The following is a 144,179-nucleotide window of genomic DNA, read 5'->3' as shown; positions in this document are numbered from 1 at the left end:
GATTAAAGGGATAGTTTACCCAAAAATTTAAATTCTGTCATCATTTACTCACCCTCAAGTTGTTCCAAACCTGTAAAAATTTCTTTGTTCTGTTGAACACAAAGGAAGATATTTTGAAGAAAGTTTGTAACCAGGACGCTTTGGGGCACCATTGACATCCATAGTAGTAAAAAAAAAAAAAAAAAAAAATACTATGGAAGTCAATGGTGCCCCAGAACTCTTCAGTTTCCCACATTCTTTAAAATATCTTCCTTTGTGTTCAACCTAACAAAAAAATTTATATAGGTTTGGAACAACCTGAGAGTGTGTAAATGATGACAGAATTTTCATTTTTGGGTAAACTATCCCTTTAAATTTTTCGCCCTACCGCGGTACTTCTACCTATGTCACGCGTGACCTTTCAAAGTAATGCGTTGCGCATTGCAGAGCTAGTGCAAGACGAGTATTTGTAGTTAAAAAGTATATACATTTTTATTATTTTTTTTTAGAAAATGACTGATCGTTTTGCTAGATAAGACCCTTATTCCTCGTCTGGGATCGTGTAGAGCCCTTTGAAGCTGCACTGAAACTGTAATTTCAACCCGTTGAACCCCAGTGAAGTCCACTATATGGAGAAAAATCCTGGAATGTTTTCCTCAAAAACCTTAATTTCTTTTCACCTGAAGAAAGAAAGAATTGAACATCTTGGATGACATGGGGGCGAGTAAATTATCAGGAAATTTTAATTCAGATGTGAACTAATCCTTTAAGTAATATTTCACATGTTTTGCATACTTTGACAAAATTACAGCTTGACTGAAAATTAAAAAATAAAAAGATATGTTCTGTCCAAGTCATGTTCACCTTGATATTTCATCTCAAGCTCTTCACTGACACTGTAATTGAGTACACTAACTTTTGATACAAGACTTACTTTATTTATTAATTTAAAAATCTAAATATGTAAATGCATTTCACTCTTTGTTTAGATCATCTGCTTTTTGAATGTAATAATTCATACTGTATGATGGTCTGGATCTCGAAAATCAGTGTAACAACAATAACTAAAAAACTAAATATAAATGGAATGTATAAAGTAGAAAAAGTAATGATAAAGGACTGATGAAAAAGTTTGAATGTGATCTTCATATAACAAAAAAGAAGCATTGACATTTTTTAATAAAAATCAACCCCTGTGCCTGTACTTGAAGAAACACCCAGTGATTACTTTTACTTATTACTTTTGGAAATAATATTCCCCCAATACTGGAAACAACTCCATTTCAATCACTACAATGTTTACTTTTTTATATTGTCTTTTCAATAATGGAGACATGCTTATATCATCTATTGTCACAGATGTTCTTCTTTCCTTTTAATAAAGCAGTGGAAACTGTAGTCAATTAAATAGCATTAAATAAATACTTTGCACTAAAGAGCATGTAATTATTACACCTATTATTGGGAGTGTTCAAATAAACATGATCAGTGCTGTGTGATTTCGATTTGTCGTTCCCTGTATGTACAAAAAACCCATTGCAATTGTACTGTAAAAAGGACAAAAATGCTACTTGCAATCATGAAAATACATCAGGTGTGAAATTTCAATCAAGTTTTGAATGTGATTGCCTACATTATATGCAACAGGTAACAGCATACATTTGACACCTTGTTACTCAACTTTACCATTTGACTTCACATTTATTTGTTCTCCTGGTTTATAAAAGCTCACTGACATTCAGAGCATGATGTTTGCTGTCTTCTGAAAAACCTGGAAAGATGCCACAAAAACTTTAAGCTCTGCTGCATATAGCACTTGTCTAGTAAAATCTAATGAAAAGCTTTCTTTTTTTGCAAATCAAGAGTTTTCTTCATTGTCTGGCCTTCCTTAATAGTTAGAGACGAGGGGCAGATCGCACCAGCTGCTCTTAGCTAGGAGTGTTTTTTCAAGGAGCCAAGGGAGGCAGAGCCCTCTCCAAAAAATTGAAAGGGAGAGAAAAAAAAACTTTCAATATTTCATGAAACAGTGTGTCTCAATCTTCCCAGCTGCATTAATAATGTCTTATTGTATCACTGTCTATCTAGTATCATCTACCAATTATCAACCATTATGCCTTCAGAGCTGATTCACTGCTGGTCCTGCTGTGTAAAGCTAATAATTTACTAATGAAGCTGAAGAATTCCCATGCCTGCCATTTGTTTAGCCTTTTGCTAGCATTTTACCATGAAGTTCACATCTATTATGTATTGCAGGTGCATGCATTATACATAGGCTAATAGGGCACTGAAAACTATAATAAGATCAGCACCTGCAGAGTTGTAATCTGAAGGCAAAACACTGAGGTTTCTTTTGGCATGTAGATTTGATACTAAGCAGTCAGCATCAATAGTGTACATTTACAAAAAATACACCTTGAATTAAGGGACAAGAAGCGCCGTGCTGCGTTACATCTTTAAAATTCGAACACATTGTTTTCTATGAGTGCGCACACCGGTAGTGCTAGTCAGCGTCTGTCAGCTAGGACTCAGGACGCTGTTCAAAATCCTGCATGCCACAGAGCACCACTAACATTGTTTTCTGTTAAATTATATTATATTTGTCCCAAATAGTCATAAATGTACATACTGACTTCACCCTGTGCTGCAATAGTTTTATATTTATAGTTTTACAGCTTGAATAGTCTAAACATATTTAGGAAAAAATGTATAGACCTAATAAACGTAGCCCTTTCTAAACCTTTTATTTGTTTTGTTTGTTGTGCTATTTTTGTCTATACACTACCTAAGTGTTAAAGCATATAAGTCTGCCTGTCGTGTGCTTCCACCTACTGGTGGTACCAGGTCACAACACACTTTAGAGTTACTTCGATAGCGTGGAGTAGCGTAGCTTTAATGAAAAGGATGACTAAAACTCAGTGGAGTTGTGGAATACCCTGATTTATTATATGCCACGAACCTCAGAATATTTAAAGACAAAATATGGAAATCAGCGTGGAGGAAGATTGATGATGTTATCGAATTTTTTGACTGAGGATACTAACGATTGTATTTATCGGAGCACTGCTATCACCAACCTCACAGAGACTGAACAAGGTGATTAACTAGACACAGGTGAGACACGTGAGAACTAATAAAAAACCATAGCAACCAATGAAGAGCGGGAACATAGGAGCCAGTGAAACAAGAACAGATACACAGGGAAACAGGCTAAAACCAACTAAGGGGCCGTTCACATGACACCGTTTTCAACCAAAAAGGGGAAACTTTTTATGCACTTTTATGCCATTTATTTACATGACGACTGCGTTTTGGGGGCCTGAAAATGCTAACTTTTGAAAACGGGTTTCAAAGCGTAAGTTTTAAAACGATACCGTTATCATCTACATGTAAACTACAAAAACCTGAATTTGTGAAAGTGGTGACGTCATGCGCATGTTCAGTCTATAGGCGCGCAGTGTGTCTTTACGAAGTGACATCGCCAACTACTGGCCTGGCAGCATAATACAGCTTTTTTAGTCGTTTTAGCAGATCCGTGTTCTGAATTGTTTTGAAAACGCTGTATGCAAAACTTTTCAAAAATGCAAAGGAAGAACTTTTCTGTTTTTAGTACATCATTGTCGTGTAAAACGTATCCTAAAAGTCCATAGAACAGAATACAAATCTGACACTTTGACAGTTTGGTTATTAATACATGGATGAACGCTGTTTTTGTGTAATTGAATCTATTTGACAGATAAAACATATTGAAAAAGTTAAAGGTCATACTGTGAACTTGATTTTGGCTGATTTTCTTAATATTCCCATTTATTTGCAACAAGAAACAGCAGGAGTCTTTTTAACAAATTGGCTACGATTTCCAAGGGCCGGATTTAGATTGGATTCAAGAGGGTTCTTCTGAAAGTCAGGAGATTACTAATTGGGCTCAACAGAGCAGCTGTTATAGAAATAAACTGATGTAATTTGGTAAAAGGATGGACAAATGATGTACATGCATGATGTTCCCTGATTCCAATAGTTTGGAAAATTTTAATCAGTGGTTTTGTCAAAGAAGCAGTACAAAGCTCCAGCTGTAAAATGAATTGATTGGCATCATTCTGAGGGTTAATGTCAATAGCAGTCTCATTATGCATGCCACCAAGATAAATCGTGACCAGGAATAATCCACTGCTGGCTTTCGTTCAAAAACGACAGAGCAGATTACATCTAATTTATGGTATTAGAGGCAATAAAGCAAATCATAGATGGAGGCACTTATGCATTCTGATCATGTTGACTGTGGGTGTCTCACATTAATGTTACTGTCACCGAGACTGCATATATGCAGAAGGCAAATAATATTTACTACGCTCTAAAAAATTCTGGGTTAAAAACAGCCCAAGTTGGGTTAAATATGCACAAACCCAGCGGCTGGGTTAAATGTTTGATGAACCTGCGGGGTAGTTTTATTTAACACAACTATTGTTTAATAATTACTATATTGCTCACTTAAAATGAACCCAAAATAGATTGGAAATTAAAACTCAAACACATTATTACTAGAGGCAACAGTAATAATCAAAAGTTGAACATTTATTAATAAGCAATTTAATAAATGTTTAATAAATGTAAATTTTTCAACCTATTTTGGGTTCATTTTTAGTGAGCAATATAGTCATTTTTAAACAATAGTTGAGTTGAGTGAGAGTGTACTATTAATATTATTGAGGCTCTCATTATTTATATTATTATTATAAATTTACTATTCATCATCAACAACTACTAACATGTAAATCACTATAAAAGAATTGAAGAAGAAATGAAGTTAAAGCTCACATTAAAGAGTGTTTTCATATGTGCAGTTGTTAGTCTCTGCACAGCAAGAGTTCTTAAAGTGCATATGGCATACAACCCTTGACTGCACACATCCTGTTTTCCTCAGGGTCAAACCCCTTAAATCCCTGAGCAACATCTTTACTGAAGGTAGTATGAGCTCTTTTTTCACTGCTCTTATTGAAGTCAAAGTGAGTGTTTTAGTCATAAATTTGATTCTGTGCATTTAGCCCGCTGTGAATAATTGCACGGCACATAAATCAGACATTTTCAGAGTACAGAGTTTGTTTTATGACCTGTGAAGGTGAGGGGAATGCTGATGAGCCATCGTGACCTACCGAAGGACAAAGATGGCAGTGGCAGGTGGCAGGTGCTTTCTGTTGTTGATGACTCAAATAAAGTTATTCAGGCTTTACAAATCCGTTCAGTCGCTCCTCCTTTGTAGAGTTATAGCTGCAGAGCTTGAAATGCTTCATAGTATAAATCAATAGAAAGCTGCCTCAATCAATAAGCTATTTGGGATTAAATTCTGCCAGTGTCCTCTCTCTCTGGAGCTGGATTGGCACAGGTTACAAAAAATGCTTCCTCTCACAAATATGTGATAGCAAATGTATTAGTGAGAGAGTGTTCTGTGCTTTTTGGCTGCGGTTTTGATATCTTTCATCACTGTCTCGGATGGATGATGATTTGGCATATGGGTTTAAGTCTTCAGATATCAGTTTATAAAAATCTATTTCTAAAACTCTGTCAATTTTTAAGTTAAAGGGGTCCTTGATTATGATTTCACTTTTTAAAGTTTAGTTAGTGTGTAATGTTTCTGTTTGAGCATAAACAACATCTGCAAAGTTACGACGCTCAAAGTTCAATGCAAAGGGAGATATTTTCTTTTAAAGAATTCTCTGTTTAAGGACTACAACGAGCTTCTTCCTGGGTTAGTGACATCACAAACCCTAAAATTTACATAAACCCCTCCCCTGAGAACACTCAACAAAGGGGGTGAGGCCATGTTGGGCTGCTTTAGAGAAGAGGAAGAGTTGTTGTAGTAGTGTTGTTCAGCATTTTACTCTGGACTGCTTCACAAATGAGGGTCAATTCAACGCTGGATTTGCACAAAAGATTAACATGACGGCACATGCTAGTCGATGAGTTGAATCAACTCCACAGCAACTACATAAATTTATCCACTAACCATTCAGAAACGTCCAGTTGCGTTCTAAAAGTTGTAACTTCTTCCTGAGTCTCTCCATCAGTGTCGACTCCGGTTTGAACAATGTAACGCTGAACACCGTTACTGACAATCCTCATTTTGGCTGCGTGAGATTCTCCAGCTTTGTTGTTGTTGAGCAACCGAAGCGTGAGCTGTTAAAGCTCCGCCCTCTTCTGAAAAGTGGGCCGGCAGCAGCAGCTCATTTGCATTTAAAAGGACACACACAAAAATGGCGTGTTTTTGCTCACACCCAAATAGGGTCAAATTTGACAAGCTATAATAAATGATCTGTGGGGAATTTTGAGCTGAAACTTCACAGACACATTCTGGAGACACCAGAGACTTATATTACATCTTGTGAAAGGGGCATTATAGGTAGATATAGATAGTTTGCTAGTTTTGACTTGATTTAATTTGGTCTCTCAGCCTGACCAAACTGGTATTGAAGCTTAATTCAAATGTCCGCCTTGAGCACCTTATGGGCTGCTTTGTTTTGATTCATTTTGTTTTTTATACAGTGAACAGAGCTTAGAGATACAGACTTCCCAATTCGATTCTGTTGAATATATTAAATTTTAATATTAATCTCAGTTTTGCTTATTCTTAACTATTGAAAAAAAAAATGCTGTGTTTCAGATAGGTTCAAATTCATCTTTTAGAACAATTCATTAAAAGAACCCGTTCATAAGAGTTTTGTTTTGTCACACTGTGTGTTTTTGATTCTAGAAAAATAACCTGCTCAGACAGCTAAGCTATGTCAACAAAAACACAGCACTTGGCTAGGATCCAACCCATTTGTATTTGAGCTGAATTATAAAGCTTTTCAGTCAGCATGTTTGTATTGCTACCTGAAAAACAATGCTAAAGTGTTATGATAAACACGAGTTGCCTCATTAGTGTCCAATTCATGAGACAAAAGGCTGAACGCATCACTGTTGTCTCCAGAGTTCAGTGGTGCAAACGCATTACTGTCATTTCTGAACGTATTTTATTTAATGTTTGCTTCTGGCATTAGACACCGCTCGTGTTTGTTTTGCAATCAGTGAAAGCAAAAATTCTATGAAAATTCACACAAATTCTCAGTGGATCCTGTGCTGTGATAGTCATAAGCAAATGCGAGACTAAATTTAAAATGATTACATTATACCATTTCCATTCCCATGCCCTTCCCCCGAGGTCCAATTTTTGTGACTGTTTTTTACCCTTAAAGTGTAACTTTGCCGATTTTTAACCCGCTTTGTATTGTTACAATGTCAGTAGTATATGTAAATGAACAATGTTTACTCATTCTATGTGTTACCTGGAGTGAGAAATTCACATTTATTTGTCAACACAACGTGTTTGACAGCGCCAGGGCTTTCGTGAAAATGGCAGTTTCTTTCAGTTTTTCCCTCCATTTGGCCTGAAACACTGTGTTCGTGATCATCCTGTTTGAAATGTTGACTACAAAAAGTTTTTCAGATTTTCTGTTGCGGCGTTTTCTCCATGTTTACAGATCTTTGCAGCCTTAATTTATCCACTGCCTACAACACACTGGATCCTTCACTGGAAACAGAAAGTAACTCACTCCTGCTTAGGGTTGGGTATCAAGAACCGGTTCCATTTTAGAACCGGTTCCAAATTTCAAAGAACCGGGTATTCAATACAATGCGTGCATTTCGATTCTGTTTATCGATTCCTGACTTTTTTCAGTCATTCTCGCACGATGAACAGCAGTGGGCATTTTACAGTTGCATCTAACTGCTAGGACGCACATACGCAGTTCATTACAATCGGCACTGACTTTTGCTTCAACACGGCATTAATCTGAAGGAATGCACCGTGTTTGGGGCCGTTCACATGTCGCATCTAAAAACGCGTGGAAAGCGCGACATTTGAAATAACAAACATTTGAAATAACGAGCTGTGAACTCTAATAGCAGCTAATAGCAGCGTCTCACACTCAGGTACAAAAACAGTTACAGCCTACTGGTTATAGCCTAAATGTGACAAGAATAAAAGGTAAAAACATTATTCTTGAAGTATTTGCTCTTTTTTTCTCTCCATAAAAAAAAATATTGGAATCGGAATCGAGAATCGAGAATCGATAAGAACCGGATTCGATAAGCAGAACCGGAATCGGAATCGTTAAAATTAAAACGATACCCAACCCTACTCCTGCTAAACGTTTACTCTTTAAATTCTTGCACCCGAGAACAATACAAGTCGACACCATTATGACTAAAAGTTTGCTAAGAAGTATTTCCTACTAAAGCAAGGCGGTAATTGACTCTGGTAAGCATATCCATCGCAGACTGGTGGGAGTGTCCCTGGACAACAACATGCCCAGTGCATTGTGGGTGTTGTAGTTTTCCTACCTATTTGGCAAAAGGAAAGACAACAGCCTTTTGTCTCTGTTTCCCTATAGTCAGGTAGCACCGATTTCTGTATAGGCAGCCAAGTTTTATTGAAAGCCCATTTTGCCAGTAGTGAAATTATTTTTGAATTCTGTTTTATTCATCTCTTCATCTCTCTTGTTTTGTTTTATTGTTGTTCATCTGTGAATTGAAATGCATTGCTAAAGAGATCATGGAAAAACACAACAAATTCAGTTCAATATAGCACTTACTTTGCCACTTAGTTGAGACCACACAATAGAAAATGGGATCTCTATTGAATTTCACTTCTGATGTAATAGGCCCAGACACGAATCATGAAGTTGCCCTCTTAGCACCACATTCAGGCAAAGGTTGACCCCATTCATTAGATAAAGGTTGCCATAATAATTGGGCCTATAATTAGAACTCACGGGCATTCTTTAATGGTGAAAGATCTCTCAATGATGTTGACCCTCTATTAAAACAGCTGTAATGCTGGCTTTTGCCTATAATAAAGAGGCTTATTTCAGCCACAGTACATTAATTGCAAAGCAATGCATCTCTGCAAGAATGTGCCTTCAGTTTTATTTTTCTCATTTTTTCCAAGGCAACTGAGACAAATTACAGAGACCTATTAGGTGACTTCAAGAGATAGAATCAGCACAATCAATTTCCTCCTGCGCTTATCCAGTTATACACATACACACACACACACACATGCAAACACACACACACGCAAACACACATACACGCAAACACGTATTGGGTTTTCATGTAATATAGGGACATTCCATAGACATAATGATTTTTATACTGTACTAACTGTATATTATATCCCCTAAACATCACTTAGTATGATTCATAAGCTGTTTCCCTCATGGAGACAAAATGTCATTTCGGATATTGCCTTCTTTGTGGACACACACACACACACTCACACTCTCTCTCTCTCTCTCTCTCTCTCTCTCTCTCTCTCTCTCTTTGAATGGCAAAAAACTCTTTCCATATGCAAGCAATTTTCAAACTACATACACTTCATTTCATTCATATTCAGCATTATCATAACTGTGAAAGTAGGCCACAGTGGAGCTCTTCAGGTTTCAGGTCTTCTTTTTCAACAGGTTAAGCAGTGCTAAACGGAGGTGATTAGAGAAGAATATATAACACAAATGAACATTAAATAAATGTCTTATCAAGAATAGAGTGTTAAATTATATTATATAAATTATATTCCTCTGTAAATGTACCACCTCTCAAATGCCTTATTTTCAAAGCATTTCTTTTGAATATCTACATAAAGCAAGCCTCCTGTCTAGCCAATGTTTGAGATTGTCAGCAGCATTTTAGTGACTCAAGAAGCTCGAAACTACTGTTTCTTCACCGCAAGATATTCAGTGTAAAATTCCATCTTTTATTCAGCGAGCTGCAGAGGACACTCGCTCTCCCCGTGTCTTTCTCGAGAAACAAACTGGGGTCATTTCCGCAGCTCACCCCCACATGCTGGGCTCTCTGGAGTTTCAGCACATTTGTTTTTGAGGTCAGTCGGGAGGCTCTAAGAAAGACGCAGGCTTTTATGTGCAGATTTTCCCTGATTTCAGCTTTTATTACAGAGGATGATACACAGCCTCTCTTTCATTGTTTCAGTGTGCTTCATGAGCATCTCAAATAATGCTATCAAAGGAGTGGAGGCTGAGACAATAATTACAATGCAAAAAAATAGTGATCATAAATACATATTAAAATAAAAAAGGCAGGTTTTTGCTTTCTCTCCCATATGCACACGTCATTAAAGGTTGTACTATAGATGGTGGTCTCCATAGCAACCAACCCCAATTTTATGACAGGCATGAAGGGCATAATTTTTTTTTTGTAAAGGCTGTCACAATTTGCCTTTTCTTTTTGCAGTTGTGTTATTGTGCACACCGGTGTGTGGATTTAAGCATGCAGCATAACCGTCACAACTGAAAAGATGTTTTTGTGAATTTCATATAAGACAAAACAATAATCAAAGATCGCAAATCTCATTCTGCAGCTAAAGCAATTCTGTGGTCTAAGTGAGAAACAGAAGCCATTAAAGCCACGGAAACCTTAATTATCTTGAATATTCTTGTTAGATCGCTAATACATAAACAGCAAAATCACTCTCTTTATTAAATCATATTAAAATATGTTATTGCCATGTCTTCTTGCATATCTTCTCATGTTTAACTGGGTCACTGTTATCAGATAATCATCTTGAACGATAATGATGTCTTGAATCTAAAATCTCCTCCCATGAAGTGCAGCCACTTAAACTGAGTGTCTAGATGAAGTGACTGATTTACACAATACATTACATTTGCAACAAATTCAGAGTGCTACTTGTCTTATATGTCACCTTTTGACATATAAGACACAAAAACATTTTAAAAATGTTCCATTTTGCAACATTACTATTAATTCACGTCCCCTGACAGACAGGCTTAAAGATGAATATGCTTAAAGACAAGCAAACATTTACATTTTCAACTTTCTTTAGTATGTATTGTTGCTGTTTGAGCATAAAAAAGATTCCAACACACAAAGTCCCTCCAGCGGGAGTTATTCTCTATATCAGTGTCACTGTTTCTGATCTCCCTGAAACACCTCTATAGTCTAGAGTTTTCTTCGGGGACGAACATGTCACAATATTCCTCATTTAAATAATACCCATCCAAAGCATACGCAAAAAAAGGGGCGAGGCCTGGTTAAGTTGCATTAGTAGTGTGTTATCGTCATGTCCAAGAGATGTTGTTTTTTCCACCACTGTACAAGATGTGCTTGCGAAGGTGGTTCGTGTCAATCACCTTGTTGACCTTATCTGACTCAGGCTCAAACTGATACGGCAAAACTGACGGCATAGTTAGCGTAGTACAGTAGTCTTTACGGCGCCTCAGGAAACCTCCGGAGCTGATACTCGCTGCCAAAGCCACTTGAAGGCAAGCCTGCAAGGTTAGCAAAAATAAAAGCATAACGCTTGCTAACACTGCAGGGAAGGAGACCAGAGGCAGTTTTTTTTTAATGGATGTCAATGGAGGAAAGGCTTCACTACGCTGAATAAACTGCTTTTGTGGGAAAACAGCTTATAATTTAATGAATTGACAGCCCATTGGTTAATCTTCAACATGTTTGCTATTAAATATTCATTTTGGATTGATCCACAAACAGTGACTGACTGTCACACGACTTTGAATGAAATTCAATGACATCAAGGCTGTAATGACTGCTTATCAAGGCACATGTGATACGAGTTAGTCGTTATGCTTTTGCCAATGGTAGAGCCATGGACCCTCATATCTCCCAATAATAAGACCATCTCTGCTCGCTGGTTAAGGTAAGGGCCGTTACATTTCTAACACGCGCTCAGTAGCTCAATCACAACAGACTAGGGCCGGCTGACCAATCAGAGCAGACCGTACTTATATATATATATATTTATGTTTTAATATGGCTGAATCAACATGACTGCATTAGGTTACACCAAAAAATGTCATTTTTATCTAATGTAAGTGAGAATAAATGACTTACTCGTCAGAAATCCTTCACTGGATCAATCGCGTTCTTCTTCTGAGGTAAATTTAAGGCTTATTCCTCACAGTGCGTCCTCTTCCAAACTCTATGAAAAGCAGAGCACATTACAGGTAATGAGGGCAAACGGGAAAGATTGTAACTCTCGTTGGTTTCATACGGATTACATAAATAGAGAATACTTGTTTTCGATATGACTTCAAGCTTTCTAAAGACATATTTCTCATGTCTGTGGCAAGTAGGGATGCAAAGGGGTGGAAAATTTCCAGTAATTTTCTGGAAAGTTTCCAGAATTTACCGGAAATTTTCTGCCCCTTGCATCCCTAGTGGCAAGTATTTGCGGTGTTTCGGTTCATTTTTGTGACGCGTTTCAGACAGAAGTTTGCAGAGACTGAGACGGCAGAAAAAGCACCCTGTTTGTTTTCATAATTTTACAAAAGCACAAAGTTTTGTTGTTGTTGTGAGTGTACACAAAACTAGAACCTTTACAGTTTTGAATGATGTATTACTCGTTTCTGTAATGACAAAAAATTGTAAGCTTTATCAGGAAAAAATGCAAGTGATCGCGTCTTCGCCGACCCCAGAGGGTTAAGGGTCTGATCAGCAAAAAATTTTTTTTTAGGTAATTGCCTGTTACCACTTTGAACTGTACAGTGTAAAAAAAAACAAAAATAATCATCAATCAATGAGGATCACGCTTAAAATATCATATTTCATGGAAATGGACATTCAACACAGTCCTTTTGGTCTGTTTCAGCAGTAAGCATTTGCACAGAGCAAATCAGAAAGCTGTCCAAAGTATCCAGTCCAAAGTCTTCAGTATTTGTGGGTCACTGATGTAAAGTAGAATCTGTGTACAGTTCCAGTCTATATTAATCTAGCCAGGTGGACAAGGACATTTGAATTCACAGCATTCAGAAAAAGAGCAAGACAGGTCCAGTATGACAGCCTATTCACTGTACCTGTCAAACCAGCTCTGCTGTATTACAACAACATACGATTGTAACACAGCTTCAACTCTCTGGTGTGTCTTGTGGGGAATACAGTACTTAACTCTGTTGTTATTCAGGCATACAGCTGAAAGGCTCTACTTCCATTGGCTGGTGAGTCCTGCATCTCAAATTCTATTAGAGTTACTTTGAGAAAAGGTCTGCTTCAACCACCATGCTTCACATATTCTATTCCTCCCAAGGCTCTGTGCCCTACATAAGCATATCTGTATATTACAGTTCAGTTGTATTACCATAATGCCCGCCCCCCCACCCGGCACTGCCGGTGCATTCAGTACATTGCAATTCATGGGACGTGTTTTCAGTTGTCTGTGAATGTCAGAATTCAACTGTAGTCAATTCATGTGCATTTTAGAGAAAATCTGTGTGTTTTTTTTGTCGTTATTTTTGCCTGAACATAACAGAGCAATTAAAATGGCTCTGCGAGTGAGCTGCACAAAGTGGGTTAATGCGTTTCTATTTGTGGATTCCAATATGCCATTTATATGAGCAAATATTTTTGCTTACCAACAAATAAAAGGCTCAGTGACAACATGCACTCTCAAACGCACATTCAATAAATGTGAACATGGACTTTATAGAAAAACAATGGCTTCCAAGCAGTGCATTTCTATAACTTTGGTGACCATTACTGTAAATCTACTTTTATGCCTGTCAAAGGAATGCAGCAATAACCCAGAATTGATCTCACTGAGCTGCAGTCTGTTAATCTGCTCTCAAGTCACTGTCACTCAAGTTGTCTCACTCTTAAAGGAATAGTTCACCCAAAATGAAACTAATTATTAGTGGTTAAACGGATCGTTGTTGATCCGTGATCCGTTCGGACCAAGCCCCACGGTTCGGCACGCATGTGATTCGCGGATCAATTGCAAGTTTCACCTCAATAGACTAAAAGGTTATCATTTGCATGTGTTTTGCCTTGCTAGTTTACACATTAAATAGATATAAAACCATTCCAGCGCTAGAAGAGGCAAAAGAGGATTTAATTCGGTAGGCTATCTATCGCACGCCACGCTGTTATTGTTGCGCACAGAAGTACAAGGCTCGCGCGCACACACAGAGAGAGAGATGCGCATTTCAGATCGCTCGCAAACTCCAAATTGATTTCTCTTTCGCGTCCTCAATGCACTTGGATGGACACATACACGCATTATGTCAGTCAAAATACCCCTCTCGGCAAGTATTCTCGTAAACACATTCGGTTATGTCTTAAGTGAACGAGGTGAGAATTCGGATGTGTATCTATCGGATGTAAGCGTGCATGGGGTCTTACTCTTAAAGTGACAGCAACCTTTAAATACCTGCTGTTGTCTGTCATGTAAATCACACAACAAAACACAGCTTTAACAAAGATTAATCTATATTAAATTTATACAGTGAACATTGTCATTATTACATTTCTGTACATGAAAATTAATACTACAGTTAGACCTTATACTTTATTTGTAACTTTATGTTGTATTTATCTATGCTTGTAATTGGTGTACAGTATTTGTTCTTTTTACAGTCTGTTCACGTGCCTTTAATAATGTATTAGTTAGGCTAGTAGTTTCTGCTGTGATATCGGAGTAGTTAAAGTAGTTAAAGTAATAAATGCAACGTTACCCCCCACCCCCCAATTTATTTATTTTTTTGTGCTGATCCGAAAAATGATTGATTGTTTGTTAACAGCTGCATTTGTGTAAACTGTTGCTGTCATTAACAAGTATGAAGTGGATGGTGTGTAGTTAGAATGAATTTTAAGGTTCCAAACATAGTTATGAATGGATTTGGATGGGTCTTTGTGGCCTCTCTATGTTTTAGCCACTACTTCTGCATCCAGGGGTCCTAAGTAATTTTGTATAGCAGTTCCGATGGGTAAAGGGCAGTTACTTCCTAAGAAACAGCATGTGAACCAATGAGAAGTCCTCTCTTTTAAAAATAAATAAGGATCAGGGTTGTCTAGCTGATTAATGTCTAAAAAGCAATATTAAAAGATCATTAAAGTTCATAGCTCTCATATCTCATTTGAACATCCAAGAGCATTCTGTAAAATATCTTCTCTTGTGTCCTTCAGAAGAAAAAGAAAGTTGTATACGATTGGAACAAAATGAGGGTGAGTAAGGGGCTCTTTACACTTGGGTTGAAAACGGGTTTCAAAGAGCAAGTTTTTGAAAATGATACCGTTATCATCTCCATGTAAACTACAAAAACATGAATTTCTGAAAAAGGTGACGTCGTGTGCATGTGTATTCATGTTCAGTCTATAGACGCATAGTTTTTCTTTACAAAGTGACATCGCCAACTACTGGCCTGGCAGCAGAATACAGCGTTTTAATGATTTTCGCGGATCTGTGTGAACGGGGATCGTTTTGAAAAACCTTACATCGTTGTCATGTAAACATACCCTAAATGATGACAGGATTTTCATTTTTATGTGAACTATTCAGTGAGAATATTCATGCCTACAGAGGTATAAAGTCCAGGGGTCAGAAAGTAAAAGTCCTGCCATATGTTTATTCCACCCATGAACTCAGCCAGCTGATTTCACTAATTAGTTCTACCTCCTGGATGAAAAACTGTGCTAATTAGCAAATCCAGGTGATTGGAACAAAACACTGAGGAGGACTTTTACTTTCTGAACCTGGACTTTACACCTCTGCATGCCTTTACAGTATGCCTGAACTATCCTTTTCATGGCATTTCTCTCACCACTCCAGAAATATTTTGCAGTCTGTTACTGTAATCTCAGAGGATGTGAGAAGACTGTTTCAATATTTCATCGAGTGAGTAACCGTAGTGTCTAAAAAGTGTCTCCACACTTACTGTGGAGTCACATATCACAGAAGAAACGAATAGAGGCGTAAGTTGAGGCTTGCGATCGAGGGAATACAACAGCAGACAGATGCTGTATCTGCAAAATTGCCACTAAATCAATATTTGCTGCTTAGAAAAAAACAGTTGAAACAAGATGCTGAGCCACATAGTCAGACACTGGAGAGATGGGTGGATATGTAAAACCAGTCAGCCCAATAGTAGCAGCAGGTCAAGCAGGAATACTGGCAAATCTCCCACTGAAAACAGCCCTTAAGTCTACCTGACATTAAATCCTTGGCTATTAGGCTGGTTGGGTTCTGTGCTAGCTCTACTCGACTAAAATGTCACGCTTTGGAGAGGCTTTAAGTTCATCCTCGGTCTGAGTGCTCATTTAAGGACTTTGCTTTCCATTAAATCCTCAGCAAGACTAAACCACACCGCTTCTGACCAAACAAGGCTCATCTTCGGAAAGAGTGCTGAAAGGCTCTTCATAGAGCCTGATGTTGTGATCGCACCATGGCCGCACACACTCCCTTGTGGTCTTCTCTGCAAGGGTTTGTGATTGAGAGCGGTGCAATAGTGTAATAATGGAGTGTATATTACCCTTGAGCGTAATATGGTTTAAGCCACAGAGCTAAAAGCTTTTCTCTGTTTCTTTTGAGTGAGGGTCTCCATCTCCCTCACGGCATGTCAGACAGCTAGATCCATCTGCCTGCCTGGCATTCTGCTCTGAAGGGATGGAGCCATTTTCTCTCTGGCTCTCTTGGTTGATTGATGGGATTGTTTGGAGTCACATTTGTATACCTTGGCTGAGATCTATGATGTGAACAAACTACTTTACAGTGGGATATACTTCACCTCTGACATGATAGAGAGAACTCAGATGACATTAAGTTGCACAATTAGTCATTTAAATGTGTTTTTCATGACTTTAAGATCACTTCCATAAGTCAATGTGCAAATTATTATAATCAATACTAATGTTACATACAATATTGTTAGTTTTATTATAAACTGACATCATACAGCAAGGATTTAGTAGTAATTTCTGCAGCACTACCATTACCAAACAGAATTAATAATTGTTTTCAAAAAGATTTCCTGACTACACCCCTAGTCTGCCATTGGTCAGACAAACAAATAGTTTCACCCCAAACTCACGCTGTCGGTTGAGCCAATGACGCAGTGTTGGGCTTCTCAAATGAACTTGTAGCTGTATATTAAGCTGTGAAGAGAAGGTGTTAAAGGGATAGTTCACCCAAAAATGAAAATTATCCATGATTTACTCACCATCAAGCCATCCTAGGTGTATATGACTTCTTCTTTCAGACGAACACAATCAGAGTTATTCAGAGTTAATTAGAGTTATCCGAACAGCGGATTCGACACGCTGATTCATTATGCTCCGAAGCTTCCTGACGCAGTGTTTTGAAATCGGCCATCACTATATAATTCGTTATTTTGTTTTTTTTGGCGCACCAAAAATATTCTCGTCGCTTTATAATATTAATATTGAACTACTGTACTCATATGAACTGATTTAAATATGTTTTTAGTACCTTTATGGATCTTGAGAGAGGAAATGTCATTGCTGGCTATGCAGGCCTCACTGAGCCATCGGATTTAATCAAAAATATCTCAATTTGTGTTCCGAAGATTAACGAAGGTCTTACGGGTGTGGAACGGCATGAGGGTGAGTAATTAATGACAGAATTTCATTTTTGGGTGAACTAACCCTTTAATTCAAAGCAGTCTATGTAAATGTGTCTAAATTATACCACTTCAGGTTGAGCTTCATGCCACTTCTGCAGTGGAAAGATGGATTTTTTTGATGATTTATTTTGATAGGTAACAGTCTGATTGGGTCTTGTTGTTCTAACTGAATTTGTTTAACATTTAAAAACAAATTGACGAAATACGATGCATACATTTAATAAAATTAGAAAAAATGTGCTCTTATAATGGTAAAAATGCCTGTGGAGTTTAGTTTAAAGGGGCAAATATCGCCCTGCAATGGGAAAGTTAGTGTCTGTTATTGATCAGAAAGTGCTCCTAAATTTTTGACTGTGCTCCTAAATTTTTTTTATTAGGAGCACAAGTGCTCCTAAAGAAAAATGTTAGCGTAGAGCCCTGCTCGTATTTAGTGAGTGTTTACAAAGAGCTCCAGTGTGGTGCTCGTTATAAGGCCATATTTAGTGCCATCTAGCATTCAGATAAAACAGTCAGTCAGATTTCTGTGCACTTAAGACCTCAATCATTTTTGACCAAATGCCACTGCTGAACATACAACAGCATGCAGGAATAGTGGGGCAGTAAATAGTGAAATTTCCATAATGGGGTCATAAATGGCATCTTCTTTCTACGTTTATCTGTCTTCCTCAATAATTCATTCGGCACTCTAGAGACAGGCCTAGTCTATTTTGCATACAGTTATGGTTTATGGATTACTGTTGATAGACAGACTGCATCAAACCCTCATTTTGCCATCACACAGATAAAAATTTTCATTTCTTTTAATTTCACAGATTTTCTTTTTTATGTCATCGTCTTTTAATTTTTATTTTTTCTCTTGTTTCTTTTGTTCTGCATTCATTTGGAGCTTGATTTCTTTAATTAGTAAGCCCATCTTTACGCCTGTGTTCAAATCTGCTATAATGTGCCAAAATTGTTGATCTGTGAGGGATGCGTCCTAGATACTCTAGCAACTGTTCGCTATTTCTAATTAATAAACAAATTCCCTTGTGATTGAAAAATCTGTCAAAGCAAGCAAATTTATTTTTGATCAAGTTCTTGGTACCAAATGTTTCATTAACCTGTGATGAGAACACAGTTTAGATAAATAAATGCTGCTTAGATCAATATTAAAAATCAAACTGCTGAAAGAGGTTTTTGCTAAAAAGAACTTCATAATCACTGCTATAGTATTGATTTGATGCAGCTTTTATACACCTTGAATCTCCCTCCCCCACTAATCAAGGCACTTGTCCATCCTCCTTTTCTTCTGAGCTATTTGCATTGTATCATTACAGACAGCCTGCGCAGATAAACGTCAATATTCTTTCTCTTGAGAACTGCTGGCTCTGAAAAAAAGGGTCCTTTAACGAGGGTAGTCATGGAAGCCTTTGAATGAAAGTGAAAGAATTACTTTCTTTCAAAATACTTCGCAACTCACGTTTTTCTCCCGTTCTTGGCTCTGAATCAATAAATTTGAAAGAATTTACATCACAATATCAGTGTGGCTACAAGCATGAAATTTACTAAAAACAACTTAGGTTTGTGCTCTGCAAAATGATATTAATACATTGTCTATTTAGTCTTACTCTGAATTAATAAATAAATGTGTAGAGATTATTTTCAGGATGAGTCTGAAACAATGTTCATGTTACCTGCCTGTAGAATAAAGATTATTTATAGCTTCCTAAAATGTTTTACTTCAAAGAATTAAATGTGTTTTTGATGTCTGATTCCAATTTGCATATCTAACAATGTAAACAACAACAATGAATAATATGCTCACCGGGCATGAGAGAATAATCAGATGTTCAAAAAGGCAGATAAAAAGGGCCACATATGGGGGGATTTAGTTTAGTGTCCTGAACAAGCAGCATTGGGTATAACATCAAAATTTAAGGCGAGACACTACAGGCTAAAATGCTGTTTTTTCGATTTTGATTTTTTTGGCTTTTAATGAAGTGTTTTTTTCAGACTAGTGGTAAAAAAAAAAAAATCAAAAGTCCACCTTTAAGCATTTATTTTTTGGCAGTTTATCTATTTGTGTCTATAGATTTCAATTACAATACATACTTTTAAAGGCCGTTTTCTCAAAATGAGTTTTTTCTCCTACACTGAGCCATATATCTCCACTTCAGAAGCACTTACATACACCAAACTTTACAGTTTTATTCCTATCTATATTCTGAAGTTATTTTACAGAGGGATTTGTTCATATCTATTATATACAACATTTTATTTCAAAGAAAAATTCTGAAAATTATTTTTTTTCTGACTGTTCACAGTATTTGCTGAATTATGGAGTGATAAGATACCCCAAATCCCCTCTGTAAAAACATTTGACTTTAATATGAAAAAAATTAAACAAGAATGCTGAACCTGACTTCATCCAATGTTCAGATTTTTGTACTAGATATTTATGCAAATTAGCACACTTTTAAGTAAATAATGCTTCATTTGCATATTTAAACATAACATTTTAGAAAACTTGTAATACAAAAAATGTTTACAATTCTTATTGTAATCAATCCACTTCTTACCCTATTCACCTGCAGTGTCTTGTCTTAAAAGGGTCACATGATGCTTTTTTAAAAGTTCATTATTTTCAATATTGTTTGTAATAGAATAGGTACATGCTTTAATATTCAAAAAACACATTATTTTTGCAGATTCATTACACACTAAAAGAAATGAGTTTAAGTTTTGATGTGCAGCTTATAATTGAAGTAATTAAAAAAATACATATTCTCACATATAAAAATCTATGAGTTTAAAATAATACAGCTCCCATGTTCTCTTTTCTTTTCTTCTCTTCTGCTCTTCAGATCTAATAAACGCAAACCCGCTGATGAAGATGTGCGGGGGTGTTGTGACCTTATGTCAAGCTGCTTTCTGAAATAAATCAAGGCCTGTTTATTTGCGGCACCCATGGGTAACATCCGAGCAGACAAAGCAAGAGCTTTTTAGCAAAAGGAAATAAGATGAAATCATATCTACTGTGCTGTAATGCACTTCCAGACTCACTATTAAACTCATCAGCCACAAAATTGTATTTATGCCACCATTTTGCCCTCTTGCTATGCCCTCTGGGAGCGATATTCAGCATTAACAGTGGCTTAAACAAAGACCTGGTACTGAAGCAGGTCTGGACAACACACATGTACTGCCAGATGCACATGTCAAGGTTATAGTAGACTAAAGAATGGGGACTATCTGACGCTGCTGCTGCACGAATATGTCCTCTTCAATTATGTACAGAGTGCTTGCCGATCTCTAAAATTTGCCAAAAATATAACATTTTTGTGTTATATACAACAACTTTTTGTAAGTTGTTCTCAGAGCTGTACTAAATATCTGTGATCTGCCCTGGCACGATTATGTCATCTCTCTCCATATTTCCCAATGCCAATATTCCAGTCTAATGCTTTATTTAATGCATTCTGACTTATTTACACTGTTAAAGAGTTGGATTCTCATGCTAAGCATGGCCAAAGTTTCAGGCGAAATGATATTATGGATCAGTCTGATATCACGGATGTCATTGCGCCTGCTGCACCCATGGTACGACAGCAAAGTTCCTTGATTATTACGCCGGAATGAGAGTATAGTTCCTAGCCATATCGGCCTAGAAAATCACAACTTTTAATTTTCCGTTGGTCTTAGTACACGATGTAACTACAGAAGAGTCAAGTTTTAAATAGGAAAAATATTGAAACTCTTTGGTCATTTTTAATGAGATGCTAACGGTCTAATCAGATTCAATGAACTATGCTAAGCTATGCTAAAAGTGGTACCGCCAGACCCGGAGATCGGCTGAATGGATTCGAAAATGGTAAAACTCAACTGTTTAACTCTATTTTCAAAAAAAGTGGACTGTTCCTTTAATATTACTACAACAATACTGACGGCCAATATGGGGAAAAGACAAATTGAAAAAATACATAGAACAAATATTCTGAGTGAAACTCTTCAGATAGAGGTATTCTCTGCTTTTTTGTTATTTTTATTTCTTATGCATTCCATTTTTATTCTTATGTATTTGTTTCCTTTTTATGTAACGCACTTTGAATTACCATTGTGTATGAAATGTGCTATATAAATAAACTTGCCTTGCCTTGATGGCAGCCATTTGGGGTCATGAACTGTGATTTCTTTAGTGCATCTTTTTTTAACCACTATGTACACTCCAGCTCTGCAGATTTTTGCCTTCGGGCTACAACATGACCTTTTCATGAGCTTCATCATGATAATATCAAAGGTAATGGCAAATATGAAGGCGTCTGGCCTTTGATGGTGGTGTGTGTGTATGCATGAACAGTGACCAGATGATTATGATAAAAATCAGTGGAGTGGACTGGTGGGTATGAATTCTGTGACAACTTCAAACATTTTAAACATTGATAATAATGTTTCTTGAGCAGCAAATCAGCATATTAGAATGATTTCTGAAGGATCATGTGACACTGAAGACTGGAGTAATGATGCTGAAAATTCAGCTTTGATCACAGGAATAACATTTTAAAACAACATTTCACAATATTACTGTTTTTACTGTATCTTTTGAAAAATGCAGTTTTGGTAAGAATAAGAGACTTATTTCAAAAACATTAAAAAATCATATTCACCCGTTTCTATTCATAATAAGTAAAAAACAGCAATTATAGAAACATTTTTACATGAAAATGGCAATAAATCTGATGATTCAACAATGAGTCAGTCCCAAACTTTAGCTATCATGGTAATGTTAAAAGCTTTACTCAACTGAAGTCATCTTGAGATTTTCTTCCAGTTTTGATGGCTGGCAATAAAAATGTTTTGTCAGATGTTCAACAGAGTAGGTTTGTTTTTATAAACTCTTCAGACAATAAAATACAAGCAAGCATGTATTTGATGTTATTTGCACAATTATGCATCTGCATGTTGGATGTTTAGGATGAAATGATTTAATAACTACATCCAGTTTATAAATCACACTGCTGCTTCTTTTTCATGATCTAACGTGTTTCAAATAGACTGTCAATTTAAAACATTTATTTTACATACTTACATTTTACTGTATCATATGATGTGACAATTTCTCATGTAACAATTTAGTTTACATATTAGACAAAAACAAAAGAGAGTGATTTGATTTTAAAGCGGGGTCATCTACAGTACCTCTCCGTTCACATGTGTAGTCTGGCTCGAGACTTCAAAGCGTTCATTCGCCTTGCTCACCGCTCGCCCCAGATGTTCAACCATATGTGCAACATCACTAAAGTACAACTAAAACCTTTGGATTTCACAGTATTAAATCTGTGACATCCCCAATCTACCGCTCTTCCACTCTGCTGCGAGAGATTACAGCTAATGGACAAACCACCATCTGTCTGCTAAGAGCTGAAAAATAACAGATTCAAACAGAGATTAAACATAGATTTCAAAATGCTAGCAGATTACGTGGGATTGTGTACTTTTGTCAATGAGAGTGATCAGTATATCAGGTAGGACGGATGTTCACTGAAATATACTCTACCGTTCAAATGTTTAGGGTCAGTACATTTTTTTCTTATGCTCACATAGGATGCATTTATTTGACAAAAAAATATAAGCAGTAATATTGTGATACTTTTTTTCAGGACTCTTCGATGAATAGAACGTTCAAAAGAACAGCATTTATTTCAAAAATAAAATCTTTTTATGACATTATAAACATCTTTTCTGTTTTGATCAATTTAATGCATCCTTGCTGAATAAAAGTATTCATTTCAAACTTTTTAACTTAAACCTTAAAGGGTTAGTTCACCCAAAAATAAAAATTCTGTCATTTATTACTCACCCTCATGTTGTTCCACACCCGTATGACCTTCGTTCATCTTCAGAACACAAATTAAGATATTTTTGATAAAATCCGATGGCTCAGTGAGGCCTGCACTGACAGCAAGATAATTAACACTTTCAATGCCCAGAAAGTTACTAAAAACATATTTAAAACAGTTCATGTGACTGCAGTGGTTCAACCTTAATATTATGAAGTGATGAAAACACTTTTTGTGCACCAAAAAAAACCAAAATAACGACTTTATTCAACAATATCTAGTGATGGGCGATTTCAAAACACTGCTTCATGAAGGTTTGAAGCTTTACGAATCTTTTGTTTCGAATCAGTGGCTCGGAGCTCCAAAGTCATGTGATTTCAGTAAATGTCATAAGTGTTTCAAAATTTCAATGGTTCACGTGACTTTGGCAGTTTGATACACGCTCCGAACCACTGATTCGAAACAAAAGATTCGTATCACTAGATATTGTTGAATATAGACGTTATTTTGTTTTTTTTTTGTGCACAAAAAGTATTCTCGTCACTTCATATCATTAAGGTTGAACCACTGTAGTCACATGAACTGTTTTAAATATGTTATTAGTAGCTTTCTGGGTATTTCAAAGTGTAAATTATCTTGCTGTCAATGCAATCCTCACTGAGCCATCAGATTTTATCAAATATTCTGTTTTGTGTTTTAAGAGGATGAAAGGATGACCAAATCATTCAATGTTCCATTATGCAAAAACAAAAAAGAGATACGCTTCCATTACTGACTTACTGCTTACGATGTAAAATCATATTCTTTATATATGGACAGAAGTATTCAATCTGCACTTATCAGTTACAAAATCAAGAGAATTAAAGTTATTCCTGATGTCATGGTTAAACAATATAACGTTCCTGTCTTCTCTCCTAAAGGTCACTGCTGCACACAAGGATGTAGTCATAATCTTAATTCCTTTGGCCAAATATATACCAGTGAGTGTTGATTAAATATTAGTTGAGAGGCACCATCTGCCTTTCCTCCAGATTAAACATAGCATGTTGATATAAAACAGGAAATGTCATCATTTAGCACAGTCAATTGATGTTTTTTTTTTTAATGAAAAATAAAATCTAGACATTTCTTTTCATAATCTAGTCATTATTGTGTATTTTTGTTTCAATGAAGATGGCTGGAAACATAAAGATGATTTACAGAACCCAACCATTCAGTTTTGATTATAGTATACCACATCTGTCACATCTGAGTCAGCGTTCAGACGTAAACACGGAAGTCTGCACTGCGTTCATTACGTTAGTTGCATATGACAACAGTCCAAATTGTTAAATAAAGTTGTTATTTTTGTTTTGTTTTAGCACACAAAAAGTATTCTCGTCACTTCATAACATTAAGGTTGAAACACTGCAGTCCCGTTGACTATTTTACCGATGTTTTTACTACCTTTCTGGACCTCAAAAGGTGCAATGAAGGTGCTGCCTATGTGTGGATCAGATACCCTCGGATTTCATCAAAAATATCTTCATTTGTGTTCCAAAGATGAACAAAGGTCTTACAGGTTTGAACATGAGGGTGAGAACTTAAAGGCAGAATTTTCATTTTTGGGTGAACTAACCCTTTAACGTTATCGTTAACAGTATATCGCTGCAAAGGTATTTCCAACTTCTTTTGACTTCTAAACAAAGAATGAAAAAGAACTTCGCCGTGAGTATATCAGGGCCTTGAATCATGTTGTCTCTTGTACTTTACGTGTGCACGAGTGCGAGCACGAGCAGTACATTTCTGGTTGTAGTTCACTTAACGGCCACCGGTGTTGCTAATAACAAGGGTTTCTGAATTGTACATACAACCCCTTTAAAGATTGGCTCACAGATGAACCTCAGTGAGGTGCATGAAGAAAGGATGTATATGATCTTTGGATTTAAAATCACTGCCTTTCTTCTCTACTTTAAGCCTCTGAAACTGTGCCATCTCTGCTTAATCAGGAGGAACTGGCTCAGAATGTTCCCATTGTTGCTGTGTTCTCCTGATCAATCTGAAAGGAAAGCAGGAAATTGAACTGCATATTCTTCATACATTTCTGTTGTGCAAGCAAATCTATCAGCATTTGTTTTGTTTGGGTGCATGTAAAACCAAAGCCTGTATTGAAGGCATTTGCTGCTGGAAATTTAAGTCTCAACATTCATCTTCATGTCTAGAGATATGATTCAACTCAACAGATTGTGGCATATACTGTAGGAGAGAGCAGGGCTAGTTATCACACAGACTCTATCTCAGTAACTATAATGTGATATTGCTAATAATTCTTTGTTAGTCCTTGATATTAATATTACAATATCATAACATTTTTTGCTACAGCTGTTGGATAAACAAGTGAACAAAACTATACTGACATTATATTATATTATAGCATTACTCCATTCAATATAAAATGAAGGTAGATTTTTCTTAGCAGAAGGGAATTTAATGTAATTTTTACTGTCTTTATTACAGTGTGACAATATGCCCCAACAGCAGACAAAAGTTTTTTTGTGTGTTTAAATAACTAGATTTTGTGTAGTCAAGACTTCAATTTAGGTGCAGAAACTGACTTTCCAAAATAAATCTGAAAGATATTCACTGCAGTAAAATAATGACAACTATGTGTTCTCCCCATATACAATTTAATTAACCAATTTTTGAAGGTTTTTCTATACAAGTATTTCACTCTAGCATGAACAGCAACATTTGACAGTAAACCTTACCTTCCAGCAGTTTACATGCAATAGCAATTAAAGCTCTCCTACAACCAGATGAATTATAACAAGTACTAGTCCCTTTATGTTTCTGTAAATCTCATGAATTACATGAATTCACAGAGCTGAAGGATTTCAGGTGCTTCATTTCCACACCATATCAGCAAAGTGAAAATGGTGAATCTGCTAACTTGCAAAACAACGAGAAAGCAGCTCAGCGTCAGAAGAGATGGTGTTTGAAAGCAAGATCCTTTCCCCTCTATCTGTTACACCCAGCCAGAGATAGCAGAAAGGACGTGAGGACAGAGCTCATTGGAGGTCAATGGCTCATATGTACCTGGCCTTGCATTACAGTGATAGATATTTTCATATGCACTAACGCCTTCAAGCTAAAAAGAAATTGAAATATATGAGATTTATCATGATGTATTTCCATGCTGCCTATGTAAAACAATTCTTCATATCTGTCTGCAATATGCATGGCATATTGTATTACCTGATGATGTTGCTATTTGTGAATCAGAATTTGATCAAGTCCAATATTTCAGCTTTATGGTGAGAGCAGGTTTTGCAATTCTCTTTATATGAATCTGTGTCCTGTGCTTCTCTCCGGGCAAACAAGTTCTGAAGCCTCAAACTTTAGCTTTTATTTGTCATCAAAAGATGAGCAGATTCTTTTGCCCTCTATAAAGTGGAGCAAAGCCAAACTTTCTAGTATCTTTATGACCCCTGTCTCAACCTCAGCCCATCTGCCTGAATGTTTCTCGACTGACCAGAGTTTTGGAGTTGCATCACCCCATATGTGCATGAAAAACACGCCTTTCACAGTTCAGTTGGCTGCAGTTTAACTTCTATTTCAGCCAGCATGCTTCTGCAATGAGTGGATACTGTCCAACGCTACTTCTGCTGAAAATGCTGATTATCCTCAAACATCAGTGAAGGATGGTAAATTATCCTATAATTCATGCCCCACAGCAAATTGCCTCTTTGGAACATTTATGTCATTAAAGACTCAATACATTTTTGTCACAAGAATGAAAACAAAACAAACTCTCCACTGCTTACTGATTATATTCTTTTTGATGGAGATGACTTTCATGTTTGTTCATGGCCTTCAACAGGGGATCCACGGCGGTACTGCAGGGAATGTGCCAGGCCACAGGCGGGGGACAACCTGGATGGATGGATGGCCAGTCCTACCCAATCACACCTATGAGCAATTTAGTGTCTCCAATTCACCTGTGCTGCATGCTGCACCAACGCAGATATGGGGAGAACATGCAAACTCCACACAGAAAGGCCTTCTGGCTCAGCTGGGACTCAAACCAGTGACCTTCTTGCTGTGAGGCAACAGCGTTACGCACCGAGCCATCATTTCAGCCTGATGATCCCAATGTCTCAGCTCGTATCTCTGCTCAGGCCCTGTTTGCACCTGGTATTAAGATGCGTTTTGGTAGATCGGATCACAAGTAGATGAGGGAGACACATTCCTGTTTATACCTGGTGTTTTAATCCGTCTCTTTTGTCTACTTTCAACCAATTCTGTCCTGATTTCTTCAAGGGGAGGGTCTATGGGTGGGTAAATGTATGCGCTTTTTCAAATCTTTCGATCTAATGGACAAAATAAGCTTGAGCAATTTACATATGAACATTCTTGGAGACGATGGGAAAACATACGGAGAGCATGTGTTAGAAATCAGGAATAGCGAGAGAACATTGTGCTCGGTACGTTTTTCGTCTTCGAACCAAACTTGGGTCTTCAGCCCACAAAGTTTAAATCCCGTCCGGCTAGCACAGTTCCCATAATGTTTATGCATTAGGTCAGTGGGCGGAGAGGGTGGCTATTTGTGGTTGTTCGAACACATTCAACCACTACACTATGAAAGCAATCCGGTCAAATGTGTTTTTGACTACATCTGGAAGTGGTCCAAAGTAGACAAGCTCAAAATGTTTTAATCCCCATTTACACCTGTATTTAGCGTCGTCCACTTGTGATCCGATCGACCAAAACAAATATTAATACCAGGTGTAAACAGGGCCTCATTTCCAGCTCAACTTTTTGAAAATGGAGCTTCTTGTAAACCCAGTAACAATCCATCAGTTATCCACAACATCACAGTGCAACTGGTGTCTAAAACACTAGGGGCCAGATTTACTAAACAGGTCAAATTAGCGTGAGAGCGCAATCCCATAAAAGAGTCGATGGGAGTGGAAAGTTCTGTGCGTGATCTACTGACGAGGAAGACAGACACAGCCAGATCATTTCCATAATGAGTAACACAATCTACCAAGTGCAGTGCATATTAGCGTCTGGTTTAAGACATGCTTTTTTTGGATGGTAAATAATGGTGCAAAATACCAGTATATTGACTAGTGCAAACCTTAGTAAATCACCTTGCATGATTCATTTAAATACTCTCCTCCCATAAATTGTGTGTCTGAAAGGGAAACTCCTACAAATGCATATGTGATGCGATCAGGGAAAACCCGTCGGATGTCGCAATGGAATGTTTTCAGTAAAGTCAAAAAATAGGTCGAATGTCATTTTTTTGTCAAAATTGGGTCTTCATTAAATTATCATTCTTGTCTATCATCTCTGAAAATATCTTGGCAAAATTCACCTGTTAAGTGCAGAAAAATAGCGATTTATAGTGGCAAGGCTGTCCTTCTCTAACGTTACTGTTTAAGAACACACCCAGCGGCCATAGCTTTCCCTCTCATAACACTACAAAGACAGTTCACCTATCAAAATAAACCATGTAACATGTAGAATGAATGTGTTTTAATGCAAATTTCCCGCCAGTCCTGTTTAAACTATGGCACGCCTAGTTTTTTTTTTCTTGAATACAACGTTATCGTGTGAAGGCGGAGCGCAAGAGAACAACGGAGCTATAATGAACACACATGTTCTAATTATGTGTTTATGAGAGGTTGAATTCAAATCAAATACTGCCAAACTGCCCATACTACTTCTGAATAGGATGTCTACTTCATAAAATGTATGAAAATATGGAAATATATGGTTCAGATTACTCAAATAAATGGAGGCGCCCTTAAATAGTCAGTAATGGAGCTTGGGTGTCATCTAGTGTAAAAGTTTGGTACTGCGCCCAAACAAATCTTACTGAAAGCTCATTTTTGAAATATTTCAACCTAAAATTTGGAATGTTGACATTTTTGGCTCTTATTTTCTTGCAGTTTAAGAGTAAAACATGCTTTGTAATATATTATTATAAAATATAAACAATTATATTTTTACATTTTCATAAACTTAAACTTCTATAACTTTTTTTATTTCACTTTCATAATTTATTTCACTTCTACAATAATCTGACATGTGTCTTATTTAAAACAAGACCAAACTTAGGTCTATATTTTCCAAAGCATTCTTGAATTACAACCATTTAAGTTTGGATAGTGCATTTTCATGTCTGTGCGATAAAAGGGGGTGACGGTTATTTAAACCTGTTTTTCTCAAAATTCTGTTCCTGAAAATCAGAGCGACCAGCCGACTTCAGATAACCATAACTTTTGTCACAGACAAGCTATGAAAGAAGTAAAAAAGTTGGAAAGGGCTCGAATCCAGCTTTCATATGGTATTGCCTGACTAAGCCTGGTTTCTCCCAAGGTTTTTTTCTCCATTTAAACACCTATTTGCCACTTGTCTGCCACCTGATGTCACCTGATGGAGTTTGGGTTCCTTGCCGCTGTCGCCTTTGGCTTGCTTAGTTGGGGACACTTGACATTTGACTTGACATTTGATATTCAACAGTGCTTTGATCTGCCTGCATTGACACTATTCTTTAAGAGCTGCTGTGCAGCCAAACAATGTACCAGTTATCAATGTAAAGCTGCTTTGACACAATCTACATTGTAAAAAGCGCTATATAAATAAAGGTGACTTGACTTGAGGTGACTATTGAAACCTGTGATAGGTAAAATTTCACCATGTGATGGGTTTTCGCAGATCACATCACATATGCAATAAGGTCAGCCGCAAAAATAACTGTGCCCACCCTGTGCCCAAGCACGGGTTGTTTTTCATGTCCGCGGGTTGAAGCAACCCCAAATAACACGATATTTAGCCCCTGGAATACGAATTTTACCAGGGGAACCCCGCCAAAAACGCAGATTTTACCCCCCAGAACGCGATTTTTACGTAGTACCCACTACTTTTTTTTTAGCTAGTTTTGAGTAGCAATTGGGTGGGTTTTGTTGTGAAAATCTGGCAACCCTGCTTTTCAGCACTAATTTTTCATTGCGTGTCTTTAATAAATCCTGACAGTAGTTTTTTAAAGCCAAAAGTGGGTTTGCGCTGACGCAAGCTGTTAGTAAATCTGGCCCTAAGTCAGCAAGGAACCTAGGGGTAGTGTTTGATGACCAACTGAGCTTTTCCACCAACATTTCAGCAAAGGCCTATTCATGCAGGATCACGCTTTACAACATCAGGAAAATCAGACCCTTCCTGTCAGAATATGTGGCACAGCTCCTTGTCATTTCAAGACTGGACTATTTTAATGCTGCCAGGTTTTCCAGCCAGCACGACTAAGCCTCTGCAGATGATCCAGAACACGGCAGCACATCTGGTCTTCAATCAGCCAAAGAGAACCAATGTCACACCTCTCCTGATTTCACTCCACTGGCTCTCAGAATCAAATTTAAGGCTTTGACGCTGGCTTTCAGGACTGCCACTAGAACAGCACCTCCCTACCTTATTTAACTCCTATAAGTATATGCTCCATCCCACCAGCTGCGGTCACTGAATGAGCAACACCTTGTTCCTTCAGAACGAGGTGCAAAGTCACTCTCCAAAACCTTCATAAAATTTTTTTAAGAAAATTGTTTGAAAAAATATAATTATCATCAATAGACATAAAATGTACCCTAAGTTGTAGAATAATTCATTAGCTTGGTGAAAGATCTTATTTTTTAATATCGATATACATGAATATAAGTAAAATATAATATAAATAATATACTTTTTTCAATTAAATGTATATATTTTATATATTGTTTTTATATTACTCATATTTAATGTTCTACTTATATTTACTTTTAAATGTATAAAAAGTATAAAAAAATCTTTACATAAATGATTATTTTAATGACTTTGCGATGTAAGCATTATGACAGAGTACAGTACATAAATGCATTGTGGTACCATGTCATTATATCACTTGCAGAGGTTTAACTACTGTATAACATTTTCAGTTGCATTTGACTCATCCTCCATTCAATTAATTTATCTGCGCTCTGAGTAATCTCTTCTTCTCTTTTATTTTGCTTCTGCCCTTCGTCCCTCTCCAGCAAGCGCTCTGTATGCAGCAGAGCTGCATGTCTGCTGGATCCTACACTTTGATCTGCAGGAGAGAAAGCAAAAGAGCCTGCTCGCTGAGGGCAAAGTCACACTAACACATTATTCGCTCAGTGGCGATAAGGAGGCTTTATGCCATTTTGTCCCAAATGCTTTCATTAACATCACTATTTCCCCCAGCTCCTGTATTCATTTGGCCGCTAGCATCCACTGCCAAGTCTTTATCTTCTCAGGGACATGTGGGAAAAGCTATCTTGTGTGGGGGGATAAAATGGTGCTATATTAGTCCCATTAGCCCTCATTTGACAATCCAAACTTGGTTGCATGCCAAGTTTGGTACTTTCATACTGAGAATAGTGAAGAAACATGATGAAGAAACATTGTAAGCCTATGAATTCATATAGAAAGTGAAAGAGTCTTGTCTCATTTCACTTCTCAGTATCCCTCAATGAGCTTAGAGGAAAATTTGTATTTGATGTGGGTAAAATTACAGCAAGATTTACAATTATCAAACCAAACATAGTGACCTTGGAAGGCTAATCCCATATTTGTGGCTAAAATTAGATATAGCCAGAGATATGATATTCAAAGTTGAAAACCATGGCTCTGTTTGCCTTAGAAACCACTGTAAGCCTGGCTTAAAAGGTTAGATGACTGCTTTGCTTTTGATTAGCTAAATAAGATGACCTAGATATTGTCTGCAGTCGTGCGGGAGAGAGGGCAGCTGAGACACTAATAGGCACTTTCCATAAAAATGAAAAAATTAGGGCCTGAAACTCTTTAAAGAAGTCATTTAGCCATTTCACTGTCAAAAGTCATTTCACTGACCCTGTTTCAACTTTAAAAAGGGTGGGTGAAATGAGGTGCTTTGCCTTTGAAAAATATTAAAGGATTAGCAAGATGTTTATGTCTTTCTTTCTTCAGTCGAAAAGAAATTAAGGTTTTTGAGGAAAACATCCAGGATTTTTCTCCATATAGTGGACTTCAACGGCTACCAACAGGTTGAAGGTCCAAATTGCAGTTTCAATGCAGCTCAAGAGCTCTACATGATCCCAGACGAGAAATAAATGTCTTATCTAGCAAAACAATTGGTCATTTTCGAAAAAATAAATAAAAATATATACTTTTTAACTACAAATGCTTGTCTTGCACTAGCTCTGCGATGTGCCACGCATTACGTAATCACGTTAGAAAGGTCACGCGTGATGTTGGCGGAAGTACCGAGCAAGCGTTTACAAAGTGAACATGCAAAGACAAAGTCGAAAGGCCTTTACAAAAAAAAACAAAAAAGGGTAAAACAATGATGTCGGACGATTTTGAAGTTAGAGGAGAAAATAAGATGGACCCCAAATGTCTTGAAGTAGGTAATAAACAAGCATTCCTTTGTTTTTCTTTTTGTAAGACACTCATGACTGTAAATATAGCTTGGCATCTTGTTTGAGTGTACAGTGCAGTTTTCTCAAAGCCTTCATTTGTATTGGGAGCAGAGAGCTGAAGTATGATGAGTTGAAAAGCCCATGAGAGCGACATTGTGTTGCTAAAGGACAGCAGCTCATTAGGCTATTGAAGACAGTTGAAAGAGGGGACTAGATGGTGCAGACCGACCTATTTTTGTGTTTCAGCACTTGAGGTATGAGCCTCCGGTTTGCCGCATCAGCAGATCTGTCACATCCACTGAGAAAGCACTCTGTCTCCAGACAGATCCATGACAATCTCACACGCTAATGAGCCATCAAACCCACAGCTGATTAGAGAGAGGTGTTTCTGTAGAAATCCCATAGAAGACAATGTAAACTTGAGAAGATGTTCTCATTGCAGTGATCTTAAATGTGGAGGCTGGAATTAGACATGTTGATCACAGTTCTGTTTACATCAAGTAAACCATTTAAAGGGACAGTTCACGCAAAATGAAAATTCTATCATCATTTACTCACCTTCATGGCGTCCAAACTTGTATGATTTCTGGTAACACTTTATTTCGATGGTCCATTTTAGACATTCTACTAACATATAAGTACCTTTGCAACTACAGTACATGTCAACTAACTAACTCTCATTACAGTATTAGTAGTCTGTCTGCTTAATATCTGCTAACATTTGATTGAGATGGTCCCTCACTAGCTTTGCAACTATATGTCAACTTTTTCTACTAACCTGAACCCAAACAACTAACCCTAAACCTAACAGTCTACTAATACTTTAATGAGAGTTAGCTGACATGTAGTTGCAAAGTTACTTTTAGTTAGTAGAATGTCTAAAGTGGACCAACAAAATAAAGTGTAACCGATTTTCTTTTTTCCATGCATCACAAAAATATATATTTTGAAGAATGTTTCAGCTGCTTTTACCCATATTATGAAAGTAACACTGTGGTGTGAAATTAATCTGGACTTCGGAAGCAACATGATCACTTTGAATGATCATGAAGAGAACAAAATGTATGCCTTTATTCACTTATTCATTGATGAATGCAGCAGACTACATCAAATATAGTGACACGAACCTCGAACATACTATCGCCAACTAACATTCAAACCTCATTGGTTCTTGCACAATATGTGACCCAAACATTGTGAAATTTGAGGTCTGTGTTGCCATATTTCATGTAGTCTTTCTATGCATGCACCGATCAATGTTTTCTTTTGATTTGAGAGTGAATAAACACTCAAATTAAAAGGGTGGTTGATTATGATTTCACTTTTTTAACTTTAGTTAGTGTGTAATGTTGCTGTTTGAGCATAAACAACATCTGCAAAGTTACAACAATCAAAGTTCAATGCAAAGGGAGATATTTTCTTTTAAAGAATTCGCTGTTTAAGGACTACAACAAATGGCTGGTAGGGACTACAACAAGCTTCTTCCCGGGTTAGTGACATCACCAACCCTAATATTTACATAAACCCCGCCCCCGAGAACATGCAACAAAGGGGGTGAGGCCATGTTGGGCTGCTTTAGAGAAGAGGAAGAGTTGTTGTAGTAGAGTGTTGTTATCATGCCGTCATTTTACGCCGGACTGCTTCACAAACGAGGGTCAATTCAATGCTGGATTTGCACAAAAGATTAACATGACGGCACATGCTAGTCGATGAGTTGAATCAACTCATCGACTACATAAATTTATCCACTAACCATTCAGAAACATCCAGTTTCATTCAGTTGTAACTTCTTCCTGAGTCTCTCCATCAGTGTCGACTCCGGTTTGAACAATGTAAGGCTGAACACCGTTACTGACAATCCTCATTTTGGCTGCGTGAGATTCTCCAGCTTTGTTGTTGTTGAGCAACCAAAGCGCAAGCTGTTAAAGCTCCGCCCTCTTCTGGAAAGTGGGCCGGGAGCAGCAGCTCATTTGCATTTAAAGGGACACACACAAAAACGGCGTGTTTTTGCTCACACCCAAATAGGTTCAAATTTGACAAGCTATAATAAATGATCTGTGGGGTATTTTGAGCTAAACTTCACAGACACATTCTGGGGACACCAGAGACTTATATTACATCTTGTGAACAGAGGCATTGTAGGCCCCCTTTAAATAAAAAATGACTGTTTTTACTTTTAGTACTCTATTAGCTTTGAGGCTATCTCTTCTAAATGTTGATTAAATTGAACTTTTATTACATATACACTTAATTTAATTCTTAATCTTGAGGGAAAACAGACCCAAAATACTGATGACTCATCTTGCACTCTAGAATGAAAATGTCATCTGACTAAAAAGAAAAAACACTGTTTAAATCAGAAAAATGTAAAGACAAGACAGAAAACTGCGCTCATCAAGCCAATTTTGTAGGGTCTTTAAAGGTAAGGATGAGAACCCACAGGGTTTAGCTGGCAGGGCTTGGTATGGGCTGGGAAATTGTTCACTGATGGGGAAAATGACGGTCAGTTTCCCGCTGTCAAGCTATTGGGAAGGAGAGCAGCAAAAACACACCCAGGCCAGAACTCATGCTGGCACCAGCAGAGAGAACAGAATGGAGAGAAAAATGAGAGACAGAGCAAGAGAGAGCTGGAAAGAGAGAGGTGGGACACAGACTAAAAATATGGATGAAAACATTCTGTCACTGTGGAGATGGCTGGCTCATTGGAGATTTTCTCATAGGGTTTGTATTATGGGTTTTAAGGGTGTATGCTATTCTTTTATGTGAACTGACCATTGGCATAATTTCATGGGTGTAACAGCCAATTTGGTGGCAACCTGCTGGCATTCAATAACACTCCTTCTTTCTGCACAGTTTACTCGAAGCTTCCATGGAGAAATCCATTTTGACAGACACACAAGACTTCAGACACAGGCCTTTTGTTCACTTCCACTTTAATGAACAACCACACTGTCAGTGCGATGCATCAGGAGCTGTGCGGTTTACAGGTCTGAATGAGGGGAGAAGCTAAAAAATGAGCTAATGGAAATAAAAAATAAGTATGATTGGTGTCCAAGCTGCTGACCTAATGAAGTCTCAGTTGGGCCGCTGACATGATTGATTGAGGTAATTTCCCTCCTTTACGAGTGGGTGAAGAGAAACAAGTGTCCTGGAGCAAAATTCATGAGCCACCATAGTGAAATCTGACAGCACATCGTCTTTTCAGATGGAAGATTTGTCAATCCACTGGTGGAAAAAAAAGTGAATGTGATGTGATCTATCCCCTAAAGAAAGTCTTTCATAAATACTCATCAGAGGAAAAGAAAATTAGTCATACACCTTTTCTCATATGCTTTATTTTACAGAGAAAATAGAGAAGTAAAGTAAGATGTTAATTACATCATTCCACCAAAATTCACACCTGTGATCAGTGTTGGGGTAACGCATTGCAAGCAACGTAATTAGATTACCCTTTTCAAGTAAACACATTACTTTTAAATTTACAAAAAAAATAGCAGTTTTGATTTATATGCTGTTATTGTTTTATGATCACGTTATTTTACATGTACAAGCAATGATTCGATTGCTTCTTTCTACTTCTTCACCTGTGTTTTGATTCTGTACTCTTCAAGAAGATGTGTAATAGTGCCCCCTACAGCAGGGCTATTCAACTGGCGGCCCCTGGGCCAAGTTCGGCCCGCCAATCATCTTCATCCGGCCCGAGGGCACCCACACCACTAAATCCTACCCAAGACTACCAAGCGTATTATATGCACGCCATAAAATGCGATTCATATGCACGCCAAAATGAGTTTTGAAGTTCTGAAGTTGTTTCTCAGTCAGTAACAACAAATACAGAACAAATAGCGCTGTTTTCAGGTGTTTCACTAGTTTACTTTGAACTATGCAGCACGGCCCAGTGGATAACGGAACGACATCAAGTAAGAAACGTTTCAATTCGACACACACCTCTCGGTTACAAACCACAAAACACTCCATGATTAAACTAGTTTTAAATCGGATGAAACAGCCTCAACATTTCCAACAATGAGGAAAACAGGAGAAACGTGCCATGAATGAAGATAGAAGACATTTAAATCCCAAAATCACCACACTTACAAATATTTACCATGAATGAACTGTAGTAATTTACCATTGATTGTGGAATTGTGCAATATTTATATTGATTACCATGTTATATCCATTTATATTGCAAAATATTTATTTTGTGGGTAGGGGAAAATATAATTCATTTCTTTGTGAAGGTGTGTGTAGTTTTTACCTGTGTTTAGGCATTTTTTACAGGCCTATAATAACATATCATAATATAATATCATTTGACAGTGGTAGTGAGTAGCCATGTATGGTTTTACCTGTGGTTACCAAGTCTCACTGTCAGAATATTTTCATTTAAGCCTATAATAATTATAGATAAAACAATTCTTACCAATAAGAAACCCCGGCCCTCCAAAACTTTTTGATTTGATAATCTGGCCCTCGAATGAATCTACTTGAATAGCCCTGCCCTACAGTATAACAGAGAAAACATGAATTGCCAGAAAATTAAAGTGTTAAAAAAGAGTTAAAGTGTGATAATAAATGTGTTAACCAATGTAAAAATAAAGCTGTGTAATTTACCATGCTTTACACAGTCGCTCTAGACTCAGTGGTTAGTTAGGCAACAAATAGCGCATGCATATTTCACTCCAAAACATAAATCACCCAATAAACTGACTACATGACCATGACTTCAGCCTTCCTGCATACTTTCTGCTTTGCAACAATTTATATTTTGAACAAACAAAACATTGTATGTATGCAATGTACATTCATCATCATACAGTTTAGGTGTTTTGTGTAGAAGTACTGAAGATATTTCAGATTTTAATTATATCTCAAGTAAAATACATTTCTATAGTGCAGTAAGAATACTTCGGAAATTATATAACCCCAGTCAGTCTTAAAAAAACACATTATAAGTGATTGATCAGAAACGTATTATAATTCAGAAGCCCATATTAAAGACCTTTTCTCAGAGAAAGAATCCAGCACCATGATATTGTCAAGATCCATTCATTTTATGGTTAAATACCTCTATTAAAATGAGACGTCAGAATTTCCTTTTGTATGCCGACCACATGCTTTCCATACTGTCCAGAACTTTCAGAAACATTCTTCAGAGATCATTTACATGTGAATGAAATAGTTTTTGTAGCCTATTTTAAAGACTTTAATTTGTCATTTATGTCAGTGAATAAAATTTGCACACCACTGAGCATTTCCCATAATCTCATCCTTGAGAGTGTGGCTTAGCCAGAAACCATCATGAGTCAGCCATCAAAGGTAAGAGAGTTATTATTCATCCTCTGGGCATCTTTCCTTAGCTGGACTCAATGCAAAAATAATCAACTTACAAAGCAAAGACTACATGTTGGTAGAGAAAAACATTAGGAACAAAAAAGTAATGGCTACTTGTCCACCAGGGAGATACATTTCTGCCAACAATTTAGCATGTTATTTAGTGATCATGTTTGGGCCCAACAGATCTTTCTGGAGGAAGACAGCAGATAATATTTGATAAGAGTGCATGAATGAATTTTCCCACAGTAAGCACCCATTTCTGGCATCTATTTTTACCATGATGTTAGTTTATTACCATACACTACTTCAGATAATCTATTTTATATCATGCTAATTTTCAAATGCTTTCATAATTTAAGGGAGGCAATATTACGTTGTTCATGTAGAGATGACTCAATGTTACTTGAAAAAAATTCTTTAAGTCATAACGTTCTAAAAAACTTTTGAAAGTCTACAAACCTTTTTGAGGCCTTGTAAACAATCAGAGGATAAGGATTTACTCGAAAGATTCACTACATTTTGACAATTAAATTCAAAACTTGGTCCCATATTGGTGGTTTCTTCTTCTCAAATTGGGTGAAAACTGCTTCTTGTTAGGCCATCTTCTAAAAAAGATGATGAGGAAGAGCCATGGCTGAGATGTTCAGAGTCTGTGTCATTACCTGGTATCAGGGGTTTAAAATTCACTCTTTCTAGAGGAATTTCACCAGCTGTGGGTTGATTTGTTGTGTCTCTAGGTGTAGACTCTCTGTAGTTTATAGTCATCTGCATCTCTGAGAAACTTCTTCTTCACCACTTTAATTTCCGCCTCAAGTTGTTTTTGATGCTGCTCGCATTCAGCAAGAATGTCTTTCAGTTTATCCTTGTCAAAGATGGTCTTTTCAAGACTTTCACGGGTAATCTCAATTTCCCCGCCGGACACCAGTCAGCTGTTCTGTGATTTCTTGAATAAGAAGTACCATCAGATTAAATGAGCAATTTTTAGTCATTTCGCACCATTTTGAGACCTCAGATCACGAGAAAAAAGAAAGTCTGCAGACGGGGGAAGAAGAAACCACCAATACGGAACACATCACAAGTTTCTTTTCAAAATGTAGTGAATCTTTTGAGTAAATCCTTATCCTCTGATTGCTTACAAGCCCTCGAAAAAGGTTTGTCTTTTGTTCCTACAACACATTGTAATGAGTTTGGTGTCTTTGTAGACTTTCAAAAGTTTTTTTAGAACGCTACGACATAAAGAATTTAAGTAACATTTGCTGCGTTCCAATTCGCATACTATCCGTCCTAAATAGTATTCGAAAATAGAATTAGTGTGTCCCAAATCATAGTATGTTGAAATGAGCATTCCAAAGATACCCAGATGGTCTACTTTTTCCGGTTCGAATCTGAAGTGCAGATCCGTGCACACTCTTAACGGCTAATATTGCCCACAACCCATTGCGCTGTGGACGAGGATTCGATTAGAGCTACAAACACTGATAAAAAGTGTTAAAAAACTACAAACATGACGGATGTACGAGACCGATGGTTAAGCAGAGCGGTTAAGATAAAGGGGTTTGAGTGATTAATAATCAGAATCTAACCTGACGAAAAAATATTTATTAAATGTTATCCACATTATATTTCATTTGCAACAGCCTTGTGAACTTGTATAATGATGTGTTTACTCATTAACTCTTAAATGCATCATTATGCAAACATGAGGAAAGTTCTCTGTATGAAAGACCCATGACTGACAGATTAACATGCGACTACATTTCTCTCCGAAACGGTAGGAAATTAAATTCAATTGAATGTGGAGGATTATATCTGTGATGAGATGATTTACAGGGCAATTTAAACGGTTACAGGTTGCACATAACTAAGCAACATGGCATCCTTAAAGACGCAAATATGCTATAAGTAGTATGTCCCAAAGCTTGCATACTCAACATTCAAAACTATGTACTTTTTCTTCACAAAAACAGTACATACTTTTAGGGCATAGTATAAGTAGACGAATTGGGACGCAGCAATTGAGTCTAAGTCATCTCTCCAATTTTCAAATGCTCACCTGCTACACAGTACAACAAAACTTATAAATGTCATAACACCGTATAAAGCCAAGAAGCCTTGAATGAGCTTCGCGAATTTTCCTCTGTCTCTATACCGTTTCTCCAAGTACTCAACTGAACAAAATATATAACACTGGCCCAGAGGTTTTTGGATATTTTACTGCAAAAATCTTACATATTGCAGCTTTAAGGTGAAATGTCATTTTTTTCGAAGCAAATCATCACTTTTTTATAAGATGCATAAGTACAGTTTGAGAAAGTAGTATTTATAGCGGATGTTTCTTATTACCTCTTGTGGACAGCATTTTAAAAGCCAAATACTAACTATATATTGTTTCAGGAAAGAAAAAATGTGTGCACATGGCGAATATTACAAATATATCATCCACTTAAGAGGCAAAAATGAAAAATGTTGCAGCTGTAATGTACCACAGTAGGTGGTGTTAGATTGTCTGGACGGCTTGTAATTACTGAGCTTATGAATCATAATGAATCATAATAAATAAATTATTTTGATGTAGTTATATAAACACAAATTAGCCAAACCTGGTGGCACTAGTTACATATAAAATTAAACATTTTTTAAGAATTTTCATATTTATGACTGTATGTGTTTTTCTGTCTTATTTTAATAGTCATCTGCGTGAATGGTTTATTTATTCATTTTTTATACGCAGGGCTACAGATCATTCTGAATTTCTCTCATCTTTGTTGTGCTGATCTGGACATATGAGATCCCAGTGGCTGGTCTGGAGTATTGTTTCCCTCCTCTGGATTAAGCTGCTGTTATTGTTTGTTCTCCCAGAGTGTCGCTAATTTTGTCCTTGCCATTCATTTCATACCTCTGGATTGTCACTTTAGTGTCTCCATTTTGACAACCTCATGATAATCGGCACTTAAGACTGTCGTGGGTGATCATCATTAGTGTAATAGGCAATTCAAATGATTTTTGGTTAGATGTAATTCTCTCTCTTCATCTCACTTTTCATTTTTTCTCGTTCTCTTTTCTTAAATGAGAAAAGCAAGACTGCTAAATAAACCCTAGATAGCAGACTGCAGATAAGATGTGCCTTTATTTGTTTACAATTACACAAAACACAGACATACACATGGAGGATCACATTATGGACTGTTGTAAACATCATCCGAGTGAATCCCTGCATGTCTAATCGTTATATAATTCTACTTATATTAATAATTCAAAATGCTTCTTTGTTCTCCTTACATCAGTCTATTTATTGAATCGTGTACACTCAGTGTGTGTATTTAGTGAAGTAGAGGATGACCTCAGAATGTTTTGCTCAGTCTCTTAATATTCTGACTTTCAATTGCTTTACCCACTTTATGCCTCAGACTAAAATTGTTGTTTGTAAGCCTAAATAAGCGGTTTGCGTGAAATATATATTTACAATTGGGAGTGTGTTTTTGCTCAGTTGTTTCTATAGTAACCTGAGAGAAATAGAGTGGAACTGTAAACTTCTGATTTCTGAATATTTAAATCACAGAAGGTGTCAGACTTTTGTTTTCTCTAGTCTGAATGTCTGAATTTAAAAGTCAGTGTCTGACCAATGAGATGCAACTTTCCAACATGCTTCTGTTTTCTGTGAAGTTTCTGTTGTGGGGGTTTTGTTTTGATTAAATGATACCCAAGAACCTTAACGCAGTAACAGCTGTCATTACTGACATTTTCAGCTCCTTCTCTGTGATTACAATGTCAGGTTTGTCTGCTGTTGTTTCTTGTCTAGATATAGAGGTCTCACAGGATCATTTTTTACCAGCTGTGACGCCTCCTATTTGGAGTTTTCAGCTCAAAATCATTGCACTTTTTACATCAGACGTCTACAGCCTTTTTGACATTGTTCAATTTTAAAAAGTTATTATTATGTTAATATTTACATGCATTTTTGTTACCTACGGAGGCTCTAAAGGGACATTGTGATGGGAAAAATATGAGATGTTAATTAGGGATGCCCTGAGCCGATCTCAAGAATTGGTATCAGGGAGATTAAGCTTTTTTTTTTTTTTTTAACTGATTGGTATCGGCTATCCTAAGCCGGATCCTTTATCAGCTGTCATGCCGGTGTCAGGGGCACAAAAAACTTGACTAATGTCAACATCACTAATGTTAATGCTTTTGTGTTCTCTCGCAAAATGTTTGAGTTCTTTGTGAGCGAACACAAAGTTTCTTGGGGAAACGCAAAACTGTTGTGAAAGAACGCAAAAAGCAGTGACATACATTTTTCCTCCTATCTCATTTTTTTTTTTATCCATCACCATGTTCCTTTAGGGGCTCCGTAGTTTGTTTCCATATACCATTGTTCAAAATTTTGACATTGTTTCCGTTCATTTAGTGCATCATCCGGGTATTTAAAGTGCACTTTTTCTTTTTGAAATTTTCTGTGAACGCACTACTTGCACTATTTGTACTTAAAAACGTCATCGAATAGTGCATAAGTACGCGAATTGGGACGCACCTAGTGTTATTAACAAACAAAACTAAGTGAACACCATAACAATAAAGCATACTATGTACAGAAAAGCAGATGAGCACAGAATATGAACGCAACACATTTAATTAAGCATTTTCCTTCCATAAAGAAAACGCTTAACGTGGCTTAATATACTAAGACAGTGACATTAAAAGACCAAACTTAGTAAACACTATACTAATACAGCATATTATACAGAAAAATTGGTTTGTGCAGAATTTGATCTTTTAATATCACTTAGCAGGCTACATTAAGTGACGTTAAGCTCTTTCTTTTTAACGGTTTTCTATGGGAGGAAAACACTTAACGTGTAATTAAATGAATTGCGTTCATTTTCTGGGCTCAACTGCTTTGCTGTACATAGTATGGTTTATTATGATGTTTATGGAGTTTGGTCTTTTAATATCAATGTCTTAGGCCCGGTTTCACAGACAGGGCTTAGCCTAAGCCAGGATTAGGCCTTAGTTCAATTAGGATATTTAAGTATCTGTTATAAACGTACACTAGAAAAAAACATTACTGGTGTGCATCTTGGGACAAAACAATGGCACTGACATATTTTAAGATAGTCTGGGACTAGTCTTAAGCCTTGTCTGTGAAACCGGGGGTTAGTAGCCTACATTAAGCCACGTTAAGCGTTTTTTACGTTAAGCATTTTAGAATGTCCCTAGCTATAGATAGATATATATATCAAAGACATCGTTCTTTGCTTTACGAATTTGCAGGGCAATCTGAATCTGTGGTTTGTCTCATTTGCAAACGAATTGTGTTGCTTTAAAAATCTAATGTGAATACAGATTACAAAGCGCTCACCAAAACCATGTGTTTTGTATTGATTTACCATCTAACGAAGTTATCATAGTTGGTTAAATGAAGTCGGTGTGCCACCTACAGGCCTTTTGGGTGAAGTGTAGGTTGGTAAAGAACATGCAAAATGGCCATAACTACATTACCCTTTTTGATAGAATAATTGTGATTAATAATCGTGATTATAATTTTGAGCAAAATAATCGTGATTATCAATTTAACCATTATCGTGCAGCCCTAGTTACAAGTAACAATGCCGCGGATATTCCGTATCATAGCAACAAAGCATCTTAACTAACTAAAAAAAAAAAAAAACGAAGTGCCGAAGTGCTCTCAAGCTCTGGCTAAAAACACTTTGCTGGACACACAGCCTAAGAACAGAAATATTGTGAAATAATATTACAATTTAACAAAACCTTTTTCTATTTTAATGTATTTTAAAATGTAATTTATTTCTGTGATGACAAAGCTGAATCTTCAGCATGACTGTCTCACATGATCCTTCAAAAATCATTCAAAATCAATTTCCTGATTTGGTGCTCAAGTAACATTTCTTATTATCAATGTTGAAAACAGTTGTGCTGCTTTTTTTGTGGACTCTGTGATATTCTTAGATGAACAGAAAGTTCAAAAGAACAGCATTTCTTTGAAATAGACACACACATACACATGTGTGTGTGTGTGTGTGTATGTGTATTATATATTTGGTATATTTATTTCTGCAGTGCTGAATGCAGGACAGGAATAAATGATTACAGTCTTCAGTCTTTAATGTTTACATCATTCACACTACTGCTGTCATGTCTGTTGTTCTCTTTGAGTTATGTGGCATGTGGTGATGAAGCAGAGCACAACTCTTCCACTAATGATGTGGGATGTGATTTCGAGTGTCACCATTAGTGTATTTTGTGTGTGGAATGTTAAGGACTGTCTGGGTGAAAATCTTTATTCATTATAAAATGCATGTCACAGGATGTCACTGTCTTATTCGACAGAGATATTTATTTCAAAACATTGCCTGCAGTAACGTATCCTCATTTACCAAAAGTAGCATTTTGAAAGCAAAAAGCAACACAAAAAAGCAGACGTTTGCTTAAATACTTACAGGAGTTTCTATGTTGGATGTTTCTGCCTCTTTTTTTTTACCCATGAGTGTGTGTTATGCTGAATTCCTCTCAAATATATATATTCCCAGTATTTCTATTCATTCTTTCAACCTCTTCTGCTTCTTTTGCATATTTCTTTAGTCTGGGTTCCAGCACCTTTAGACTTTGTTCGGAAGCTTCGGAGCTTTAGTTATGTGCATGCCATTGTTTTTCTTAGCAGTAAGAGTTGTCCTTCATCTTTGGTCCTTTTTGCCAGACGGCTGACATTCTTCCTCTAGAGGACTCGAAAGTTTCGAAGCTTTAAATCTATAGCCAAACATCTAAAGTTAAGGATTTGTTTACTTTGTTACATTATTCTGTGTTTAGAATAATAATTGATGCTGCTTTTCTTATGGTGGGCCATGTAGGGTGTCTGTTAGAATTGGCATTAAATGGAAAATCTATTTTCTAAATGAATGTTATTGTTCTTATTATGAACGATTTATCCATGCATGTGTTTAACCTCAATATTTTAATCAAAACGTCATAACTTGATCTTCCAATAAATGTCCAGTATAAAAAATGAATATTCATTTTGAAATGTGCTAAAGACATGATAAATGTGCAGCTGTGTATCCAGTGTATAGCCTCTCCTCTTATGTTATTTCCAATTAGACACAGCTATAATACACTTGTTACAAAAACACAAAATCATTCAAAATCTCATTCATATTGTCCTTCCACAACTTATTTCAAATGCTATCAAATGTCGCTCATCTCCTTGAGCTGTGTTAATGTAGGTCTATGGAAAAGACATTGTCCCTTCAATAATGAGGAGCCCTAAGCCCAAGGCCAAAGATACTGACAAACCATCACATGTGCCATTATTGCCTCTCATACCTGACTATTCATCATCCCAATGCCTCATAATCATCACAAACTGACTCTTCCATCCCTCACTCTTGACACAAGAGCCATTCTGACAGAGCCTGAATCCTGTCAAGCACTGACGGGTTTTACCTCTGTCAGCGCTCTCGTGTACATATGTGTTTTATGCTTGTCTGCACTGCTGAAAAATCCAGCATAAACCTGCATTAATTCCATGTTGGTCCAGTTGTGTTTCATGGGGGAAAAAACCAACCACTAAATAAAAATAGCTATTATTTATAAAACTTTAATTATTAAGCTTTCACTGTAATAATTACTGCAATGTCATCATATCCAATTATACTTTTGAAAAATCGAAGTGAGAACATGCATTATTAACGCATTTACTGTTGCAACTCCAGAATATTAAGAATATTATAAGTCCAGCATCCATTCAATCTTCCATGTATTCCGTAGCTTATAGAAACAAATAACTGTAAAGCATATAAGCACTGATACCGCAAGCTACACCTTATATTGGCGTTTGACAGCCCATTTGTGAATCAGCCCATTTTGTGAATAGTGTACACATTACCTAAAGTTTGGTCAATTAGTAAAAGTCATTTCAACAGAAGGCTAAGAACGTACATTTTGTCAAATTTAGGATGGATTCTTCGGTAACACTTTAGTATAGGGAACACATATAAACTATTAACTACAACTTTTTCCTCAATAAACTCCTAATTTACTGCTTATTAATAGTTAGTAAGGTAATTGACAACTTTGGGCCATTATTCATTTTGTACCTACAATATTCTAAGATTAGAGTAAACTTTACCTATACACAATGTGCAGCAGACTATTAGATATCAATAAAACACGTTGTCAAAATACAAAGTTCAGGCTGATAGGTCCTTAACTCAATTGGAAGCGATCACATCGTTATCTACATAGGCAGGTGACTGGTTGCTGTGGCACCAGCGGCCAATGAGCTTGCTGCTCAAACATTCAAATACTGGCATTGTTTTGCTGCCAGCAGTCTGCAGCATGCTTTCGGAAACCCTCCACCATCCCCAGATCCACCTGTATAGATCTGCTGCGGGGGTTATTTCATGTAAATGTGCAGCAGCAGCAGCATGTCTTGCTTGCTCACAGCAGCATGTCTGTGAATGTATTGGCAGTAGCAAGTCTCTGTACTTGCTCTGCAGAAGCAGCGTATCAGATCTATTCCACCAAGACCAAATACATTAACATTGCCGCTTCGATTACCACGCCAATATCTCTGAGAGTTATCAATTACATTTGAAAGGATTATTGCCTCTTCCATAGACATCAGTGTATATTTTACAAACTATAAATGTTTTTGATAGTTCTTATCTGTATTTAAATGTAAGAAACATAAAATAAACCTTATATAGTTGAAAACACTGAACAGTTGCCAGCAAAAGCGCGAATGCAGATTTGAATTTAACAGTCGATAACGTGACGATGCACTGAACATTCTAATCACACCGGGGTGATTGTATGTTTAAACGGATTAATTATCAAACGTAAAAATACGAGCTGATGAGTTGAATCAGGTGTGTGAGAGAGACATACAAAATGTGGAGTGGTGGGGCAGGTTTGAGAAGCACTGAGCTAGACCAGCACTGTACCAGCTCGAACCAGCATAAACCAGTCTGGATCAACATGGAATTTATTGGTTAATGATGGAATTTTCAGCAGGGTTTCATCTACCCAGAACACCTTGGCAACCACCAGATACATATCAACCGCACGCATTGATTTTAACTTTAGGGGCTTTCGCACCGAATAGTTCGAAGAACTCAGTTATAGGAACTAGCCACTAGGATAGTTCCCAGGGAACTAATTTCTCCCCCAGGCCATGTTCCTGGTTGCATTCGCACTGGGAATAGGAACTGTAAAGCGGCGACAGCGGCGTCATTAAACACGGTATTTACAAACGCTAAAAACTGGTGGATGGAGGATGCCGTGATCGGAGCTGTGTTTGTTGTGTGTCGTGGGTTTCATCATAACAGAGATGGAATGTAAGCACATAATCTGTGCAAAAAGTGGGTCTAAGAGACGAAATCTCCTATGACAACTTTCAGTATTACATATCATCGAGGCGGAGAAAAGAGCACAACCCTACAGATAGCAGGTAAATGCCGTTATCGCTGTTTGTCATGTTTGTGAAGTAAATATGTTTACACGGCTTTTTAAAATGCTGGGTGCCTGTGTTTGACATGCGTTTCACCAATCAACGTACACTTACGTCACTGATAGTTCCTATAGTGCTGATTTAGACCCTACTCTGAAGTAGGAGCTAATTTAGATACCCCAAAAGGAGTTCCTAGAACTAAAATCGTTCCTAGTTCCTGCAGTGCAAATACTACAAAATCCGGGTACTTCAGCCAATAGTTCAAGGAACTATGGAAAGGTTCCTCCGGTGCAAAAGGCCCTTTTCACTCCATGACAAAGTTTTCAAAATACAAAAATCCTAACTTCAAGTCTTTTTTTAAATGTTCAGGCCAGGCTTTGACAACCAGCAAGTCTGAATGTCATTTATGGCTACAAAATAAAACAATTTGTTTTGGTTAAAATCCTACAAGGAGTTGAGTGTTCCAATAGTGACAGTGTGATCAAACACGAGCATGTCCCCAAGCTTCTATACAGGGTTATAAAAGGTTTGTGTATTGACATTCTGTGCTGTGGATGTGACTCAGTCCCCAGCTCCTGGTGTAATCAATGTACTGCTACTATAAAAAATAGGACAACACACAAGAATTATCAACAGATCAGTACTCTTACTTTTGCAACACCTGTTTCCTCCTCACAAAGCCTTCCCAAGCCTGTAGGGACGTTATGCAATTACAAAAGATGAAACATCATTAAAGTCGGCATGAAATGCAAGTTGCGATGGTGTTTTCTTACCTATTGTGACGTATATCGGCTTCTCAAACAAGTAAAAATGTAGGGCGGGACTTGGTTTTGTCCATCGGGAATTGTTGTGATTTGATCTATTGGTCTCCTCATTATTCCATAAAAAAAAACAATAATTGTCAATTTTGATTTAATGGTGACTTTAAATTGACTGTATCTGTAAGTTTAAGGTGAAAATTATATTTGTCTAAATGTGTTTTTCTGCCATCTTAAAACTCAGCTATTTTTCTCTGTGTTTTCTCGCTCGCCTTTACACATTGCTAAAAACATGACATACTTGCCTCTAGTCAGTGGCAGAATGTTGACCCAAGGCACCAATGTTGGGCTCGGCGCACTGCCCCGGGCTACAGCTGTCATAGACGCACACTCTGTTTCCCATGGTGCATCTCTCATCTAAATGCTTTCCGTTATAATGAAATCACAAAATAAAGTAGAACCACGTATGCCACAGTCTACTTACAACAGATGCAATTTTGATGTTTATTTAAAAATTTGAGTCATGATCTCTTGCATTATGTACAAAACATGATACAGTACAGTACAGTATGAATATTATATTTAGTATTAACTAAACATTGGTCAGGATTATTCATTAGATATATTCCAAGCTTCACTTTTATTTTTCACAAATGATTTACTGTGACGGTTATGGCTGTAGCTCAACAGCCGTAATGCCCACAGTTTTTGACTCACATTGGGAAGGTCTGAAAGCCACGCCAGTGTCACCCTGAAAATACTGCATAACGCCCTTCAGCTGAATGTAACATGCAACTGCTGGATCCAAGCGCATGCTTCAGTAGCTTTTCATCTTTTCCACTAAGCCAAGCCAAGCCATGCCAACGTCAGGCAGTCGGTGAGCTTCAGTCAGGCTATTTTTTGCGGTGTGTTTCGCACATCGACTTTAGTTGGATGCACCTCTGTCAAACACAACAATACGCAGAACCTGATTTCACCAAGTGCAACATGTTCCTGGATCAACAGCTTTGTTGATCTTGGAACAACATTCCAATCAACCAATCAGATTTCAGGGACAAGTTTACAGTTTACAGTTAAGTTTAGGTTTAAAACCAGGGATACAGTAGGTGCTTCTACATCAGTATTATTCACCTATCATTTCCCTCTGATTTTAGGGATAACCTATGGGTAGGGTTAGGTTTAGGGGTAGGGATATGTTTATGATTACATTTTCAGACAGTAATGTTGTTCCAGGATCAAAAAAATATGTTGACCCAGGAACGCGTCTAACTCGATGAAATCAGGACATGCTACTAAGACAACGCTGGTTTGTTTGTCGGACAAAATGGCGGATCCGGCACTATGATTGATCAGATCGCCTGTCAATCAAACTCCTGGCGAAGAGTGAATTGAGCATGTTAAATTGGCAAAAGAAAAGAAGATTGGGAAAAGAAATCACTCTGATTGGCTGTTCAGCTTTGCAAACCAGCGCACGAGAAGAAAAATGAAAGTGACAAAGCAAGCAAACAACAAAGACATCTTCATCTTTTCAGAGCATTCCAATATGCAAATCTTTTCATAACGACATAGCCGTATGTAGCCTAATTAATATAATGAAGACAAACTGATCAGCATGATTCATATTCAAAATGGTAAGCAAGCGCTGCTTTGTTTACAGTTTGTATATCTACAGTCCTTTCGGTTTCCCTTTTTGAATGACGAAAATAGACTATTGATACCTGCTGATACAGAAAGATATTTAGCTATGTTAGTATGCTAGTTGACAGTCGCCTTTAGTCCACTTTTTTTGTTTGTTCAAGTGCAGCTTTTTTGCCGAGACGCAGCCGATGAGAGACGACAACACAGTTAGCTTTCATCGCCGCTAGTTCTTTGACATCGACTTGGTGTGTCCCAGGCTTAAGTCCAGCCGATTGAGCATGTTGAATCGACGTCAGGTTGTCGGGAAAATAGATATCTCTGATTGGCTGTTCAGATTTGTAAACCAGTACACAAGAAGGTTCATAATAGTGTACTGTTTGGACATTTTTAAGCCACAGAACAAACAAGAAAGGGTCAAGCTTAATATAGCATCTATTAAAAGTAAAATTTTAAATTAAAGATCATCCAGCTAACTTTGTAAATATAACGGAATAATATATTTAAAAAATGAATAAATATATAAATAAACAAAAAAAAAATCTGACCGTGGATAACAGGTTGTGCACCATTAACTAAACATTCATTTAAGTTGCTTTTTAAGTTTGAATTGCTGTAAATTTGATCAAATAAATTATTTAAATTAAATTTAATTAAAACATTTTAAAATGAAGTTTAATTTATGAATCACGAATGAATGAAAAATAAATTACAAAAAATTATTCACATAAAAATTTTAACTAAGATTACATACCATTATATGTTCAACCAACACAATTTGTTGAACCGCACTTAATCTCTTTTTCTGTCATTCCAATTCATATTCATCATCCTGTGGAGCATGGCCAATTCAATTCAAATTCATCTTATTTGTATATTTTGTTTGTATTCTAAGTGCTTACTGGTTCCCTCTCTACAGCTGACTGACCTCAGTGCCTGTTGACAATCATCCTCTGTGTCACACTTGAATAATTTCTCGTCTTCTGGGTGAGGCTGCACAAACACTGACTTGTCTTATGCTCTCATGCTGTCAGCGGGTGGTACACCACAAACTAATGTTTATTTAAAATGTCTCGCCATCGTATTACTCCAAGAGCTCTGAATGTTCTCTCACCATTGGGCTGATCCATCACTTTAAGAGGGGTTTAAACACTCAGTTTGTACATATTTACCCAGACGGCATCGACCCTGTATCCCACAGCGCAGCCAACAGATCCTTTGTGCATTTAAAATGTGTCAGAAGGTACATAATTAATGTTAATGTCTGATCGGAGGGCGAGTTTGTTAAATCCCTCACTTATTACGATTAACTGACACAAATGTATTGACATAAAATCAAATGCATTTCTGACATAAATTCCCATGTGTTCTCCGACCATCAGCTGTAAAACAGGATGGTTGATCTCTCCTCTAAATGATTAATTACTTTGAGCTTGAATGACTTGGACTATACATTATTCATCAGTATATAAATCAGTTGTTTTCAACACAATACAAAGGACTTTGCCAGGCCAGAAGTTAGAGGTGACACTGGGATGCATATTTGATCATGTGCTCCAGATTGCACAGAGATCCATCTGTTCAATGTACATGAGCTGATGCCATTGGCCGCATGTCCGAATGTTTAATATTCCCACACGATTCCAAAATGTTACTAGGCCTTTTGGAAATGAGCCCAGATGGAAAAGTCATATGGAGAATTGGTTCTGAAGATATAGGCTGTAATAAAATGACATTTAAAAGAGTCACATACATTAAGGACTGTGAACAAATATAGAAACTAGGTGCATTTTCTGAAGAAGATGTGAGGCGTGCTATTTTGTCTTAAATCAAATATAGTCTACCCTCATGTCTATGATATTCTGGGGCTGAGATATGCCTGGAATATGCCGTGTGCTGCTACACGGTTGCTAGGGTGTTCCTATGCAGTTGTTATGGTGTTAGTAAATGGCTGGAGTCAAATGAGCCAAGCCCTATGTCTCTCTAATACTCTGAGCCCAAGATATGATCTGCCTTATTCCTTTTTAAGGCAGATTTATGTGATTTATTGAGCTTGTTTTTCTGCAAACATTGTAAGTCTAATCAACCTCTCCTTTACAAGCCGCTAGGGGTGTAACGGTACATGTATTCATCCCTAACCATCACGGTACAGTCAGACGACAAATACAGTCAATCACAGGCGATCCACACTCCAATCCAGAAGGGGGCGCGTGCAGTAATGCAACGCTGTTTGCTAACCGGCACAACAGGAAAAAGTGCAGAAGAAGAACAGATGATCTATGCATAGATATGTTTACATGTAATCTCTCAACCAGTGTTTCAACTGCGGAAAGACATCAATAAAACAGCTTGAGAATAATATCTCACGTAGCATTACATTTACCTCAGGCAAGTCATTTAGTGTCCACAGCATCTAGAGGGGAGCATTTCTACCGAGCCCCGCACATGACATGCAAGAAAAAAAATTAAATCGTGCGCACGATTTACTAATTCGTTCCCTTGATTTACTAAATCATGCGCATGATTTATAAATCGAGGGAACGAAATAGTAAATCGTGCGCACGTTTTAGTAAATCGAGGGAACAAAATATAAATCGTGCGCACGTTTTAGTAAATCGAAGGAACGAATTAATAAATCGTGCGCACGATTTAGCCTACTATTTTTTTCCTGCATGTCATGTGCGGGGCTCCGTACATTTCACTAAATATATGCACTATTTTAGCTTAATTATTCATTATATTTACTTTACCTGTTAGTAATTTTTAAATATATGTTTAAATAAGTTGAAAACAAGTTAGGACAGTAACTGTGTAAATGATTATATTTCAAAAATGAATTGGAGTAGAAAAAAAATATAATAATAATAATTTTATAATTATTTGAATTAAATGATTTATAAGTTAATGGAAAACCTGCCTTGTTTTTTTGTTTTTTTATTTGAGTGTTGCTTATTATATCTAAAAATAAATAACAACTGAATTTAATAGTTTGGGCTCTGTCGTTAATTGTAACCTTTAATATTATATATTATAGTAATGTGCAAGAAAGGCTCCCAGTTTGTAGTTTACAGCAGCTGAGATAGATTTTTTTTATCCTTAAGAAAATATTAATTATATTTGAATTTATTTAAAGAGAGAGACAAACACAATTTGTTCAATAAACTACTGTTTAATAAAAAAAAGTGTTTATGTTTAGTTTTCTCCCCCCTGCTGTACCAAACCATGACCTCAATAGCATCATGTTTGTGTACTTTTACACCCCTACAAGCCGCACACTTTGACTTAACATTTACACTTAATTAGTAGTAAGTAAAGGTAATATGCAGAAATTTTGCCTGGAAGAAGGAAAAATATGTGAGATAATAGAGATGTCTAAACCACTTTTTAAAGGGACAGTTCACCCAAAAATGAAAATTCTGTCATCATTTACTCACCCTCATGTTATTTCCAAAAAAAATCTGACTTTCTTTCTTCTGTTTTTGTCCATAAAATGTGAGTCAAAATGATTCAAAATAACATTTGACCATATTGACTTTCAATTGTTCAGAAAAAAACAGAATAAAAAAATCTTCTTTTGTGTTCCACTAAGAAGAAAGTCATACAGGTTTGTAATAACATGAGGGTGAGTAAATAATGACACAATTTTCATTAATATGGCGCAATTTATCACTATTATTATCTGACATATTTCAAATTTCACTACTGGTATTAATTCAAAGAACAGTAGTGACAATCTTTATGTATAAAGTAAAGTACAGCAGAATGCTCTGCTTTGACTAATGTACAATGACAAGAGGAAATGTACAACAATAAATGTACAAGCACACATGCACAGCACCACTAACATCCAATCAATCCGTCTACCAAACCTCTTTTTTCCCCTTATGCTCTTCCTCTCCCCTCCTTCCCTCACAGCCCACCCTGCTCTGAGCCATAATGGTACATGCCATTAGTGAGCACATCTTGAGCAAGGAGGGGGTCTCTGCTTCGCCGAAGAGGCTACGTTAGAGCCACATAAACACATTCACAGATGTGTCTCCATGTGTTCTGACAGCCCGACTGAGCCAAGACCGGCCACGCTGAATGAAGACAGAGAAATCAGGGGGAGAGAGACGGAGAACAACCACCAAGCAAATTACCACACCATTACTGCGGGGTCTTGTCCACATCCCTCTCTCTCTCTCAGATTGTGGGCTTGAGTGAGAGCACGTCTGACAGGGAAGAGAGGAAAACGGGGGAGATCTACCGGCAGATTCGTCCCCAAGGCTCCTAATTACAGCCTGTGTTTCCACTTTGATCCAGAAGCCACATCGCAGACAAAGACAGGGATGCTCTGACCAAAAACAAAGAAGAGAAGAGGAGAAAAAGAAATCAAGAGAGACACACAAAGACGAAGAGTGAGAGATGGAGGGATTTTTTAATGAATGAAGCATGCAGCAGCATGTGGTGGAAATAGCAGCGTCTACGTAAGGTAAGACAAACCTTCTTTGTCTAAAGCACAAATACAAAGAGGCACAAATATTCTGCGGTGACGAGAAGCTGAGACTGCTGTTTCTCCCTCACGACTGAGAGATGGCTGCGTGGATGAGCCCTGGAGAATAAGCCATGCATATGCTAAGATATACACGGAGATGAGCTTGTGACAGAGACCTGAGGCAAGCCTGAAGAAGAGAATCACTCATAATCCGTACAGAGCTCAAAGAGCACTGTGGTGTCGGCTAGAAAGATTCAGTCACCAGCTGGGAACCTTGGGAAACAGTCGTGTTTATATATATTCGTGAGTCAATGCATGTATTCGTTCTGCTTCTGTTGGATCTCTTGACAGTAATGCAGCATAGACTTAAAATGTAGTAATTTTAACATATTTTGAAACTCACCACCATATTTAGTCTACAGTTCATTTTATATTCGGTTGCATTTAGATAAAACAAGTGGCAGTTTAATATGCATTTCATATCTGCACTGCAATGATAACCGCACATGTATCATAACAAAAGAAGTGTCAACACTAATTCCAGTTCAGAGCTAAGGCTACGCAGCACTGCTAGTCTTAATCTACACCTGGGTATTAGTGTTCAGTCATTAACAGCTTAGTTTAGGGCCCCTCCCCCCACCTGACCCAGTGTCAAAACAACCCCGCATGCTGAAAAAACAACCGCGGCCGGTGCTTAGCAAAAGTGTGATGCTAATTAGACTATGAAAGCTTTCAAAAAAAAAATCTCTGGTGCCATCAACGCTCTCTTTTATTGTGTTTTACCCAACTCTGCCAGCTGCTGAAGCAATAACAACCATAGCTAAATATGTAAATCATTACATAAGAGCAGGAGCGGTGCTGCTCCAGGGCAGCACCATGAAACCATTAGTAGAGATGTGTTGTGATGTTATCGGAAAGTACATCTCTATGAGGCTGTGTCTGGGATGGAGTCAAGGAACTGGCATTTGAACACATAGGGCAAGTTTAGCTTAAATGAGCCTGCTGTGACTTCTGAGAGGCAAACAATTAAAGGATTAGTTCACTTCAGAATTAAAATGTCCTGATAATTTACTCACCCCCATGTCATCCAAGATGTTTATGTCTTTCTTTCTTCAGTCGAAAAGAAATTATGGTTTTTGAGGAAAACATTCCAGGATTTTTCTCCATACAGTGGACTTCAGTGGCTACCAACAGGTTGAAGGTCTAAATTGTAGTTTTAGTGCAGCTTCAAAGAGCTCTACACGATCCCAGACGAGGAATAAGTGTCTTGTCTAGTGAAACAATCAGACATTTTCTAAAAAAAAATAAAATTTATTTACTTTTTCACCACAAATGCTCATCTTGCACTGCTCTGCGATTCGCCACGCATTACGCAATCATGTTGGAAAGGTCACACGTGAGGCGGAAGTATCGTGGTAGGGTGAAAAACTCCATCTTATTTTCTCCTCCAACTTCAAAATCGTCCGACATCGTTGTTTTGTCTTTGCATGTTTGCTTGTAAACACTTGCTCGGTACTTCTGCCTACGTCACACATGACCTTTCCAACATGATTACGTAATGCGCATTGCAGCGCTAGTGCAAGACAAGCATTTGTGGTTAAAAAGTATATAAATTTTTCTTTTTTTTTTTTAGAAAATGACCGACTGTTTCACTAGATAAGACCCTTATTCCTTGTCTGGGATCGTGTAGAGCCCTTCAAAGCTGCATTTAAACTTGGACATTCAAACTGTTAGTAGCCACTGAAGTCCACTATATGGGGAAAATTCTTGGAATGTTTTCCTCAAAAACCTTAATTTCTTTTTGACTGAAGAAAGAAAGACATCAACATCTCGGATGACACGGGGGTAAATTTTAATTCTGAAGTGAACTTATCCTTTAACAACTGTGAGATGAGAACAAACAAGGGAAATGCGTCAAAATTAATCTTATTTGTCACATACCTTGGTTATCTCAAACTAAAATAAAGAACTACAAACTTAGAAGGTAATGATGTCCTGTCCTTTATTGTTATGAACATCACAGTCAACATGAAAAGGCATTCGCAACTCATTTCACTTCCCTAATATGATGTATTCCCTAGTGAAACAGGATTTTCAATGGGAGAAACAGGGCAGAACTTGATTTTATTGAATTGGGAATTGATTGGATCGTAAAAATCAGTCGTCACACCTGATTGGAAAGACCAGTGATTTGCAGTGATTGTTGTTTTTATCCTTCTGTTTCATCATATTATATCCACAGTCTCTATTACATTAATGCTAACCAGAATTAAATAACTATTGCCATTATTTCACGAGACTAATTTACCAACAACAGTAGCTTAAAACAGTACCTATGCAATATATAATATAAGCAAAGTGAAAACAGATAATGAATTAATGATATTAAATATTGTATTAAATTTTCCCCCGGTCTCACAGACAATGCATGTTTGAGCTCTTTTAACCGAAAGCAAATTGCACTGATATTATCTTAAAATATGTCAGTGCCATTGTTTTGTCTCAAGATGCACACCAGTAATGTTTTTTCTAAGGCATGTTTATAAAAGCTACTTAAGTGTCCTAATTGAACTAAGCCCTAATCCTGGCTTAATCTAAGCCCTGTCTGTGAAACCAGGCCTATATATAATACGCTATGGTACCTGGTGAACTTCTCTCTCATGAGAGCTCTCAACCCACTCAAACATTTTTAGCCTGCGCTCTGATTTGTGGTGTCAGCACATAGCACTGATGGCTTTATTTCACCTTCGACAATACTAAAGACTCACAAACAGAATATTCATACTATATATTCAGCACAGTAAGCTATAAAAGCCCTGAATGACCTGCCATAACTCCTGTGATCATGAAGCGCTCGAGAGGACCGAGGGGACAGAAGCAAAGAACACAAGCCAACAATATCATTCGACTCCTCAGATAAATCAGTGCGGTTGCAGGGAATTCTAGATTAAGCAGATTTCAAAAATATTCTGAAGTCCTGTGGGTAAAATTTACAGCGTTTCGGCTGAAAACAGTTCTGACGTTGGCATTTGAAAGCACACTATCCACGGCCGCTTGCTGCAGGCACTCTTGCCCTCCCTCACACACACACACACACACTCGTGCACACACTCATACAACTTCACACACTAAGCCTCTCTCGCTAACATGTGAACAATTTGTTCACGTAGCAGACAAGCACTCTGATTCAACCTGCAATGTTATGTCCCATTTCGCTTTCTTTCAGAGGAGAATCCACACTGTTTTCACACAGGCTAGGTTAGTTTGTTAGGGGAGCCTAAGCTCTTGAAAGACTGTAAAGCGATTCACAACACCATCTGAATCTCCATGCCATGAATATTAACCAGCACAATTGTTCCCTGAGTGACTCTACCATGGCTGCATTATTCATTCATCGACGGCGCTGCTACAGAGAGTTACACACCGCTATGGCCAGTTCAGCTCGCGGTGCCCGGAGTGGAGCGCTAACACCCATAGCTCTTTCTCAATGGACGGCTAATGAACAGCTGAGAAACAGAATAAGAAAAGAGGAAGAGAGGAAAAGGCAGGAAAACAGATTGCCAGGCCTCAGGCTGGGCTGTTATTCTGCCTTCTTGAATTCGGCACCGCGGGGCTTTGAGCTTGTGTTTGGCTGCCATCTCTGGCCCACTTTAGTTGTGCAGTCGTAGACACACACACAAACACACTCCCATTACAGAACCATAACACCCCCAGGGACAGCAGCTGTTACCCCCGGAAGAGCTCGGCTCATAGTGGCAGAAGGGCTAAGAAGCTAAAGTGAGGATGCCAGGCCATATTTCCTCAGCGGGGTCTCACGTGGCCACCCACCCTCCACGTGCCAAACAACTTCATTCATTCATACCTTATGTGGCTCAACTTTTCTTAATGATGTCTGGCAGCTGTACAAAAACAGCACAATCCTATTATGCCGAGTCCTGATATGCTTGTGAGGAGAAGGTACACTTCACTGACCGCCATCATAAGATGACTGACATGCATTCTCGACTCCTTTCTGAAGCACATGGGTGGCAGAGGTCCAGGACCACACTGTTCCCACACGCTTCACATGTGTTTGACAAAAGCAAATGGGCTATTCAGTTTTGGAGGCAAGAGACATAACAAAAGCAACATGTATTTTATTTTAATAGTCTACCATTGCTTGTGTTGAAGCGATCACTGACCCAAAAAATGAGCATTCTGACATCATTTACTCTCCTTCATACCATTCCAAACCTTCCCTTTAAGGCAAGTAATTTTTAGTCATGCAAGTACAGCTCCTATATCTTTGAATGGGGATACATCAAATTCTCCAAATTTGTTCACCAAGCTTATGATTAAATTTCATATTTGAAATCACCAATGAACTCTGACACCAACTGTCTCATAAATGTTGCTCAAATAGTGTTAAAAAAGCTTATCTGCCAATGTGTGTATGCAGCCCAAAGCGCGCATCTCAGAACACTGACTATTGCAACCAGATCTTTTAAAGGTAGCTGCACTGACATGATGACTTTATCAGTCAGTAATTGGCTCTTTTATTTAGAAGGCTGGATTTATTCCATATTGCGTGTTGCGCTTTCTCCCATTCATAAGCAATATGAGTGCACCGTCTTTGTATATCTTTGATACAGCCCAACTGACTTTCATTATATGGACAAAAAGCACCGAGACATTTTTCAAAATATCTTTTGTGCTCTGCAGAAAAAAAGATAGCCATAGAGATTTAGAAAACTAAATGTAATTTCTTTTCCAATTTGAGTATTTCCACTTAAATGCAAAGTTTTATTTATTTATGTATTTTTTGCTAATTCTGCAGTCAGCGCAGCTCCAGCTGGAAAACATTTCACCAAACTATGCTTACCAAGAAAAGGCAAAATTAGGGGCTGTTAGTGTTTACATGACTCCATTTTCAACTAAAACAGAAAACTTTTTATGCGTTTTGGCTGTTCATTTACAAAACAAAGACATTTTGGGGGCCTGAAAACATACATTTTTTTAAAACAGGATTTAAAGTGCAAGTTTTTGAAAATGATACTGTTATTGTCTAAAAAACATGAATTTGTTAAAACGGTGACGTCGTGCACATGCGTATTATGTGTTCAGTCTATAGGCGCATAGTGTTTCTTTACAAAGTGACATCGCCAACTACTGGCCTGGCAGCAGAATACAGTGTTTTTTATTGTTTTCGCGGATCCGTGTGAACTGGGATCGTTTTGACAACGTTGCTGTCTGTACGCGAAAAACACAAAGGAAAAACTTTTCAGTTTTTAGTATATCGTTTTCGTGTAAACATGCCCTTATGCTGCGTTCAAGACAAGGTTGGATGTGGGAATATCCCAAATTAAATATCCCACTTCAGACCTCAGTGAGTTCCAGGCAATCAGACGTCACATTGTCCACATGATGTTGCCACGACACAATGAGAGCATTTTGTGTTTTTGTGTCAATTATGGCAAAACAACATAAAATCTCTTTAAAAACAGCTGACGAAAAGCAAAAACAAAGGTATTATTACATAAACTCAATGTCTAATGTTTAAGTTTGTTTTAACGTTTATGCTCATTGGATGTAGGACTTGTCCACATCTTTGAAGTGACGTCAAATGACGCGTCTCGCTGAGGTTGGGGTTGATCGATGTACCCCGAGTTCACAGATCGAATGTCCGACTTTGAGTGGTGTTCCAGACGTTATTTCCAAAAATTCCAATTCCGAGCTGTCTGGAATGCAGCACTAGTCGGGAGCAGTTCATACAGATCATGTTCTTGCATGAACTTGCTGTCTTTCACTGAGTGGGGAAATGTTCAGAGTCCAAATCCTGTCTCTTCTCATTCTCTTACTGCTGAAAAGTCTGAACCATATAAATGTCTATCAAGACACTGTGTACTTTACAGCGTACTTGATGAGAATGCAAAAGGAGCAGCAAGAGCCATGAGGGGATAATAAGCAAATGACCTTTAAAAACAATAAAGTCTCCCTTTAGTAAATCTAATTCAGCTAAGTATCTGTCCTCCGTGCCTGTCCTCTGGAACAGCAGTAATACATAGAGCCCCTCCCCACCTGTGCGATGCCGTCTGGCATCAGCCCCCAGTCCCTCAACAGCAGCTGCTGCGCTCACGATACGAGCACTGTGAAATATCTGAGACCAATCAGATTTTCTAATCCTGTGGATTCACCATAAAGTGACCATGACCGTCTCATCTCTGGACACCAAGTGCATTCACATTTAATTAGTCTTCAATAATGTCCTTCTTACAGTATGAAACAGGATTGACACAACAGAGTGTCTGGCTTTAATGATTTGGCTTCTGTTTGGGGAATTCAGACTGTCCCACAGACAGTGGGATTGACAGAGGGTTATTAACAGAACATTGTAAGGGTAGGCTTATCACTGAAAATTGTATCACACTATGTCTTCTATTTAAACAGCATTAAAAATGGAACACTATGGCAACAGCTTTCTTACCTGTACGCGACGGAGTTTTGCTTCAGGCGGTTGGGCAGAACTGACAGTGTATGTATTTTCAGTGTATTTTCGTGGTTGACCAGTTTGAGTTTTTTCAGATTTTCGTTCGCGGTGTTCTCTCCATAATAGTTACGATTCTTTGCAGCCTTTATCCACTGCCTAAAATGCGCTGGATAAGTCAACACCATTATGACTAAAAGTTTGCTAAGAAGTATTTCCTACTAAAGCACGGCGGTATTTGACTCTGGTAAGTGTATCCATAGCAGACTGGTGGGAGTGGCCTTGGATGGCAACATGCCCAGTGCATTATGGGTGTTGAAGTTTTCCTACCTATTTGGCAAAAGGGAAGACAAAAACAACTGTTTTCTCTAGTCAGTTAGCACAGATTAAAAAAAAAAAAAAAAAAACCTTTCTACTGTATAGGCAGCCACGATTTATTGAAAGCCCATTTTGCCAGCATGTACATGTAGTTGTTTGTCACATTCATTTGGTTAGCCTCTTACAATATGACTTGTATTGCATGTAATTATGTTTAATTAGTAATAATAATAGTATTAGAGTCACTAAATATTTCATTTGATTAAAATGTTTTCCGGATTAAATATTTTTCTAATTATCATTGTGAGATGTAATTGACTTAGTACTAATTTAAAATAATATTATTCAAAAAAAATTGCATTGGTTTGATTAATCATGGTCTTACGAGTGCCATCAGTAATGCTTGCTAATCAACATTTGCTTTATTTTCTCATCTCTGTAAAATTTAACTATATAACAATGCGACAAATCAGCCTTTTAAAACAGTATTCATAACTGTGCAGCAGCACCACTTGAACTGCAGAAAGAGGTTTTGTGTTTGTCATCAAGTTGCTTGTTATAGTAGTTCCTCTAATGACCTGCTAGTTAAAGTAGTTACAGATAGCCTCTTAAAAGCTATTGTGTGCTGTCAAGCATTCTGTTAGGAATTACTGCTCATCTTTTGTGTGATAATCTGGCTAGTACATTGCAGATCACATCAACGTCAACAGGCATGCTGATGCGACACTGTGCTGCTTTCAGCTGCCTCTGGGTTTTGTTTTCACTGAGCAGGACTCGTGACCTGTAACGGACCTTGCATGTATCTGACAGAAAAACTGATGAAACCAGATAGTATTTAGTATGTTAACGACTAACAAGATATTAAACCAGCGTTTGAACATTGCTCATCAATAAGACGACACTTTATTCTTGCCTTGGGCTTTAAATATCAGGTTAAAAATGGATTTAGTCAACCTCAGCCTCCTTAGCCTTGAATTAAATCATGCTCTTTCACTTTGAGGTAGGGAATCAATTACCATTTGAGCTACTCAAATGTGAATATGTTAAAAAAAAAAAAAAAATGGATACTCTATACATTATGAATAACCCATGGGCAAATCGCTCTTTAATGCAGGTTAATTCAAGCTCTATATCTGCTTGCCAAAAAAGATCCGGTTGTGGTCACTGTAATTTCAAATATAGGCTAATTGGAAAACCATGCCTCTACTTAAATTTTTTGCAAAACTCCAAAAGCATATATACATACAATTCACTGCGGTTTCCATCTGAAATGAACACTAGAGACAGTAAAACTCCAACAACTTTTATTCCTTTTCACACAAATTATGTGCGCAGATTGTTGATTAACAAAGACTTATTTCCACGTGTTCCTTTCACAATACTATGACCTCAACAACTTTTACCATAGCATGATTTGTAAAATAATGCATTTTGGTGTTTGGATCACATAACCAGCTCCATATAGCTTTTCTGATGTAGTTAATTTGCTCTGTAGCTCACCTGGTACTTGCGATGCGGAGTACAATAAAAGAGGTCAGAGCAAGCTAAAATTGCATGGTTGCCTTGTGTTTTTATCTCATGTTTGCTTTTGTTTGTCAGTTAGGTTTAGGGTAGGGTTTAGTGTGGTACATCATTTTCAAATGCGATTTGTAACCTCTTAACGCCACACACCAGACATTTCAATTCTGAACTGCTGTGGTACGTACACTTACAGAGAATTAATCACAGAGCTGTTTTTAATAAAACGTATAAACTAGCAACATGAGCATTAAAGTGAAACTGAATTTAATGGCACTTTTGAATGAGCAAATACAAAGTTCTGTCATGAAACTCTAGATAGCGCAGACTGATAAGTCCTTAACTCAATCTGCTTGCAATCACATCATTCTCTAGCACAGCTGATTGGTTCCTGCTGTATCAGTAGCCAATGAGCTCGCTGCTCAGCCTTCAAATACTTGGTCAGCATTTGCTGTAGCAGTTGTAGCACGCTTTCAGGAACCCTCCACCTTCCCCAGCTCCACCTGTATAGATCTGCTACGGGTAATTCATGTACACTCTATTGTACAGCAGCAGCATGTCTTATTTGCTCACAGCAGCGTGTCATGTATGTATTGGCAGTAGCAAGTCCCCACTGCTCCTCTGCAGCAGCAGCAGCGTAGCAGATCTATTCCGCCAAGACCAAACATATCAACACTGTCATATTCATTACCATGCCAAACACTCCGAGAGCTGTCATGAAAGAAATATTGTGCAGAACCATTATCATGGGTTACACATCACGGTGATCATGGTGAAATTTACAACATTAGTGATGTGTACAGACATCTTTGTGAGCTAGAGGGTTTGCAGCAGCTCACACTTTGTGCAGATTTGAGCCAAACTCACTAGAATTTGACTCTAAAAGCGCAGTGAATCTCTGAAACTGGGAGACATGCCACTGGCCACTTTCATTTACCTTTCAAATGGCAATTTAATATGCTACTAAGATTTATTTACAGAGGACTATTTTCGTCTTTGGCTTGGTATTTCACACACTGGAGAGACTATGTGTTTATTACATGGCTCTCTGGAATATTTTATTCTGATTGGTTAGTAGCGGCATTAGTGGCATATCCATCCATCCATCCATCCATCCATCTATCTATCTATCTATCTATCTATCTATCTATCTATCTATCTGTCTATCTGTCTATCTGTCTGTGTGTTTATCTGCCTTGTAAAAGGGTGCCACCACCAAAATATTCACTGACCTGGAATGCATAGCAACAGTTACTATGCGTCTCTGCTTTGTAATGTCAGCAAAGATGATGAGGATACTAGTGTGGCATGAGGTCTATAAAATCTTTATACAATACAGACCAAACTACGATATGACTAAATATTCCGGTATATTCTCTCTTTTCCATTATTGCAAAGGTTAAACTCAAGACTTTAAAACAACTTCAGCTTCAAGGCAACAACATCTCCACAGCTGGCTATTGATTTTATACACACAAAGTGAGATGTGAGTTCAAGACTTCCTAATGCTACGATTCTTTTCTGATTTGCTCAACTCTACTTGCCCTCTTTCATCTGACTTTTCTTGGTGTCTAGTGTCTAGTGCTGGTATGCAGGACACATGTGCTTTTGAAATGGCTATTGCAGCTTAATGAATGTTGGAGAAATCCCATTAAGGTCCATCAGTTGCACAAATTATGTTTACAAAGGAGGATTGAGCAGCTGGTGGTCATTTTCTCTCCCAAGAAGAGAGCCACTATTGCTGGAGAATGAAGGGATTTGAAAACAAAGCGCTGCTTTTAAACAAACATTTTTTTATGCATCAAATCAAACAATAATCTTTTGACCACATGTGAACATGTCGTTTTGTCAGCTGGACAGTTTGACCAAAGTTGGCCAAGACCAGTTGATGGTTTTACAAAATTATTTGATGGAATTTGTTGACTGAAAGGCTTCATGTGGTTTAATGATGGGGCTTTGACGCTGTTCAATTGTTCCATAAATGCTAAATGAGATAAACAGAAAACCAATCGATTTGTCCACAGTGAAAACATGTCAGTGGGAATTCTGAGGTAAAAGCGCCTGGTTTATCGACAATCTCACGTTGTACTAAACTAATCCCCCTATGTCTTTGGTAGCATACTGTGCTGTTATTGACATGCTAATGTTCGATGTTAAAGACAGTGAGCGTTTGAGTTCGCATGGGGATTCCCTGCGCACCCCGTGCTGGTCCGATGCTTTTTACACCACTGCAGTCATTCTAAATGAGCTACAAAACCCGACTCTGACTAGAGGGAATTACAAAACAAGGACCCAGCACTTCTTCTAGCAACAAAGAGAATGGCTGATTTTCTTTTTCTCCCACCACAGTCTATCTAGAGTCTTTGTATTTAGGGAGAAAAAGCTTGTGAGGCTTGAAAATGCCAATTTGTTTCTTAGTCATCCTCCCATCGTGAGCCTACTGCGATCCTCGTAGGTAATGAGTCTGGTGTGCCAACTATTTGCATAGCCAATTAAACCTCCCTGCCTTCAATAGGGGCACTTTAAGAGGATAATCAGGGCTGGATGGTAGGCTGAGACAGGAAGCATGACTCATTTTAGACTACTGGGTGACTGAGAGTCAAAAAGTAGCTCGGATTTTGGATTAACACATTAGCGGTGTTTTCTCGTGGGGGGGAAGGGGCTTGAGCTATAAAAATCTTTTTTTTTTTCAATAATGCAGAGGGTGCAAGAATGTTTTAGAATTCATAATCAAACGAGCCATTGTCAGAATCATCTAAACAATTACAAGTAACCAGATTAATCGAGAAGACAGAAGGATCCAAATAATATGAGCAAAGGTAGTTCTTATTCAACACGCCAGACAGTAGTATGAAATTGCATGTCTCATTCACTGTAGAATCAATAGCTTAGATTATTCAGGTTACTTCAGTCATTATGAGTGATGTTGGTCATTTGACCCATTGCCGCATTAGCAAATTATATAAGAGCTGTTTCACTCTGGAGGTTCTTAGTTCTGAGAGTGATGTGTCATATATGGCACACGTTAACTAAGCTTTTACAACATTGACTTTACTGATTTTCCCATATCACCTTTGCTACCCGTAACCTGCACTGCTGTAGATGAATATTCATGAATGGTAAGCTATAAAATGAGCATTACACATTTTCTTTTCTCATTTGTATGTCCTGATGATAAGGGTGTTTCTTCAACTTCAAGCACTTTAATGTCCCAGAGGCTGTTTTTCATTAAAAATAACAGATTATTGTTGTTATATAAAGATCACATTGAAACGTTCTACAACTTTTTACCATGCCTTCATTATTTATTTTTGCTACTTGTATTTTATATAAAAACTTCATATTTTTTACTTAAAAATAAGACAATTTTATATTTTATTTTACTCTTGTCCCAGATCAAGACTTTCCATTAAAGTATGAAAATCCTTTAAGACTTTTATAATCTAAACAAAAAAATTTAGCAGTGCATTTTGTCAAATTATACAAAAAAATGTGAAATGATTATTAAATATAATAAACATATATCATTATTGTGTGTATTTGGGATACGGACAAAGGAAAAGGTCTTTTTTTAAAAATGTCATTGATGTCATTTATTTCCGTCACAGAATGAAGGAAAGTACAGTAAGTACAATAGTAATTTATTGACAGAATTCTCCTGTTATTTAAATATACACATTTCTATTGAAAACTTACATAAACCAGTAAAGGCAGTTTCAAGAGACATTCAAGTGCATGTATTGCAAGAAACAGCCATGTTTATTCTTTATTGGAACCAACAGGTTCCAATTAATCTGACTTTATTTGGTGAAACTAAATGAAATTTAGAAACAAGTGTTATTTGTGTGGTTCAGTAGCAAATAAAAGTAGTTTTATGTTTCAACCTTGGTTCTTCATTTAAAAGGTGGCCTTGTGATATTTTGGAGTTGCATTAAATCTTGAAAACCATGGCTGTTTTATAACTGACCTTCACCTTATCAGACAGGGCTGTTTTATCCTTTAGATAAGCATCGGTGCAGTGGACATTACTGGCGTGGATTGTGTGGAACAGGCAGCCATTAGAGAGTGTGTAATTGATCGGTGGGGTGAATCATCACCTCTTAGGCGACCGCTAGACAGAGATGTGAGAGAAAAGACTAATGGTGCAAGCAATACATTCTCATTTACAATCATTTACACCACTCAATACTACAAAGCTAAAGAAAACATTTTTGGGTGGATTTTAAACACATGTGAGCAGGTCAACGCAAGATGCACAAGTCTGCTGCTAATTCAGCATCGTGCAATGGGACAGGGCATTTTTCAGAATGATTCAGTCTGTGTCCCGTGTCCCTGTGGACCACACGGTCCTCCAGAGGAGGCGTTTTTGCACACAGAGTTGTCCTCATCAGCCTAACTCAGTGAGAGAGACTGTCAAAACAATGGCCAATTAAAGTGCTCCATCTGTACTATACACACTCTACAGGCGATTCATTTGAGAAAGTGTAACATGGCTTCCAGGAGGCCATATGTAATCTTAATGCTGAGTGTCGCATTCAGACCGTGTGCAGCTTTAGTCCAAATGAACAGACTAAATTTGTATCCTGCAGATTAGGCCTGATATCACTCTTGTGAGATAAAAATGTGTACTTATGATTTCCTCTGGCTTTCTGTAACTCAGCACATGGTTGAACCAGTTGGTACAAAACTGATTGCAGATTGTAAGGAAACACGTTTCACAGAGGAGACATATGTGAAACATGATTTACAAACCACAGTTGGGTCATTCTCAAAATATGGTACCTTTGTGGATATTATATTTAAAAAAATATATAAAAGAGGAAGAAAATACATATATAAATAATATTCAAAATAAAAAATATACTCTAAAAAATGCTGTTTAAACCCATGTTTGGGACAAATATGGACAAACCCAACCATTAGGTTTAAAATTTTAATTTAAAAATTAAACCAATGGTTGGGTTTGTTCATATTTAACCTAAAAATGGGTTAAATATTTTATGTTATGTTTTATGCAATTCTTTTGATAAAGGGAAACAAGATTCATTTCTAGATTAAACAGTATTTATTCTTCAGACATTCCTCTTTAAATGCAATAATTATCAGCTGTGTGCAAAGTGAACCAACTTTGGTTTTTGATCACTGAAAATGGGTAAAATTCAACAATTTGAACATGGAACTGCTTTGAGATCTCCATATCTATAGGACTGAACTATATAGGGCCTTGAAAATGAAGGTTTTTAAAGGAAAGTTTATTAAGAATGAGAATCTAGAAGGATATTAAGATATCTTGAGTACTTTTAGAGTTACAGACATGCAAACTTTGAAAAAGGAATATTTATGGCATTCAGACAGTTATGTTCTATGCAACTGAGCTGATAGAAAAACGCGAGATACATTTCTAGTTTCAACATTCTTTATTTTTCAGATATTCCTCTTTAAAGGAAAAAAAAGTATCAGCTGTATGCAAAGTGAGCCACATTTGGTTTTTGACCACTGAAAATGTGTACAATTTACCAATTTACTCATGGAGCCGCATTAAGATCTCCATATCTCTGGAATTGAACCATCGAGGGCCTTTAAAATGAAGAATCTAAAAGGAAAGTTTGTTAAGAACCAGAATCTAAACGGATATTAAGATATCTTTAATACTTCTTGAGTTACAGGCATGCAAACTTGAGGCAAAAAACAGTGCTTTTTGCCATTTTTGAACTGTCACAGTTGGCATATAATGAAACAAAGATTGCTAAAGTCAACAGATTTTACTAAAAGACCTACCAATCTGTTAAGGGAATTAATAAATTAATCTGTTAAGTAAAAATAAAATAACGATGCTGCCGTCTTTCTAAAGTCATTTTTACACCCCTCTAATTTGGCTCCAAATCTCAGGTGAAAATTGTCATTTTGACCCCCCTCTACAAAATAGTGGATTACTCAGTAAATATACATCTGTGACATTTAATATTTTGGCTTTCATCACTATTTATGTCTGTCTTTGTACAGAAAAAATATTAACAAAATCAAAAATTTGAGCTGGGGAAGTTGAGCCAAATTTGAGCCAAAATTTGGTTGATTTGACACAGAATGACCCATTATTATTTTGTAATAAAAGAAAATATAAATCTGTATGTCTTCCACAGAAAGCTGAAGATATTGGAGTTTGTTTTCAATTGTTTCTTCTCTAATACAATCGCAAATACTTACCAAAACAATCTTATATCTATTTGGATAGTTTTAGCCAAAGTAAGCTATCTTCACAGTTTTTAATCATGCTACTGCCAAAACTGCTTCACAATATCACACTTTATTTCAGCCCACGTACGAATAACATACATTCAATTTCTACCACTTTATAAGTTCTTTTACTACACTATAATAATTTGATGGTTTCTTTCTTGTGGGAAGTTTTATAAAGCTCATCTGAGCAACAGTAACCAAAGGGGTTGGAGTTTAGCGAAGGGTCAGTTCTTTCTGTCTAGTTAATTAGCTCTCTTGCTCCTCCAGCCTGATAAGTTTAAACACGCTGAACAAAGACATCTGAAGTCTTATTGAGAAGGTCAATCAGGCCGAAGACAGCATGAAGCTAGCGCAATAAAAGCGAGGTACAGCTCTGTGCGAAAAACAAACTCAAGCCAATTCACATCAGCTCTTCTGGGGCCCGGAGCCTATGAGATTTTGATCCGAGAGTGCTCTGCCTGCCAATGCCGGCTCTGACAAGATCCCAGGCAAGGGCGAGCAGGACACACTGATCCGAGGCGAGACCTTGGCATAGCGCTGCTGACTGGCAATACTGATTTGTTCCCAAGGCAACGGCCATGCGTGGTTTGTCGTGCTGAACACATGCAGGATGGGAGGCATCAGACATCATACTGTATTTGTACCAGTTCACCATCCGTATAGAGCAGCACAATCTAAACATAATGATGTCCTTTTTTTGAAATGAGTTGTTTTACTTCGCCTGGTAAAACAAAGAACAAACATCTTTTTTTATAGCTGTCATTTGGTGGTGCTTTTTTCGTTTAGCCCACAGGATTTATTTGCTCATTATTTTGTCAAGATCTCTTTATTCTCAATGTAAAATGAGCGTAAATTGCTCTTCGACTCTCCTGCTGTGTGAGTTCTGGTGCGAATTGAGCCAGCAGAGCCAGATGCTTCGCAGAGTATCACTGCGTCTCCTGAGACAGTGAGTCTGCAGCGGAGCTTTTAATCAAAAACCTGCGTGTCAGTGAGAGCCGAGGAAACAGATCTTCCTCTTCATCAACATGTCCCCCTGACTTTCATTAGACGCTGTCTAGATATACGTTTATTGGATCCAGCTGTTATAATGAGGCAAGAGAGAAGAGCAAGAGCCCTCGAACAATACAAACTGAAAATAAAATGGCAGGACAGAAATACACTGTATATACTGTATATTTATGGAGACATTTCTAGGTTAATTATAATTCCCTTAACAGGTCATCACTGTGAACATGTGGGTGATACGGGATCAAGTCTGTCCTGATTCCCTTTCACAAAAAAGATTCTATTGCAACTATTATTTGCATTCTTATCGTTTGTGAGATGCTTTACATTAAAAACATCTGTTAAATGTCTAATAACACAATGAAAATCGAACAGAAATCTAATACAAAAAGTAATGCATTACAATATTGTGTTACTCCCTAAAAAAGTAACTAATTGGGTTACTTAGTTACTTTTTTATGGAAAGTAATGTGTTCCATTACTTTTGTGTCGTGTTTTTTTTTATCTGGACTGGGCTTGCTTGTTTGTTTTTATTAATAACAAAAAAAAAAAAAAATACTATTTTTGGCAAATGTAAAGACCTTTTCACACCGAAGTGAAATGAATAAGCCTCAGGCTGAAGGAAATGCAAATTCACGTCTGTTCAGTAGAGAGCGCAGCTCAAACAAACCTTTTTAGCTGTGCTGCCATTCTGGATTGAAGAAGAATAGAGAAAAGACAAAACACAAATGTGATGTTTATCTAAAGTCATTTTTGCTTATTAGTATGGTTGAACTGGATCATCGGTAGGTCAGTGGCAAAGACATTGGTTAATAATGAAATTATTTAATTACATTTAATTATTGAATGTTTGCGTAATATTCTGAGTTTGCATTTCACTGTTTTTATTCATTTTAAGGAATAATGAATCTGTTTGCGCAAGTGAGATGAATAAATGCATGTTGACATTTAGTCTAGAACTACAATAACCATCATGTTCACACAGCGAACACAACACCTCTGCACTTACGATTTCTCTCAACATGGGGACAGGAGAGCTAAAAGAAAACACTAAAAGATTTTTAAAATCTTATAAGATTTTCAAAATGTGAGAGACCATAAACATGAGGACATAAAAGATTTAACCGTTTTGCTCGAACAGACTTTCAACCAGAGTCCCGACTGTGAACACAGGAAATCTTGCAAAATCTCTCGAGACTTCAGAATAAACATGCCGGACGATAGGCAGGAAGAAATTGCGATGATAGTGTTTGGGATGATTTTGACAGAAAATACACAGAAAAAAAGGAAAGGGTTTGGATGGCGTGGAGATGGTGGGAACATGGTCTTTACTTTGTGCTGCGCCATGACTGCATTTGTTATGCTTCCGTCTTCTTAGTGCTGGACGGTATACCGGTTCCAATTTCGAGACCGATATGTATTTTTCAAAAACCACCATACCGGTGTGTAGCTGAAAGGCTGCTGTCTCTATTCAAGGCCATGAAGCGCTACGTAGAGTGTATAGAGAGTGGACTTCTATTAACTGCATACCCTTCTTACACTAATGGAAACAACTTTATAACACAACAATAAATAACTCACAAAACGATCTCTCTTTAATACTGCAAATACCATGTAGAGCCATATGATTTCCATGATGCGGAAAACACGGATGAAATCACGGAATCCAGTCACAAATAGAACTTACTGTATAAAGCTGAACGTCACAGAATTTGGCAATTTTTGGATGAATAAATCAAAAGTCGGGCTGTACAATGAATCAGATATTGATACGGACTAGTGTCTGTGAATATTAAAGCTAAAAAAGACTGTTGTTGAAATTTGAAGTCTATGAATGAGCGCCGCATTTTCGTCTATTACTACACATACTGAAGCACGCGTGACGCTCGCGATGATTTCAGTGTCTGCTGTCTCACTCACTATACATGAACTTCATCTGCAGAGCTGCTCTTAGGGTCACATTATGAACATTTCACAGTTTAATTTGATAAAACTTTCGACATTTGTCGTATTATATACACAGGAAGTCAAAGGTCTTCACGACCCTGTCAAAATAAAAGTTCGGTATAATTTGAAATAACAGAAATATACTATTGTACAATCAAGTATACTTTAATTAATAGAGATAATAATAATAATAATAATAATAATAATAAACACCGTTTATTAAAACACAAACTCAAAGGTCTTCATTGAAATAACAGAAATTGCACAGTAAAAATGTAGCCTACTTATTAATATTATTAATTTAATTTAATTAAATACATTTTAAACTAAATTGTTAGCTTTATGAACTGATTTGATTACAATTAATTTTTAATTGTCCTTACAATGTTTATATAATATATTCCCTGTACTCCTGACAGTAAAATATGCCAAAATAAAGGTCCAGTGCAAAAAAACGTGACATATCGTGAAACTGCCAGAATCTTAAAAAAAACTGTGATAGAGATTTTTAGTCAAACCGCCCAGCACTACGTCTTCTGTCAGCTCGCTTTCTGATTGGATATTGTTTCGTTTCACGTGATAATCTCCAGAAGAATGCACGTGCGTTTGTCCTCAGGGCTCCCCCCACACTTCAGGATTTCTGATCAACATGTTGAATATTTACGTTTCGTGATCGGGGCGCCTCCAACGGAAAAAAGCCACAGGAAAATCTGATAAAATAATCTGATAAAATAATCTGCAGAACCATCAAGATAATCAGGACATTACCTAGGATTGTCAGAAGGGGAGAAATCGGCCCAAAATCAGCCCGATTATCTTGTAGTGTGTACCCAGCATTACTTTTAATGCATTACCCCCAAAACTGTTTAAGATTCTGCACTATTTCTGTCATTAATCAAATATAGAGTTTGTTTATTACATTTTTTTAAAGAAAAAAAAAGATTGCATTAAATTAGAAAACTGCAAAATAGAAGAAATTTAACTAGCAGCCTCAAACCGATCCACTGTATATAGAGAGTGCACTACATCTAACAAAGAAGGCCAATTATATTTTCCTCTTACAAAAAGGAAAAAACAGTTGGGCAGTGAGAAGTGGTAATCAACCAATAAATTCCCCTGTTGTTCCGTATGAACGCATGACTAATTGTTACTCCTGTCTTATTGCTTTCTCTCTCTCATGGTGTCAAACATGATCAATAACACCTTCCACTTTCTTGCTCAATCACTTTTCAAGTAAAATCACACCAAAAAGCTGAAAAACAGCTAAACCATTCTCTTTGTTCAACCGTTCCATTAACATTCTCCACTTTGATGTCTGAAAAGCATTTCAGTTATTTTCAAGACTTTTTCCTAAAACTGTAGCTATGCTTGAGATATCACATTTGTGGAAAGGATACTAAAACAGAGTGATTTTTGGAATAGTACAAGCCAATATAAATCCAACAGGGTTTCATCCAAACCTACAGACGCCTGATTTCTGAAAAACATCACCATTAGTGTGATATTTCTTGTGGATAAGCCTGTGAAAGTCCATTTACCACCTTCTGTCTGTACTTGGCCGCACCATCCTCACTGTTCTGGCACGCAGGCTTTATCCTCATTTACCATGTAAGCAGATTCAGGCATTACAACAGACTAGCTGTGGATGTACAGTCTGTGAGACCTGCTAAATATAACCGCTGGAGAGAGTTTTGCAGGGTTTTCTGTCTACGTTTGGGTGTCCTAGAGCAGGAGGAGCTCAGAAAGAGGTTAGCAGTGCGTGTTATCCAGATAGCAGGAGGCTGAGCCGAGAGTTAAGAGGCATAAAAGCTGTTCAAATGAATAAGTAGAGATGATCCGAGCGAGAGTGACAGGAAAATGACAAATCTGATAATACTTCCTGTTTGGGTGTGATTAGCACATCCGCCAGCAATTTGTTTGCCATTAGAATCTATCAGACAAAGGGCTGTACCTGTGCTATATTCATATAGACCTAGATGCACTTGTGTTTTTGTAGGAGAGACTGACAGCACTTGTCACAAACATTTTCAGTCGTTGAGTTTGTTTACATGCACGTTCTTAACCTGTTTAATGCTTAATTAGCCGACAATGCGTGTGGTCACGTAAACGCGTTAACTCATTTTCCTTTATCAGAGTAAGGTCATAAACGGCTTAAGAATAAACCAATCGACAGAGCTAGATTTTTGCCCATTACCCCAATTTTGCCCGGCATGTAACCTGTGTTCTGTTGGCTTATTGAAGTGCGCATGTGTGATATGTGACAAGCTTCACAAACTTCACCTTTTTCTTGGCCCAAGAATATAAAAAAAATGTGTTATCCTGTGCAGCCAAGGTCAAGCGGACAAGTTGTAGAAACATCAAATACGAGAGAAGAATGACTGCAAGGTTCCCATTGACATTGACTCTGGGGTTTTAAATGTTTTTTTAACATCTCAACTCACATAGCAAATAAAATAGTCTGAGTTTTGAAGTCACCACCAGGTAATAACCAGGTTTTTTTTTCTTTTAATATATGGTTTACTTGCATTGCCAGGTTATTGATTTGCATGTAAACAGGTTAATCGGGTTATTTCAATGAACTGACTTTTGGTAGTTATCAGTGTATTGGTGTGCATGTAAATGTGCTCATTGATGACACATTAACCATATGCTCAGAAAAATCCTGTCTGTTCCTGAGAAAAACTTTGTGACGAATTGTCAATTAAAAGCTGATCTTAAAAAGTCTAGATATCTGATCATAAATAACATTATTCTGTAACACTTTACAATAAGGTTCATTAGTTAACATGAACTAATAATGAACTGCACTTCTACAGCATTTATTAATCTTTGTTAATGTTAATTTCAACATTTACTAATACATTATTAAAATCTTGTTAACATTAGTTAATGCACTGTGAACTAACATGAACAAACAGCTGTATTTTCATCAACTAACGTCAACGAAGATTAGTAAATACAGTAACAAATGTATTGCTCATAGTTACTTCATGTTAGTTAATACATTAACTAATGTTTAACTAATGAACCTTATTGTAAAGTGTTACCATTATTCTCCATCATAAAATTCCAGATGTACTTCCAGGTTTTTTAAAAAATATTTTAATATAATTTAGGGAAAGAGAAAACATGACATGTCACTCCAGAGAAAAAAAAAAAGCCGCACTTCAGTAAAAAAAATTTGCTTTTCAACCCTGAGCAAATCGACTCCAAGAGTGGGTGTTTTGGGTGTTTGCAAAGGAAAATGCATCAGCTCATCCATCTGGACTTCACATTGGGTGAATCATGATGCATATGACATATTGGACTTTTTTTATTTGAAAAAATTGAACGATCTCTAGTATATAATCGGGCAGATGTAGTTGTATGAGTTTGACACTGACATCACGTACAGTAAATCTGACCCCTTTTTTTATTCCATCCATTGTTACCACTTTAAAAAAAAATCCATTACCAGTGGTATGCAACAAATATCGTTTCTCCTTCATGCTATTACAGGTCATTTTCTTTTCACCCTGCAGAAAGGAGATTCATTGAGAAACAGATTGAGAAAATGGAAATGACCTTGAAGTGAAATGCACCAGGGTTGGTGTTCAGGTTACAGGCTGAGACAATGAAGAAGGGAGGGCATGACAGAAGATGGGAAAGCAAAGGGAGTCACTGCAGCTATTGATGTGTAGGTTTTTGGCACCAATGAGCCCCAGTAATGTAGATGAAGAGTCTATATAGAGCACCTCCGTCTTCTGCCTGTGGAGGAGGGATCATTGGGTAATGGCTTGTTAGAGTGTAGTGCAATGTGAAGCCTATATAGATAAAGACACAGATGACAGCGTAGCCCCATTTCTGCAAAGGACAGGGATGTGTTATCTTCAGTAATGCTTTAGGTTATCTAATATTATTCTCATAATTTTTTTCTCTTAAAGCAAATCTTCAAGAGAAAAAAAAATCATTTGAGATATATCATGATTTTATTTTTTGAAGATTTGCTTAACACTGAGAAATAACTAGAAAAAACAACAATCTATCCTCACTTTAATTTAATCTGCATTGAAGGATATTCTATGAATTATTAAGGATTAATATAAAATAATATCTGCAGATGGTAAGGAACAAGAAATGTTCAGCCACTATATATATATATACACACACACACACACACACACATACATACATATATATATATATATATATATATATATATATATATACATATAGTGGTGGGAGGAGCAACGGCAGGCACTATGAGTGAATTAATATAAAAACAAACATAAAATGTCAAAAAGGGGGAATACAGTGTCCAAATAAACAGGGGATCTGGTGTCCTCACTGTGCTGTGTGTATATGTGATGTATACCATTCAAATGTGGTAAGGGGTCAGTAAAATTATCTTGAAAATAATAGTTTTTTTAGATTTTTAATCAAATAAATGCATGCCTTACTGAGCATAAGACACTTCTTTCAACTTCTGAAGGGTAATATATTTATACCTTCATTGTAAAACCAAAACAATAAAATTAATTAAATGAAATGAGATTGTTTCACTCAAATAATAATGAAAGTTCGGTTACACTTTATTGTACAGTGCCGCAGTTACATTGTAATTACTCAAATAAGTACTGAGTAATAGTAATTAACTACATGTACTTAATATAGAGTTACAGTTAGGGTTAGGGTTTGGTTTAGGGTTAGTTACTTATAATTATGCATAATTTACTGTTATTACTATAGTAAGTTCATGTAGTAACGTGTAACTATGGCACTGTAAAATGAAGTGTTACCGAAAGTTCATTGTACTTAATGGAAAAAAGTTGCGTGAACTCAAAATTTTATTGTAGTAAGCTGAACTTAATATGATTGAGTTGAGTTGTAGCACATTTCTAATTCCCAGCATGCTTTGCGTCAGACTGTATAAATAAATGCTTAAATTAAGTGTTATTTTTTGTGTTTTTACAGGAGACATAAGTTAGTGTTTAATGTTGTGTTATGTTGGGATTTACAGGGGTTCTGTTATGGGTTACCATTGTGGTGAAGAGTAGAGCCTGTGGTTAGGTTGAGGATAGGCTGCAAAACTGCAAGACCACATAATACTGTATGTTGTTTGATTATATATATGCAAGTATATAATGACAGTCTCTTTGATTGTTATAATAGAATGTGTTATTTGCTATCTAACATTTAACCAAGATCTGAATGTGATGTTTATGTAAATGAACTGTATATAATTAACATTATGATTAGTGGGGCGAGGCTGAGAACTGTGGGAGTGAAGGGATACCGGTGACGTGATTGTTAATGAGAGAGACTAGTCACAAACAAGTTCTACTAACTTAAAAAAAAAATTAGTTAGTTTATTTAAATGTTTTGAGGTAATAAGTTTTCTCAAATATTTTGAGTATTCTGAACAGTGTTTTTAGAGAACTGAAATTGTAATACTATTACTTTTGCATCTGCCTACTGTATATTTTCCAACATACAGTTTGTCTTTACTTCTAGAAAGCTGCGGTTTAACCACTAATTTAGAGTTCTTGGTTAATAACCAGAGAACCTATGAGGTTAAATATCATTTAAACTGACCGTGTCATATAGGGTGGCACACAACAAGAATCTTCAACCACAATATGAGCAACCACAGAGCCTGATCCATTTATGCCCCCTATACTAGTTCATAAAACAGTCACCCTAAGCCCTCAAACGCTGTCTGGGGCTGCGTATACGGCATGACAAATAGCTTACCCTGCTTTTAGCTCAGTTCAATAAGGCCCAAATTGCCACTTACACGATTTTGCTGAGAGTATGGCAGATGCAGTTGAGACAGACTGTGCAGCCTTGTGTCGAGGCAATTTGGGTCTCACATTTCAAGCAGGTAAACGCAGCGATGGAGCTAATTTTATAGACAGCTGTGAATAAAATAGAGTTTTCAGTAGATGCCTTTATTAAATCGGGGTGATCACTGTCTGTCTCGCTGTCAGTAGATGCCAGCGGTTGGGAAGAAATATCTGAAAATATCCTTAGCTGTCTCCATTTCTCATGAACTGCATTTAAATAATAGCAGACAGATCTTTTTGGAGGTTTATATTTTAAGATACTGTCCACCATCACAATGGTTGAGATGCTTAATTTGAAGGAGAGAGCTGTGTGCCGAAGCAAACCTCATTGGGTTAATTTACAAGCTCACAGCAGCAATATTTCTTAATGCTAGGTCAATTGGCATGAAGACCTGGATGCTGACCGTGCCTCTGTGAGCGCCTTGTCTCTTTAGGAGATTAAAAGAGCATTCACTAACAGAAATAATCTGCACATCCCCCATACATTCGTAAGCAAATCCTGAGAATATTACTTATCTTATATTACAGAATGTAGTGATGGGAAGAACCCCTTCTATTTTACAAAAAAACAAGTCTGAGTATCTAAACGTTAAACCTGTGTCACAGGGTTATGATGTTTGTTCATGGTCAGTATCACTAATACTAATACTGGTACTGATGTCTCTATAAAATTGATTTTGTTTTTAAAACATTAATTATAGACATTCAACATTACAGTATAACTGAAAGCTATCAATTTCAACATTTATTAGGCTTTAAAAAACAACTTTTAATTTAAGTGAACTTAAAACAATCTTTAAATAGCAAATATAGGTAGGTAGGAAATATACAGAAACTGAATAGTTATCAGAAAAGTCATCAAACACTTTAGAGTCTTCACTGCATAAATTATAAATTATAGATTAATCCTTATTAAAGCTACAATTTTCTCTGTTACCTCTGTCCTTTGATTAACATTAATGACAGACATCACAGCAACTGGTTTATTAGGCTGCTGTCACTTTAAGAGCTGCCGCTGCCTAACATGACGCGGATCTGACACGCATTTCATTTTCTCACAAGTCTTTAAGTTCATTTAACTCATTAAAGACTGTTCTTACAAGGATACTCAACAAAACTGGCATTTTGGCATAATTCTTTATGTTAATAGTTTGAACTCGATACTGCCGCACGTTTTTCTGTGCACACGAGTCGTGTGTGTCACACAGACACACATTCACAGACAGTGCGTTCTCGTTTGTCTTGTGGCACTTGAATGGTTTAAAAGCATTTGCGTGAATAAGAGCATAATCATATAATGTAACGCTAGCCAAATTATGACGAAAAAAACAGATGCTGCGTTAACTGCATTAATATTTTTAATTTTGACAGTACTAATATATATATATATATATATATATATATATATATATATATTATATACACACACACACTAATAATATACGCAAAATACAAGTATATTGCACTGTCAGTATTTTAACCATGCTAACATAGCTTTTAAAAACTGACTTTAAATAAAAGTGATTTTCGTATGTTGCTGTAAGTTATTCAAAAATCCCAATATGAAAGAGAAAGATCTAAACAAACCAAAAGATATCTTTAAGCAACCCGGGGCACCTTGAACAGTCAATATTCTGATTCATTTTTGCTTTTCATATGGCTGCTCGATTTTTGTGTGTGAAATGCACCTGCAGGCTGCTGTTACAGCTCCATCTGTGACCAAAACTCATTTCTCTGTTTGTCTTCGCGCTGTGTATATTTTACAGCCAGTGATTTGCGATTGGTGTTTGGTCGGGTGTTTGCATATGTTATTGATTTTCTCCTAAGCGCTCAGGGTGCAGAAAGGAATAAATAATCGGTGCAAAATTATTGCCTCCGTGGCAAGTTCAGCTTTGTTTGCGGAAGCTCCCCGGTGTGCTTTTTTAATCACACTGTGTTAATTGTAGCCTGAATTCACTGAAGCCAGCAAGACTGCTGTAGGATTACAGGATATTTGAGGCTTGCGCAGTGTAAAGGCCTTTTTCATTCGTTCATGAAAAAGTAAACATGAATTCACATTCAGTGAAAATCTGTCAGGCCCTCACCGCCGCCCCCACACACCCATGAATCCATGTCAATGCAGATAAAATGTAAGATGCTGCCTCTGCATCCACAGCTGAGCCGTGTCTGTATCTCCTCAATGTTCTCTTGAATTTAACAAGACTCTGCAGAAAAATGTCAGTTGACCTTCCGCACTTGCAAGTGTATTTCTGTCTGGCGAGTTGAAGTGAGATTGAATCCAGCTTTGCTACTGTAGGTGTATTAGTGAATGTAAAAATCAAAGTATATCATTATAATACATTAATCATTAAAAAGTTTATTGTAATTTAATGTTTTTAATGTTGGGATACAGACATTGTTTGTCTGTATTTGTTTTAAGGAAACAGAAAAAGACATTAAATAAGATAATACAGGGTAACATTCTACAATAAGGTTAACATTAGTTAACATGAACTAATAATGAACTGCACTTCTACAGCATTTATTAATCTTTGTTAATGTTAATTTCAACATTTACTAATACATTATTAAAATCTTGTTAACATTAGGTAATGCACTGTGAACTAACATGAACAAACAATGAACAGCTGTATTTTCATCAACTAACATTAATGAAGATTAGTAAATACAGTAACAAATGTATTGCTCATGGTTACTTCATGTTAGTTAATAAATTAACAAATGTTTAACTAACGAACCTTATTGTAAAGTGTTACCTAAAACAGATATTAGAAAAATAAATATAAAATATTTATGCTGTCAATAACGCAAAAGGGTAAAATACCAACATATTAAAAATAATAATAAACTTTTTGATAATATAATTTGTAATTAAATATTTATTATTATAACAACATTTATATAGTCTATTGTATTATTATAAAATGTTTGTAATTGCACATAAAACAAGATTCAAAAATAATGTAATAAAGTATGTGATAATGCAATAAATGTAAAATAAACAAAGAAAATGTATGCTGTCACATACTATAATAATAAAAAAAACTTTTTTGATAATATAATTTGTAATTAAATATTTATTATTATTATAACATGTATTTATTATTTAAAAATGTACATTTATGTATTAATAAATTAGACAAGATTTATAAAAAAAAAAAAAAAAAAAAAATAGAAGCACTTCTGGACCTCAATGAAAGTAGAAAGTTTATTGTTGACATGAAAGAAATGCTCAGATTTTGAGTACATCTGTCTGTGTGTCCCTGTCTGCAAGAGTCCCTGGGAGGATGTTTAAAAAAAATCATGCTGTAGGCAGCCTTGTCTGAGCTGATAATGAGAGTCTGACTGAAACAGCAAAAATGTCATCTAAAAGGTAAAGTGCGTGAAGTTTTCAATGATAAAAGAGAAAACTTTTAATGTCTCTCTACTAGAGAAAAATGCTTTTTATCCTCATAATTACCACATCTACCAGCAGGAGCTAACTGACGAAGCTAACTCAACTGAATTAGCCTATGGCTAACAGGATTTCAAATCACAGGCCCGAAATAAAAATTACTTTACGACATATATTCGACATATATAAAACGACTTATGTTCTATACAGTATAAATGTAATCCGGACGTACTAACATCTGCCATGTTGTTATTGTCATGTGACCACAGTTTTGTCGCATCACTGCCATTCACAATTTCTCTCCCATGGCTTCATGGGACTTCATGCACTTCAGAATCTTGCCAGAATTAGTAGGCCATCTGGGCTTTTTATGAATACTGTGAATTCGGACTACTCTTTTCACTAGGGATGTCACGGTGAGGAAATTTTCACTCCAACAAACTTGCAACAACACCGGTATTACTGATAACACCAGGGGTGGTACAGTATATCATATATATTTTGCAGTCAAAATCACTTTTGAATGCGCACCCGCTTTTTACTTTCACGATCAACATACTCCGAGTATAGGGAGCGGCAGTAATGACCACACATTTTACAAGATATTTGTCAATGACGCTCAGGATCTGTTGCGAACCAAGTCCTCCGCCATCGTCTTGTCAGTCATCTCTCCTCACATGACAAGTGAAATCGGAAATAAGTTTGGATTTGAAATTTATTTGGATACAGGGATAAGGGATAGCTTTCTACAGGTATTATAGACCTCGTTGAGCTAACCATCCTAACCTTGACCTCCTGGTCTGAACTTGTTTCATTATTAATATTTTTATATTTCTGTTAGGAGAATTTAATTTTTGGTGGAACAATCTTTGCTATCCCACAGGCTAATCTTAGCATTTTTAGCAGACAAACAGCATGGACCTGTTGTGAAATCTGAATAAAGAAAATCAGTCGGTGGATGAGAGTACGTCTGTAAAATAAACATGTGGGAGAATACACATGAATACATGATCACAGAAAGAGAGAGAAATATCGCCTTTAGCAGAGTAATACAACCTAGTTAACAAGACTGAAACACTTAATCTGAGGGACTCTGTAACATCTCTCAGGAGAGAACCGCTTTCATTTTAGACTTCAGAACATGAAGTGCCCTGACGGATGGGTGCCTTGTAAAGATCAGAGCCATACTTTCTTAGGTTGGGAGAGTATAATGCACAACACAGCAACTCGCACAATGTACTGGTGCTCATTTCAAACATATACAATTATGGAAGTGCCCAATGGCACAAAACCGAAACCTTCTCAGCTGTCGGAAAGTGCCTCTCTGCAGACTGCAGAAGTGGAACATCACAGAGGCGAGAAGAAAAGAACAAAGTGACAGGGACGGTCTTATTTCCCAGGGTTCTTCAGGGAGAAGATGCAGGCAATCTCATTTAGTGTTAAACATGAGACGAGACGTGCCTCCTCCTCTCTCACTCGCTTTCACTCTGGCTTTATCTCTCTCGCACACGCAAACTTGTTGGTGTCTGATCATGTGGGCTTTGCTTGAGTTGTAGAGAGCTGCCACTCATCCAATGGCTACAGAGTGAAAAAAAAGCCTCAACGGTAATTTCAGCAAAAAGCTTGGCAGCGCAGAGGAGGACTGTGGCTGAATGCGATTGGCCCCCAGATGCCTCTTTTGGAAGATGGCAGGATAGGCAGCTTGGAAAATGCATTGAAATTCTGAAAGAGCGAGAAGGAATGAGTGGAGTTGGAGAGAAACTGAATTTCCACAGGTGCGATTTTGGAGTTGGACCAATTTCGAAGCCTTCGGGTGCATATTTTAAGCCAAAGCTAGTGTTGTGAATTGGCCAAACGAATGATTTGTTCTTTTGTTTTTTGTGGACGTGCAGTCTGGAAATCAGTATGTACAGCTCCCAATCCATCTCATAAGACAAATGCAAAAATATACATACATTACTGCTCCAGTTCGGACACACAAGAGACCCAGTGAAACGCTTCTCATTTCCAGCATATTATTAAGGCCATAATCAACTGGGTATCACGGCCCTCCCCTTGTCCCCATGTGGTTGTAATTACACTGACATGCAGACAGTGGCAGGCAAAGTGATTTTCGCTCCCTGCAGAATGAACACCACCTCTTTAACCATGCAGTCAGGTCGCTCAGGGAGCCACACGCAATTTCCATCCTCATTCAATTCAATTGCTGGAGCATGCAAATGGGATTTCTCATTGTTTGCTTGACTGCTCCAATAGTAGCTCTTATTTGCAGGATGTCACCTTATAACCACAATGCGTAATATGTAAATACATGAGGTCATGTCATGTTGCCTGAAGAGGTCATATTTTCACTATTATACATGACTGGAATATGTGTTTAATTCATAACTGACAGATAGTACTGTATATGAAATCATTTTGTTCTTCTATTTTGGTATAATATCTTGACATTAACTACTGATTCTCTCTACTGATTTGACGATATACTGAAGGTGTTCACCAAATATTTTTGTGATGCAGCCCCATACGCAACAAACTGCGATGCACTGTGTATTCTGACACCTTTCTATCAGAACCAGCATTAACTTCTTGATCAATTTGAGCTACAGTAGCTCATCTGTTGGATCGGACCACACGGGCCAGCCTTCAATGAGCCTTGGCCTCCCATGACCCTGTCGCCGGTTCACCACTGTTCCTTCCTTGGAGCACTTTTGATAGATACTGACCGCTGCAGACCGGGAACACCCCACAAGAGCTGCAGTTTTGGAGATGCTCTGACCCAGTCGTCTAGTCATCACAATTTGGCCCTTGTCAAACTCGCTCAAATCCTTACGCTTGCCCATTTTTTCTGCTTCTAACACATCAACTTTGAGGACAAAATGTTCACTTGCTGCCTAATATATCCACCCACTAACAGGTGCCGTGATGAAGAGATGATCAGTGTTGTTCACTTCACCTGTCACTGCTCATAATGTTATGCCTGATATATAAAACATAGGTTAAAAAAAAATATATATACGTATATATATACACGTATATATAGTACCAGGTTAATGGGTACCATTACCGGTACCAGGTTAATTTATTTATATAGTATATATATATATATATATATATATATATATATATATATATAAATGAATATACTTGACAATATTCAGCTACTTAACATTATAGGGTGTCAAGTTGGTACACAAGAGACAACTTTCATTCCATTTGTGGAATATCTAGAGCATGTTCAGTGGGAGAGAGGTGTGAGTGTAGGTGTTCATGGGTAGGTGGAATAACCGCCCTTATCTATTTTTCTGCTCTGAGTTTGTTTGTACGTACAAATCCAGGCTATTTTAAAAGTTTACATAAAGTATGAAGTACTTCATAAGTGAGAGGCGCAGCAACCCAAATTCTTTTTCATGCATTAGCATATATATTTTGCGCCCTAACTGTGTTAAGGTATTTTTACAGCATCATTTGCTACCAGTCTCTACTCAGTTGCCTCTCATTAAAAATTGAATCTAAGCAGGGCACTGTGTTGGGTACTTCTGAGATTGGGCACGGAATCTATACCAGCTCTAACCAGCATAACCATAATAATTCATGCTGGTTTATGCTGGATTTTTCAGCAGGTGCATTCAGTATTCAGGCAGTGTAGAGCCCGAGGCAGATCACAAGGAGAGAGACAGGGTAAACAGAGCTGCTGTAAGCAACTTCAGCCAGGGCAGAAAATGAACCCGTGCTCCCCTTTTCCTGGGATTAATTGAATTCTTGCTGCCATTAATGTGACTGGGAGAGCTGAGTGACAGCTAGGAAAGCACTGGAGAGTTCTGGACTCTTCCTGTCTGTTGCGCTGACTGCAACGATATCTCTCTTTGATGTGTGCTTCTTAGTGAGGAAGTGCTGTAGTGGACTTTGAAGGCTGTTACTTTAAATAGTGCCTTAAAAGCTGCTAGACACTATTATCCTTCCAAAAATAGAAAACCGCAAGATAGAATGTATAGGAAAGAAAAATCACACTCTTCTTCTAGACAGCGTTGGAGATCAAATTGAGATGTTTCTCCTGGGAAAAGACACCAGTAATCTCATATGCTCCTTTTCAGGGTTATTATCGTTAACTAAAACCAAACCATACAAAATGTAAATACTTGAAATAAACATTAAAGGGTTAGTTCACTCACACTCACACTCAAGCCATCCTAGGTATACATGATTTTCTTCTTTCAGCCAAACACAATCAGAGTTATATTAAAAAATATCCTGGTTCTTCCAAGCTTTATAATGGGAGTAAATAGTAACTTAAATTTTGAAGCCCAAAGAAGCATATCAATCCATCATAAAAGTAATCCACACGACTCAAAGGCCTTCTGAAGTGAAACTATGCGTTTTTGTAAGAAAAATATCCATATGTATAACTTTATAAACTGTAATCACTAGCTTCCAGTAACGGCCTTCCACACGTTCACGAGAGAGTTGAGTTTCGGTGGACGAGTGACCTCTGACCTGACATAGGACGTATGACGAAGGCGTAGCGTAAACTCAGATGAGATTCGACAAACGCGGAAGTGCAGAGGATAGAGCAAAACAAAACGCTGGTCATGAAATAAAAGTCTAAAACGAGAAGTTTTAAAGGGGACATCGGATGCAAAATTCACTTTTACATGGTGTTTGGACATAAATGTGTGTTGGCAGTGTGTCTACACAACCACCCTATAATGATAAAAATCCACCCAGTGCTTTTTTTTAATCCCCACAAATCATAAGCACTTTGTCAGATCAAGCCATTCACAGATTCTTGGCATAAATTTGCACAGGCCCCTCCCACGACTCTTGATGGACACTGCCGTTTTAGCATAGACCCGCCCTGAGTGGTCTATAAACAGTCCGCCATTGTCCCGACGCCACGCAGGTGTAGACAAGAATGTCTCCATAGCAACAGAGGCCTTTTGTTATTGGATATAAGAATGAACATAGCAGTCGTCCTTTACTCTCGACATCTGAGCCGCTGAAGACGCAGTGGATTAATTTTGTTTTTGAAGGGAATGCGCCCCGGATCTACCTATATGCGTTTATGTCTGCGCTAAAAAGTTTATGTTTTGCTAAAAAGTTCCTGAAGGATGGATCAGTACCTCCAGAAAAGTAATGTTCTAGGTTTTTTTATGGATCTTTGCAAATCGCCTTTCCTAAGTGCTAGTTAGCAAGTTCCACACGATGGCTAAAGTTAAAGGCCAGTTCACACCGCAAAGATAAACGCCAACAAACACGTCTGTTGGAGTTTGCTGAATCAGGACGCAGCCTCCGAAATGAGACGCAGCTAGTGTGATACCCCTGTCGGCTTCTGTTGCCATTGGTCGGAGTTTGATTTCATCCAACTGAACACGTTTAATCGGCGTTTGTTGGGTCGGGGAATGTCTGAGCAGTGTGGTATGATTTTCCAACAAACGACAACAAACTCTGACGTAATCTGACCTGGTTCATTATCAAAGTAATACAGTCGAACAAACATGTATGTCGGCATTTCTATTTAGAACCTTCTCACTGTAATTCATAACTACACGTTTATAATGAACAATGCATTAAGGTGATTGTCTTATTACAAGCTGAGTACATTTTATGTAAAGATAACATGGTAACACTACAATAAGGTTTATAAAAGTGTTAGTTAATGACTAACAAGAAATTTTCAAATGTATTTTAATCATTTTGAGCATTTATAACTGCATAAATAAGAATGGTGAGTTCAATGCAATACCTGCCAAATAGTGTTTACAGCCCGCCCACAGAAGATAGGGGTGGGGTGAATAGTTTTTTTACACAACCATTAAGAAATTTTAATCAAAGTATGTTATAGACTTTTCATGAAGACCCTAAAGAATCATACTAACTTGTGGAAAATTGGCATCCGATGTCCCCTTTAAAGAAAAATGTCAGAGGATTTCAATATAAGAGAAGAGGATCTACGTCATACGTCGGGTCAGAGGTCACCCTTCCACCGGAACTCGACTCTCTTATGAACGAGGGGACGCCTTTTAACGGAAGCCAGTGATTACAGTATATAAAGTTGTAAATATGGATATTTTTCTTACAAAAATGCATCACTTCACTTCAGAAGGCCTTTATTAACCCCCTGGAGTTGTATGGATTATATTTATGATGGATGGATGTGCTTTTTTGGGCTTCAAAATCAAGGGTACCATTCACTGCCATTATAAAGCTTGGAAGAGCAGGATATTTTTTTATATAACTCCGATTGTGTTCGTCTGAAAGAAGAAAGTCATATTCACCTAGGATGGCTTGAGGGTGAGTAAATCATGGGATAATTTCATTTTTGGGTGAACTATCGCTTTAGTTGAAACAAAATAAAATATTAATATTAATATAAATAAAGAAAATTTTATCATCATTTACTCACCCTCATGCATTTTTTTTAATTATTTTTTAAATAAATGGTGGATGGTAAATGGTGAATTAATACAGCTTGATCTTTATCAAAAAGGTCACCTTCTTCAGTTGTGAGGCTTTGCAGTAATTTCTACATATAGGCTTAGATCAGACTGCCCTTCTAAATGTCTTTGAGAAGGTTTTGGTGATAACCTGCTTTTCTTGCCCACCTTCATTACCTGGCTAGTATCCCGCATGGATCGGCATATCTGTTTACACAGGACGAATGCACCTGTTCTATTCCACTGGCTTAACATGAGCCATTCCTGTGGAAACCCTCGTAACAGACGAGTGAGTGCAGTTTAGTCACAGGTGTGCCAAAACTCATAACATGACCAAGGATACTGCTTATATCCAGATAGAGCTGTTATCAGCACGCTTGCAGCCGGCAGGCTTTAGAGTTTCAAAAGGGGTTCCCTTCAAAGGAAGCAAAGAGAAAGTTTCAGCTTTGGGCTCAAGGATTTATCCCTAAACAGGCCCCCTCGCTGAGGGTTAGGTCATACGCAGCGGAAACAACACAAGACGGTGTGACAGAGACATTTTAGCATTTGTATTACCAGTCAGACCTCTTGAATCTAATCGGTGAAGCTATCTAAGGATTCTTGCTCAGGTATTCAACAACATCAAGTATTCAATCACACGTCTGCGATGTTTCAATTTCATACAGTTCATAAGGTGAAAGCTCCTCGGCCTCTGAGCAATCAAATATCATCTCAAAACAAAAGATGCTTATGTGAGCAACAGGGGTGCTTGAGAGTCCTTTTGGGTAGTTGTCCACTTCATTCCACCATTTCATAGCTTTGTGAAGAATACTAACAGTACTATCGGTTTAGATTCAATGATGTAGCCAATCGCTCCCAGAAGCTTGGAGGACCCGGAAGGAGAACCAAAATAAATGAGCTTCTCGTCCTCGCCACTCTGGAACAAAGCAGAGCGATATGTTGAAACTAGTTCAAACCAGTCCTATGCTATTCAACACGCTAACTGTGCTGTTTTCTTTCAAAATGAATAAGTGTATCATTCCCATTCATTTAACACAAACTACATTAACAATGACATCCAAAAATGTTATTAAATGATGAGTATCAAGGTTATTATTCTCAGAAATGCTCATGATGGAAGAAATGCAGCAAATAAGGCATGATAAATCATAAGTCTTTGAAACTATTTTAAACAATTTTTTTCTCAATCCTGTATAGTTCTTATATATGCAGTCTGACATGACATTATTTCTTGTACACAACTGACAGCCACGCAGATACTTCACAGCCTTAAATCAGTATCTTTAGCTTTTGCTGTTATAATATAATTAATATAATGTAATATAATATAAGGATTCATAAGGCTGCATTTAATTGATCAAAAATACAGTAAAGTAATATTGTTAAATATTATTACAATTTAAAATAATACTGTAAAATGTAATTTATTTCTGTGATCAAAGCTGAATTTTCAGCATCATTACTCCAGTCTTCAGTGTCACATGATCCTTCAGAAATCATTCTAATATGATGATTTGCTGCTCAAGAAACATTTCTCATTATATTACATGTTGAAAACAGTTGAAAAAGTGCTTAATATTGTTGTGGAATCAGATCCATTTTTTCAGGATTCTTTAATGATTAGGAAGTTGATGAAAAGAACAGCATTTATTTGAAATTTTGTACATTATAAATTATAAATATCTTTACTGTCACTTTTGCTCGATTTAGTGCATTTGTAAAAAAAAAAAAAAAAAGTTAATATTAACATTTGTTTAAATTTAGTTAACAATTGTTTATACTTGATTATATTAAAACCTTTAAAACATTTCCATATCACACTGAGTGATTAGTTACAAAGCTTCAAATATCAGTGAGAGGTTTTATGGCATGAGTTTCACATTTTTTGCTTGAGTTTCACATTTTTTCCTATAGTCACTTCCAAAACTTTATAGAGACAAGTTCGGAACTTGGCCAGAAGTGAATTATTGATGCGGGCTACTGACTACAGAATAAAGAAGCATTTACTTCCTGTGGGTTTGTCTGAATTAATCATTACATGAGACTATGATGGAGGATGAATTCTCTTTCTTTACAAAACCCGCCAATTTTCCAGTAAATGACAGATGTCTTCTTGCAAACCTGGACCCAGCCATTATCGACAGCATCAGTTTACCGTGCACATCAAACATTCAGCAGAGGCTCTATTGTCTGTACTGCGTTCTTGCATTTTCCGCCTACAGTGTAAAACGTGTGCAACATGCAATTTTGACATCAGCATTCCCAACGTCTCTGTCGACAGAAATGTTTGAAGGAACCATCGCCAGAGTTTACTGACCCAATGTAATGGAACTTAATGACAGACTGGATCTGCAGTGTTTAACTGCAACATTTCAAATATTTATTTAGAATTACACTATGAATCATACACTGACATATATTCAAATCTTAAGAGTCTTGAACAGGAAGTAGTGATTTGATTATTTTTTCTTCTTTGATCATTTCTTTCCCTCTCCCTAGACTTCAGGGATCCCCTACATACCCTCCATACTAGGCATAGCTATAGTTTCCATGGAGACTGTATAAGGCTTGTACATTTCCGACATGCAGATGTGTGCAGTGGTCCAAGAGCAATAGAGCTTCATTGAGATATTAAGGTTGACATTTCTTGCCGACAAACACAATGTCAAGCCCCTTTCCCACTGGATTTATGGTGCGGTTGATGTGGTAAGTAGCGTTGACTGCAGGGTGGAGTGGGGGGGCTGTATGAATACACTGCAACAGAAAGCAATGGACTGTTGATTCATCCCCCGTGTCTGTGGGCTTGCACACTTGATCAATACTAATCCCCTCATCCGTCACAGGTCACATCCAGTTGTACATCTCTCACTGTCAGCACATGAGTGCACATGAAGTGATTCTCAGGACACTGGTGTAACAGTCCTCTGGGATGAGCTGCTAAATAAACTTCTCAGTTCTCTGTGCATTTAGGGTGTTTGGAGACATGTTAATAATGAATGATTTCTGTATATTTAAATTTGTTCATCTGCCATCTTAATTTTTTTGAGCTTGTCACAATGCGTTGTGAAATTGCCTGCCCTTGGAAGTCTATGGCCCCTGTCCCAAATGGCACACTTCATGTGTACTTGCAGTATTGTGCGCATGTTCATTAAAGGGATAGTTCACCCAAAATTAAACCTTCTGTCATTAATTACTCACCCTCATGTAGTTCCAAACCCGTAAGACTTTCATTCATCTTTGGAACACCAATGAAGATCTTTTTGATAAAATCTGAGAGCTTTCTGTCCCTCCATTGACAGCTACGCAACTACCACTTTGATGCTTCAAAAAGTTCATTAAGAGATCGTAAAACTAATCCATATGAATTGAGAGGTTTAGTCCAAATTTTCTGAAGAGACTCGATCGCTTTATATGATGAACAGATTGAAGTTTGTCTTTTATTCACAAATAAACATTGATCAGTGAACATAAACAGAAGCTCAACCAAACCTGCGTGACGTGCAAGAACAAATGTGCTGCGTAACACGCAAGAAAGAACCTCATTTGTTCACGCACGTCAAGCAAACATGCTTGAGCTTCCGTTTACGACAAATGATGTGCGAGTTGATGAATGTTTATATGTGAATAAAAGCCTAAATTAAATCTGTTCATCATACAAAGTGTACAAATCTCTTCAGAAAATTTGGACTAAACTGCTCAATTCACAAGGATAAATTCACATGTCTAGACTGCTCACTAAGTTCTGGAACAAAAGCAAACTGCTCTTTTGCTTCTTGCTATGGTCTATTCTAGAGTGCATTTGATCGGACAAAAATATTTGGTGCAACATTTTAGAGTTTACTAGCATACGGTAGATGGCCTTCGAGCTGAAAGACATGGACTAAAAGTCAATAGACACAAAATCAATTTTTTATAGGGTTTTAAAAAAACATTAAAACAAGGACTATCAGCCTAAAACTATTGAATCTGAATACTGAATTTGTTTTAAGTTCCATTATTAGAATGGATCAACTTGTATGCCTCTGTTGTGGTCCCGTCAATAACCTGTTAAAGGAAATTAATTCCACTCAATCTCTTTTGATCAGTGAATAGACGTGTGATTTTGCTTACAGTGAATCAATAGACAGCTCAAGGCAGGATGCATAACTTTCTTAAGTGACACAGATCTCGCCTTCATCAATAATGGATTTAAATGGACAGCATCAAATAAGATCTCATACTTTTGCAGGGATTTGGCCTCCAACAAAGAGTACAGTCAACAGCAGGTGGAAAAAATCAAAATCAAAACTTGGTTCCCTTGAAGCTGGTTTTAGAGGAAACTCTATTTATAATGCAGGTGTGTGTCAAAGCGATTTAAGTGTGGGGGGAAAAAACTTTTCTGAAGGTTTTAGAAAACTTCTGGCCAAAACAATTTTTTTTCTTTTTTTTTCCTGTGCCAGAGGTTAAAAAACAGGTTTGCAATGGACTATCTGCAAATAAGATGTTCATATTAAGAAATAAAGCAAAAACAAAACAAAAAAAAGTTACTTTTTTTTTTCTTATATAAAATGTTCCTGTATAAAATATAGCCTTCATGAGCACATCCCGATATTGATTACACTGCCTGAAACAAACAGAGCTGATTTCTTTACCTGCAAAACAGATTCAGATTTGAATTGCACACACACAACCTACAGTCCACATTTATATTTATTCATATTTCTCACCATAAATTAGCTGCAATAATGAATGACGCCTACTCCAACCCTGCCCTCCCCTTGTCCCCTGGCTCTCAATGCCCGCCTTTGTCCGAGAATGAGAATGAGCTATTCTCTCTCTCACAGATGACCCCTCTTGTCTCCACAGCCGCCTGCTGAGGACGTGACGGCCCACGTGGTCTGGATGCCAACAGCTGCCTCTCAGAGCCCCTGACGGCCCCTGGCAATCTGAGAAACACATCCTCCGTTTCCACACTCTCGACCCCCCCGGTCTGCGAGGATTATTGAGTCTCGGGATTACTGAAGTGTCCACTTTGGCCGCGGGAGAAAGGGCACACTATTACTTGTGAGTATCCTCAGCTGCTCCAAGCTTCAGCTCTGCCTGCGCAATTACAGTCATTATGGGCTTTTGTGCTTACTTGGTGGAAAAGAAAATGCAGGGAAGACTTTATTAGAGCAAATGAAATGCTTCATCAAACATTATTGGCCATTACTTTAATTATCAGCATAACAGACTGAAATGAACGAAAACAGATCTTTCTTTCCTTGAGTTCTTACATCTGAAATGGGCTCAAGACTAAATTGAAACCAGCTATACGTGACGTGAAGAAACTGGGGCATTGCCAGAGATGTCATGCTACTGTTTTGGCCACAAAATGCCTTGAGCGGGACTCGGGCATGTTAGGGATTCGGTTAGTGTCTGTGTGAGCGGGTGCATGGGTTGTCAACCTACCGCAATAAATAATTGAAATGAATGTACGACAAGGTTGTGTGTAGTTTCAGCGTTTGCTAGGGTTGCAAGCTCCCTGAAGATTTCAAGTTTTACTGTGGGTGTGAGAATGGGCTTGATGGATTCAGGGGGAGATCACACATCATTTGATTTCAGCAATCTTACTGCTGGTGTAAAATATCTTAGGCCTGTTATTACCGGAGAGTCTCTGTCTGGGTCTAGGGGCGGAATAAAACATGTAAGGTGAAAGCAGCAGATGATTTGGAACCCAGAATGAATTAATGCAATCTGAGATGAGGAACAGGGAGAGCCGGAGAGGCTGAGGATGCGCTTCCCATGATGGATTTTTCTGTATGTTGATGTGGGCTGCCTGATTTAGAAATACACTGTAGTGATGAAACCAGCACATAGCACACGCGTCTGACTAGACAAAGAAAATTTGTACTACAAAGAAACACGCTAAAAACACAGGTCCAGCTTTGAACGAGACAAGCTGTACTTTCACGCTAGGGTCATTTTTTCTGTTTAAAAAAAGGAGAAAAAAAAAACATTTACTTTTTTAACGGATGTTCCTTGGCATATTGTGTACAATTCATTGGTGCTCATTATTTCAAATAATGTTTAGAAAAAAATGGCAATTTTTTTTAGTCAAAATATCAACTTGCTCTACCTGTCAAATTCAAAAATTTTGGCACTTTGGTATTTATTTATTTTTTTTGTATATTTTAATGGATGTTCCTTGACATATTATGTGTAATTTATTGGTGCTCATTATTTCAAATAATAGTTTTTTTACCAAAATATCAACTTGCTCTACCTGGCTATCAAATTCAACAATTTTGGCTTTTTTTGTGTGTTTTTTTGTATTTGTTTGGTATATTTTTGTCACTCTTATGCTGCACTCAACACACACAAGATTCCATTACTTTTTCTGAGATAAACTTTAAAATGTTAATTAAATATTTTTAATTATGTAAAATGAGTAATGAGCAAAATGAGTAAAATGTAATTTACTCATTATTTATTTACTTCTGTTTTCTGAGGGGAAAAAAGGAGGTCAACAATATATATAATATATAATAGTAGGAAGTAATTATAAGTAATATATTTATAATATAAAGACAATTTAACAAACGTAAAGATGTTTTGTATGGAAGCTCGTTTCCACCCCTAAAAAATCTAATTGTGAGTTTAGAGAAAGAAGGAAATTCACACTGTGAAAGTCACAATTGTGTACTATAAAATAGTTTTGTGTAATTCAAACCACTATAATATCCAAAGATTGCAAAGGCTTTTCTTCAAAATAGGAAATGGGTGGAAATGTCTCGACATCAACGTTTTAGTATTGAAGTTAATGACAAAAATGACATTTTCCTCTTGACACTGCCCTGACATATATGGTTGGTGAACACTTGACAAGCAGAAAAGCAACAATCCTGAACTTAAAGTAAATCAGAGTACTTTACAGTCTCATTTACTAAAAGGATGGATGGCTAATCAGCAGGTCTCGGATCAATCGGGGAGTCCAGCCGTCATGTATCTTCCACCGTCTACTCAGACTCTGAACACTGCTAAATGAGTGTCAGATGAGTCTAGCAGCTTTAGATAAGGCAGCACAATGGCTGTCACAAACACACTCCAACATACAAAGGTGCACAAACACAGTCTGAAAACACCAGGAGGTTGTGGATGTGATGAACTGAATGGAAAGACTGTCCTTTCCATCACAGCAGTGTTTCAGTGGCACATCCTGCTCCTGCAGAGAGAGTGCGGCTCAAGAGAGACCTGGGCTGATCAGCAGTTCTTGAAGTTAATTAACACCAGAGGTCTAGCAGCTGTTGTCCCTCCCCCTATCTTTGCACTTTGTACCACCTGACCATATCTTATAGAAGTCATCACATTTTAACATGTTTGCTAGAACATGTACCAGATCTAAGCATAAAAGCAATAAACAGTAGGTATATAGTGGGTATAAAATAGGGATGTGACAGTAAGGAAATTTTCCCACCGCTTAATCGACGTGTGACAGCACCGGTAATACTGGTATCATCAGGGCTGGCGAGCAGGGAGTTGGAGTTTTTCCCTCTTTTTCCACATCGCTTTTAAATCGCTTACGGTGTATGTCCACTGGCCCGGCACAGAGGGAAGGTTTTCAATTAATTCCTATGGAAGCTCAGTTTCCATAGGAATGAACTTAAGACGCTCTGCTCCACGCCAGTGGACAAGAACTGAATGCCCGTGCCTCCGTTTGCATTTTACTTTCACTTTCAAATTGCCGCCAATTCGGGTGCGCCAATTGCTTGAATGGTGGGTTCATTATTACAAAACAGTACAATGACAAACTCGCTTAAATAGGTGCTTTTACATTTCACCTTGAAACCAAATCTTCCGCCATCGTCTTGTCAGTCAAGGCAAAATGGGTAAAGTGAGGTGAAAACTGACTCCTGCTGCTGATCTGTGCTGCGACTCTTGTTTGGCTCACGCTTAATTGTGCAGACGCGTTCAGTTTTTAATTGTAGTGTTTGTTCTCTAACTGAACTAAATGATTTTATTACTATAAAAAATCAAAACGACGGTGGAAGGCGGTGCCATGGTGGGCAAGTGAAGTAACCGGTGTTATAGCTGAACACCAGTAACACAGTTAACACCGACTATCGAAGCAAGCCTGGTATAAAGTAAGATATCTGACATAGATACAAACTAGCAGATACATATTTACAGAAATGACTGAAATTGTGTGGCTAATTAAGGTCAACCTATATAACAATCTATAATTACATTTATACGTAATAAAACTGCTTTCTTAGCTTTTTAGATGTAAAGACAATCAATTAACCTTCTTAAGTATTTAAAAATGAGTTATGATACAGTAGTTACAAAAGACAATAAAAGGTTATGATTGTCATTACAAGTCTATTAGATCATATAAGAATTCACAAACAATACAAATAAGTAATGTTAGAATTTATGCAGACAGACAAACAATAGATAGACAGACAGACAGACAAATAGATAGACAGAGAGATAGACAGAAAGATTGATTGATAATCACAATCAAACTGTGATAGAATATAATGCGTTTTACTCATGCGAGTTAATAACTGACAGTAAGTTAAAACTGTATAAAATAGATTTGCTCTGAGTTTGAATCCATCAGCACAGCACAAATGGAAGGACATCTGCCCATACATCCCACCCACAGGGATAATATTGTCTCATTATACAAGAGCTCTCTGAACAAAAAACTCTGTCCTTAAGTAAATAAGAACAAGAAATGAAAAGGGTTCATTTTAGTTATTTGATCTGTCCATGTGTCCTGTCCATGTTATAACCCCACAGTTTTATCACTGTTAGGCAGATGTGAGCAGGCCTAGGAAGCTTAGCAACCCCTGACACATGGATAATTTATATTTCTAGGGGAAGACACTTAAGCCCATCCATTTCCATGCTCAGAGCAGTATGTTAAGAGAAGAAATTAGCTTGTTTTCCAGAAAGCTTCTGTATTGTAGACACAATGAAGCGTTTGATTTGACATCCTTGCGCCTCAACGGCCTTGCATGTTAAAATGCTCTCACAATTTGGAACAATAATTCATTTCTTAACCCTTTCTGTGGAGCCTCAAAGTTTTATAAAGAATAAAAATATGTGCTTTACACTCTACTATGTGGCATACATCCGCAAAATATTCCCTTGTAACCCCAGAATAAGATCTATTAACACACTGTTCTTTATCTGCTCATTAAGAAATCAATAGGAAATTTGAAACAGGATGCAACCTTAGCGCCTGAGACTGATCTGATATCATCAGAAAATCCACATATCTTGCATGTGTTCAATTATAGGGTCTGCGATACTCCAAAGAGTCTACTTACAGCTGTGTGGGAGCGCGACTGATGCGTTTGCATTTGAGTCAAACTCACAATTAAATGTCCAACACAGAGACTGAGACAAACCCATGGCATTGTGGCTTGTTTATGTGACATGATTTTAGCATTTGCATGGCTGTGAGTAATGCAAGTAAATGAGCCATAGAGTGTGTAGTAAATCCACACTTAATCTTTTTCTTTTTTTCCGTGTCTATTTTTCTGCTCTTTAGAGTAATCCCATCACTGTAGAGCATTTCTAGTGTGTAGTGTTTACCGCAAGTACTTCCATATGGCGTTTACATGCTCCTAGCCTGTTTGCGCACAGCTGCTAAGCTATGCAAATAGCAACACAAACTCAACACATCTTATATGCATAGAAATTAATGCATATATGCAATTAATGCATTTAGAATACTGTTCGGTTATTAATAAATAACTACACAGGAACAAACAGCACTCTGTTGAATGCGGTAGTTCACTATTAGCTTTTTTCAGTATATTTTTAAAGTGTTAGTTCACTTCAGAATTCAAATTTCCTGATAATTTACTCACCCCCATGTCATATAAGATGTTTTTGTCTTTCTTTCTTCAGTCAAAAAGAAATTACGGTTTTTGAGGAAAACATTCCAGGATTTTTCTCCATATAGTGGACTTCACTGGGGTACAACGGGTTTAAGGTCCAAATGTCAATTTCAGTGCAGCTTCAAAGAGCTCTACATGATCCCAGACGAGGAATAAGGGTCTGATATAGCAAAGCAATCGGCCATTTAAAAAACAAAAAAAAGAAAATTATATACTTTTTAACCACAAATGCTCATTTTGCACTGCTCTGCAATGCGCCATGCATTACATAATCACGTTGGAAAGGTCATGTGTGACGTAGGCGAAAGTACCAATCCAGTGTCTACAAAGTGAACGTGCAAAGACAAACACCCTTTACAAAAAAAGGTAAAATAACGATGTTGGATAATTTTGAAGTTGGAGGAGAAAATGAGATGGGGTTTTTCACCCTACCATGGTACTTCCGCCTATGTCACACATGACCCTTCCAATGTGATTACGTAATGCGTGGCGCATCGCAGAGCAGTGCAAGATGAGCATCTGTCGTTAAAAAGTATACACATTTTTATTTAATTTTTTTTAGAAAAAGGCTGTTTGTTTTGCTAAATAACACCATTATTCCTCATCTGGGATCTTGTAGAGCCCTTTGAAGCTGCACTGAAACTGCAATTTGGACCTTCAACCCGTTGGCAACTGTTGAAGTCCACTATATGGAGAAAAATCCTGGAATGTTTTCCTGAAAATCTTAATTTCTTTTCGACTGAAGAAAGAAAGACATAAACATCTTGGATGACATGGGGGTGAGTAAATTATCAGGAAATCTGAATTCTGAAGTGAACTAATCCTTTAACTCTTTCTCCCAATTTCAGCTCAGAATTTCTGGAGGAGACTCGTAATGAGTCCTAAAGAGTTCATGAAACAAATTTAAAGTGTGTCGTCAAGGAATGCTAATTAGCATTTCCTTTAATAAGGGAATTGGAGACTCTCCAAAAAGCTATAAAAAAACAGCACTGGTGGAGAACTTCTGTAACAGTATGATGGGCCCCAGGGAGGACCAGAGGGAGGAGGAGAACCTTTGCTGCTGAAAAATATAAATCCAGATTTCCACAATCCTCTGTGGGGATTTGCAAGATGGATGCCCAACTTTTTAGCAGTTGGAAGCCCTGAGGCAGGACACGATAGTGGTCCTCCCTAATGTGATATGGTAGTTCTGTTTTCCAACAGCAAAGAAACAAATAAAAACACATGTTATGCAAGTTATATAATGCCCAAAATCTGCACAGTATGCAAGATTTATGAATGTGTATAGCCCTGAACTTCCGGGATAGTTCACCCAAAAATGAAAATGCCTTCATAGCATTCAATTTTGGCAAACTATCCTTTTAAGTAACTAAATGTTAACTAGTCCCTATGTTGTAGAAAGTCCCTGTAGCTCTGCACAAAGTCGGAAGCAGTAACATGTTAATTCATGTGTGAGCTTAAGGAATTTTTATTGGAACTTTTGAAAAATGGAACACTGCTAAGTCAGGGATGAATTTTAATCTCACACAGCGCAAGAGCAATCAATCTTTTCTATTCAATCTGTCCCTCAGCTCTTGGGAATGAATTCAGCTCAGTTTCATGTATTTTATCCCTTTTCCAAATCAAACTGTCTGAAACGACAGCATTACAAGTGAGAGAAGTATTAACCTTTTTGCCTTTGTGGGTGGCAGTGTAGATCAGTGGTATAAGAACTACTACAGCCATATGAATAGCAGACTAGATTGATTCCTTGATGTGTGGGCCTTTGTTTGTCATAATGAGTGTGCTTTGCTGGACTTAAGCTGTTTAGTTCTACAAGAACCTCGAGGCAGATTTACACTGTCTGGTCATGCAAGCATCCATCTCATCTCAGCCCAGAGAGATACGTCATTACTAGCTTTGCTCAGCAGAGCAGACTTCTGATTCGGTATTCTTAAGAATAAACATGAACACATTAAACAGGACATTTCTGAGGACAGAACAAAAGACGTTTACAACCATTACATGCGCTACACGTGGTACTTCTTATTCAATAGCAAATTCACATTCACACCTCAGGCAAAGTGTGATTTCTTTTGCTGTGGCGCTGAAGATTCAGCATGAGGAGCGCTGAAGAATGGTGCAGGAAACAGATACAGTGAACCTTTTAACTTGATACATTATTACTTTTAAAAATTAACAACAGGACCTAAATACACTCTCCCGATGCCACTGAAAATATGGGCTAAAAGTATAAGATCGATGTTATAAGAATTGCTATTGTGATCGTTAAAATGACAAGAAATCAAGATTTTAGAGTCCTACTCAAGCAAAGTGATTAACGTGACATTAACCTACTGAACAAGCTTCTAAATGTCTCTGATGATTGTATTATTAGTACTACGCAATTTTTTCCTTCCGCAGCCCTCTCACAACAGACCTGTGTCCAGTTATTTTTTACGCCTCTTCTTTGTATCTATTTTTGTCTCACTCCGGCTATGTGTCCTGTCTCTTATCTTCACTCTCTGCTTGTTCGGTGCCATGATGACACTAGTAGTGCTGCTACAGTGGGTTAAGAAGCCAGTCAGGTGTCAGGTTTCTCTGCAAAGTCACTCCTTGTGCTCTGAAGCACCGACACCGTACCTTCTGCTGCTGCCGATACCAAACATCCCCATGTGTCAGCAGTTCTTTCCTTCTGTCATATTAATCTGCCGCTGAGTACATTAAAATGTGACTTTGGAGTAAGCACTCAGTGTATTGCTGTCTGTAAAATGGTAGAAAAATGTTAGATGAGAAGAGAAATCCTATCAGGTCAAACGGAATGTCGGCTATATTTCATTTCCTTGTTCAAGGACATAACCTCTAGAACCACACTGTATAACTTGAGAACGTACAGCATATCAGCCATTTTTGATCTGCTACAGCCTGAGGATACATCAGGAATGAGTCATTGGGCCCTATCATACACCCAGTGCAATTCGACAGCAGGCGCGACGCCAGTGTTTTTTGCTCGTTTCAGCCTGACGCAGTTATCATTTTCACATCCAGCGCCCACGTTGTTTAAATAGCAAATGCACTTGTGCCCATCTGTTCACCTATGGGCGTGATGGTCTGAAACGAGGTGTGTTCAGCGCATTGTTGGCGTGTTGCTATTTTAAACAACTGAAAATGACTGCGCCATTGACCAACTGAAACCTGGTCTAAAGTATTTATTTATTTTTGTTATTTAAAGGGCGTTAGTAATATGCACCTATAGGCGGGTGCACAACGCACGTATACTCTGCTTGTATAGATGATACTCATAATTACCTATTTGCAGTAATAGACGAATTAGACAAATGAAATTGGCTAATTATTTGACCAATCGTGGTAATATACACATGTATTTAAACTGACTCTTCAGGTTGAGGGTGTCTATATTCCACCATGTAAATATCAATCCGCCATGGTGCAAGCGCAACTGGCTTTTAAAGGGAATGTGAGATGTCACTCTGATTGGTTTATTGCATGTTATGCCCAAAACACACCCATGACTCATTAAGAGACTAGGTAAAACCCTTTTGGACCTGCTGACCATTATTTCCGTCATTAAACTAGCAAAAGTGGATTCCGACATGGGGGAGTCCATCTGTGCCATGCGCTTCAGACCATGTGCTTAGATCGTTAAAATAGGGCCAACTGAATCATTCAAGCAATTTGTTCTAAAATGCTAACTCATTATGCATATTCAGATGCAGATATCTTCATGAAAAAGTCTTTGAATCATTCACTTCATCGATTCATTAAAAAACGCTGATTCATTTGTTAACGAAAAGACTATTGCTATAATTATGAGTGAGTCACTGAATTATTCACTCAATGATTTGTTCAAAAACACTAATTCTTTCAGAATCAAAACCAGTCATTGTCTTTATGAATGAGTCATTATTAAATCAATAATTCATCCAAGAACAGCAATCTGGCCCTTGTAATATTGCATTAAGTATATTCTTGTTTCAACTGTATATTTTGTATATAACAGCTGTTGTCGGCAGTGCTTTCCAAGCACATATTTCAAAGAAATCATATCATAAGTAACAGTGACAGTTTTACTTCCATATTTACTTCTAGAATGTGATGCCCACTTTTTATGGGATGTAATGATGTGGAAATTAATGCATCAAGTTCTGGTCAAATGGATCTGCAGTCCCTGGTGGGAGCAATGCTGGCATGCCTCCATCAGAGACCGTCTTTGTTCTTCATATCTATAGTACATATGCAGCAGTGCAAAATAACTGTCCAAGAGTATAAAGGAGGGTTTTTATGACGCTTTGGCTGGGTGCTTCAGGGCTGTTCTGAAGCCATAAGCAGGTAAACAAGATCTTTCCATTCATCTCACAGATCCTTTATGCAGTTGTGTTTTCTGGCATCCCTGGGCCCAGAAAGAAATAGCAACATAGCCCATGTATGTCCATTCAGAGAATATCTCCATTCATATGCATATTTTGTTGCACATGTATTCATATAAATGTCTGTCTTATAGTTACCATATCACATCAACAGAGATGGTGCTAATGGCTGTATAATTACCTTGATCATTAAGGGAGGGTATCAATGTAAATCACTGTATTCCTGTGGCTTGCAGTGGCACACCTACGGTTCAGAGCATGTGACAGCAAGCTAAAGGACAAAATCACTCACACCATCAGTCTGAGTAATTATGCAATTAAGAGAGCAACAGAGTTGTATTGATGTTTGCATAGAAAATTGCATAGGGCAACGTTTTGTGTGTTGCAGTATAAATTATTTTAATTAGTGCATGTGGTAAGGTCTCGCTATTCCTGTGCCTGATAGTGACAAATAAGGAGACATCAGAAAATGTGTGCTTACCTCTCCTTATTATGGTAAATTCACATTATTTATTTCATAATTACTGAAAAAGTGTCTGGATTTGTTATTTACCCATGTGTCATGGTGATGATAAACTTTGGTTTATTATTTTTCTACAATATATCTACACTACCTTTCAAAAATAAGAATAATAAAATAAAGAAATTATTTTTTATTCAGCAAGGAAGCATTTAATTTGACAGTAAAGCCATTATAATGTTATAAAAGATTTCTATGTCAAATAAATGCTGTTCTTTTGAACTTTTCTATTCATCAAAGAATGCTGAAAAGAATATCACAGTTTATTATGCAATATTAAATAATAGGCAATTCTTGGCCAGAATATGCAGCAATGAGTAACATGCATTATGTCACAAGACACGAACAAGACTAGCAAAGAATAGGCCTTTTATTAAACATGCAATTGACCTTCAGAGAGTGTGAACCTCCTGTCTTAACTTTCAAAGGTCATGTAACTTATCTTGGATGATAAGAGATTCATGATGCTGTTCTAGAAAAAAATGTACAGTTCTCAAATGACTTTCACCCTTACAAAAATAGACTAACTTTCTTTATAGAACAAGTACACTGTGTCCAGGTTTTTAGGAGGTATTTGAAAATATGTTGCTTCAGAAAGGAATAGGAATGTAAAAGGAATAGTTCACGCAAACAGGAAAATTAATTTACGTAGAAATCATAGAAATCTTTTGTAACATTATAATGGCTTTACTGTCAAATTAAATGCTTCCTTGCTGAGTAAAAAAATAATTTCTTTCAAAACATATTTTTGAAAGGTAGTGTAGATATATTGTAGAAAAATAATAAAGTTTATCATCACCATGACACATGGGTAAATAACAAATCCAGACACTTTTTCAGCAAATTAATTTGTCGTTAAAAATATGTATGACTTAATTTCTTCTATGGAAAAAAAAAAAATTTAAAAGAAAGAAAAACATTTCCATAAACTCCCCCAATAAATAAATAAATAAAAGATGAAAAACATATGTACGCTATATAAATAAAATGCATAAAAAACACCATTAAAGTACATTACAAGTCTTCCTCTTGAGGATGAGTAAATAAATTTTCATTTCTGAGTTATTTTTTCCTTTAGTTTATTAATGAATGGCATTAAAAGAAAAAATGTTACACCTGGCCTAGTTTCAGATATGAACATTCACCTATCCACTCACTCCTTATTAAAATCTACACCAATTAGTCTCTATCCATGGGGTAAAAAACTCACAAAAAACAACTTTTCAACCCCAGGTGATTTCCCTATGGTTTAATTAGCAAAGATCAAATTCATAATTCTGAATTTATTTTTCCAGCATGTCCATGTATATTATTGGAAGCTGTGACTCAGAAGAGTCCCAAGAGGGAAAATTCCTCAACATACCTCATTAGACGGCCTCCACTCTTTGCTTTCTCCCCCAGTATGATTAACTTTTGAGTTAGCAACTAAAAATGCTGTGATCAGTGAACTGAAGATCAGTGCTGGAAGGCTATTAAAGGGTTAGTTCACCCAAAAATGAAAATTCTGTCATTAAGTTCTCACCCTAATGTCGTTTCAAACCCGTAAGACCTTCGTTCATCTTCGGAACACAAATTAAGATATTTTTGATAAAATCCGAGAGGTTTTTTTTATCCCCCATAGAAAGCAACATAATTACCACATTCAAGCTCCAGAAAAGTAGACGAGAAAGTAGATGTAAGCGATGAGAGCACTTTTTGTGTGCAAAAATGAAACAAAATAAAAGACTTTATTCAACACTTTCTTCTCTTCTGTGTCATTCTCTTATGCTGTTTATGTCCAGCGCTTCCAGGTTCTATGTCAGAACGCCGACTCATTATTGGCATCATTAATCATTACTCTTCATAACATTAAGGTTGAACCACTGCAGTCATGTGGGATATTTTAATGATGTCTTTATTACTTTACTGGAGCTTGAATGTGGTAATTATGTTGCTTTCTATGGGGGACAAAAAACCTCTCGAATTTCATCAAAAATATCTTAATTTGTGTTCCGAAGATGAACGAAGGTCTTACAGGTTTGAAACGACATGAGGGTCAGTAATTAATGACAGAATTTTCATTTTTGGGTGAACTAACCTTTTAACATGGTTACACAGACAGCCCACTTCATAAAGTATTCTTCAAAGGTTAAGATACAGTACGTGTGTATTGATATTGTGTCTATTTACAGCATGATCATAATGAAAAGGATTTGTAATGGTATATTACTCTACATACTGTATTTCTTTCACATGAACAATGGTAAATCAATGGTAAACAGAGCTGTTTTCCCTCTCATGCTTTAAGTTCAATAAACTGTATTTCAACCACACCATTATTTTAAATGACAGTCATTTCTAAATGAAAATGGAGCAAAGGTTTCTGCAGTTAAATAAAAAATTTAGTTGCACGTTAGACTTTGATCTGCATTTTGGACCACAAAAGTCTTCCAGAAGTCTCATGTGAAAAGCTGGCAGATTTACTTTAAAGAAGTCTAATTAGCAGAGACAAGAAAGAGAATCAGCTATATGGCAATAAATCAAACTATTTTTTTCCTAAAGATGCTGAAGTTTTCCTCAAATCAATCCTTTTTTAAACTATGTTGTATGTGAGTTTCTTGTTCTGTCAGAAATTTTTTTCAAAAACTGCATATATTCACCTCTGGCACATCGGTTTGACACTGTAAATGCAGTTTGATGTTGCACAATCACCAAACAGCAAAGTACTGTCTGTAAGTAAACATTCGTTTAGTGGAGTTCAAAAGAGACTTGCTTATGGTAAAGACAAACTGTTTTATGTAATGAAAATGGGCACCTTGAATTCATTCAGTCATGTTCGACAATCACAAAATAATCACTAAACTTTTGCCATTAAATTACTCTGCTTGTATGATACTAGGGATGTGCAATAGCAATCGAGTACTCAAGTACTCGACCGTGACAGCGACGATCGATCATTTAAACGATGATCGAAATGTATTTTTTCTTTTTTCTCCTGATTGGTTATAGTATCACTTTGGGTGGCGCCCTGAGCTCCAATTGTTTAGCTTTCCACAGCATGCGTCAAAAGACGTGAGAAGAGAGAGAATGGCCTCAAAGTCACGTAGTGATGCCTAGTTTCACTTTGACAAGATAGATGAAAATACAGTTCAATGCAAGCTGTGCAGCGCCAAGCTTTTATCTTGTGCTGAAAATATCCATTCAATTCTATTCATAATTAATTTAGCAATAATCATCAGTGATTTTCATACTGTAAAATAACATTTTGGTTGATCAGAAAGTGCAAAATGAATCCAAAATATTGCTGAAATATTAGTGACACTTTTTAAAGCACAATCGGAGTTACACTTTCGGTCAAGCTCACGTTTGCATTCGCAAACCTTTCGCAGATGAAAGCTGTAATAGCTACATCTGATTAATCTAATATAGGATGCGTTGGGTCGGGATATCAACATTTATTAAGATGCTGAATGCGCTGCATATCAGTGTTTAGTTTCATGCTCAAATGCAATGCCCGATTATTGACTGAGTTATTTGAGACGGTCATATTGCTTTAAGATATTTCTTTAAAAAATAAAAATAAAAATACTGATGTTATAATAATGCAGCAGTGCATTTTTCGTCATATTTGTTCAATGGCATAATTCGCGTGGTTTCGAAAACACGCAGTCGATTTATGAAATCACTTAATAATGTGATTAAAATAAAGCACAGATCTGTCATAAACATGGCATTATAATGAGAACTTCATAGAAATCTACAGTAAATTCCGTCCTTACCCGTTATTTAGCGCGCTGTCATGAAAGCGCGCGCAAGCTCTCTCACTCTCTCTTTCTCTCACACTCTCGCTATAGTGCGTTACTTAAAGTTCACTGGCATTTGCATCCCTTTGTGCCAATACAAGTTGTAATGTTACGTCTATGTTATGTATCTAAGTTATCTGATTAATATCATAAGATGTGTCATAGAACGGGCTTCAGTTTATTGGCGTCACTCACCTCAAGCGGCTATTCCTTTTAGATGCTTCCTTATTAATAACATTGCTGCATCATAATCAAACACTGTTCTAATCACATTTTCATAGACAGGTTTTCATGTCATATTTTTATTTTTAACATTCATTTTCCTATCAGTCAGATATTTTTATTATCTCTATTATCTCTTTTATTATCTTTTTATTGTCTCCATTACGCACCTTTCCAAACTGCGTAAGAACTCTGTGTACAAATACAAACGTTTTAACAGGAAACTTAATAATAAAAGTATAAGCTTCACATTTATGTTTTAAAATTGGCTACATTTACTTTCACTGCGCAACAAGTGCCTAATTATAACCTTGATTTGCAAGGGAAAAGTCAAAATTATTTTTTGTGGTAACCAACAAATGCTGCTGTTTGAGCTTAATTTGTATTGAACCCTGGAATATACATATAAAAATTTAATAAACACAAGGTTAATTAATGTGGCTCATAGGCTTCATAAATATCTCAGATCAACACAAGAGCCATCGTAACTAATCCACATCGGCCTAGGCACCAATTCCAGTTGCTGCTATCTCTGGCCTCAGCCTGAATTTTGTGGCTGGCCCTTCAGATTACAATCTGCAAACTGAAAATAAATGGAATGGTGGAAGGAGGGCAGGTCTTGGTGCTGGTTCTCAATGTGACATGGCCAGCCTGAGGCTAGCCTCTGAATCTCTCGTCAGTGCTGAGCTAGTACGCTGAAGACAGGACTCTCACCATCAATCACATCTATCTCTGTGCAAATGGCTTAGACCTACTTCACTTACCCTTACTGGAAAAATACTCCCCTTTAAATCAAAGTGGGAATAGCATTCCCTCCATCTCCTTCTGGCTGATTAGGTTATTTAACAACACTGAGCAGAGCACAGTCTAGAGCCGGTGCATACAAATGCAGAGATGTAAATCTGTGTACATAGCGCTGACTATGGGCCATGATGGAGCTGTTCACTATGTCCAAGACTTATGATTAAATGTTCAAGAACTTCAACCATTTGTAGACTCAGACACACAGAGATAACCACACACTCAACTCTCTCAAATGACAATGTCTGATTAGACAGATCTGATTAAATAGACAATCTGCCAGATTATACACCAGATGGATGGATGGATGGATAGATAGATAGATAGATAGATAGATAGATAGATAGATAGATAGATAGATAGATTTCATATCTCTTCAGACCTTAGAACTGTACATGATTTATGAACTTCTACAGCTTTTGACCTCCTAACTAAACTCCTTTCCACAAATTGATCATAGGAATAAAAACAGTATAAATAAAAATGAACAGTTTTCTCTTAGTCTTAAGCTATTAAGTAACAATAAGTGCAACCATAATCAAAGTACTCTCTCAATATTCAAAGTGCAAATAGAGACCAAATTTTCCTTCAAGCATAATACAGAGCTAAGAGACAACTACACAGCCCAGCCTAAGATAGCTTTCATATTGGGAGATATTTGCATGCATCCGGGAGCCGCTTTCAAAATGCAGGGTTTTGAAATCACGTTTGAATGCGCACTCGCGTTTTACTTTCGCTTTCAATTTCGCGATCGTGCGTACTCTGTGAATAGGGAGCAGTGGTGCTAAGTGCATTCTACAAGATAAGACATTTTTGTCAGATGCTTAGGCTCTGTTGTGGAACAAATCCCTCTGCCATGGTCTTGTCAGTCATCTCGTCACTTACTCTCGTCACGTGATCAGTGAACTCTGATTCCTGCTGTACTATGTATGACTCTGCAGCTCATGTTTGATGAGCTGGATGGGATTGAAGTGACCGTTATCCAACTGAATTAAATTAAATTTATTTCTATAAAAAGCCAAACAACAGCGGAGGCGTAATGTAGACGTAGCGTTGGCATATTCTATCCTAATTTCACCCTCACACTCCATCATCAGCTTTTCACCTCGACGAGAAATCTCGTCACATTTTAATCTCGCGAGATCTCGTGGCACGTGGCATCTCGTCACACCCCTAATAGATAGATAGATAGATTCATATGTTAATTTGGAGGACAGTTACTGCTGTTGTCAAGCTTGCACTTTTCACTCTTCATCTTTGCTGAGATCATCAGGTAAATGGGCTTTGTGAATATCAATAATGACCTGTCAGGCCACCTTTCTTAGCAGCGTTCTAAGTCATTACTGCGACACGTACAAAGCAGGGGGCAGCGGTCAGGAAATGAGTGAATATATAAGCAGGGACAGAAAATGAGCCGGACGGGGCTTTAATATGTTCTGCTGGATTCCGTGTTCTCAGGTCTGGGAGTGCATTCCAATTAGCTCGTTCAGGGGAGACGCAGTAGAAATATCAGCATTCATGAAAAGATGCTTTATCAACTCCATCTTTCATTACTGAGATTAAAAATCCCTGGGCCATGTAACTCCAAATCCTCTTGTAAGTGATGGACACTACGCAAGATTTTCTGCTTACAAACTTAGTGGGAGGTTGACTGAGGTGAGTGACTCTAGCATCTCTGAGAGACCAGAACCATTTTGGCAGGTTCTCATCACAATGGGACGGTAGTTATCCACCTGCAGGTGTTCGGTTTACTGCTGGTTAAGTGTGGCTGACGCATAATGTTGTCAAGGCCACCCTGTCAGGGATTGATTCTGATGTTTGTGATTCAGACCATGTTATTTAGCACTCTCGCCCTGTTCTTTTGGCACTTTACACAAGTAAATCATTTTGTAGGCACAAAAATATATATATTTTTGCATATTTGAACCCTTTACAACAGTGACTGAATGATTTTCAAACATTCACTGATGCTCCAGTAGGAAACACGATGCATTAAGAGTCGGGGGGTGAAAACTTTTGAACAGGATGAAGAGGTCCAAATTTTTCTTATTTCGCTTGAATATCATTTTTTTTCATTCAGTACTGCCCTTCGGAAGCAACAGAAAATACTTGCATGTTTCCTGGAAGATAAATTAAATACAATTTACCTTGATCTTCAAATTCCAAATGTTTTCACCCCCCATCTATTAATGCATCATGTTTTTTTCTGGAGCATCAGTGAATGTTTGAACCTTTTTTAATAATTGTGTTTGAGTCCCTCAGTTGTCCTCAGTGTGAAAAGACGGATCTCAAAATCATTCAGTCACTGCTGGAAAGGGTTCAAATATGCAAAAAATGCTGGAAAACCAAAGAATCTGCAGGACCTGGAGGATTTTTCTGAAGAACAGAGCTCAGTTTAACTGCTCAGGACAAACAAGGAACTCATGAACAACCATCACAAAACAAAAAAACAGTCGTAGATCATCCAGGTAACCACACACAGTGTTAAGAATCAATGGTTCACATATTTATGAACGGGGTTATTTTAATAAATTCAGCTATTAATTTTTTTGTCTTGTGGATTATATGTAAACATCTTTTATGTAAAATATCTTACTCAGGACAATACTAAATAAAAAATGACATGCATTTTGCATTATCTCCCTTATTTTGTTAAAATTATTAACATTTTCACAGATTCTGCAAGTGGTTCACATACTTTTTCTTGCAACTGTATGTACATGTGTATAGTTAAAATGTAATAAAAAGGCCTGTGGTAAACATAACTTTATGATATTGGATGTTTTGTTTTAAAACGTAAATACACACCCATATCACCATTAAATAAATAAATAAATAAAATGCCATTTTTGAAGCTGTTATGTTATTTTGAAAAAAGGTATGTTTCTTATAAGTAACTAAATAAGAATGTAGTGTGCAGTTCACAACATGATAAAACAAAACGTCCAAGTATCGTCAAGTTAAGTTTACCACAGACCTAATTTCACTCATAGCAAAATCTCAAGGGAACCAGTGGCGAATTAGCTATCCGGGTTTTGACGTCATTCCTCCAACACTCTATTTCTAAAAAATATGTTATACAGGTTAGTAAACGATGAAAGAAATTTCATTTTTGAAGTCTGTTATTCTAAATTTTCATTTGAGTACTATCACTTTAAGCACAGACACTATTTTGTACCCTATTCATAAAAAGTGCCTTTTGCTCGACTTCCTCTGATGAGTTCATACACATTCAGTGAATGTCATGCCCGCCTGTCCTTTCTCTGTCTTCTTGAGTCACTTCAGTGCCCTAACCCCGAATTAAACATTCAGCATATACACACGGTGTGCCTGATCTGTGCGTGCAGAGATTGCCTGTGACTTCCAGGGGACAGCATTATTTCAGTAAAACAGGCCTATTACATTGCTTGGGCCTTGCGCCACAGCCGCCTGAGAGATGAAGACTTACTAACTTGCATTCTGAGACAGTCCCTAGACTTGATAAATCTATCTGTCAACAGAAGGTGGACCGCAGTTAAGTGTGCATAAACTGATTAAATATATATCACCTGACAGTAGCAGCTAAGAACAAAATAATAACAGATCAACGATGTCTGAAATTATACTCAAATGCACATGTACTGTATTGTTTTGATTTGGCTAGTTGTTTGAATGACTATTATTAGATTTACCTTCACTGCTGCTCTCTGGAAAACAAGATTCGGATTAGCCAACTGTGGCACTCTTCTATTATTATTTTTGCACAACGACACTAAACTGTATATTAGTCCGTCGTCCCTGGCAACCATTCTCCTATACTGTCTCATATCACTCACGGTCTCTTTCATCTCACATCATAAATTAATTTCACTCATATCAATATTTAATGTCCATTTATTTATTTATTTGCCAAGTAATCATGTAATAAGTGGGACAATGAACAGTCAGTCAGTCATTATTGCAATATAAACCCCTATAAAGACCTTAATGATAACTTTTGATATGTCTATTTTATAGATTATATTATTTCTACTAATAACTTATCCTTTTGATGCAGATATACTGTTGTTTTTCAACCAGACGCACTTCTAACCCCATATTTCTGATTAATATCAGGGGGAAAAAAAAGAAGAAAAAAAACACAGGGGCTATGCTGCTCTCAAAAAAATCAACTCTCTCTCCGCTTCAATTTTTCTGCCTCCAGAGAAGCTAAAAATACACTGTCGCTACTGCAGTCAACCAGCTTGTGCTACAGCCTACACACACAGACAGGCTTGGTTCAAGGCACAGCATCATCATCATCATACCCAGCTTTCATATGTGTGTCTGGATGGGTTTCAGTGATAACAGTTTCATAACAGAATTATTATTCTTTTAGAAAGAGCTTTGGCACAAAGGGCACCTGACAGCTAATTCATCTGTTCCTGTATTGCAAATATTACCACTGAGATTAAGGGAGAGTGAGAGCAAACAAATGCCTGCTCCAAATGCAGAAAGATTCATTTATCAGGTCTGGATTGCTTTACTAGGTATTAATATTGTGATTTGGGACCAAGAAACATTCATCACTGTAACAGTTGGACAGGAGGTGGAAGATGAACAACAAAATAATGGTCTCATCAACTATACCTTGTGGATGTCTTCTCTGAAATGAACAGACAGAATCTGCAGTCTGTGAATCAAAGGTGTCTGTCTGTATGTTTTAGGAACTTGGGAATGCAGCATGGGATGCTCTGGGAGCCAACAGCGCGGTGGATGACCTCCAGCATGCGGCCGTCACAGCTGGACCTCACGCTCGTGGCCATCCGCCGTTTCTAACTAAGGGTGAGAAGTTAATAACATTAAGTTTGTTTGTTTATTTATTTATAATTTGTAGTAGTACAGGAACAAACACGTAAAGCTCAAATGGACGAAGAAGTATTGTTATGCTGCATTCAAGTCATGTCGTAATTACCGTATTCTCAAGATGATGACAACATGTGACATTCTGTTCGGAGCTTTTCACATCCTCAAACTGGGATTTATGCATTTCTGTGGCACCACTATCGATGCCTAAATGAATCTGCAGAGGTCCGGTGGTACAGGTAAGAGTTATCAGAAAATTCCCATCTTACAAGCTGTAATTACAAGCTCTACGAGGACGTGAGCACTTTTTACAAGTTGAAATCTCATAATTATGGTAATTACAACGTCGTGAACGCACCTTTACGATGACTAAAAGTTAAGTGGTCTAACACAGCGCTCGCCAATGTCAAAATGATTGTGATGGCCAATCAGATAAAAGAAGGCGGGGCTTACCATTCACAGAAGACAAGTGCGAATTCCAACGCGATGCTTTAGTTTTAACAGAGAAAGAACGCCTGGTAAAATCTAAGTATAGCTAAATATTTAATATTTGACAATATTAATATTTTATGATAGAAATGTTCAGCAACCGGCAGTAATGTTCAGCGATGCAAATTACTCAACTTTTTAAAATCAAATTTCAGTTTTGAGTTGAAAATTGATATTACATGATTCATGTTCATAAATGAATATGACTATGCAAGAAACGTTTGCGTTGCATACTGTGTGCATGCTTTTAAAAAATATATTATTTACAAAAAGTTTAAATAGATTACTTCACAAATACAATATGGTCTTTCTTTTCTTTATTCCCTTAAATCACTTTTAATTCTTTAATTAATTAATTCCTTTACATTAAAATACCAATTACCCAATTTTAGTATGGGATAAAGCCCCTAATATCCACTAACCCTACCCAGCCCTGTTAGCGATCACGCCATTTTGGTGCGCTTAAGTCCTCCTGGGAAGTTCGTATTTACGAGTTCGGAAGTCGTGTCTACGACATCGGTGCGTTCCAGTCACTTTTGTTGGAGCAAGATGGCGGTGTACATTCTTTTAACTAAATACAGCAAGGTTTTTAAACTATAGTTCTAAAAAAAAAAATTAAGAACAATGAATGTGCATAAGGTGTGTTCTACTTTTTATGTTTTTAATTTATGAAACCACTGTAAACTTTATCGTTACATTGTATATGGTTATATTACAATGCTGTCATATTTTGTGAAGGCAATAATTAGCTTATTTTGTTGCAAATAAAAAAAGCCTGAAGATATTAAATACGCTCCCAACTCGTAAACTCGGGAAAATCCCGAGTTTCCCACTTCTTTGCGGTGGCGTACACTTGAGTTCAACTCGTAAATATATCTTTCCGATATGACTTGAACGCACCATATGTTTGCCTATCAATAATAAAGTACGAATGTTTGCTTAGTGTACAACTGTTGCGCGAAATGTAATCGTCTTTACCTTGACTGGAGTCGTCACCAATCAAAACTTTGTTAGCGTTATTCAGTCGATGAAACGACGATGACGGCTGTTTCTGTTCAGCTCTTCTGTGATTGACAGCGAAGTGGAGCATATGCGACGGTTTCTGAGCAAAGTAACAATCAGATATGGTAAAAAAAAAAATATATATATATAGCCTAATTTGGCTGCCCTCTGCAGTTTACACCGTTAGCGGTCTAATACAGCGCTCGTCAATGTCAAAATGATTGAGATGGCCAATCAAATCAGAGAAGGCGGGCTTTACTCTTCAAAGAAACCAATAAGCGGGAATTGAAGCTTCTGTTGTAACGGTCAAGGTAAGACAGGCTATATAGCTAAATATTTAATATCTGACAGCTGTTTTACGATAGAAATGTTAAATTAAGTTTTTGTCGGTTTGAATTGAAATGATATAATTCACGTTATTAATGTACTGTAATTCGTACGTTACAGTAATAATCGTTAATATCGTTTGCAGCATATTTGGCATAACATTAAGAGTGAATGTGTGCATAATGTGAATGAATTTAATGAACCTGCTTAACTGGCTTTCATGGTAGTCTTTCAGTAAATTCACCTTAGAAAATTATTCATAAACTCAAAGTATCGCTCAAATATTTTTTGTCATATAGCCTATAAAATATATGAAACATTATTTATTTAAAATAAATTATAGTAGAACTTAAAAAAAAAAAAATAATTATTCCTTTAATTCTCTCCTTTGAACAAGAAGATGTCTGCCAGCCATTGTGCTTTGATATGTCTGTGCTCAATAAATATATTATATTCATGTATAAAAAAAATAAATAAAAAAAAGTGTTCAAATGGTCCAAATCTTCCAGACATAACGGCTAACAGCAGGTTTTCCTGATCTCTGGGTCATGGTTATTTATTTACTTATTTCAAAAATGGAAAAATAAATAAATAAAAAATGTAAAACACTTTGACAGACAGTCAGAAATGCTTGAAGTCATTCAGTGCTTTGAAACCAGTTCCAAGATGGCCGCCGAGTGCAGGGGTGGTTTGTTAGGCTCCACACTTGCCCCTTTGTTTAACCTTTTTTTACAATCATTTTTTAGCTCATTTGGAATTTTTCAACAATTTCTTATCAACACTAAAGAAATCTTCGGCCAAGGATGGATTTTAAACTTTGGAAAGAGGGAGTCTTGTTGCAAATGTCTGCTGTGTTTGTGGTTCCTGATAAGTCCATGTGGCTTTGGTGTCAGTGCTACTGGAAATGAAACACAGACTACATTGGTCAAACTCATGTCCATGGTTGATAGACCAAAATTGAACTTCTTCAGCCAAGGATACCACATTATTTACTCTAACTGCTGGCAAAACAATCATCATCAAGGCAAAGAAAGTCATCAGCATGTCAAGAGAAGTAAGTGGATTGACTGAGTGTAATCCAGGCTGCAGTGTAAACTGTGGTGCAGAGATCAGTGGACTATCAGGGTGTAAGCTGGGAGATGTTGGGTGTTTGGCCAAACTACCCTTGAATATCTTACAGGATGTGTCCATGCTTGAAACATCAGAGCTCTGTATTAGTCCTGTCCTTGATTCAGAGAGTTTTGGTGAGTCTAAACCATCCCTTATCTGTGAACAATATAATGTGTTGTCTGGAGTAAAGCAAACAAATAAACAACAGGTACTTTATGAAAGCTCAAAGACAAAAGGAGCCATCAACCATGCTGCACAAAAACAGAAAAAGTTTCAATTATTTCAGACTGTAAACCATGCCAGAGTGATTTGGGATTCAAAACTCAAACCAAAGGGTATTTTAGGGGGGCACCTGAATATCCGAAGTATTATATCAAAGAGGGATCAAGTTGAGCATCTGCTTATGAACTCAAACATGGACTTCTTAGCATTGAGTGAAACTTGGTTGTCTACCAGTACACCAACATGCATGATTGATGTTCCTGGTTATAGCTGTTACAGAAAGGATAGACCATCACGAAGAGGAGGGGGAGTCATGATTTATATTAAGGATACTTTTAAATGTGCTGAAGTGAAACTAGATATTGCTGGATCAGAATGTTTGGCGTTAAATGTTATAATGTCCCCAAAAATGAATTTTAATGTTGTGATTCTGTATAATCCACCCTCACATGATTCTTCTTTTTACTATAATTTAGAGGAATTGTTGAAGTTTTTAAATTGTCGTACTGAAACTATTTTGAAACAAAAACTGTGAAACTGTGATGAGAACTATTGAAAAAATTAGTGCATCCCTATACCATGGCTAAATTCAGATATCCATCAACTAATGAAAAAGAGAGATCTTGCTTTGAAAAAGTCTTTGCTAACAAAAACACAGACAGATATATCCTAAGTTTTAAATTAAGAAATAAAGTATTTAGTGAAATGAGGATGGCGAAAACTGTATATTTTGAGCAATTGATTGCAGAGTCAGGAGGAAATAGCTCATCTCTTTGGAAGTGCATTAACAAACTTTCTAAACGAGAAGGCACACAAAGAAAACCATTGTTGGAGCTGCACATAAATGGAAGACTTAGTACTGATAGCATTGAAATTGCCAATGAATTTAATAAATATTTTATCCAGTCTGTGGAAGAACTTGCTATATGTTTTAAACCTGTACAATTACCTCAAAATGCAATAAAAGACACATCCTCATCCTTTTATATTTCTGAGGTTGATGAAGATAAGATACTTCAAATTATTAATCAATTGAATAATTCAAGGGCTAAGGATATATTTGGAATGGATACCGCATTCGTAAAAAAATATAGTGCTTGTCTGATAAAGCCCTTGGTAAATTTGATAAATTTATCTATTAGAGAAAGTAAATTCCCCTCAAATTGGAAAACTTTTATTATAACCCCAATTTTTAAGGCAGGGTCAGTTGATGATGTTCAGGAATATAGACCAATTTCTATATTCTCTGCAATCTCTAAAATTTTGGAAAAGTTGGTTCAAGTATCAACTACTTAGAAAAACATGATCTACTTTACTCTAAACAGTTTGGTTTTAGGCCTAAGTATTCGAAAGAAATGGCAAATTGCTTTCTCACAGAATTTATTAAAGGAGATTTAGATAATGGTAATGTGGTAGGCGCAGTGTTTTTAGACCTCAAAAAGGCATTTGATACTGTGAATCATGAAATTTTCTTAGAATCGCGAGATCAGTGTGTTAAAATAAATGATTCAAGATCAGCTTTACGAAACAATTAGATGGGTCTCCCTCAAGGGTCAATTTTGGGTCTACTATTGTTTTCCCTTATATGTCAACAATTTACCAAATTGTTGTAAGGAATCTAAATGTCAGTTATATGCAGATGATACAGTCATTTATGTATCGGCACAGACTCCACGCTTAGCTGCAGATATATTAACAAATGAAATGACTGTCGTGTCACAGTGGCTGCAAAACAACTGTTTGACCTTGAATTGTTCAAAAACTGTCTCAATGTGTTTTTCAGTTAGGAGGAAGGAAATGAATGGTTTTATAACTAAGATCAATCAAAAGGCAATAGAGGCAGTTAACAATTTGAAATATTTAGGTGTTATTTTAGATTCTCATTTGAAATTTGATGTGCATGTAAAGAGACTGTGTAGAACAATCAGAACAAACCTGAATTGTTTTTATATGATTAGACCATATATATCTCTAAAAGCAGCTATGTTATACATGCATGTAATGGTCTTCTCACATTTATCTTATTGTGTGACTGTTTGGAGTCAGGTTTCTCAACTGACTATCAAACCTGTTAGATCTCTATATAAGCAAACACTAAAAATTTTGGACAAGAAGCCAAATAGATGGCATGTTCTACAAAAATGCTTAGTTTTGAAAATTTTATAAATTTGTCTCTTATTAAAATGTTTTTTAAATGTGTAAATAGTCTTGCTCCAGAAATTATATGCCAATTAATATCAAAACAGAGTAGTAAGGGGATCACTACAAGAGGTGCAACTAATCAGAATTGCACAGTACCAAAGAGAAAAACTAAATTTGCACAATTCACATTTTCAGTTCAAGGTATAATGCTTTGGAACAGCCTGCCAGCTGAACTGAAAATGCAAACAGAGTTGAACATTTTTCAAAGAAACTTAAAAAAGTGGTTCAAACAAAAGCAGGTTTGTGAACACTGATGGTCGTGCACAGTCTCAGCTTTTTTATTATTGTTATATTTTTTACTTTTTGCTTAGTTTTTTGTGTGATTATTGTTTTACTGTTGTTAAAAAAGCCTAACCAGGGACTGGGGCTGCAAATTAGCCTTTGGCTAGAAGCCTGTATGTGAAGCATCGGCTGCTTGAAATTGTAGCAATGTTATACTGCATTGTCCCTGTTAAATAAACTAATAAATAAAAGAAGCTTAAAATCAATCCTATACAGTTCAAATTAGCTAGGTTTTCAACGTGGTTTTCCTCTTAGATCTTGTAATCTAATTTTGTAAGTGTTTGTGGTACTTGTAGTTTATCTGTATTTGTCAAAACAGTGTAGTGAATGCATTGCAATACTGTCATTTGTCTCTACTGATGCATATAACTGCAAGTCATCAGCAAAAAAATTATAATTCTTTCATATGTATAAATTATACTGCCTAGAGGGATCATACACAATCTTTTCACCCACAATTTGTTTTTATGTTAAGGCTTTGAATTACCCTGCCTTGTTTGGCAAAGTTACATGAGAAAAAAAATGTTACCAGGGATCTTAGACAGTATATTATCATTTTATTTGACCACATGGAGTGATGATAGTCATTTTGATCAGATAGTACATTAATTTCCTGACACTTACGAGATTCCCATATATCCTGCCATTTATATACTTTCTCTCTCTTAGTGTCTGACTCTATTTATTTCCCTCTCTCAGGTAATGACCAGGCATAGAACCAATCCTGGAGATGCCGAAGAGAAGAGATATTCTTGCCATCGTGTTAATTGTGTTACCATGGACCCTCCTCATCACTGTGTGGCACCAAAGTGCAATTGCTCCCCTGCTTGCCATCCGAAAGGGTACCGGCCTCTTTTACATACAATGATATGTGGTGTTGCAGTGCCAATTTTGTTATCAACCAAAATGTGACAAATTTCTGCACAAAGCCTAATAGACTCTCTGATTAACTCATTCGATTCATTTGTGCTCATTTGAATATGGTCATGTTAGAAAAGAAATTTGCATATCATTATTCTCATTATTTAAGTTATTTTCCTGTTACTTCAATACTAATGTTTTCTCTCTAACCAACCACAAAACCATAAGTTGAACAAGTGTACTTTGTCTTTCAGCTTAGTTTGCTATTTCTTGTGACCTAATTAAAAAAAAAAAAAAAAAAAATCACTATGCATGTAGATAAAAACAAATCCCACTTTCTAAAGCATCAGCTGAGTTTGAGTTCATGAGCCTCACTTTAAAAGTCCAGTGACTCCAATGAAATTACCCAGCAGCTTCTCATTTATTCAACTGCAGAAGATTTCTCCAATAAAACCACTCTCTGAGGAGCATTTCTGGTGGCTTTAAGTCAAAATGACCAGTTTGCACATCTACAGTTTAGTTTAGCATCCACATTAAAACACTTATGTAAGTGGATGATTCACATACACAAGCTGTACAAATGGCCTGTTATTTATGGGGCATTTGGGCCAATCTAATGGCTTCACAACAAACAACTAGTCACTGACCACCCTTAGCTCAACCAACAGGGAGATATGAGCATTTGAAGATCTATACATCTAAATACTGTATATATGCATGTCAATAGCATAAGCTTATGGAGATTTACAGATGTGTATTCATAGAACTTATCATGAAGCAATTAACGTGGGTTTGTATGATGCCTAGGAGGCAGTGAACATCTGGACCGTTAATGGAGTGCGCTAATCTACTGGTGCTAAAATGTCTGAAGTGAGAGCAGGGCACTAATTGAACAGTGATAAAGATCTGATATGTGAGGTGCCACCATCATTTCTGCCCTTAATGAGCTATCAGCAGGATTGTGTCGGAACTGCCCACACCATCATTTTGTGAAAATATTCTGGAAGATATTTGGTAACACTGTAATTATTTTAGAAATATCATTCCAGCATGCTCATTTAAATCACACAGAGGTTTAACAGAATAGTTCAGCCAAAACTAAAAATTAATTCTTTCCAGGAAATGAGAAATTTTGAAGAATGTACATACCACTATGTCCTAAAAAGCTCTGAATTGACCTCTGCCATTAATAGACTGACACAAAGGGTATAGGAATTCAGCCCCGACCCCAATTAAACACATATGAACCAGCAATTCAAACCCTGCATCCAAATATGCCTATTTCAATACTATACAAAAAAGTGCTATATGGCACTAAAAGTTGTTCTTGGCTTGTAATCATAGGGGAACCACTTTTGATGCTATGTAGCACCATATCTTTAAAGGCGCTCTATAGCACCTTTATCAAATGGTGCTATGTAGAACCCATAAGAGGTGCCATATCGCATTTTATTTCTTCAACAAAAATTGGGCTAAACAGCACCAATAGTGGTTCTTTGGCTTGTAAAGAACCTTTAAAGGGGCTTAACAGGTTCTTTGTATGGCAGTGGTGCTATATAGTACCTTAACCACCCCAAAGAACCACTGCAGAACCTCTGAAGAACCATACAGGGGCTTAACAGGTTCTGTATGCAGTAGCGGTGCTATATAGCACCTCAGTCACCCCAAAGAACCACCGAAGAACCACTTAAGCACCAAGATTTGGTGCTATACAGCACTTAAAGTGGTTCCCCTATGATTACGAGCCAAAGAACCACTTTAAGTACTATATAGAAACTATTTTTTTTTTTTTTTTTTTTTTAAGTAGGCAAAAAACAGTACGTGTACGTATATCCAAATTCATTGTATTCATTAAACAGTAGGCGAAAAGTACCCAGATGACCTACTACCGCATTCTGAAGTGCACATCTAATGGGCACTTTGCTATCCCATGAGACCATGATAGAGGATTTGTGAATGGCAGTGAAGCGATGCAACTGGTCACATGACAGTGACAACATGGCAGATACAGGCTGCATCCAAAAACTTAAAAATGCTGCCTTCGGAGGATTCATTCCAAGGTAGGAAGGCATCAAGGCACATCCAAATCCGATGTTAGCTTCACTTCCTGTCACCTGAGATACCTTCATCTGATCAATTCATCTGATCAATTAAAAGGAAGCATAGATGTTTCTTTTCCTGCCTTTGATATCCCACAATCCTGTGCGTTCCATTCGGTGACAGCTAGAAAAAGAAAGATGGCATCTGAAAGTTGCGGTTTCTGGTCAGTTTGTGTGTAAATGTACATTCTGACCAACATTTTCCACTTCTGATGTCATTTCTAGAGAGAAATTATTACTGTAGTAATTACATTTTTTAGTTATCACCAAAGCTTGCTCTCTTTTGCTGTAGATCATTAAACTGTAAGCTGCCTTTTCAAAATCAGTGATAAGGTCATTAGTATATGTTGCCATAGATCAGGGGTCTCCAGTTTATGTCCACATTCCTGCAGAGTTTAGCTCCAACTTTCTCCAATACACCTGCCTGTGTGCTTCTAGCAGTCCCAAAAACCTTGACTAGCTGATTCAGGTTTGCTTATTCAGGGTTGGAGCTAAACTCTGCCGACCAAATTGGAGACCTCTGCCATAGACATTGGAATTGTTTCAAAACCATGTTGCTACCTAAAGAAGTAGTTATATTCTAATATCAGAATTTTCTGAAACAATTTCTACTGCTGATTACAATTTTTTTTTTTTTTTTTTTTTAGAAGAATTCAAGAATATTAATGAATTTAATATTCAGTAAATTAATTAATCCACTCTTTACACTTATTTAAAATGCATGATTATAAGTATTTCAAACCATTCAGGTTGCATTCCAAGTCTTTCAAATCCAAACAATTGCTTTATGTGAGAAACACCAAATTTGATCATCCACCGACACACTGAAATCCCAAAAACATTCGCTTACACAGCTTAGATGCCAAATGCTATATTCATCATGAATAAACTGAGTCATATTGACATTACTGGTGATATCATTAGCATTAATATGCATTTATATTAATGTGCTTTCATGGTGATACTTTTTATAATTATGCCAAGATATTCTCCCAAATTTCTCCTTTTGCGCTTCACGAAAGAAAGTCAGTCATATGGTTTTAGAACGAAAGGAGAATTTTCTTTTTTGTCTGAACTATCCTGTTAAGAATTCAAGAGCAGATCATGCAGAACCTGTGCTTTATGGGTTTGAATCAGTGCCATCTACCACTATAGAGTAACGGTATTATGATCTCCTGTATTATGGTTCCTGCTCTCACCCTCTCCAGTCTGTCGCCATCTAGTAAAAGAGATCTTAATCATACCAGAGCGACTAACCATCCACCGGCAACGGCTAGCAGGTACTTCTCTAAGGTTTGAGGCATGCGTCAGACATAAAGAGAGCAGCCCTGGAGTGTGCTAATGTCTTAATTCTCTTTCTCTGTCTGGCAGATGACGGGACGGAGACTAGGCATGAGACCGGCCCAGCCACGGACTCAAAGGAATACTGCTCACAAGACAAGGACATAGTGGAGGTGGTCCGTACAGAATATGTGTACACAAGACCTCCGCCCTGGTCCGACGTATTGCCCACCATCCACGTCATTACCCCAACATACAGCCGTCCAGTGCAGAAGGCAGAGCTAACGCGATTGGCCAACACCTTCCTCCATGTGCCCAACCTGCACTGGATCCTGGTGGAGGACTCTCAGAGGAGAACCCCTCTGGTCACGAGGCTTCTGAGGGAAACAGGGCTGAACTACACACACCTCAATGTGGAGACCCCACGGAACTACAAGCTGCGAGGGGACACGAGAGATCCCAGGATTCCACGTGGCACCATGCAGAGGAACCTGGCTCTGAGATGGCTACGGGAGACTTTCAACTCCAACAGCAGCCAGGCGGGAATTGTCTACTTTGCAGATGACGATAATACGTACAGTTTAGAGCTGTTTGAGGAGGTGAGTTAAGATGGGTGTAGCAGTATTCCCCATCTGAAAGGATACATAAATTGTGTATTGTAACATCAATTATTGGGTGTTAGTAAGTGACTGCATCAATGGAGTAAGCAGATTTACTCCATTGATTAAATAATAGCTTTGTTTGAGTGCTTCAAGTGCATAATCATTTGACTTGGCGTATTATATTCCCATCACTCTCAAAGAAAGTGAAATATTCATCATTAATTTAATGAACCCCTATTATGCTATTTTAAAGGGTCCTCATTTTGTTCTGAAGGTCTCCTACAGGAGGTTTACATGCATACAAGGTCAAAAAACACTTTGATTTTCTTATAATATACATTGATTGCACATCACCTCTCAAAGAGTCTGAAAACGGTTCATTCGAAGATACAGTTTCTCTAAAATCCTCCTTTCCGCGAGCCTGCTCTGCTCTGATTGGTGAGACGGCCCAATCTGTTGTGATTGGTCTACCGCTTACAAAGTGTGTCGGAAACGAAACGCCTATTCCCATATCTGAATTTCAGCTCTGGGGGCTTCCTCAGGGCTTGATACACAGTGATATGAACAGTAACGATGGTGTTGCTTTTTCCATATCCATTACAACGAGAGTCCTTTGGAATTGCGTGCAGAGAGGATTTGCTTTTGCAGCGCTGAAAACAGCATCTTCTCGACATGTCAACAACACGAACCAAACTCCTCCAGACTCAGCTGCAGCTACAATGTGAGGGTCAAAGTAGACATTGTTTGCAAGCCGCCAATGAAGACCACAAGTTGGCGTTATATGTTACATAGGTATGTAATAAGAAGTGAGACTGGAATTTCAGACGACTCGTTTCGGCAGTTCAGAATTGATTCTTTCTTTTAAGAGACAATAACTTAATTTGTCGTGATCTTTAAAACTTTACAGACCTTTTACATTCACAAACGGATTTATGGAAAAAGCATAATAGCGGGAACTTTAATTCCTAATAGTTCACCCAAAAATTCAAATTCTGTCACCATTTACTCATCTTTTTTTATTAACCTGTTTTTCTGTGGACAACAAAAGATATAATAAAGAATGTTTCATATGATGAATGTCAATATGACTCTTTAGGCTCCAAAAAGGACATAAGGGAGTGAAAATAATCCATATGACTCGACTGGTATTCCAAGTCTTCTGAAGTGACACACTCACTTTGTATGATGAACACAGATATTTAATCAAATTAAAACAGTCATCAATGCCCTGACTTTCATCGTATGGACAAAAACCGCTAAAACATTCTTCAAAATATCATGTTCCACAGAAGAAAGAAAGTCACCATCCAAAAACATGTTTGGAAAGGTTTGGAAACATGAAGAAAGTCATGTAAATGATGACAAAATTTTCACATTTGGGTAAATCATATTTGGGTCTCGTAATGCTACAGGTAGGAAAATACCCGTCAGGACTTCCTTATGCTTCTGGATGGCCTTCATTACATGAAAACATCCCCGGATTTTTGAGACGCTGCTCTGAAAAGAAAAATCATTGATAGTGGGTGGTGAAAAATGATCAGGCACATACTTCTGAAACACTGGCAACAAAAGACACAAGACTATAATTAGGGTTGAACAAAAGCTGCCATTTCTGTTGATATATGTGGGTTGTACATTTTAAAAGATTAATATTCACACTTAACATACTTTCAATAGCATGGTACTTTGCAATAGAATGCAGATTTTGCAACTTGGTTGCCTTTTAAATCAGGTCTGGCCTTTAATAATATGCGTATAGTATCATATTAATATATAACATGATTTGTTATGATGCTTACATGAATCAGTGCTGATCTATAGAGCCACATACTTAATTACATTCTAATTTTATTATAAATTTTAATGTGCGAGAGACTATGAAAATCTAGCTGCTTAACTCCAGCTTTCATTCAAGTTAAATTGATATTCTATCTTTGTTTAATGCACATTTTAATTTTTAAACAAGTTAGTTTGAGATCAAACAATAATTGGGAGACTCCCTGCAGTACCGCCACAGATCCCCTATGGTCTGTGGACTCTGTTGAAAATCCTTGCTCTAAATATTAAATCTTAGAAAATGTATCACAGTTTGTAGTTTAAATATAATGTATTTAAATAGCAATATTCTGAAGATAAACTAGTTTCAACCCCACTCTAGGCTGTTCCTATCTAACTTAAAAGAGCCATAGTTGTGTGTGGCCTAAAATCAATGACCTAAAATGAGAAAACATCACACAGAAGAGCCAGTAATACCTTTTACCTTTTAAAATGAAGATATAGTAACAGTTCATGAAATATGCATTTGGTCTTGTTTAAAACAACCATGCCTGCCAGTGTGTATTAATTATTAAGGTCTTATTAAAACTGCTTAGGCAGGCACTCTGAACGAAAGGGTTTATTTACAGATGCTGTGTATTTTTACCCCCAATCTCCTGGCTTTCTTTTCCACTATTGACTCTGCTGTAAGTACTCTGAGCTCAAGGGACACAAGCCACTTTCCCCTCTCCTCTGTGACTACTTTGACTTGACAGAATCATTTCAACATGTCCTATTCTGAATAATGAGTCATCTGTATGTACGTCTAGGTCAGGCCTTCTCCAAAAAAGGTGGATGAGAAGAAAATTTACTGTACAAAAATAAAACGAAACACAGTATAAAAAGCATAGTGTGGGTTAACTGCACAAAACATAGAAAAATGTTGCATTATAGGAGACAGTGCCTCTACATCTTTGTGATTGGCTCTCCTAAGTGTTGGAAACACTAAACAACTGACCCACTTGGACAATCAATCACATTTGGTCACATGATCCACACCCGAATCTAAATGACATATTCGACATTCATATGACATGAAATCCACCCTTTTCTAAAATATAATGGCAACTATAAATTTTCATGTACAAAGACTTTTATGTTGTGTGACAAAAAGTGCGTATTATAAACACAAATTAAATTGATCAAATTAAATAATTACCATCAATACAGTAGCAGTATAGAAGCCAAAACAAATCATTAAAATATAATCTGGTATCAGTAGTATTCAGCTGACTCTAAGTCTATTTTCTACCCATTTTTAAAGTAAATGTTAGATGTATAAACCTAAAAAGAAACATTTGCAGTATTTACTGGTAAAGCACTTTTTGCAATATTCTGAAGTGTCCGACTCCGGTTTGAACAATGTAAGGCTGAACACCGTTACTGACAATCATCATTTTGGCTGCGTGAGATTCTCCAGCTTTGTTGTTGTTGAGCAACCGAAGCGTGAGCTGTTAAAGCTCCGCCCTCTTCTGGAAAGGGGGCCGGGAGCAGCAGCTCATTTGCATTTAAAGGGACACACACAAAAACTGTGTGTTTTTGCTCACACCCAAATAGGAGCAAATTTGACAAGCTATAATGAATGATCTGTGGGGTATTTTGAGCTGAAACTTCACAGACACATTCTGGGGACACCAGAGACTTATATTACATCTTGTAAAAGGGGCATAATAGGTCCCCTTTAAGTTGCTTGTTGAACGTAAAACGTAAATGGAAAGTAAAACTTTGAAACCACGTAAATGTCAGATTGAACAAACGATTCTAAAACTTTGCTTCTCATGGTGTAAGTCCACTTTACATTACCATCTATTGGTTCTCTTCTTTTCCTCAGTTCAGAATTCAGCATGAAACACTTTAAATGAGGCAAAAAGCAGAAAACAGCCGTTCATTATGTGAAACTAGGGCAGCCTCAGCCCTCCCCAATGACAGCTAGTTTAGAAAAGATTAATGCCTGAATCTGCAACGAGCATGCATCCTTTTCAACAGTTTCCGATTCCAGTTGTTTTTGTTTCTGCCAACAGGTACAAAAAACGTCGCTCTCTTTCTTTAATGAAAAATGGCAGTGGCACAATATAATATTAGTAGCTCAGGAAGTAATCAGATTGAGGGTCACATTTTGGCCAGGACTGTTCACTTAATGCCTTATATGGTGGGGAAGGGTCACAGTCAATTACATGAGCTGGATTTGGATCAATGCGGACAGCCTATAACAGTTCAGTCAGCAAAACCATCCTTTACATTTAGCTGAGTCTTAATTTATTTTTTTTATTTTTACAGACACGTACAGTAGTGAGCAAGTGGTTTTCGTAAATTAGAAAGAGGCACAGTGTTCCTTTCGATCCATAGTCCTTTTATAGTTCTTTGTAAAAGCTCCCCTTGGATACAGTGGAAGATGCATTATGGGTATAAAGACAACTGCTTCACTGGCCCGCACTAGCCTTCACTATTCATTAGGCAGTTTCCTTTTATGATGTGGACCACTTGCGCTGGGCGGCACACAAAGCATTTGGATGTAGAAGTGTAGGGAGCGTTTGAAGCAGGAAGATTAAAGGAGGATCTGTCCCTCTTTCTGTTTCTCACTTATTCTCTGTCTTTCACCGATCTCTGTTTACCTCCCGTGACCTGCTCAGGATGAATCCTGCTGTTAAGATTTGTTTGTATGTGAATCCCTGCACTGTCCAGAACATGATCTGCAGTCCTGATGTGTCTAATCAGGCCTGAGCCTGTGCTGCCACTTAGAGAAAGCACACTATAAACAGCAGGTGAATTGCCATGGACATGATGAAAGTTTTGTTGCATGTTTGTACAACAGGGCTGAAAGTCCCCCAGAGTACAAGGCCATTTTGATTTTATTTCAGTCCAAAACAATAAACAGATTTTATTATGAATTCTTATGCTCACCAAACCTGCATTTTTTTAAACCATTTAATATAACTATTTTCTATTTTAATATAGTTTCAAATCATTATAAATGACTTTGCTGTCACTTGATCAAATATATGCATCCATGCTGAATAAAAATATATATATGTATAATATATATATTAGGGCTGCCCCCTAGGAGTGGACTAAACGTTAGCCGACTAGAAGAGGCTTAGTCGACCAAGTTGGGTCGCAGGAAGAAAGAAAAATGTACAGGAAGTGGCGAAGTCACGCAGTCCGTGAGGAACAGATCATTAACGGCGGGTCCTTGTTATATTTACAGTATGTCAGGCAGGAAATCCAAACATTCCCCTATCATCCATCGACCTCAAATATGGCTTATCATTTGAAACATGTAAGTAATAGCAACTTTACATGGCTGCTCACTCTAATGTTAACCTAGATAAATGTGCGCTATTATATCCAAGTGTTCGTGCAGAGTGTGTAAGGCAGCTAAAGTATATCACGCTTTACGGCATGGAATGGAGGCGCTGACGCGATCACTTGCATTTTTTCAACTTATATGACAAAAAATGACAGTATTTTATCAGATAAGAGTAATACATCATTCCAAACTGTAAAGGGTCTACTTTTATTTGTGTACACACAATAACAACAAAACGTTAAATAAAGAAAACAAACAGGATGCGCTTTCTGCCTTCTCCGACTCCCTGAACAGCAGAGCGTCACATAAATTAACTGAAACTCAGCGTATAGGCTACTTGCCTCACAGACATGAGAAATATATCTATAGAAAGTTTGAAATGTCTACTTTTAAATTAACCAATTAGAATCGAAAACAAATACTCTCTGATTATGTAATCCATATGAAAATTGCATTTCTCTCCATAGGCGTGTTACTGCGGAGAGGACGAGGCAGTCGACACTGACTCAGAAAACACTTGTTTATTAATAAACAATTAAAATGTTATTTTATAATAATAAACTTATATCCAAAATTTATTCGGACACCTTGGACATTTATTCACTATAGTTTAAAAAAAATGGTAATAAAATATGACAAGATCTCAGAGTTAAACTGTCAAAAAAATAAAAAAAATCATAAGTCAGATAACACTTAAGAAAAACATGGTCAGGTCAAAGTGTCTGAATAATTTTTGGTTCCAAATTTTTATCAGTTTTACTGGTAGTCCACTGTATGAAGAATTTTTGGGTATAATATGTCACAGTTTACTTTATTTTGCTATCCTCACTTACATAAATGAACTATAGTGTCCTGCACCCACTAGAAAAATATATCAAAAAATATAAAAAATGTCTGAATAATTTTTGGTTTGACTGTATATATAAAGAGGTTTTTGTAGCCTAAATAAAAGAAACTAAAAAAGAAAAATAAATAATCTCTCTTTTCTGCAGATGCGGTCAACTCGTAAAGTGTCGGTGTGGCCTGTAGCGTTTGTTGGAGGTTTACGGTACGAGTCTCCAAAGGTTAATGCAGCAGGAAAAGTATATGGCTGGAAAACCGTATTCGACCCTCACCGGCCTTTTGCCATTGACATGGCAGGGTTTGCCATCAACCTGCGGCTCATTCTGTTTAAGCCTCAGGCCTACTTCAAGTTACGAGGGGTGAAGGGAGGCTACCAGGAGAGCAGCCTGCTCAGAGAGCTGGTCACTCTCAATGACCTGGAACCCAAAGCGGCCAACTGCACTAAGGTGAGGAGACATTTTACAGTGCCATTATTTACTCAATTGTTGTCATTGTTACAAGCCCATATGTAGTTTTTCCAGTAAAACTTTATAGCTTTATAGCTCAAGCTTTCTTTGTATAACAATGCAGATACACGTATGTACTGCTAGCTAATGAGAGGTCTGTAATCTGGGTCTGTATAAAAGGTGTTTGAACTGGTTTTGCTGACATTTTTCAAGATAAATTCTCCCGTGCTTACAAGTACTAAATAATCCACACAATTATTAGTGAATGAGACCCAGTGGTTTTATTTGGAACGTTATGAAATAATAAACTATATAAATAATAAACTACTCATTTTATACATGGTGTCAAGTCTCTCTCTTCCAAAAACACCCAAGGACAACTGTTAAAAAAAAAAACCTACTATTCTCTCACTATTGTATCACAGTGTCTCACTCTCTCTGTACTAGCTTATATTTTCTCAGCAATTCTGGAACAATTTGTTGCAGCTTCTCATGTTACTGACTCACCAGGATGAATCACTTCTGTTGTAGTATTCATGATTTGTCACTTTGGGAAAAAAAGTCTTATAAATGTAAATGTGTGACACAAAAGTGTGTATGAGAGTGTGTACATATAGAAAAAAAACTGGCTAATTAGTGTTTTAATTGGTGATTTGTGCAGTGACTGACTAATTGGTGCATTAATTGATGTTACTGAGCTCAGGGGTGTCATACTTGAGACAAAACTTCACTAGGATTTAACCATTTACAGGCAGACAAACCAGAACCAGTTCCTGGACTTGCTGTCCATTTACCCCACAGAAAAGAACAGTTGTACAAATACAGCTGCATACCATCTCATCTAGTTTCGAGATTATTCCTTAAGCCTCATTCAACCAGAGCAACTCAACAGACACATTGTTGCAACTGGGACTGTTAACCTCCGCTAGCAGCCTAAGTGGAAGTGGGGCCCCCCAAACCCATCTCCACATAATTATAAATTATTTATGAGGGGCAATGAGCAGGATGATACTAGTTTCTGAAAGACATTAACAAGGGAGATGGAAAAGAAAAGATGAGTCAGACAGTGTTTCTTCCTTTGGACATTAACAACAATTTCCCAGAAGTTTAATGAGGCAGATGATTATTTTTTTGTTCTGATTGCTTCATCTTGATGGCATAAATAGGTAGAGTAAAATACAATGCACATTCAGTGTTCGACATTAATGCTTGTCTGGAGCAACTGCATTTTTTGAAGGGGCAAATGAAAAATAATTTTTTTGCCTGACCAGACAAGTAGCCAGTTTGAAACATCAATAACACAAAATAAGAAATTATGCAAATGTCACATTGATTTTAGACAACGATTATATAACATTATACAACATATACAGTAGTCAACATTTGAAGTGGCTTCAAAAAGTTTATCAAAGTTGTCCTAAGAAGAAGGTTTTATGACAACTTTGATGAAAGGTTTTGATCCACTTCAAATGTTGACTACTGTATTTTAGACACAATATTGACTTTTTTCTCCATTTTGCCAATGAAAATAGTTGTAAACAAAGCTACAGCAGAACGGTTGCATTCTCAGAGTAACACACAGCGTTACTGAATGATTCAGTGTTCATCCAAGTGGATGCTGCACACTGGTGGTGGATGAGGAGAGACCCCTGATACGATTGTAAAGCGCTTTGGGTGTACAGTAGTACATATGAAAGCGCTATATAAATGCTTCATTCATTTAATGATTCAGTGTTTTTTAACGAATCGGGTGAGTCAATGATTTAATGACCCATTCATGAATACAGTGGGTGAATTTCATCTGGAAGTAAGCATCCCTATGCTCTACTCACTCTGAAGGGCAGAGCCCTTGAAGTGGGGACTTTAGAGGGAGCTGGTCACTTGCATGTCAAAATACTGTTTGGAACGTACTTAGTGAAGGGAGCAATGAAATAGAATGTGATTTCCTCATTATCTTCACCTGGAATATTACTATGAAAACAATGCGGCATCCATCACCCCATTAGCTTTTCTTAAAACAGGAATTTGTTATTATTGCTGTTTATACGTTAACTCAAACTCTCCCGCCATCTACCTTTAAAATGAATTGCAAGGAATCACCACCCTGGGTCACATGACCATAAACGATAAAATTACTTTCTTGAAGTGACGCATGTACCCTTCGCTAACAGATTTGTGGAAGGGCCCTTGAAATGATTCAGATATTTAATTTAGCTTGGAATGCCCCTACAAATGGCATCCCCTTCTCAAAGTGCCCTACAAGGGTGCAAAAATGCCATTTGGAATTTGGCACTTGCTGCCACCTACTGGTGGTTTAGCTTCATATAGTGGTTTAATTAAAACAATCATTACATTTTTCCCAACATTTGATATTTTTTTTATGCAGCTGTTAGCAGTGTAAATGCATTCATGCTACTTCTGTGCATCTTTGATCAGTCTGTCTAAATATTAAATGCCACTTAAAATGCAAATGTTTCCTCTACAGTGGAAAGATGGATTTTGTTGATGCTGATACATACCTAAAGAGGTTTGCGGAACTTTGCACACTGGATGTGAAACTCCACATCTTTAAAATAAGTGAACATTTCAGAATCCTGGAATATAATGCATCATGATTGTCCCAAAGCAGTGTTAATGTGCACAAAGACTTCATCCTAGTCTTTAAGATTGTACATTTTAATGTTAGAAACAGTAGAGCTCAACTAAAGTTGTATTCGTTGGCAAAATGGTAATGCTAGTAGTGTTATACAAGTTATATTTTAAAATAAAAACTAAGCGTAATTTCCACCAAATTGAAGAAACAACTTCAAAACAAGTCAGGCTAATTAACAGTCTCAAGTTTTACATATTGATGCCAATTAAATTAAGGTTATCATAACGCTACTTTACGAGATTCTTACATTAAGGCATGTGGGCAGACCTAGTGGAGAAAAAAGGTGAGGAGTTTACTTTGCATCTGTGTAAATTTACTGATAAAATGTAAGAATTTGACATGAAAGTTTTAAAAAATCCTCAGCACTTTAGACCTGTACCCAGAGAAATGTTCTCATAGAGATGTTCCATGCTAAATTTGGATATACGCTGTGGATGGTATAGTGCTGCTGAGGAGGAACTTCATATCTGTGAGTGTTTGTGAGCATTACCGTGTAGGAGTGCACATTCTAGGACAGAAAGTTAGCTTAAAGATAAATAGAAAGACAGACGGAGCAAAAACTATTCCGAAAACAAGACTTAAAGGGATAGTTCACCCAAAAATGAAAATTATACCATGATTTACTCACCCTCAAGCCATCCTAGGTGTATATGACTATCTTCTTTCAGATGAACACAATCAGAGATATATTTAAAAATATCCTTGCTCTTCCAAGCTTTAAAATGGCATTATAATGATTTTGCTTTATCCTCTGCACTTCCGCGTTCATCATTACGTCATGTGTCGGGTCAGAGGTTACTCTTCCGCCACAAATCGATTAATAAAGTTTTAAATATGGATATTGTTTTCTTACAAAAACCCATTTCTTCACTTCAGAAGGCCTTTATTAAAGGGATAGTCCACCCAAAAATGAAAATTTGGTGTTTATCTGCTTACCTCCAGGGCATCCAAGATGTAGGTGACTTTGTAGGTGACTACGTCTGTCAGTCGTATAATGCATGTCAATGGTAACTCCATCTATAAGAGTCAAAAAAACATGCACAGACAAATCCAAATTTGTCTGTGCATGTTTTTTTTTGACTCTTATAGATGGAGTTCCCATTGACATGCATTATACGACTGATAGACGGCAACGGTTGGAGTTAAAAATCATCATTTGTGTTCTACTGAAGAAACAAAGTCACAAAACAGAAACAAAATCTCACCCCCCCATTCACTACCATTATAGCTATAAGCTTGGAAGAGCCCAGATATATTTAAATATAACTCCGATTGTGTTCATCTGAAAGAAGATGAGCTTGAGGGTGAGTAAATCATGGGATCATTTTCATTTTTGGGTGAACTAACCCTTTAACTAAGATCAAATCTAACAGTTGGGTCAATGACAAAGACAGTTATTCCAACCCAATCATTTTTTCTTTAACCCTTCTTTTTATTCAAAAATGTATTTGATTTCAGACATTAAAAACATTGAATTATCATAATGTTTCTATCCAAAGTTGTGAATTTAACTTGTGTGCAAAATTGGAAAATCGCATAAAACATAAAGCAGCATTTCCTCCCATGTGTTCAAGAGAACAAAATCGTCACTTCCTGGGAAACTGGCGCAACATAACTGTAATAAAAATGGAAGTGGCTGCAATCAGGGAACCCACTGTGGCTCTTTATTCCTAAATAATAAATTACTTGCAATAATAAATTGCTTACAATTTCAATGTATTTTTGAATACAAAAATATAAAAAAAGACCATGATATCACTGACCCGTCATTGTGAAGCAGTTCATCATGACAACAAATTATCCACTCCATAAACCATAATGTGTTTCTTTTTATTATTATTACAGATTCTTGTGTGGCACACACGGACGGAAAAACCTGTCCTGGTGAATGAAGGCAAGAAAGGCTTCACAGACTCAAACGTGGAGATCTGACATCTGCTTCAACATCGGTAATGAAAAAGCAATCTGTTCAGGCTTAATCACGGTGTCACTGAGCGAATACAGGGTCATCGAAGGACACGAGACCATGTGTTTAAAATGCATCTGGCCCTGCTAAGTGACAGAAGTGTGGCTCTGTACAGATGTACCACTGAACACTCCTCTTACTTTGTGTTGCAGGGATGCTTCCAGCAGGACCCAAAAGGGAAAGGCAGGGAGTTATTACCAACTACCAACATTTTTGAACAGTTTGGATGTATTTTCCTGTAAACCACAACTAAATGAGCTCAACAATATGGACCTATTATTCTAAAGCACAGATTAGTCTTTTTTTAAGGCAATATCATCAGTATTTTGCGCGAACAAAACCAGTGGGCACTAGCCACGCAGAGACTGAAAGAAAATTGTGATGTATATTGATGAGGGAACAACTGTTATAACTGCTCACTTCCAGGATTTTATGAACTCTGCGTTAAGAAGAGACAAAAAATGGTTACAACAGTCTCAAAGGCTGACCAAGAGCGAACGGTCATCCATTTAAGAACGTCGATGTTCCTTCGTGTCTAACAGACTGATACTTAAACATAAAGAAGGGAATGTCTTCTTTTTTTACATAATATGTATTATTACGTTTGTTTTTGTTGTTTACATCACTGTCTTGCTAGCACAGCACTACTGATATTTTGCCTCAATTCAAGTTCAGTGTTACTCTGCGGTATTAAACCAGTTCTATCATATTCCAGGGCTAGCTGCTATACTGGATTTAGCAATTACAACGTTGTAACACGGTCCTCGTGACTAAGACCTAAATGATATGAATAGCACTTGAATTTGTTCCTGTGTGTCCATTGTTCCTGTTAGGACATGCGTTGTAAATATAACTTAAAGATGAACAATCAGAGACTTTAAAAAATAAAGTGATCTAGCATTCAACAGAACAAGCGATGTAACTACTGTATTTGTATTTGAGTTTAAAGTAAGAATCCATAGCTTTAGTTTACTATTACAGCATCCATAATCCTTCACTCATGTTCAGAGAGGTTATACCAAAGGAGACGGAGCGGATGGGTATAGGGTTTAACAATGTTAGTCTTCAGTATTAATTGGGCTAGCCTCCGAGAGCCGCACAGAGCTCGCCTCAGTAAATATTCAGACAAATTTATATGTCAAACCGAAGCTTTGGGCTTTGCAGAGGGGATCTGTCTTGAAGATATGTTGCTGTACTAATGAAGCTAATGCTGAGACACCTGGGAATCTAGAGCGAGCAAAATCTCTGCTCGCATAAAGCATAGCTATTTTCTTATATCAAAAACTGTGAGCATGTGAATACTCAAAGCGCATCACTACACATGTGCAAAAAATCTTAACATGTACTAATATTATGATAAATCTGGCCTGATTAGCATTAGACTAAATTTGTATATCTCTTTAAGCTGCCTTTTTACTGCTTAAGACAGATTATAGACCCAAAGTCGTTTATTTCCAATGGTCTGATCCTCTGCGGATTCCGGTATCAAGGGAAATCAGGTCTCCATCAGGACCCCAAGTGATACTCACATAACTTTTAATGGGTATTCTCTTTAGTGCCTGATTAAAATTACTACAAAATCACGTTATATGTCATTTGAACTATGTTATAATGACCATTAATGTCTGTTTTAGTTAACTTACATACTAGCTTAGCACACAGATTAGCCTGATTAGCTTATACACTATGCACTTGCATTAACCCTATATGTATTCACAACAATCTTTAATGTAATTATGTATTACATTAAACCACGCTATCGGTTTTCTTTATAAGGCGCGTTATGGAGGAAAATGCTTAACGTGTAATTAAACGTATTACGTTCATATGCGCTCATCTGTTTATCTGCACATAGTATGGTTTATTAATAAGTTGTGTACAGAATCTGATCTTTTAATATCACTGGTAATGCATTAAGCCACGTTAAGCTTTTTGACTAAGTGATCCAACTCTGTCATGTCCTCTATCAGTATGCATGACACTGTTCGAATGCGTTTATTCTCAACATTTTATTCTCAACTTTTTTTCTTGAAATTTAATGATTTTTTTCTCGAAACATAACGACTTTAATCTCAAATTGGTTTTATTTATTTTTTTATTATTGCTTGGCCCTAATCCTCTTCCGTATGGTACGGCAGCAAAGTTCCTTGATTATAGAGTACCACAGGGATGACGTGTTTTTGTAGGCCAACCCGGAAGTTAGCGGCGCACGGGTTCCCTCGATCGAAAGCCAATGAATTTTTCCCATAGACTTTTGGAAAATCACAAAAAATAAGCTCTGTGTTTAACAAAGGGCTATGACACTTACACGTTTTGTCTATCAAGATAATCTTTACAAGTTAACACAATATTTATACATTTTGAAGCCTAAATAAATTCGTCAGATATAAAAAGCTAACAGTAGGCTATAAACGGACTATAGCACACCATGGTCGCGGATCAACGTCAACACCACCAAGCTTCCTCAAACTTTATTTAGAAAACAACTTTATTTAAATGCTCGCTGATTATGATCTGCGCTGTGTATGAATACTTACTTTTTCATGAGAAATGCTGTCCAAATGTCCTGTTTGTCATGATGACATCTAAAGTCCCCGTCAAAGGAAGTAGTCCCTTTTAGCAACTTGTTAGCAACCGCCGTTTTTAAGACACAATAAAGGTTTAAAAAATCACAAGTGGGTTATAACTGGTGTGTTTTATGTCATAGATCAAAACGTGAAAATATTTAGAGGCTTTGTTAACCATAGACTTTATTTCAGGCGATTTAGCAAAAACCCATTGACTTCAGGGCAATGGAACCGGAAGTCCTAAAATGCTAACTCACTTCCGGGTTTTGCCTACAAAAACACGTCATCCCTGAGGTACTCTATTAAGCCGGAATGGGAGTATAGTTCCTAGCCATATCGGCCTAGAAAATTGCAACTTTTAATTTTCCGTCGGTCTTCGTACACGATGTAACTACAAAAGAGTCAAGTTTTAAATAGACTCTAAACTCTTTGGTCATTTTTGAGCGAGATGCTAACAGATTCAATGATCTATGCTAAGCTGCAGTTAAAAGTGCTACCGCCAGACCCGGAGATCGGATGAATGGATTAAAAAACTGTAAAACTTAACTCTAGGGGAGTTGGAAAATTAGCCTATTTTCAAAAATAGTGGCGTGTTCCTTTAACTGATAGTTGATGGAGACCTGATTTCTTATGACAGTTTCTCAATTTGTACAATAAAACAACAGCATGAGACAGTTTGTCCGTATTCGATTTACTAAGCGCGTGAAGGGAAACTATCAATAATTTATCTAACTTTATCCTAAACACCAACTGCTTCGGTAGAACGGAAGTTATGAATAAATAAACATAATTTATGTTGTTTCTATTCTCCAAAATTAGTCATTTTTCCTGCATGATTTCAGGTATTTATTAACCACAGCATGGTAAACGGAGGGTGAATGCTCGGGCCGTGCCTGAGACACGAGCGGAAACACAGTAGCTTCACAAACTTCATAGTTAATTTCATGGTCAGTTGAAATTAACTTCATAGTTAATTTCAACTGCCACTAGGGGGCAAAGTGCGACAGCCGTAGAGTGAAAAGTTGACTTGCCGCGGTCACGCTAGACTAGACTTTGAGGAGCGAAATTTCTACAGACACTGCAATTGTCGCAATATGACATCACTCTGCGGCGTCTTTTTTTATTACTTCAACATAAAATACATCAAAAAGACAACCTACTCCACATTACTGTAACGCTGCAGATTTAAAGTTTGCTTTTGTTTCAGCTAAAAGGTGCTGTGGCGTATCAATCTTCTATTGTTCACACTTAATACGAATTCGCAGATCAGAGTTCACCAAACTCAAACTTTGGAACAAAGCGAAATGCAAAACTTCTTTCATGTAACCCACATTTGTATGCGTATAAATGGAAGTCAATGGAACAAAAAGTCTAGTGTAACTCCCCCTTTAAGCTTAAAGTATGCTTAGTTTTTTATGCATACGCTAGGACGTGAACAATGTACCCCAACCCCACGTAAAATGTAGAGAACCTGCTCACTGCATAGTGAATGGGTGGAGCGTGACGTCCAGCTCCCCCTCTCTGGATGTAATCTGTGCATAATGGGTGGAGCTAGAAGGTCCAACCACACCCTAACCCTACCCATAACCATATCCCTCCACCAATGACAGCTGGACGTCATTTGGCTCTGCAGTGAGCACCACTTGACAATGCACGCTCAGCTCATGTATGAGCTTTTTTTTTGCACTAGTTAGTGTGTCCACAAGGTGGCAACACTGATCCAACTATATGCTTACAGCGCGCAGTCACCAGAACAGTATGCACGTACTGTACGTGCGCAGGATTTTTCTAACCACATGTACAGTGTACAGTCAGCTTGCATATACACTTCCTTTTTTTTTATTTGCACTAATTAATTTGTCCACAAGGTGTCAACATTGGCCCATTTCTCACACGGAAAAAAAAAAACAGGAGACAGAACAAGAACAACAAAAAACTACTGAAGACGGCAACAAAAATAGGCATCCGCGTGATACAGAAACAGATACGCGCAACTCTTAAATGAGTACAAAAACATTTTTTAATCGCTCATAACTTTCGGAGAGAAATAGCGCAGACACAGTACAAGGATGGGTCTTTCTAGCATGTGTCAAGTGCCTGTTTTTGCACACACTATCAAATGAAGTATACTTTGAAAGGCTATGCGTTTGATTCGTTTTTTGTTTTTTTATTCATGTGCCCTCGTAATCTTTAATCAAAATAACTTCCCCTCGCTCTTGCAGCAACATCTCTTCTCTGATGATATGTTTACTGGCGTGAGGGCGGGGCAACCTGTCACTCACATGAGATCACAGCAATAGCAAATCACAACGATCCAATCAATTCCCAATGGACAAAATCAAGTCCCGCCCTAAATTTTTCCTTGTTTAAGAAGCCGTTTCACTCTGATATACATCACAATAGGGAGGAAAAGTCTATTGCAAATTCCGTTTCATGCCGAATTTAGGCATTCGCATCAAAACTTAAGTATATTTTGGGCTTTAGACTGGCTTCAAGTCTCATAAGATTGATTAAAGTTTTAAAAGCAGCAGCAGTTCATTGCAGCCCTCTGCAGAAGCTTTAACAATCATACTGTAAACACTCATGGCATGAAAAAAATATATATACTACTTAACCCTGAGCACAAAAAGTAAAAAAGGAAAGAAAGTAAGCAAGCAAGCTCTCCAGCTTTTTCACGTTTCATCTGGAAAACACTTTTACGGGTAGATGTCGAGTTTTGCTGCATTACTTGTAGCTATACATAAGCAGTGTTAAAAAAACACGGTCAAGCACAAAGATTTCATATGTCTGACCTTAGAACATTATTTAAGGAATGTTCCGCTAGTATTTTATCAATGCCATTTCAATGTTGCTTCGTTTCAAAAGATTTGAAAGCATTCTTGTCACTATAACAACCCATAATTAGCTCATTAATCAGTTGTGAGGCTTAGGGTGAATGTTTAATGGAACAAAAATGTTTCAAACAACCTCCTCCTTGTGGGATGTGATGGATTATTGCTCTAGGACGTTTCAGGAAAAGCAACTCCTCATTTCTTTGTAATTTCTGAAGTTTGTGCGAATCAAAGACTTCACTGAGCACACACACACACACATAATGACACAGCTCTGCGCTCTTATCTACGGCTAACAAAGTACCACATCCCTACTGCGTTTCAAAAGACTCTTGAGCTCACAGAGGCCTTCAGAGCGGCCAGACAATACACTTGCAGACTAATGAAGGACAGGGGACTGTCATTAAACTGAAAGACCACATTTATTTTATTTTTTTTAACTTGCATCTTCTTTTATTGTGCAATTAGCAAGCTGAGTCCATTAAAAGATGAAAACCATAGAAAAAGGAGGACATTATTCTAGCATTCTGACTGTCTGACACGCTTGCGATTGCTTTTATTTGATTCAGATCTGTGTTTCCGGTATTTCATTAGTCTGCGGTCATAAGGGTCAACTTCTCTGCCAGATTTGTTGTCATTTCATGCTCAGAAAAAACATGTTCCCATCCTTTCTTTCCACATTAACCTCCAGAGCACATGAGTGCATGTATGCTAACAATGCAAGACAAATACAATGTCACCTGTTAGTTGCTAAAATGAAACTGTTTGCTTTAGAACAAGAACACAATAGCTAAGGCAAAGCAAAATATAAAGATGACATATGAACATGTGAATTCATTCATCAAAAAAAAAATGCCTTCTAGCCTGTTTCTTTTCCACAGCTGCATCTGTTTTGTGTCAGACGCTGCCACAAATTCCCCACTTAATGTATTGTTGAAGAAAAACAACTGTTGTACGAGGTTTATGTATTTATTCTATATTGATATATTTATGTATTTATTTACACTGCAGAGTCTTTTCTTATGAAGCTGAACTTCTGAAATTCCGCTCAAATATAAAACGCCTGCATCTGTTTCTTTCTTATTCCATGAAACACAACCAGCACAGGTCCACTTGTTTTCTCATACTGCTGCTGAACTGGGACTTGATTGATGGACTAACAAAACATGCGGCTCATTAAAAAGCTGTTGACGAAACCGACACAGGTTATGACCCGCAGCACAAGCCTCCTGTTATCAAGGACATCTCTCCTGATTTCGAGATCTATAAATCTGATTCCAATCCACATTAGCACAGTTGTATAATCATCCAAAATCATGCCAGGCTGTTTGGTCATTTATTTTTGTAAAAGTGATCAGATTTTCCACATTGCCCACTAAGTGCTTTTGCTGAAATTAGTATGTTTGCCCAAAAACACCCACCTTCATCTTCTCTCTTACTTGCAAGATGAAACATTTCTGCATGTTGCTCTTGTAAATGTTCTTCTTTTTGTTCCACAGATCATCTCAGAATGAAAGAGAATAAAAATGTCAGAAAATAATAAATGTGTTAGGAAAAAAAGACTGTGTTTTGAGTTATTGAATGTGTAATTCATTATAGTAGGGCTGTAACTAACGATTATTTTTTTTGATAATCGATTAGTTGGCTGATTATTTCTTCAATTACTCAGATAAAAAGACATTTTATTTTTTATTTTTCACATCCATATATTTCACATCCTGCCCAATGTTGTCCTTCAAACAAACGTGCCAACTGAATGCTATGAAAACATATCTAGTGAATATAGCTATGCTATATGCAAAAGAGCAAAAAGTTTAAATCCCTACTTAAAAATGAAGATGATAATAAAGAAAAACACAAACTCAGTGTTAACAGATAAGAGGAACACACATTCACTCTGCTGGACACAGTAAACTGTCATTTCTTTATCCTATAATATTCAATATACGCACTTATCCCTTTACAGTTACCACTCTCATAAAATACTTGAATTACATGTTGACTTTTAAACCTAAATGTAACGTCCAACAACAGATATTTCAGCAAAATGAATATTTTTGCGCTAAATTTTAATTGTATCCCTCTCTAATGCGTCCTGTATGACGCGCATGCGCACAGACGCTCATTCAGTAACGTGACGTTTAACGCAGACTGGACGAGCTTTCGTGCAAAATGGAAATACTCGCGTGGATTTGTAATACTTCCAGATAAAGATATAACCATAAAATGAAAGTTTTGCGCTGAGGAAACATATCACACATTAAACAGCACACGCATCTGTCAAAGCGCCTGACAGGGCACAAGCCTTACACTACCGAGCTTAAAATAAATAATTCTCATGTTTTAGGCAGCTTGGATCACGTACCTTTCCCGTAGCAGCTCAATCTGTTCCCTCCGCTATTTTTAGATGCATTTTGTCCATAGAAACACGTTATTCAGTGCTGTAATTTGACGCGACTGGCGGAACTTTTCGTACACAGTGGGCAGACGCGACTAATCGATAATGACATTCGTTGTCGACGACTTTCATTATCGATTAGTTGCAGCCCTACATTATAGACTGTTTTATTCATGTTTTTGATTTACAAGTGCATGTCCTCTTACCACTTGAACTTTGCCAAAGTTGGATAGGCCTAACGGCAGTTTCTTTCAGTTTTTCCCCTCAGTTTGGCCTGAAAAACTTTGTTTGTGGTTATGTGTTTGAACAGCGTTCTCTCCATATTTACGATTCGTTGCAGCCTTTATCCACTGCCTACAACGCACTGGATCCTTCACTGGAAACCGAAAGTAACTCACTCCCGCTAAACGTTTACTCTTTGAATTCTTGCACTCAGGAACAATGACTAAAAGTTTGCTAAGAAGTATTTCCTACTAAAGCAAGGCGGTATTTTACTGTGGTAAGCGTATCCATAGCAGACTGGTGGGAGTGGCCTTGGACGGCAACATGCCCAGTGCATTATGGGTGTTGAAGTTTTCCTACCTACTTGGCAAAATGGAAAACAAAAGCCTTTTTTCTCTGTTTTCTCTAGTCAGGTAGCACCGAATAATTTTTTATTATTTAAAAAAATAAACCACAAGTTGAAGTGTTGTGGTGCTGGACCATCAAGACTAGAAATGTTTTAAAAAATACATTAAAGTTAATTATATAAAGTATTTATATTATAAAGTGCTGATTGCAGCAATCCTTTAATGAATAGTCTTTGGAAAATATTCAAAGTATATTTTGTATAAAACAGACCCAAGGGAATAGCAATGTAAGTGAGGGAACATTTTGAAACATATGTTATTTCTAGAAGAAAATCAGTGCTTTTGAAAGAGCCACGCTTTTGAACACAACAGAAAATGTAATGGCCCCGGAAAATATTCACAAGATCTGTTGCATCATAAAACATAGGCAGCTGACAGTCTCTAACAGTCAGACTCAAGCTGTTGTTGTGACAGATTTCATCAAATCTGCTATAATGTTCCTGTTTGTACTCATCATTTATGCTAATCAGACCCATTGCTATGGCACATACTGATTTGAATATTGTTTTTGTGTTCTTTGACAACATTTAATCAGTATTCCAGATTCTGACGGTCATATTTCAGTCAACGCAACACTACACAAACATTTTGTTGTTAAAAGGGATTTACTTTGACAAAGAAAGTTGAACACCTCTTTTGGAACAAAGAAATAAATACTATGAATGTTATGGAAATACAGCATCTAATATGCTGCATTTGTTGGTTATATAAAAGGCCCCTAAATTACCTGATTTCTCTCTGACAATTTGCCTAGCCACCTCAGAGAACTGTTACTGTAAACTGCAAACTGAGACAAAAAAATGAGCAAGAGAGTCTCAAAGCCCCAAAACAGGGATTTATTAACATCAACAAAAGCCATTTTAAGAATCGCCAGGAATACCATCGATCTAAAATATAAATACTGCATATACATTTCATTTGGTGGGGATACTATGAGAAGATCTGAAGCTCAATTTACAAACATTTACAGGAAGTAGAGGTGATATGTTATCTTTTATATAAAAATCCGGGGAAAATTTGCTTCAATGATAGAAGAGGAAGAAATTTATACGACCCCCAAAAGGTCAGTGATTACTTGAGTGATAAATGGAGGGAGCTCACAAGAACCACTATGAGCAAATTGCCTAAAAATGGTCTCTGGCAGTCTTGACCTTTGTGTGACTGTAATTGGTTTGAGAGCATAATATCATGCTGAATGTAGCATACAAACAGCTTTAGCTTACCAGAATAAGATTTAATAATATAATGACTCATGATATGATTTTCTCTATGCGACCAAGGTATAAATGTATGATTAAGATGAGTCTCAGGGTTCATAGAACAGGAACAAACAAACTGTAATGATGCACATCATTGATCTAAAAGCCAGATTTTGCTTCTGTAGAGCCAGTGAGATTCTAATGAATATATATATATATATATATATATATATATATATATATATATATATATATAATATAGTAGTCAACATTTGAAGTGGATCAATACCTTTCATCAAAGTTGTCCTAAAACCTTCTTCTTAGGACAAATTAGTTCTTAGGACAACTTTGATGAACTTTGATGATCCACTTCAAATATTTACTACTGTATATACATATACATAATATATATATACACACACACACACCGATCAGGCATAACATTATGAGCACTGACAGGTGAAGTGAATAACACTGATTATCTCTTCATCACGGCACCTGTTAGTGGGTGGGATATATTAGACAGCAAGTGAACATTTTGTCCTCAAATTTGATGTGTTAGAAGCAGGAAAAATGGGCAAGCGTAAGGATTTGAGCGAGTTTGACAAGGGCCAAATTGTGATGACTAGACGACTGGGTCAGAGCATCTCCAAAACTGCAGCTCTTGTGGGGTGTTCCCGGTCCGCAGTGGTCAGTATCTATCAAAAGTGCTCCAAGGAAGGAACAGTGGTGAACCGACAACAGTGTCATGGGCGGCCAAAGCTCATTGAAGGCTGGCCCGTGTGGTCCGATCCAACAGACGAGCTACTGTAGCTCAAATTGCTCAAGAAGTTAATGCTGGTTCTGATAGAAAGGTGTCAGAATACACAGTGCATCACAGTTTGTTGCGTATGGGGCTGCATAGCTGCAGACCAGTCAGGGTGCCCATGCTGACCCCTGTCCACCGCCGAAAGAACCAACAGTGGGCACGTGAGAGTCAGAACTGGACCACGGAGCAATGGAAGAAGGTGGTCTGGTCTGATGAATCACGTTTTCTTTTACATCACGTGGATGGCCGGGTGCGTGTGCGTCATTTACCTGGGGAACACATGGCTCCAGGATGCACTATGGGAAGAAGGCAAGCCGGCGGAGGCAGTGTGATGCTTTGGGCAATGTTCTGCTGGGAAACCTTGGGTCCTGCCATCC

General features: G+C 37.2%; 1 protein-coding gene across 6 annotated transcripts; it reads left to right on the top strand.

The window, feature by feature from the left end:
• The first annotated feature begins 53,807 nt into the window (after nucleotides 1–53,807).
• On the top strand, nucleotides 53,808–137,859 carry b3gat1a (beta-1,3-glucuronyltransferase 1 (glucuronosyltransferase P) a). Of its 6 annotated transcripts, none has more exons than XM_051869936.1 (9): nucleotides 53,808–54,328; nucleotides 92,318–92,515; nucleotides 111,725–111,842; nucleotides 118,197–118,339; nucleotides 121,666–121,737; nucleotides 121,829–122,337; nucleotides 128,455–128,751; nucleotides 133,250–133,353; nucleotides 133,523–137,859. In XM_051869936.1, the coding sequence occupies exons 4-8, from the start codon at nucleotides 118,228–118,230 to the stop codon at nucleotides 133,334–133,336; spliced, it is 1,077 nt and encodes a 358-aa protein (XP_051725896.1). In that variant the 5' UTR covers nucleotides 53,808–54,328; nucleotides 92,318–92,515; nucleotides 111,725–111,842; nucleotides 118,197–118,227; the 3' UTR covers nucleotides 133,337–133,353; nucleotides 133,523–137,859. The 6 variants fall into 6 exon arrangements, with proteins under 6 accessions (XP_051725896.1, XP_051725898.1, XP_051725901.1 ...); XM_051869937.1 differs by lacking the exon at nucleotides 53,808–54,328 and adding an exon at nucleotides 54,419–54,634; XM_051869938.1 differs by lacking the exon at nucleotides 92,318–92,515.
• The last annotated feature ends 6,320 nt before the right edge of the window (nucleotides 137,860–144,179 follow it).

This window comes from Ctenopharyngodon idella, chromosome 18 (assembly GCF_019924925.1).
Source record: "Ctenopharyngodon idella isolate HZGC_01 chromosome 18, HZGC01, whole genome shotgun sequence".
Taxonomy (NCBI): Eukaryota; Metazoa; Chordata; class Actinopteri; order Cypriniformes; family Xenocyprididae; genus Ctenopharyngodon; species Ctenopharyngodon idella.
Note: the sequence above shows the minus strand (reverse complement) of the source record. Positions and strands in the feature narration are given on the sequence as shown.

Coding starts and splice junctions, on each gene's coding strand:
- b3gat1a (XM_051869938.1), top strand. CDS start 118,228: ATGCCGAAGAGAAGAGATATTCTTGCCATCGTGTTAATTGTGTTACCA. Junction 118,340..121,665: donor CCTGCTTGCCATCCGAAAGG/GTACCGGCCTCT, acceptor CACCCTCTCCAG/TCTGTCGCCATCTAGTAAAA. Junction 128,752..133,249: donor AAGCGGCCAACTGCACTAAG/GTGAGGAGACAT, acceptor TTATTATTACAG/ATTCTTGTGTGGCACACACG.